Source organism: Patella vulgata, chromosome 2 (assembly GCF_932274485.2).
Source record: "Patella vulgata chromosome 2, xgPatVulg1.2, whole genome shotgun sequence".
Lineage (NCBI taxonomy): Eukaryota > Metazoa > Mollusca > Gastropoda > Patellidae > Patella > Patella vulgata.
In genome coordinates this window covers 53,204,932-53,349,110 of record NC_065880.2, presented here as the reverse complement: position 1 = coordinate 53,349,110, position 144,179 = coordinate 53,204,932, and the positions used below count along the sequence as shown (strand labels likewise).

Here is a 144,179-nt window from a genome sequence, read left to right as displayed (position 1 = left end):
GTTTTAAGTCTGTATTAAAATCCCCTCCTATAATAACATGATCTGTTGGGTTTTGTTCTACAACTGTTTGAATCTCGTGTAACGTGTGATCGAATTCGATCAGATTAGCACTATCACAAGGCATATAAACGTTACACATCAATATGTTTATATCTCTACATTTTACGGTTATAGCGCATATACGTTTCGACTGAAATGCTATTGGTAGTATGTAACACAGAAGGCTGCTACGTCAGAGAATTGAACAACCCCCGTATGGCCTGCCAAGAATCGGTTGATTGCTTTGCATGCTCGAGATTCCATGAGAACCTATGTTAGGGATTTGTTTTTCAAAGAGATCAAGCTGTTCGGTTAGAAGCCAATGTTCTTGGATAAACACAAAATCAAAGTCATCACATAGTTTTGAGATATAATTGATACGGCCAGTTCCTGAACCATGCGAGTTATATGTTGCGATATTAAGGGCGGCCATGAGTTAATTGCCTTGTTGTTGGGTGGTATCCTCGGTACGAGGAGCATAGGGAATGAATCGTCGAACTCGAACACCTTGGGGCCAAAGAGATTCATCAAAGAGTTTTCCAAATTCTTCTGATGACACGGAGAGCTTAAATGATTTGAATTTTGAGAGATGGTTCGAGACACATACCAGTTTATTTATTGTAAAGTTTTTGGATTCCAAAAAAGTAGATATTTGGTTCTCAGTTGTGTCTTTATCAACTCGATATATGAATAAGTGTCTAAGAGGCGTGGGGGCACCTTTAAAAGATGACGAGCCTGGAGATGATCTTCCTGTGATAAACCGATTTTGTCTCTGAGCCCTTCGTTTAATCTTTTTAGATACGTATGCGGGAATTTCAAAACCGTCATCATTCTTAGACTTGGTGCCATCATAATCATAATTATCGTCAATGGTATTATCACCAGCGTATTCAATGTTTTTCGGATTGTTTCCTAAGTCATTGTGAGGAGTGTCCTGATCGGATATTTCTGACGTTTTAGCGACAGTGGAAATCTTTGTTTGTGATACTTCGGAATATGTCGGTTTCGGCGTCCTTCTCTGAATATTATCAAGTTTTTGTTTGATGTTAATATTTTCAAAGATAGTATGATCTAAAGCATTTTGCATTGAGGAAAGTCTAGTTTCTAGGCAATTCATTCTTTCAGCTAATGAGAGGGTATTCAATTCTTCTGGGTATGCTCTTGGTAATCGTCCGAGCTCTAGGGCGTTGATTGATACAGTGGGCATACAGTCAGATTTATCGAGTTTTTCTATGGCATTGATTATGTCTGTCAGGTGAGCCTCCTTTTCTGAGCGCACAAGAGAGTCCTTACGACGTGCCTTGTCGCCTATTATGTTGCTATCACATTTGTCCCACAATACATTTTTGCTATGAAATATTTCCTCATATGTGAAATGGCCTAATACAGCAGATTTTACATTTTCAACTGAACTATTTTGAAGTGAGAAGATCACATAACCTAGAAGGACATCAACTATTGTGACATAATCATGGGTATCATCTGAGTAGTTTTCATTGACTTGAACTGATGTACCAGTGGTTGAACTAGTAGGCTTTCTAACCTGATCTTTATTAACGGGTTTATTATAAGATTGAACTATACTTGGGCCAAATCTTTCAATGTTACATTGATTACACAACATCAAATCACCCTGACACATAGTGACGTCACCACCTTTTCTTTTCTCTGGACATGGGCCATTGGGCACACCTTCACACCTCATTAGTTCTTCTTTAAATGTCAACTAAATTTATATTTGGTCATAAATTAAGTTTGAAGATCAGAAAGTACAAAATATACCTTTCAGTCTATCCACAGAGTCCTAAGCTTTAAATCCATATAACTATTGACACATTAATCCATGTAAATACACTAGAAATGTCCAAAAAAACTCTAGATAGCCATCACTGTGATTAGTGGGACCGCCGTAGTGGCTACGACATTCGTTATAGTCACAGAGGAAACAATGACAATTATTATTTTACCCCCCACCCCCCACAAAAAAAAAAACAAATGAAAAACAAAATTGAGGGATAGTAATAAAAAAAGAATATATATTATCACATAAGTGGTTGAGTATAAATTAGTAATTTCAAAAGATTACAAATATCACAGATAACTGTTACAAATTGTTTGTAACACAAACATGATTTTCTAACTATAAATACGTTCATATCAAATATAAAATATATTATACCATAAGTTGTTGAGTATAAATTAAAGTAATCTTTCACAAGATTACAAATATCACTGATAACTGTTACAAATTGTTGGTAACACAAACATGAGTTTCTAACTATACAGCACGTTAGATCGTTGACAACCGAACCCAAAAACAATTTACACAATAGATGTACTCTCTATTTAATAAAACGTCGCACCATGGTAAGTTACTCCCCCTTTCAATCTCCAGCTAAATCCGCGGTGGTTGTCCAGTTTCATTCCAGAAGACATAAATCAACGGATTTGTTGATGAACAACAGTAGAAGAATGTTATAATTATTAACGTTAGTTCAACTACCCGTACTGTACCGGTCTAAACATCTTTTACGCAGTACTATGGTGGATTGCTTGATTTTCTTCGATAAACGGAATGTTTGCCATTTCTTCTTTCTCTCGAAACAAGATTTTGTAGCTTCGATGAAAATGTCTTGTACACCAATATTTAATTTAGCCGAGGATTCCATATATTTCATGGCACCGATTTCTCGCGCTACCCTTTCACCATCTTTGAATTTTACTGGCCCTTCTTTAATCAGACGACAACTTGATACCGAATTATTGTCTCCGTCCGTCTGATCTCTCAAGTCACTTTTGGTGCCCACAAGAATAACCGGAACTTTTCCGCAAAAATGACGAACTTCTGGGGCCCAGTTATTAACAACGTTTTCGAGACTGTCGGGATTATCTATAGAGAATACGATAAGAACCACGTCTGTGTCAACATACGAGAACGGTCGCAGACGATCATAACATTCTTGACCGGCAGTATCATACAGCGATAAATCCACCTGTAAATATAAAAAGTAATATATTTTAAAAATAAATATCATAAAAGAATAGTGGTCCTGTGCACAAAATAGGATATGCTTACAACAAATGTCACTAAACACATTCTATCCTTGAATTATAGTTTTTTCATCATTTAGTTTGACTAAAATCCCAAATAATGAACTTACCAGTTGTTTGTTGTAGTATAGTTGTGTAATATCAACTTCATATACAGTGGGTAAATAGCCATCTTCTTTATATTCATCTTGTACAAATCTTTGTAATAAACACGTTTTACCACATTCTCCATCACCAACTACTACCAGTTTCTTTCTAACTGTATCTATCATACTACCTATAAAAATTAATGCATAATTTAATCTTTATTAAACATTCAGAAATAGAAAAATATATTAATATATTGACTAATTCCTAAATATTTGCTAAGTTTGATTCAATTTATTAACCCGTTCTTACTTGAAAATATTCCTGTAGGCTTTGTGTTTCGAAACGTAGTCTGAGAAAACACGTACAAACTAGAATACTATATTTATACAACTGGTATATTTCATTCATATTCATTTCTTTGATTGTTTTAGTCACGACTGTTTCGTTAAGGAGTTCTGTCATATTTCTAATAATGAATTTTGACCCACGTGTAAAAATTTCGATAACCAACCTTGTCTTGAAACACACTTAAGAAACATTCTTAAATTTCAAATTAATTCTTCCTGGCTTTAATACAGAGTACGGGGTTATTTGTTATAATTAAATATGTCAATTTGCATTAGATTTATATATACTTGTAATCTATATATCTATATTTATCACGGCATTTGATTGGCTAATACTGTCACCGTTACTATTTTTGTCCACGAACTCTAAAGACGGTGTTACTATTTTTATCCACGCATTCTAAAGATAGGGCAGATAATAACAACAACTTATTCAGGCTTAATCTAAACAATTCACGGGTAGAATTTTCATAATAAATATGTTCAATTTAGACACAAAATATTTAAACTGATATTATTCATTTTCAATGGCCTAAGCGATACGATGGAACTGGGCACATTTTGGCATTCTACAGAGAGAAATCTACATCATACTTTGAAAAAAAGCGAAGCTCACTGTAGACAGGCAGACTAACAATCTCGGCTCCCAGAGAGAAGTTTACCGTTCCTTTACCAGCGAGTTTTCCCAGAGATACACTAACGGTAACTTCTCTCTGGGAGCCCTAATTTGGCAGCCTATAAGTTTGGGATGGACATTTGGCTATCGGCCATACATGTTATTTAGTTTGGTCACTGAGATGTAAATAATTATGGGGACGCGATTGTTGGCGAGAGTGTAGGTTAGGCTTAGGGTAAGCATTATTACGTCCAGGGTTAGGGTTGGGATGAGCGCTAGCCCTGTTTACACCTCGTGACCTTTGACCAAACTTGACCCATGACTAGTGGAATATGTCTAGCCTCGTTCTTCGAATCCCTTGTTACAAATGGCACTGAAACGGATACTGGTACACGATTCGTGTACCAATGGTAAAATGTTTATTTTATCTTAAATATTTGATAACAGAAGCCCATCTTTTCCCGGTAAGATCACATCATCAACGTTGGTTTAAATTGACAAATAATTCGTGTTTTCAATGTTGAAGACTGTGGATGATATTGCGTTAGAGACTTAGCTACTTAATAGTAGGGTTAGGGATGTAATTGACATCTGATTTTAATCAGCTTGTAGAGGTGTGGGGTGGGGGAATACCCAGAGTAAACTCACGAGGTTCGGCGGGTATAGATAACAGGCTTTATTATCTACCATAGCAGCCGCTGGGGAAAATGGTAAGCTAATGTTATTGTGTATTCTGTGGTCACTGATAAAACAGCATTCAAATTTATGTTCACGCCACCACCCTCTTCATTGTGATGACGTTATGGTTAGCCTACTTTAGTACATTACATTCTCCTCAAAGACTGCTTAGCCTAATGTATATTTAAGGGCATTATGGGAGATTAGATAAAGAGCTGACAGTTCTCGCTACAGTTTAAAAATAGATAACGTAAAGAGAATATGCTGAAAATTTCAGTTGAATTGCTATTGAATTTTAGGCTTAGCCTCGATCATCATTACTAACGTTGGTACGATAAAAAAAAAACCACTCGATTATCCATTTTGACATTAAATCATCCATCAAAAAATGCATTCAAATCCAGTAAGTATCGTAGGCTAGCGATGGCATCGAGAGTAGATTATGGTCTAGATACGTTAATTAATGTCTAATTTCAGGACTAAAGAAAGACCTGCAATACTCCAATAGGCAGATTTATCTCTCACATAATGTATGTTTAATATTATTGTAATATTATAACGTAACCTTTATTATGATGTCATAATAGGAAAACAGTTGAGTAAAACGTAGCCTAGTCGGGGAAAGTGGGAACTAGTAAAAAATAAATATATACAAAATGTCCAACTACCACTTTCCGTTGTATGATAGATCTTGTTCGGTGTTTCAAAGACGTTTTAAACAGGTATATTTTCAACTCAATCCGTTTCTAGAGAGAACCAGTCTAAAAGATGAAGATGCCGAGATTTATCAACCCAGTAGTAAATATGTCATACCATTAAAATCGATTGTTGTTTGTGAAGAATTTGATAGAGAGGATGCTAAAGAATGGAAAGTGTTAGATCCAGGTAAAACTCAGCTGTGTATTGGTGTATATTACGTGTATAACTATATTTTTGTCAGTCAATAATCAAAGTAAGCCATCGTCCCGACAGCGTCTAGTCTTTCGGATGTGACAAAAATTCGAGATCCCATGTAGACATTGGCGTATACATAAAACAGCCCATGACAGTTTGGAATTAAATTGTTGTCCCGGCAAAAATCCCCTCACATGCCCGTCTTCCTGCACCCAGTAGGTGCAGAAAAGTTGTGATAGTTTAGACACGCCCCGTGACTACTAAACTGAATGCTAATTCGATTTTTTCGTGTGTTTTACAACTTCATTTAAGTTTACATATTTACGAACCTGTAAATATAATAATTGTAACCAGGCTGGATATTTTAATAGTACCCTGTCAGGGTGTAAATATTGCATTAACTACATCTCTAACCAGATAAAATTCAGAAGGATTCACTGTTGTATATTTAGGTTTAAACATGTATTACTGTTAATTCATGTGTTGTTAATACCAGAATTAAACGATTTATTGGAATGATGCTTTGATTTTATTATTGTTGTAGATAAATTCTGGGAATATTTATATTCTGATAGTTGGAGTGATGATTGTTCATTACGAGTATTAGAAGGTGAATTATTAGAACTATTGATGATGTTATTATGTATAATGGAGAAAGAAGAAGAAGTTAATAGTTATTTAACATTTGCCTACGCTAAAAATAAAAGACGAGTTCATAAATGTTACACAGATGTCACAGACAAAGTAAGTTCTTTTATTTCTATAGCTATATCTCCGTACTCATAGGCCTATGGCATACTAATGATACATTGACTGCATTAGCCAACTTTGCGGTGTATCAGGATTAAAAATGTTTAAAGATTTAAAGGACGTGTGGCTCTATTTTGTGAAACCTTGAAATAGATAAAAATGGTTCTAAAGGCACATATTAATGTAATATGAATGTATGTAAAGTGATTTATATTCAATTTTTGGAAACAATATTGTAATTTCTAATCAATTAGGTTCGGTGAAATACGTGAACAGTTCAAATTGAACGGCAGTCGTTTTGCCTGCTTAGTTTTTTAAATTATTATCTTGTCGTTTGTGAATCAGCCTTTACTATTACTTCCACATTGTGTTGTAGGGTATGTTTTTATTTGTTCATTACAAAATGGCACCCGAAACCACAAGGTACACGATTCCTGTACTGATTATAAAATGTTAATTGTGTCTTAAATATTGGATATTTATTGGATCCTATAGTTTTGCGGAAAGATAACAACATCAATATTGGTTGAAATTGATTTCTAATTCGTTTTTTTAATTTCGATTATTATAGAAAATATTGAGTTAGAGACTTGGCTCCTTTAAGATACTAAACGATTGGTCAGTTTATGGGAAGTAAGCCTACTAGTTATCTCTTGGAGATTGTATACTAATTTGATACGTTTCTAGCATTTCCCCTCGATGTCTGGGATTTCAGTGGTCTGTCATTGTCATTACCGCACTGGCTTCCAACAACACGAAATGAAGAAATGTCATAATTTGATCGAATCTGTACCAAGTATTTGCAGATTTAGTGTAGACATGAAAAAAACAATAGATGTATATAGAATTGGTTGTGTAGGTAGATGATTATAAAATGAGGCGCATTGACATTACGTTCTAATAATATACTCTTCAAAAAAAGTAGGGGATATTGAAATGCAACCCAGAAGAACAAAATATCCCGAAAATACTTTCAAACATGGTGAATATCATTGGTAACCTTAAATCCAATTATGTCGGAAAAGACCACCATAAACTGGACAACGAAGCGGATCCAGTGCATTCTCTGAAAATGAAAGTAAATAAAACATGGAAAGCACAAAACTCTAACCGTAAAGATGGTACAATAAATTCTACCACACGGAACAATACACAAAAGTGTATGAAGAATGGATCAACCGGGATAAACCACTTATTCCGGTAAAGTTTCGGCGAAAACCTGTCAGCGGACAAACAAAGGAAGTTATTAACATCAGAATTGAACTAACCCTAAACAAATTCAAGGCTCAAATTGAGACCATGAAAATCAATGCCATTAACATTAAATCAAAATGGCAACAAGTTGATCAAAATATGCATGAAGTATTTTGCGAGCATGCATTGAGTAAACCAGTTTGGAGGAAATCGAACAGCAATGGAGATCTGAATGCCTATTTCATCAAACGGACGCCGAGTCAACATGGGCCAAACGATATGAATGGCTTGACAATTATTCAAATAAATACGGACTAGATTACTTCAAAACTAACGAGGAAGAGCTGGACATACGTGAAAAACCTGAAATACCAATTCAGGATCGCAAACCAAAATCCAGCGGCAAAAGTAAAAAAGGTGTCCAAAAAAAATAAACCTACAAGTCAACGTGTTTTAGAAGAAAGACAATATATTCCAAGGCCTAAACCAGAACGCATTGACTGGCAAGAAGTGGGACCTCGTCGTCAAAGACCATACGAGCACAAACGCAGGACAAGGAAACCAAACATATATTTCTGAGATACCGAAAATACGCACAGTGGCAATAGGAATTCTTTTTTAGGCCAGGGCCGACAGAAAAATCGAAACCGTCCCAAGAGCCTTCAAAAATAGATCCTTTAATAATAAATCTAAGCAGCGTTAAACAATATCTCAATCATATTCATTTATTCAATAAGGGCCTAAAATTCACGCCCACACCTCGAAGTGATAACTGCGCTTTAATGTCTGGAATCTCACAATACTGCAGGAAATTAAGACTAGAACACCACTTCCATAAGGATGATGATGATGATGACCCGTTGGTAAGCATTACAGAATCGGAGTGTCTAGTTCGAAACAAATCAAACTTCACACCGAGATTAGGCAAAGATGTACACCTCGACAAATTCATTACTACTGTAGCATCTCACAAAATCCAACCAATACGTTACAAACCAAATTTAAGTAAGGGTGAACAAGAGGCGTTAAACGAGATCAAGAACAATTCAAATATAATTGTTAAACAAGCCGATAAAGGGAGTGCTATTGTAGTTATGGATAGCTGCTTCTACGAGCAGAACATCACGAACATGCTCGATGACAAGGAATATTACCATTTATCAAGCACCGATGAAAACAATGCTGTAAAGAAAAAAGTGGTGAAATTCGTTTCCAAAAACGCAAAGGCTTTGCAGTGCACAAAGGCGAAGAAGAATACTTAGCGAATTTTCAACTAACCACAGCTTACGGTCTATGGTTTGCCGAAAGCCCACAAAAGCAAACTAATAGAAGATGAAGTTAAAAATTCAAATTGTGAAGTTATTAAAATATTAGTACACTTATTAGTTTTGATGTAGTTAATTTATACAATAATATAAGCAAAGATCTGGCACTAAAAACTGTTGAATATTGGCTGGATGATCATGCAGACATTATACCAGATCGCTTTTCAAAATCTTTCATTCTCGGTGCTTTAAATCTTGTAATATCAAATAATATTTTTTCTTCAATAGCCTATACTATTCACAAATCAAAAGAGTCGCAATGGGTACTAAAGTTGGCCCTACCTACGCTACTCTAACTTTAGGTTATCTGGAAGAATTATGGTATGAGAAGGTGACAATAATGTTTGGCAACGACCTCGGATCAAATTACGAGATCTTGGAAACGTTTTTTTGGATGATTGTTCAGGTATACTTAAGGTTTCTTCAGAAACAATCACTAAACTCCAAGAAATGTTGAATAATTTAAACGAAAATATTAAGTTTACAATAGAACAAAGTCAAACCACATTAAACTTTCTGGAACGGCACTATTGAAACTGATCTGTATTACACATCAACAGATACACACCAATATCTAAATTTCAATTCTTGTCACCCATCTCATAGGAAACGTAATATTCCATATAACCTAGCTAGACGAATCTGTACAATTGTATCAAATCAAGATACCAAAATTCAGAGACTCGAAGAACTTAAAGTTTCCTCAACAAAAATATCCAGATAAATTAATAGATAATGCAAACCAAGAGCATTAACACTGGATCAAAGTGTATTAAGACAGCCTAAAGTTCATACCATCTCAAATAAAAGGAATGTTGCTTTAGTTACTACATTTAATCCATCTCAGGAAAATGGGAAATCCATTATTGACAATTACACCCATATCCTTAAAAATAGCCCTGAGATGGAAAATATTTTGAGAAAGACAAATGTCATCAATAGTCTAAAGCAACCTCTCAATTTAGCTAGGTTAATAACATCTTCGAAATATGATTTAGTCGCGTCAGTACCAGCTGTAACGAAATGCAATGACCCTAGATGTAAAACACGTGAAATCATCATTGAAGGATCATCCATTAAGATAAATGCGGATTGTACATTTTATGTTAAACAACACATGGATTGTCAATCAGACTATCTCATAATATGTCCGGGTTGCGAGGGAACTTATATAGGGAAAACCCGAATGATGCTAAGGCAATCTGATTAAAACACAGATCCAATTTCGTTTCGTTTTTATAGTTCAAAATTTCGATTTAACTTGTCTTTACTACACTTGGATCTGGAAGCGCTGTTATTTAACTCGTGTTCTGCTTGAAATGAGGGGTCAGCCAATCAAATGGTCTGTCGAATCGAGCGTTTGACCTTTTTTGCGCGGAACTGTGGGTAAACATTAGCGATAATAGAAATCAAAAGAAAGCAAAAGTAGATAAAAAATAAATGGCGGTCGCTAATTAGTTAATCGAATGACTGACGTAATCGGGTCAAATGTGGCTTGCTTGGCTTAGCGCCCCCCCCCCCCCCCAAAAAAAAATCGAATTAGCCCACCCAAATATTTCGCCAACAATAATGATTTCTTAGGAGCATTCTTAGCCGGCCACATCCTCAGCCCCTCCAAAAAATTCCGTAGCCCCACCAAAATTAAAGATCTTGCTACGGGCCCGACGTTATAACGTCATAATAATAGTTATTGTTTATAATTAATTTTATAATAAATGCCCAAAGAGCAACTTCGGTTGTGAAAACGTTAGCACAAATTATGTAGTTTCATTTTGCCAACATAAATTTTACTTATATATTTTTACTTATTATTTTTTAGAAAGAAGAATTCACAACAGAGACGTTACTGATAGAATTTATATATTATGGTATAAGTGAAACGAAGGAAAAAGAGAAAGGCGATCCCATTGTAAGCTGGAGAGATTATAAAGACATGGCAGCGAGAGCTGCTGGTTTAACAAAATTGGTCGATATCGTTGACCTCTTGGGGCAGAAGAAAACCAACAAGAAGAAAAATGGTGGCTTTTTGTCTATAATCCGACCTCCCAAATCCAGCAGTAGCGTATCGGATGATGGTAGAAACGCTCGAATAGTATCGCTCACTTTGATGAAGTGGCAAGATAACTTGCGAGCTCAGACTACCAAAAGGCAGCAAAGAAATCGACAGCATTCCCCACGTGCAGGCGAAAGAGACAGAGTCGGTTCCCCGTTTGATCGGCCGTTATCAAATATATCAGAAAACGGAAGTGAGCTGCTAGGCAGAATGGACGCGATTTTGTTCGATAAGAACAAAAAGGCCAACAGAAACAAGCGAAATGCGACATTCTTTGGTGAATTGCTGGGAAGGCGAGTTCCACCCGGGGATGAATTTTACATAAATCAGCTCAAACCAAAAAACATGGAAGGAGTAAAAATAGTTGATTTATTGCGGGAAAATAGAAAAACTATCATGACAGAAAGAGAAAGGGAGATACAGGAAGTGAAAGAGCTTAAGGATAGAATAAAGAAAAGGCAGCTTGAATTTATAGTTGAACCCAATCAGGATTCAGATGTAAGTTCAACAAACAAACCTTTTGTTAAATTGTATGACAGGAGAGCTTCCTTTGGAGCTTTTTATAAATATTTAGTAGAAGAAAATAAATTCGATCCAAGATTCAAAAAGGCCAACCAGAGAAAGAAGAAAATGGCGGAAAAAATCAAATTAAAGAAGGATTCAAAATTGTCAGACAAGGGATTAAAAACTAACAAAAGCAGTGTGCTGTCTATCTCGGATAAAAACAGCACTGCTGTAGTCTGCGGCGATAAAGGTATAAGTAAAAAGACCTCGAAGAAATGGGTAGCCGATCGACAAAGATTTGCCGGAGAAGTTGGGGGTGTTACCGACAGTGAGGCTGCTAGAAGGCACTGCTTACAATATGTCACTTCTGGTCATAGCATCAAAGATGACTCTAAAGGAGCAATTCGAGGTCGTCGTATGAACTCCATGTTTTCAGATAACGCATACGCGACGCTACCTAAAATAACATCTCCTATACGTGAACGTAGCAGTGCGTCTAGTTACTACAAATCTACTGGAACAGCTACCAGAACTAGCACCTCAAGCAAAATGGAGTCCGATTCAGATACGGAGTCGTCTGATTCTGTTTTTGATGATGCCGATGATGATTATGTGGACACAGTGTTCGACACACATAAACTCAACAAGAAATACAGCATTGAAAAGATACGTGCAATAAAGTTAAAGAAGGAAAAAAAGCCCCCGGTGCTTAATATTTTACGGAAATTCTGCCGAGTTAACCGTATGATGAATAGTTTGGCGCCAAAAGCTGTACCCAGGAAATCGATAGTAGATGCAAACAAAGCCAAACAGTCTGCCAAAGCGTTTGGAATGTTCCGACGTCTGAACAAAAAAGCTACTGCAGAAGTCAAACCTGCAGTAGAAGTAGGAAAGCTGAAGACTTTTAATTTCTTAAAATTAAAAGATCACGTATCAAAAATTCCAGATGTAGATTTACCAAATTTTGAGAGTACTTCCATAGAGGATTGTAAAAAGAACCTTCTGCGAGCTCTTGGCGATTTTGTAATCCGTAAAGAGAAGATTACATCTAGTTATACTTATGAAACGTTAACCACCATTACCTTCACCAGACCTTCTACTTACATAAGAATGCATCAAATACCTAAAAATTCATGAATATATGTTTCGAAATTTAATTTAGGAATTTCATTATTTGGTTTTTATTTTTACGTCAAGCCTTAATATGAATGTGATATATAAAATGAAGTTTAAATTCATACGAAATTGTTTCTTATAGTTTACCTAAGAGGCCAGTTTCAGGTTTCGCAGAAGACCATAAAAGTGGATTTAAGTATGCAAATCAAACGACAAAACGTAAATAAATAGCCTACATGTATTTACCTTTTCTTAAAATATTTAATCAATTTGCTTATTTAAAGGATTTCATTGATCAATAAAATCGTATGAGTTCCTTGATAATAGAGACGATTCTTTACCATTGTAACGTGGGTAATTATATATAGGACTACATGACAACTGATAGTTTTTATTTCTTCGAAACAGAATCACCTAGCTTCAGATAATTGAACAGGGCAGGGATACATGTAATATTATTCACTAATAGTCCAGGCATTTTAACTCAATTTCGCACCATTCCTGGCAGTTGTTGCAATAGAAATATCTACTAGACGTATATTATCACCCACCAAAAAAGGCTTTGACTGGAAATTTTTTATCAACTTATCATAATATGATCGAGTTTGGTATCAAAGTATATGCTTCGGGGTAGCTGAATCCATTTCCATACACATTTTGGTGATTGGTTATACCGCGGAGTCAATATTTGGAAATAATTCCAGATGACGGTGAGTTTTGACGGGAAAATTCTAATTTTACAAAATGACCACATTTGGTGTCAAAGTATACGTTTTGGAGGCAGCTGATTCCATTTTCGACACATTTTTTCATCTTGGTAATTAACTGGTTCCCCTGGGTCAAAATAAGTGGAAATCCCATTGGAGATTTGGGGATTAAGACTAGTCGAGTCTGCCTCGGATCTAATACGATGGAATTCATCAAGCATCAACTAAATTCCATTTAGACGCTCTGGTCGACCACTGCTCACTGCGGAAGCAGCGTAGAAGACATGACGAAAGGGACCACTCTCAGCCCACTGTGAACGCAGTGTCGTGGGCGTGTCTGAATTGATTTCGATCACCAACCTCGACAATTGAGCCAAGCTGGCCGAGCCTATTGAAGCACGTGTCGAATTTATTTCACAAAATGATTCAAATGTTGAGACACAGATGGATACAATATGTCAGATATGCAGTGAACCATTTGGTAATGAACTGCCCATCTTCATTCCGAAAATAACGTAAAGATAACGGGTATTGGGGGCCGACAATAATGAGCCGATTAAGATCCCTGGCCTAAGTTCAATAATGAGCGGAGAAACCAATTTCAATGGCATAGAATTTAGGACAGATTAAAACTTGGTGTAAAATCATGACTTAGTTCGACAATGAGCCAAGGGCCTACTAGGGCCTCGGAATGAGGATAGGCAGACCAAGTTAGAGCACTTTAGGAAGGGGCGGGGGCAGGATCGGGAAAAATTTGAGTTCTGTGGCTCATGGTAGAAACGATTTGACGTCTATGTGAGCCATGACATACATTGACACTTGGTTACGGCATTATCATTAAGTCCCAAGAATCTGAGGATGAACATAGTTAGCTGCAATCAAGAACTAAACGACCTGTGAGTAAAGAAAAACAAGCATCAAAAGGGACTTGTATTCCTTACAAAGGGTACCTATCAAGTTTCATTCAATTCTGTTCCCTAATGAGGGGAGGGGTAGGGGTTAGAATTGAAAGTAGACTGAAAAACCCAAGAACGAGAAGGCGATCAAGTTACTGGTAACAGATTAAATGTCAATAGGGTTCGTGGTGATGATTAGCGTATTGGCCTCGAGTAGCCTATGCTAACCGGCAAAAACGTTCCCGTCGCCCGTGTTGCAATTTTTCTAACTTCATTTAGACGAATAAATAAATCTAAGACAAATTAGTTGATTCTGAATATAATGGAAATATTAATCCGACTGTGAAATCTATTCTGGAAGTAATCCGTGGAAATCAGGGTCTGATTGCGCTTGTATGGGGGCCTTACATCATCAATGAAAAACGGACATATTATGTACGTAGCCTACATTGAGTGCGAATGGTTTGTAGTATCTCTAGATTTGGTTTGAACAAGGGAAGGGCATCAGAAAAAGGGGGCACAATGTTTTTATTTGGGTGGGCAATTTCTTGAGTATTTAAGGTAACAGTAACTCTGTCGAAATTCGGAAGAGAGCTCGGGCACATAGCCACCCCGTTCCCTCTCATATACTCTGGTAGTAAATCTTATCGGATTCGAGCGTTTGACAGGGTAGGCGATTGGGGCCAGGGTAGGCGATTGTCTACCTGCCCAGCACGCCTCTGCAATGCGATGTTTTGCTTAGGTTAAACAGAGTGATGAACAATTTCAATGCTAGATGTTTTATAAATCTGTTAGATGTGCAAGTAATTAATGATTGTCATCTATTTAGGGACACCAGTCTCAATGTTGATTTGTTAAATAAAACTAGATTAATTGTCATTGGTCCTGTCTTGGCATGTCCAAAAAATAAGTGTTACGAGTTATACTTGTTACTGCAGCAAACGCTTTGCATTGTGTGTAAGGCAAATTAATTAGTTGTCTTAGACCACAAGTGTGGTCTGTGTCCATTCTGACTCCTGTGATGGCGGCAATGTAAACATGTGCTTGATAAAAAGTTAGAGCAGAAACTAATCGCCGATTGTTCTAAAACCGTTATTCCTGGACTCCGTCCATGTAATATAAATAAGGGCAATGGTTTTCTGAATTGTAACGGCAGTTGAAGACGAGTATTTAAACTTTAGGAGTATAGCAAATCAGTAAAGACAGGCTATTAAAATACATCATGCAAGACTAAGAGCTAAATCTGCTTATTGAAGGTCTTTCTTTAGGCCTGAAATGTTATCTAAATTATTAATTAGACATTAATTAACTTATCCAGACCATCATAATAAACTCTCGATGTCATTGTCCACTAGACACATACTAGGTCATTTCGGGACTAACACATGGTTCAATTTTATTTCAATAATTCGCTTGCGCGTAGGGGAGGAAACCGGATCATGATCGAGGCTATCGGACTACAACTTTCTGAATTATGGCCCCTGATTGTACGAAAAATCGCGTTTTTAGCTTGTGGACCCCAGAGAGGTCACGATTTTTATCCTATTTGAAAAACCGTTACAATATATCACTATTACACCCTAAGGATGGTTGAGTTCGAATTTGGTAAAAATCGGACCGACACTGACGGACAAAATGGCCGCCCATCGTTCGCAAATAGTGTCAAAATATTGTGTATCAGGGCTGTGGACTCTCTGGAGGTCACAATTTTCATCTGATTTTGATGAAACTTGAAATGCATGATTATAACCCATAGATCTCGGTTCCTTGCAATTCTCGCGCATACCGGATCGTAACTTCCTGAATTAATGTTTGTTGAGTTCAATTTCATGAAAATCGGGCCAAATCTGCCGGACAAAATGGCCGCCCCTCGAACGCAAATAGTGTAAACATCTGGTAAATCAAGGTTTCGATGAAACTTGAAATACATGTTTATAACCCAAAGATATTGGTTCCTTTCGATATTCGCGCATATCGGATCGTAACTTTCTGAATTATGGCCCTTGATTGAACAAAAAATCACGTTTTTAGCTTGTGGTCCCTGTAGAGGTCACAATTTTTATCCGATTTAAAAAAAAGACGTGTGAATACATCACCATTACACACTAAGATCTTGGTTCCTTTTGATAATCGCGGATACCCGAACTTAACTTCCTGGATTATGGACCCTGATTGTTCGAAAAATCGCATTTTTAGCTTGCGGATTCTCTAGATGTCGCAAATTTTTTTCCAATTTTAAAAACCGTTTAAATATTTCACCATTCCACCATAATGAAGGTTGAATTTGAATTTCGGGAAAATCGAAATGAAACTGCCCGACAAAATGGCCACCCTTTGTACGCAAATTGTGTAAAAGTATGCAATACGAAGGTTGTGGACCCTCTACAGGTCACAATTTTTATCCGATTCTGATGAAACTTAAACATATCTTTATATCCCAAAGATCTCAGTCCCTTTTTATACGCTCACATGGAAATGTGGTCATATATTGGCTTCGCCTCCGTCCGTCCGTCCGTCGTCCACAATTTCTTGTGAACACTCTACAGACTACATTTATCATCTGATTGTTTTGAAATTGATATATGTTGTTTGCATTAGTCAGATGAGGAAACCTATTTAATTCCAATAACTTCCGTTAATTTCTGCTGGGGTTATGGCCCTTGTTTCACTTTGTCGCTCTAACGACACAAGTTATCAACCGATCTGTATGAAATTTATATGCATCATTTAAATTAGTAAAACAAAAAATCCTATTGAATTTCAGCAATTTCCGTTAATTACATCTAGAGTCATGGCCCTTGTTTCACTTTGTTGAATCTTGTGAACGCTCTGTATGAAATTTATATGTATCGTTTAAATTAGTAAAACGAACAAGCCTATTGAGTTTCAGCAAATTTCCGTCAATTACATCTAGAGTTATGGCCCTTCTTTCATTTTGTTGAATCTTGTGAACGCTCGAACGACAAAAGTTATCACTCAATCTGTATGAAATTCACGTGCATCATTTAAATTGGTGAAATGAAGAAGCTTATTGAATGTCAGCAATTTCCGTCAATTATTTCTAGAGTTATGCCCCTTGTTTTACTTTGTTGAACCTTGTGAACGTTCGAACGACAAAAGTTATCATCCGATCTGTATGAAATTTATATGCATTATTTGAATTAGTAAAATGAAAAAGGCTGTCGAATTTCATCAATTTCTGTAGATTACTTCCAGTGTTATGGTCCTTGTTTTAGATTTTAGAACCTTGTGAACCCTCAAACGACGAAAATAATAATATCCTGTATTAGCTGCTGTGGGCGTATGTTTTGTTGCCTGGCAACCTATCTTGATATTTGCGCATTTCAGATTGTACAAAAAATCATGTTTGTTTTTAGCTTGTTCTCTATCCATCTCTTGCAAAATGTGGGCGGATCCTGGCTGGCAGCCGCTGGTTTTTATTTTTTTAAAAATGAAAGTCTACTTTAAAGTAGCTAAGTCTTTAACTTAATATCACCCACGGTCTTCGACATTGAAAACACGAATTATTTGTCAATTTAAATCAACATTGATGTTGTGATCTTACCGGGAAAAGATGGGCTTCTGATATCCAATATTTAAGACAAAATAAACATTTTACCATTGGTACACGAATCGTGTACCATGATGCGTTTCAGCGCCATCTGTAACAAGGGACTCGAAGAACAAGGCTAGACATATTCCACAAGCAATGTCTGTCAAAGGCTAAATACATGTATATTTGTTAAGGCCAGCTCAATTTTCGTCAAGGTCGCCGAGATGTAAATAAAGTTAGGACACGTGATTGTTGGCAGGTATGTAGGTTAGGTTTAAGAATTTGGGGGAGAGGTTAAGTCTCCACATAAGCACTGACCTAGGATGATGAAAATTTGGTTCGTGATATTTCCTAGTTTTATAAAAAAAAACAAACCATATAATATATTAGATTTATATACTTACCGACCAAACCTGTCAAGAGTAGAACAGTAGAAAAGTTAAATGAAATGAGTTTAACAGACTGGGTGTTTATCGGGATTGCAAAATATATTCATTGATTAAAAGCTATTTCAACTTTCAATAAAATGACTGAGTGACTGACTGAATGAATGACTGAATGAACGAATGGATGGGACTTAAAGTCCAATTAATGCTTCATAGGTTATATGGTACAGTACAGTGACTTTATTTAAGCGACCTAGTCGGGACGTCAAATGCCAAATTATCACTGAACCCACTTTTGTTTGATATATGTTTCTCGGTGGATTATTGTTGGGTAGGGTCCCCTTGATTTTTCCAGGGTGGATTCGGCCGTGTCACCCTTGGGGAAAATTAATTATTATACTTTTTTTTGTAGAGTATATATTACCAAAGACGCTCCCTTTTAATATAAGACGGCGTTGTCATTGTTTTTTACAGTGTACATGTGGATGATTTGCCTTTCAAGTCGTTAACGAACGTTGCTGGGCTTTTACTTAATTTTTGGAATTGTGTCGAGATAAAAACAAACACTCTTTAACACTACTCTAATAATGGTACACTGACTTCTTTCTTCTTCCATCTAAGTTTTACCCCGATGATGGCCGAGCAAGTTTCTCGGTATATTTCACGTGTGTAGAAGGACGTAGTTTTGGTGGGACGTGTACTCGTTGGCGAGCACGTTAATAGACCATCATAGTAAAATGCATGGTGAATGCCTGTAATTAGCGATAAATTTGACAGACACTCGTAAGAGTTAGTCTAATTGAGCTGATGAAAACGTCTTTTGAAATCTAATTATACCAAAAGCTATATTGCTTTACACTAGCCTTACAACTGGACATCACACCGTTCCAAGGGAAGAAAACTTATGATCAGACAAATCTATAGAAATCTACAGAAATGTTCATGCATCCTCTATTGGAGAGAGAGAGAATGGGGTTTAACGTCCACTCGACACAAACTAGGTCATTTCGGGACGAACATATGGTTTAATTTTATTTCAATAATTCGCTTGTGCGTAGGGGTCTTTAGCAGTGGGAGGAAAGTTTGTTCTTGTTATTATTTTTTTTTTTTTTTTTTTTGGGGGGGGGGATAAAATACTGGCCTTGTTAGGCTCAAATTCCGAACTATGTATTAATAAATAAAGATACTCGATTATAAGACATACAACATACATAATTATAAGATTTTTTACTTTAAAATGTTTTAATATACGGTACAAAAAATTGTTTTAATACATAACCAGATAAAAGATGCAACATATTTACAAAAAGGATAATTTAAACATACATTATCGAAGAGCTAAATTTGCCTATTGCGGGTCCTGAAATGTTTTCTAATTATTAATTAGACATTAATTATCTTATCCAGGCCATACTCAACTCTCGATTGCATCGGATTTCTCCGATATTAAATAGATTAGAGCAGTTCAGTCATATTTTGATTTAAGCTTAAAATGGAGGAGCGAGACTTAGCTTCGAACAACCAGTACGGTGGTTGAAATTATTTTCAAACCTTCAAAGGCTAATATCCTCGCTCTCAATAGAGTAATTTGAATTAATTTTTTTCAAATTATTCATTTTACATTATCTATTTTCGAACTATTATAGCCAGAATGACTAGCTCTTTATCTAAATCTTACATAATGTATCTTTAAGAAAAATACATGAATAATCAAAAGTTAAATCTACCGTATATTAACAACAATTACATCCTTTTAAAACAAAGAATGTAGTGTACTAAACTTCGTTCTGTGGCAATCGTGGCCCTGTGTTTTATACAGTTTATAACAAATAAAACAATAACAAAACATATCTTTGGCGACTGATAAATACAAAATCATTCAGACATGACTCAAATCTAATCCAATGTAGGGATATCTTAAGTCGGGTATTCTTCAGACACAAGTGAAGAACATAACAGTCACAATATGTCGCAATATAAATTTAGCATGCTTCCTGTTCATGATTAGGATGGTGTTTTACAAGAGATTTATGCGAATAGAGCACTTATCAGATACTCGCAATAGCCCTTCACATCACATCACATTCAATGACTAAGTAAACGTATGACATACTTCAATATAACACTCACATATTACTATATCATTAATTTAATATTTATAACTAACCCATTTCTCAGTGTTCACGATCTTCACAATATCACGTAATAATGGCGTAATCAAATCCTAACACAAAAGATATTGCAAATAACGTTTTTAACCAGGCTTTGTCTTATTTTTTGTCGACCAACAATTAGACGAGCTGTTGCTTTTTAGACGAGCTGTTGCTTTTAACAAAAAATACTCAACCATAATTTCTGGAGTTAGGTTTACCAACCTCGCTTTTTCTTTCGTTTCATTGTCAGGGCTACTCGAGTGACTTCCCTAAAAATTGTCTCCACTCCATCATTTAGTTTTGCCGAACATTCTAAATATCCAACAGCGCCAATCTTGTCTGCTATAGCTTGTCCTTTTTCCGATTTTACACACAGGTCACCTTTTTCTATTAATTCATCAATACTATCAACCATTGAATCGCTATTCCTGGGGATATGCTTGTCTCGTAAATCTTTTTTAGTTCCAACAAGCAATATCGGGACACCTTCGCAGAAATGACATATTTCCGGCCACCATATTGATTCTACATTTTCAAGACTGTCAGAATGGTCCAATGAGAAACAGATGATGACGACATCGCTTCCAGGGTAGGAAACTGGTCTCAATCGACTATAATCGCTTTGACCCGCTGTATCACACAAAACTAACTCCACCTAAAATAAACAAAACGAATATACAATTCCTCCGTAGGCTAAAAATATTTCAGTTCACGGATGGTTTTTCCAAACACAAAGATACGATGTTTTCTTGTTAGCCCTATATGACTTGCCCGATCATACTGCACGCAGCGACCCATCTACGTCATACTTCCCAGAATGTGACACTGCACTGATTATCCGCCATTTAAAACGATCATGTGATCATTTTGGGGCGGGACTTATCGATTCGACACCACTTTGTTTGGACAACAAAGTAAAAATAACCCACGCACGTGTGTTTTATGTAAACACGGCATGTCGCTGACACTCGCGTAAAAGCGATATATAATATGTGCTATGGGTAATATTGTAATAAACTCTTTACCATTGTAAACTGTCTTTAGAGTTTCAATCTGTTTATCTTTCAAAACAAGGTTAGATACTCCTAAATTTGTTTTCGCAAACAAAACCGCCTCTGTGAAATTATGTTTCATGGGCGCCGCCATATTGAATAATTAGAGGACTATTTTGTGATTCGGCTTTGATTAGTTTGACATCTTTCATACACACAGCGGCTAAATAAACATATTTAATTTCATTCAATATGACAATAGAAGAGAAATAAATACTTTTAAAATTTTCTAAAAGCATACTCAGTGTTTTCGACTAAAATCGTCGATGTAGGAATTTAAATGTCGGTTAATTAGCTTAGGGCCTATTCTCAGCCGGAGCTAGCTGTAGATAGGCAGCCTAAGTTTGGGATGTTGCCCGATTCCACCACAAAACATATGATGCATTGATAACTGATTCCGTCAATAACCTTTGGGGTCTCGATTGTCTTTTGGTCTTAAATCTGACGAAATCTTGGAATATTGACTTTCTTTAACTGCATTGAGAATAGGGTTTTAGATCTTAATGAGCTCTTTGCCTTCAATCTGAAGAAATCTGGTAACAATCCTGGAACAATGTTGAAGACGGTTCATCAAGTATATTCCTTTCCTGAAGGGAAATGCGTATATATATATCTATTGGAGAGCTTCCGGGTGGTCACCGAATTTATATTAGGAGCGGACACAGGTCAATGATTCAGTCAAATTCCTTACAAACGTACACATCATTAAGTTATCAATATAACGGCCAATGAAATACCTGTTTGTTTTCGTGCTCTACTGGTATGGTTTCTACTTCAAATAAGGTTGGCATGTAACACGCCTCAGAGAAAGTACCCCGAGAAAATCGCTGGAGAAGACACGTTTTACCACATTTTTCATCTCCTACCAATATTATCTTCTTTCTATTTACACACCCATGTGTACTATCTGAAATGTTTTAAAAGCTTTTAGAGAAAGTTGAGTAGAATCTTATTTAAAAAAAAACATTAGGAACAAAATAGTACAAAATAAAAAGGAAATGCCGTGACATCTTGTCCTGTTATATTTTGTAGAAAATAAATAAATTTCCTACCTTGTCTTCTTAAACACTTAAACATGGTAATTTGTTCACTTTATAGAGATTATTTAAACTTAAGTAGATTAAGCAATTTGCACTGTAATTTTCCAAGATATATGAATTGAAATATGACTGTCCTGGTATATATGCCTTGTTAATTCAAGCTATTTATAACGGTGATACTGATTGGCCGTGTCTTTATCAAGCCACACGGATCTTCAACAATTACTCATTCATAAAATCCCGTCCATTTGATTATACACGCAATGCAATTTAAAGTGTGTCGTTGAGTTTATATCCGATAACCTTATTAAAGTTATACACCAAGTCAAGTGTTACTTGGAAATCAACCACCAAATTATCTATTTCAATTATGACGGATTCCCCGGTTGTACGTGACAAGATATAGGGTCGCCTGTCTAACCTCGTGGGTTTTCTCCGGGTCCTCCCACTGCTAAAGACCCCTACGCGCAAGCGAATTATTGAAATAAAATTGAACCATGTGTTAGTCCCGAAATGACCTTGTTAAAAATGTCGTAATGTCGCGTAAAAATGTAGTATTGTCGGACTAAAATGTCGTGATGTAGGGTTGTCGTGGTGTAGACAGGAGGTTTTTTTTGTCCTATGTGCAATACCAGACATTGTTCTTTACAAGGCCACCTTTTGTCCTGCACTACCGACATGGAGAAACCCATTCTGAACATCTGAGACACGCTACCTGCGGAGAAGTATCTCAGACACAGTCAATAGCCATGATATCCATATCACGTGATCTACACATCACAGGTCATGAGGTCAACAACACGTTAAATTGTTTATCTTCAGCATTGTGTCCTTTGCACCCATAAAGACTATATAATTCGTACAGTCCCAACGTGTTCTCTTTTCGTCCAATGATTTTTCACAAAAATATAAACATCTACAACTCATAGAATTTACGTTGTCTTCAATGACAGCGTCTGCGAATGGTTGGCGCTATTTTGTGCGTCGGTCGTGTCTATTTCAGATATACACAATCAATTGTGTTGATGTTTTTTGCGTTGGGATTGACTAATAGTTAATTTATTTCAGTTCTAAAACAAATATTTTAAACTTTAACGCAAATTTAGAAAATAGCCAAATTCTGGCTGGGATTACTGAGCAAAATGGCCATTCACTGTATACGTGCGAAAAAAAAGCTAGCCACCAATTAATTTTCGTACGTTAGTTAAGTACGGGAGAAACCGCGCTGCAAAATCCCAGGGAACATAATCATAGTATTGAGAGGAATAAGGCCGATAACCCGACACCGCGACAACCCGACATCACGACACCACGCAACCCGGCATCACGACATTACAACCCGACATCACGACATTTTTACGCGACATTGTAGTGTCTGGCTAAAATGTCGTGATGTCAGGTTGTCGCCTTATGCAGAGTGATGTGACGGAAATTTTCAATGGACCGTGGCATTTCTTCATCAAATTTCAACTGTGAAGGATTCTTTTATGTGCACGCCAAAGTGTACACAGTAACTTGTTTGTTTTTAATTTTTTTTTTTTTTTTTTTTTTTTTTGTCCCATCTACAATACTAGCCACTTTTCTTTGTCACGCCCTTTGTCCTGCACTACGACATGGAGAAACCGCGCTGCAAAATCCCGGGGAACTTTCTTGACCAACACCAGGATCAGTGTACATAATCATAGTATTGAGAGGAAAATGGCCGACAACTCGACATTACGACATTTTAACCCGAAAATACGACATTTTTACGCGACATTACGACATTTTTAATGTCGGGTGAAAATGTCGTATGTCTGTTGAAATTGTCGGGGTGCCGGTGTGACAGTGCGAGATGGTTCCTGGTGTGTGATTACAGTTTAGCGCATGCGCAGTTATGGGAGTCAGCTCACACCGCTATGGACAGGGTGTACATTGACTACCCGTGATAGGATTTCCCCTAAGATTTTCTTACGGTCAAATCGGTTTCTACACTATTATCTATCAATATTTACAGAATTGCTATATCATGAGAAGGTGTCGAGTTTTTCTTGTTTATTTCGATAAAAAGTAGAAATACAAAAGACGCGGATTCACCAATAGAGTGATCGAGCCTTAGCAATTCGTTTTGATGGAAAATCCCCGGTCGCGTGACATAAACGGTCATTTCGCTTACATTTCGATAATTTTTGAGCCTGGATCCCCTAATATGAGTAATAAAACAGATAGGCTATATTGTGAAGTTGTAAAAATTTTAATAAGAAGTACAAAATTAAAATAACAATGACACAGAAAAATCCCAATCATACAGGCCAGTATTCAATCTGCAAAATAGTTAATTATCAAAAAGTGTAACGATCTGACGTATGCAAACGCAAGTGACAGTCAACATAGTAAGCTATAATACAAGGTAAAGCGATAAGACTAGAATCCAGAGCAGCTATAGGGACCAAAGCAGCTGCCCCACTACACGAGCTGTGAGAGTTCCCGCTTGATCTCGGGCGCGAAGAACTCTCAATCAAGTATTGGGGTAAACTACAAATGCTAAAAGAAAGATGCCCAACATATAAGTGTCTCAAACAATTTCAACGGATAGGCTGCTGGAAAAAAACTAGGCCCATGACATTTGGGCAAATGTCAAACAACATCCTAAATAAGCACAATTTAAAACGAACGATTATCGAGACAAAAACCTTCCCCGACACACCACCTTGGCAATTAAGCGACCCAATCATTAACACGCACTTATGTGACGTCACAAGCTGACGCGCCAATCCCATAGAGGCTAGAGCACTAGCAGTAGAATTAATAGACACCAAATAGACGGATCATCTCAAAATCTACACAGATGGATCCAAAAACACTACACAGGGAGCAACAGGGTACGGCTTATACATACCCAAAGCAAAGCTAAATATCAGGGAAAGGCTACCAGAACATTGTTCTATGTACACCGCCGAACTGATGGCCATTAAAACTGCAATGGAATGGCTAGCTACGCAAACACACCAAAAAGCCGTAATCTTGTCTGGCCCCTTGAGCAGCATCAAATCCATAGAATCAAACTAGTTCAAAAGCGGACAGGACATAATCCATCAAGTTAGGGACCTTAATCAGAAAATTAAGAGTACTGGAAGGGAAGTAATCCTTGCATGGATCCCTTCCCACGTCAACATTTTCGGCAACGAACAAGCCGACAAACTAGCCAAGGAGGGGTTGTCACTAAACGAACTAGAAAATTTAGAATATAGCAGTCAGGAATTTGCAAACTTAGCAAAAGAGAAGATAAAAAGTACATGGAAATCGCGTCTAAACAAGAAAACACCCATCGCTATAGATAGCAATCTTGTATGTTCCTTGAATCGTGTAGACAAGGTTTACATCAATCATCCTTCAGTCAAAATGAAAGCTCATCACGAGGCTCAAAACAAAAGAGGTAGTCAAAGACTACACCTATACACCAATCAAATGCCCGTGTGGACGTATTGCAACCGCCTCTCATTTACTAATAGATTTCAATCAGCTAACAAACGACAATCAATGATTAACAATCTAACAAAGAGAGGCAGAACCTTTTGTCTCAATTCTCTCCTTTCCTCACATCCAGATGAAAGATACTGGACCTCCCAGCTTATCTGGGACTTCATAGAATGTATAGGTATGAAAAAATTCATATAAAAATTCGAAAACAAAAGCTAGGTAACGAACCAACAGCAAGGTGGCGCGCAGAAAGGTTCCCTAGAGGGTAACGCCAACCACCTTGCACTACTAAACCAAACTAAATAAATGAACTAATAAATTTAAAAACATATAGCAAGGCGAGGCGTTAAAATTGTCTCCTAGAGAGAAACGCCAACCGCCTTGCACTACTAAAACAACGCGACAGGGTTAAAATGTAAAAATGTCCCCACAGAGGGAAACGTAACACACCCTATCCAAATAATATCAATTATTTTTCAGTTATATTTTATTTTATCACTTTTTCTATTTTTTTTTAATCTTATTTAAAATAAATAAACATTGATTGTAGATCGATTCATATATTCATGTATGTAAATTGTAATGCCACTAACAGCTACTAACATATTCATCTTTCAAAGAACGTACTGCCATAAGCAACACTCTCTCTATCCCTCTCTCTCTTTCCGCAGACCACCCCCCTCTCCCCGAAGCCTTACTAGACAAATCAAAACAAGAACAGCTGTAAGATCAGATACCCTCTTTCTCTCTCCTCTTTCTTTTCAGGTGCTGGATTCTTCCTTCAGAGAACCAATAATAAAAGGAAAGAACAAACAGAATCAAAGATGAAACCTACCACCATACCGGACTAGAAGATGAAATGAAAGGAAGAATGGTCCAGGCCCCACACTCACCAACAAACCCCAAGGAAGATGTGCATCGCCCTACCATTCAACCGGACAAATCTTTAATCCTTTATTTCACTAATCACATTGTAAATTATTGCACCATGTATACATAACATGTTATTGTCTGCGATATCACCTCGGTGGAAGCGGACATAAAATACAACTAACTCACACACACACACACCATAATAAGTATGTTTATTAATGACAACTTTAACCAAATACCATAGACCTTAAAAGTTATAATAAGGTCCATGCAAATACAATGCGTAATACCTTTTCCTGAACTGATCACTGATCAGGAACTAGCTACGAGAACGTTGAGATATACTGATGTGTTTGATTTTAGCTACGATTGGATGCTTTTAGTTCAAAGTGGCAAACTCAATTTCTTTATTAATGCATGTTACATCTTTAAAATAAGATGAGTTTATGCTATTATGATTAATTAAACTTACAGAGGACAATGTAGTGGCACAAATGTCACCTAACTCCAAATATTCGCGTTTAAATTAATGAAGCGTTGTTTTTGTCTGACATTCACCGCCATCGAAATCCATTCGTAGTTAAAACAGAGGCGGATCCAAGGGGGGGGGGGGGGGGGCGAGGGCGCCCCCCCCCCGCCCTAATTTTCGACAGTGCCCTTTTTTACTGCTGAAAGTGTCTTTTCTCATCCCCAAATATGTCCGTTCCAAACCCGTTGCAGGGATCCCAAATGACTCAAACCATCGACTCCAACACACCAGTCTGGTCTGATTAATGCTTCCACTTTCAAACAAATTCTTGTTGTATAGAGTGACTATAGACAGACATCAATGATAGCATTTTGTAGAATCGGCGGCGTATACACTCATGTCCATCACTGACGCGCATGAGTGCATCTTGATGTAACACTGTTTCATGTGTGGACAGTATACAGTACAAGTTACGAGGCTTAAATAGTGAAGTGGCTAGGGCATAGATTCGTCTTTTTCCCCATCATAATGCCTCGCTCGCCTTGACAATTTTCGAGTCGCATGTTCAACTGACTTTTTTTGCTCGATTTTAAGGCTCTTTTTCAACGATTTCCGAACGTTTACTCGGACGAAAATATCAGCCAAATAGCTCTTGGAATTGCTACAGATGCAAGGAAATGACGGATAATTTTCTTGGCCCCGCCCCCCTCCTCATAGGCCTACGGGGAAATTTTTGACTGGGGGGGGGGGGGGTGGAGGTTGGTGCCCCAAAAATGTAGTTAGGTTCTTAGTATGTTACATAATAATAAATTCGCTGTTAAATTGGACACATTCAAGAACGCAATATTTTTTTTATACAACTTTTACAAAGTACAATTGTGTGCCCAAATTTTCCCAGCATTTGGTGCCCAAAATGGGGGGGGGGGCGGCCCCCCAGCTCGTACGCCTATGCCCCTCCTCCCAAAAACCCCTCTCAGCGGCGTGCCCCGTCTCCGCGGTCAGTGCCCTCATTTTGCGGCGCCCCCCCCCCCCCTTTTCAAAATTCCTAGATCCGCCCCTGGTTAAACTGCTTTAGATTGCCCTTTTGATTGGCTGTTATAAAAGCCTTATATTTAGCCCCGTCTTCATGATGACAGCGTATCGTTTAAAATGATGGCGGTCTTAGTAACGGCTTAACGCCTTGATTTTAAAAACGACGATTTGTACCCGTTTCAGGTAGGATTATATGCTAAATTGTAGTTGGATGTGGCAGAAATATTATAAATAACAATAATCAATCGTTGTTTTGATTACAAATATTGTCAATTTTGTTTACAAATGCCGGGTGCGAATCGCTCCCGCATGTGCTACGTTGGAGTTAATGGCATCATCTCTTATCTCGAAACACGGAGGGTTGAGAGGTAAGAATTGTTATCTAATCAGGAACCGTCTCACACCACCGGAAGTAGATAAATATTTATTTTTGAAAACTCAATTTTGAAAATTCATCAGCTATATTTGTAGGATGCAACACTCCACACAATCATCACCGAAATGCTCCAATCTCAACGTTTTTATAGCCTAGGCCTAGCTAGGCTAAGGATCACGTCACGTGGCTAAGTGGGTAAGACGCTGGCTCGCTAACCTGGAGGTCGGGTGTTCAATCCCTCTATTGGCCGAGAAAGTTCATCCAGATTTTCCAGCGTGGTTTCCCCTTGTCAGTGATGCAGGACGGGGGCCTGACAAGGACAGCTGTCTAGTCGTTCGAGTGGGCCGAAAACCCGAGGTCCCGTGTACACATTGGCGTGCACGTAAAAGATCCCTTGGTAGTTGGAATTCGACATATAAGAGTAGGCCGTAGAGCCGCTGCCCGGGCTAAATTTCCCTCATAGTCATAGCACACTGTATGGCGCATGCATGTCTTCATTAGCCCAGTTTAGGAGCAGAACAGTAGGACGTTAAACCCCATTTCATATCATTTCCTAGCTAGGCTACCTCAATCTGGTTCACAGAGAATTACGAGTCTAGAGTAATATCTCTGTCAACGATGACTGCCTTAAGTGCCGTCACAGCACGCCGCGTCAATCATTGGCTGAATGGCGCGTGCATTGTTTACATAAGACATTACTGCTTCGGGCGGAATGCTGCCTTTTACTAACTTTTAGTCATTTTAATACCCATTTACACTAAATAGGAAATAATTTTTATCTACAAATACGTCAAACGCCTTTATTTATTTTTCCAATACATAAAAAAAATGTTTTAGTATTTAATTTGTCGCAGGAAAAAAGTTAATATTTCTGGCTCATTAAGTCGCATCGATGTCATCCTTATCAGTGATTGTAGCGGCCTGGCGGGGGGGGGGGGGCATCTGAATACGCCACCCCCTGGATGTGCCATTGGTGGTGCATTCCTCTGGCACTTACCATTATTAAAATGATAGAATATAAATATTTAAATAGTTTTATGATTAAAGGACAATATCGATGTCAGTCATTATTACATATGTGATAGAACTGGTTAAATACATTCCAAATATAATTTTAACACAGAGATCATTGCTACGGGAGACGTGTAACAAACACGTGAAGAAACGGGAAGTAACGCCAAACATGACAAACACGAGTTGTCCTTCTGTATAACAGACTGAAGTAACGAGCGGTAATTACAGACAAACGATCGAATTTCATTTCACTGATAATTCCGTTGAAGTTGAAAAGTTATTATATGGGACGGTGAGAGAGTATCTCACAATTCAAAAATAGAATTGGCTGTCACTAGATAAGGGACACGAGAAAAAGTAGAAAAATCCCGTGCATTCCCCCGTTTTTATTCATTCTGCTGTTAATAAAAACATAGTATACACGGACTTTTTCTAATTTGTTCGTTATCTTTTATCTACTGACAGCCAATTCTTTTTTTGAATTGTCAGATATCCTCTCATCGTCGGATATAACAACTTTTCATCTTCAACGGAATTATCAGTGAAATGAAATTCGATCGTTTGTCTGTTACCGCTCGTTACTTCAGTCAAGCATATAGAAGGACAACTCATGTTTTTCATGTTTGACGTCACTTCCCGTTTCTTTACGTGCTTGTTAGACATCTCCCGTAGCAATGATCTCTGTGTTAAAATTATATTTGGAATGTATTTAACGAGCTCTATCACATATTTTATAATGACTGACACCAATATTGTCCTTTAAAATGATTAAAGCAGGGGGTTTGAATTAAATACTAGATAATCGAGTGTTATAAATGGGAGTTGTCGGCCTTTCCTTTATTTTCCTAGATGGGGTTACTCACGAAATGATTACTTCCGGCTAGGTGAAATATTGTTCAAGATCATTGCGAAATTAGTCACTTTTTGATTGCTTTTTATTTATTTGAAAATACATCAGATACTTAAATATTTTAAACGGAGTTTGGGGCGAATTATAAGATATTCATATTTTCAAGATGTCAGGGTTTTTCTCGAAGAAACCGACCGTAGAACGTAAGTAAAAAGTGACACAAAAAGTAAAAGCTGTGGAGAATACTGCCTTTACTGGATTATAATAGTGATGTTATTGTAATCAGCATCACATGATTCTATTTTATTTTTTGCTTGTCCTTACGAATATACAGTGTGTTAACTAGATAACAAACCTCATCTCTCAACCTAGTTACTTTAGTAACGTAAATTGTATCGGCTCTGCTCTCTACTACGTTACTGTCAGCTCCTAATGACAACTAGTATGAAAAAGGCTTTTCCCCATCTCGGTTCTAAGGCTATTTTGGAACCCTTACCATCTATTTTTCACTGTGATTCTTCTTTGGTCGCCAAAAGCCAAGGAATCATTTCTTGTCACATCCAACCCAAATTTATAAAAATCCAACACCATTTTCATGTAGAATTACGCGATACAAAAACATAAACAACTTTCATTTGAATTGGGCCGCCATGTTCAAACTAACACTCAGCCAATATTCCAAATTTAGGAATGGAATTTTACCGTAAACGAAAATTCTCGCTGTACGGGAGAAATTGGCAAACGCGTGACTTATTAACAAAACGTCACCATTTAGACTATCATCCACTATCTGGGTAGAACCGCCAGTTATCTTTGATCTGCGTCAGTAGAGCGTGAAATCATCAACTATATAAATTTCTGATTAGTATCAGTTAAATTGTGACTTTTCTGTTAAATCGTCACTACATCTTGAATAAATGATTAATTATTTATTAATATTCTCGAATTACGGGAAATGTTTTTAAACGATAAAGGATGGCAGTGAACAACAGGGTTATTTGTTGGCGATTTGGATAACCGTCGTAATGTGCAAAAGAAAATGAGGATGGGCTAGTTATTTCGTCAAGATTAAAATATCAGTCTGGTTAAGCAAGTCGCGCTGGAAATTAAGTTGCGTTCAAATTACACACTTGAATAATATGCGGAAAAAAGCAACATATATATATATATATATATATATATGTAAAAGTTAAATGTTCATGGTTTATGTCTTCAATATTCTTTAAAAATAACAAACTGAAGATTGGTTTTCATATAAATTCATTACCAACTGGTTTCACAACATAGGGATCATCAGGGTAACTTATACATTGTGTTGCTAATGGTATAGCATTAACAATGACAAGGGACGTGATTCATGGCGTCATACGCAGTAAATGTGACGTCAACATGATTTCATGTTAGTTACAATTTAATTTAGGGGTATATCCTTCAATAAAGAATCGTTCTTTGATTTTCCTCAGCTCATATGTGCGCTAAGGGTTATACATCTATAATATGGGGTTTTAATTTGTTGTTTATGTACTCGGACTCTTGCTCTCAATACATCCCCCGTTTGACCAATATATTCTTCGCCACAACCAGCACGTTATTACATATATTAGGTTTCTAGAGGCGCAAGACATATTTTCCATTATTATGAATTTTGAGTTATTCCTGAAGGTGAATGAATTTACCTCCAAAATGTGTGAACATGTGGGGTCTGATACTATGGTACATATTCTATGGGCTAGTGAATATGGAATGCTATTTTTAATATGGCGTGGATGGCAGGATCTGTAGTCTAAGTACTGTTTGAAATCTGTAGGTTTATAGTAGATATCAGTTTCTAATATTTGTCCTGACTTTATAGTTACCATTACATCTAAGAATGGTAACTTTTCATTGCTATCTTTCATTGTAAATGATAAACTTGGATGTAAGTTTCGAAGTTTATTATGTAGGTCTTTCAAGGAATCATTATCTTGAGTCCACAATATAAAACAGTCATCCAAGGATCTTTTCCAATTTCGTTTGAATTCTTTTTCGAATTCATCTCCAAAGTATATATACATGTATAATATGTGATTTGTGATAATACTGTATAAGAATGGTGATTTGTCCATCATACTGTATATATTGATCAGCACATGTTTTCAATGTATATTAATATTTGTTATTAAAATCTTCGTAATGTTATTTCCTTTGCTGTTTTGTAATCTATGACTGACCTGACAACGAGGTTGATTATTGAACCCATTCTGCCGAGTGAGTTGTGATTATATTGACGATAATTGATCGACGATTGTTAAAGCAGTTTAAAAAACGATTGAAAAATATTTAATCTGGTGTTGATTATTGAACCCATTCTGCTAACTGAGTTGTGATTATTGACGATAATTGATTAGTGATTGTTAAAGTGAGTTTTTGATGATATTCTTCTGTCGGTAAATGTCCAGCCGACAATCATATCAAAAATCACATTTTAGCTGCGTTAGGTTTCACCAACACTTCAAATCAAATTATTGGTGTGATATTTGTGTCTCATCATATGTGTAACCAAGAGGGTTTCTTCCATAAAAACAGGATGCTTGTTGTCAATTTTTTTTGTTCATCTTTTTGTCCCCCGCCTTTCGAAGAAAGCAGGGGACTATTAAAATGGGTTCGTCCGTCTGTCTGTCCGTCCGTCTGTCACACTTTTTGGGATACAATAACTCTCCTTCTAATTGACCTAGAATGTTCAAACTTGGTGTAGGTGTTTATTAGGTCTATGCCTTGATGGAGTTCGAAGATGAGCATTTTCTGCTTAGGGTAAGCAGAGATAAGCGATTTGATTGGTTGATGCTTTGGGACACGATAACTTTAGTTCTAATTAAGTGAGAGTGATGAAACTTGGTGTATAGTTTCATTACATCAATACCTTGACTAAGTTCGATAATGAGCATTTTCTGCTCAGGGTAAGCAGAGCGATAAGCAATTTGATTGGCCGAGACTTTGGAACACAATAACTCTCCTTCTAATTGAGGTAAAATGTTCAAACTTGGCATAGGTGTTTATTAGGTCAATGCCTTGATGGAGTATGAAGATGAGCATTTTCTGCTTAGGGTAAGTAGAGATAAGCAATTTGATTGGTTGATGCTTTGGGACACGATAACTTTAGTTCCAATTAAGTGAAAGTGATGAAACTTGGTGTATAGTTTCATTACATCAATACCTTGACTAAGTTCGATATTGAGCATTTTCTTCTGAGGGTAAGCAGAACGATAAGCAATTTGATTGGCCGAGACTTTGGAACACAATAACTCTCCTTCTAATTGAGCTAGAATGTTCAAACTTGGCGTAGGTGTTTATTAGGTCAATGCCTTGATGGAGTATGAAGATGAGCATTTTCTGCTTAGGGTACGTAGAGATAAGCAATTTGATTGGTTGATGCTTTGGGACATGATAACTTTAGTTCTAATTAAGTGAGAGTGATGAAACTTGGTGTATAGTTTCATTACATCAATACCTTGCCTAAGTTCGGTGATGAGAATTGTCTGCTTAGGCTAAGGAGCAATAAGCATTTTGATTGGTCAAGACTTTGGAACATAGCAACTCTGCTTCTAACTTGATGTTGGTCTTGACCGAATTCAATGATTAACATATCAAGCTAAAGCTAAGCAGAGATAAGCAATTTCCTTGGACGATGCTTTGGGACAAGATAACTTGGATTCTATCTGATAGAGAGTGATGAAACTTAGTGTATAGTTGATAATCAGTTTGATTGCTCAAAACTTTTGAAAAAAATAGATGTGCGATTAATTAATATGTGTCATCTATTTATTTGGGGATTTCGGCGGGGGACATCAGCCTCACTTTTGGCTTGTTTTATCAGTATTTATCATTAAAAATAATGCTGTGTATAAGTGAGTTGATTTTACATGTAGGCTTTATTAATGCACTAGAAGAATGCCCGGCTTCGCTCGGGGGTCATAACCCCGAAGCTGGAAGTGGTAGACTAACGCCACCTGGCCTATGTTACTCCCCGGGCTGACCTACCCCTATTCCCCAAATTTCAGACTCGGGACAGACCTAGTGTAGCCGCCAACCCCGAACAGACAGACAAACAGACAAACGACAGTCACAAATATTAGTATAGATACAGGAAACATTTATTTAATTGAACTGTTTATTTTATTCAAAGAACAATTACGTCAAAATGAAAGAGTTATGAAGAAACAACAGCGAGATGTAGATAGAGATCGAGGTAAACTGGAGAAAGAAGAGAAAAAAATAGTAAGTCAAAGCCTAGTCCAAAATAATACACTCACCTCAATATTATAGCCGAAGCTTGAGATTTATCTCAGTGTGCACTTGCTACAGTATATAATCTTTTAACTAGACTTGTAAATGTACAATATTAGCAAACAAAATCCAATGTTTTATGTAAATATGTATCAGCTTGCATGTGGTTCCAAAATAAGCATTGGTCTACCAGTATATTTTAATGTGTCAGTCATGGTAATGTTTTTGTGAAATTTTGTTTTTAGGAAATGGAAATAAAAAAGGCAGCTAAACAAGGAAATAAGCAAGTAAGTTTTTATACGCCCACATTGAAATGTGGTCGTATATTGTCGTCGCCCCCGCCGGTCTGGCATCCACAATTGCTTGTGGACGCTCGAGAGGCTAAAGTTAATGTCCGATTGACTTTAAATTTATTTACAGTGTTTAAGGCCATGAAACGAAAAAGCCTATTGATTTTCAGCGATTTCCGATAATTACTGCCAGAGTTATGGCCCTTGATCACTTTAAATTTATACACAGTGCTTTAGGTCATGAGATGAAGAATCCTATTGATTTTCAGCGATTTCAATTAATTACTGCCAGAGTTATGGCCCTTGATCACTTGAAAAATCTTTTGGACACTCTAAAGGCTTAAGTTAATATCCGATTGACTTTAAATTTATACACAGTGTTTAGGGTCATGAGATGAAGTCTCTTCATTTTCAGTGATTTTCGATATTTACTGCCAGAGTTATGGCCCTTGATCACTTTGAAAAATCTTGTGGACGCTCTAGAGGCTAAAGTCAATATCCGATGGACTTTAAAATTATACTCAGTGTTTAAGGTCATGAGACAAAGAAGTCTATTCATTTTCAGTGATTTTCGATAATTACTGTCCCAGTTATGGCCCTTGATCACTTTGAAAAATCTTGTGACGCTCTAGAGGCTAAAGTTATCATCCGATTGACTTCAGATTGATACACAGAGTTTAAGAGCTTGAGATGAACAAGTATATTGATTTTCAATGAATTTTTATGACTTGAACAGCTAAATCCATGATATTAAAAGTCTTGTATACTAAACGCATGGGGCAGAACTTTATAAAAACCAAACAAATTCTAATGATTTTCTGATAATTACTTAATTATTTTAGTGTATTATAAATGTTTCATTACCGAAAGAAGTAAAAACATGCGACAACACTTGTTGACTGCCCGGACGATTTAGCTGCTGTGGGCGTATGTTTCGTTGCCTGGCAACCTATCTTTAATACATGTATAAAGTTAGTAAAGATATCTATTATTCCTGGGGGACGTGGTTTTCGCTTTGAATCCCTTTTCAACGAAAATGACTGGTTCATAATTAGAAACTAATTAGTTAAACCTAAATAAGAAATGTAGATGTATTAACATTGGTACCGTTACACCCCCCTCCCGATATCATCATGAAATAGTATTTAGGCAAATAGATAACAGGAGAGAGATATACCATCTGAAAAGGAAATTCTAATTAGGAGTAGTACCATTAAAATGCATGAGTAAACTAACTATACATTCACATTCCAACATAATGAGTACGAGTTGGAATAATGCTATCACCCAACGTACAGTATCACATCCTAGCTAGTGGATCACAAATGGTTATAGAATATCCTTTTCCAAAAATGTGTTGATCTCTGTTAATTCTCTACAGATTATTCTCAAATAAATTTTGAAAATAATGTTTCATTAAGAAATACATACCAGGTATATGATACACATAATTATAAAATGTTTATACCTGTTGCTTTCATTTTGGTACTACCACCTATACATTGTAACAAGTAGGAGCAGCACACAGAGTCTAATAGTTCACTGGGTATTTCAGTGACATTTAAGGTTATATTTTACTTGCAGGCAGCAACTATATTAGCTAAACAATTAGTAGCATTACGTAAACAAAAGACTAAAACCTATGCTGTGAATTCGAAAATTGGAGCCATTGGGAATCAACAGAAAGTAAGTATAATTATTTTATATATATTAGGAGTAAAGCATATCTTAGATATTTAATATACTGAAACACTGATTTTGACTGAAAGCACTGGTGAGAAATAATGCAGCGGATACGTGATTTTTAACATAATAAAATCAGCTACAACTCATGGAAACCATAACAACATTGCTAACAATAAAACGAAGACAAAAAGGGTAAAAATCAATTCAGTAATGTGTGTGACTTTCTCTGGTAGAGCATTGTGGGCTACAGTGTGAGCACTGATGAACCCATGTGGATCCCTCATACTGAAGTGGCCACACGTTGTCTTGCAGACCTTGGCCAATCTCTTTGTTGACCTGTCTACTGGAAATAGTATGCCAGTGTTAGGATTGTAGTGTCATGGCATCCAAATGCTTTTGAGCATTCCTATTCTGTCGAATTCAATTTTTTATGTTTGAGAGGATTAATCTGTGGTGAAAACACCATTCTCATGATTTATCCGTGCCTGGAAATAACTTGTTGGACACAGACAAAGTCTGTTCGAATTCCGCTACTTGTCAGGTGGAACTTCCAAACAGTCTGAGGAAAAATTTATCGGCAGATTATCACCATTTTCGGAAAATGAAAGTACGGTAGACTGCTACCTTTCGTGAATTTCTAACTTTACTTTCTATCGTAGCTCCATATTCCATAACTTGTAGGCTATGTCACAGCCCACAGTCGAAAACTGCACATAACAGTCATTTTAATCCATAATATTAATTTTTATACGCCCACCTTTTCATGTGGATGTATATTGTCGTCGCCCCTGTGGACACTCTACAGGTCACAATTTTTATCCGATTTCAGCGTAAATTGAAATATAGGTTTATCTCCCTAAGATCTCGGTTCCTGGATTATGGCCCCTGATTGTACAAAAAATCACACGTTTTTAGCTTGTGGACCCTATAGAGGTCACAATTTTTATCCGATCTTGTTGAAACTTTAAATGTAAATTTATAACCCAAAGATCTCGGTTTGCACATATCGGACCGTAACTTCCTGAATTATGGCCCCTGATTGTACGAAAAATCACGTTTTTAGCTTGTGGACCCTATAGAGGTCATAATTTTTATCCGATTTAAAAAAACGTATTATTATATCACCGATACACCCTAAGGATGGCCGAGTTTGAATTACGTGAAAATTGGTCCAAAACTGACAGACAAAATGGCCGCCCTTCGTTCTCAAATAGCGTATATCAAGGTTGTGGACCCTATAGAGTTCACAATTTTAATCCTATTTTGATGAAACATGAAATGTAACTTTATAACCAAAAGATTTCCGTTCCTTTCGATATTCGCGCAAATCGGACCGTAACTTCCTGAATAATGGCCCCTGATTGTACGAAAAATCACATTTTTTGGCTTGTGGACCCTATAGAGGTCATAACTTTTATCCGATTTAAAAAAAAATGTTTTAAAATATCACCGTTACACACTAAGGACAGCTGAGTTAGAATTTCGTGAAAATCGGCCTAAAACTGAAAGACAAAATGGCCGCCCTTGTTCTCAAATAGCGTAAAAATATGGTATATCAAGGTTGTGGCCTATAGAGGTCACAATTTTTATCCGATTTTGTTGAAACTTGAAATGTAAGTTTATAACACAAAGATTTCAGTTCCTTTTAATATCGGACCTTAACTTCATGAATTATGGCCCCTGATTGTACGAAAAATTCGGGGTTTGTAGACCCTATAGAGGTCATAACTTTTATCCGATTTAAAAAAAAGGTTTAGAATATCACCGTTACACCCTAAGGACGGCTGACTTTGAATTTCGTGAAAATCGGACTAAAACTGATAGACCAAATGGCCGCCCTTCGTTCTCAAATAGCGTAAAAATATGGTATATCAAGGTTGTGGACCCTATAGAGGTCACAATTTTAATCCGATTTTGTTAAAACTTGAAATGTAAGTTTATAACACAAAGATCTCAGTTCCTTTCGATATTCGCGCATATTGAATCGTAATTTCCTGAATTATGGCCCTTGATAGTAGGAAAAATCACTTTCTTGTTAGCTTGTTCTCTATCCATCTCTCGAAAATGTGGGTGTATCCTGCCTGGCAGCCGCTGGTTATCTGATTTTGTTGAAATTTGAAATATAAGTTTATAACCCAAAGATCTTGGTTCCTTTCGATATTCACACATATCAGACCGTAACTTCCTGAATTGTGGACCCCGATTGTACGAAAATCACTTTTTTTAGCTTGTGGAGCCTATGGAGGACACGATTTTAATCTGATTTAAAACAACGTTTGAATATATCACCGTGAAAATTGGACCAAAACTGCCAGACCTTGTACGCTAATAGTGTAAAAATATGGTATATCAAGGTTGTTGACTCTCTAAGGGTCACAATTTTCACCCGATTTTGATGAAACTTGAAATGCATGTCTATAACCCAAAGGTCTTGGTTCCTTTCGATATTTGCGCATATCGTATCGTAACTTCCTGAATTATGGCCCCTGATTGTACGAAAAATCACATTTTTAGCTTGTGGTCCCTCTAGAGGTCACAATTATTATTTGATTTTAAATAAAACGTTACACCGTATTGTCGGTTGGATTTGAATTTCATGAAAATCAGACCAAAACTGCCAGACAAAATGGCCCCCCTCCCGCACACAAATAGTGTAAACACCTGGTGGACCTTCTAGAGGTCACAATTTTCATCCGATTTTGATGAAACTTGAAATGCATGTTTATAACCCACATATCTTGGTTCCTTTTGATATTTGCACATATCGAGTCGTAACTTCCTGAATTATGGCCCTTGATTGTACACTATTTTTATCTGATTTTAAAAAAAAAATGTGTGAATATACCGTTACACACTAAGATCTTAGTTCCTTTTGATAATCACGCATATTTGAACGTAACTTCCTGGATTAATTCACCTGATTGTTCGAAAATCGCATTTTTAGCTTGCGGATTCTCTAGAGGTCACAATTTTTTCCAATTTTATAAACCGTTTAACTATATCAACATTCCACCATAATAAAGGTTGAATTCAAATTTGGGAAAATTGAAATGAAACTGCCCAACAAAATGGCCACTCTTTGTAGGCAAATTGTGTAAAAGTATGTAATACGAAGGTTGTGGACCCGCTAGAGGTCACAATTTTTATCCAATTTTGATGAAATGTATGTTCATAACCCAAAGATCTTGGTTCCTGTCGATATTTGCGCATATCGGACCACATCTTCCTGGATTATGGCCCCAGATTGTACAAAAAAATCACATTATTTTTTTAGCCCATTCTCTCTCCATATCTAGCAAAATGTGGGCGTATCTTGCATGGCAACCACTTATTTATCTGAAACATGTCACAGTCTAGTCAATCAACCACGCAGGCTTGCTTCTATGGCCATGGCCGTAGTCTCGAAATTCCATTCCAAGACCTAAAGATAATGTTGGCGAGTGAGAATAGCTCTATAAATTAAAATCTAACTATTTTAACACCCAACGGATACAGGGTCATAATCAGGAAAAAATTACGGGAAGGCAAATATTGACAGGGTCATGTCCATTGGGCAATCAAATATTTTTGACATCATGGTTCAACCCCATGACTGAAGATTCAACAATGTATCGAAAAGATGCGTAGTAAATTTAACGTAGGTACCGAATACTAAAATTTACATATGTGTTTTGTCACATATATTCAAGGGAATCTTACGAGATAAAACATACATTGTTGTGGAATTTATACGATGCCACGCTTCAGAGATTTGATATTTCAGCATAGAACCTTTTATAGAATGTTCATCCAGCCAGACATGGTGTCAAACACACATTTGAAAGTTATTTCCAGTCTTGGATTTATTGTCGTGATGTTGTTACATTTAGAATTGATCTGCCGTATCTTTACACGATTGTAAAAACACCCATTATCTCATTTTATTATACGCCCACATTTTCATGTGGACACATATTGTCGTCGCCCCCGTCCGTCCGTCCACAATTTGTTTGTGGACACTCTACAGGTCACAATTTTATCTGATTTTGACGAAACTTGAAATATAGGTATATTTCTCAAAGATCTTGGTTCCCTTCGATATTGGCATGTATCGGACCATAGCTTAATGGATTATGGCCCCTGATTGTACAGAAAATCACGTCTTTAGCTTTTGGACATGCTAGAGGTCACAATTTTGATTCGATTTTAATGAAACTTGAAATCCAAGTTTAAACCGAAAGATGTTGGGTCCTGTCAATATTCGCGCATATCGGATCGTAACTTCCTGAATTATGACCCCTGATTGTACGAAAAATTGCGTTTTTAGCTTGTGGTCCCTCTCGAGGTCACAATTTTTATCGATTTTAAAAAAACGTTTAGATATATCACCCTAATGATGGTTGAGTTCAAATTTCGTGAAAATCGGACCAAAACTGTCAGACAAAATGGCCACCGCTTGTACGCAAATAGTGTAAACATCTGGTATATCAAGGTTCTGGACCTCCTAATGGCAAAAGTTATCATCCGATCTTTGTGAAATTTATATGCTTTATTTGAATTAGTGAAACGAAGAAGCCTATTAAATTTCAGCAATTTCCCTTAATTTCTTCTAGAATTATGGCCCTTGTTTAACTTTGTTGCACCTTGTGAACGCTATAACTTCTAAAGTTATCTGCCGATCTGTATGAAATTTATATGTGTCATTTAAATTAGTAAAAAAAAGAATCCTATTGAATTTCAGCAATATCCGTTTATTACTTCTATTGTTATGGCCCTTGTTTCACTTTATTGCACCTTGTGAACGCTATAACAACTAAAGTTATTTGCCGATCTGTATGCAATCTATATGTGTCATTTAAATTAGTAAAAAGAAGAATCCCAATGAATTTCAAAAATGTTCGTTTATTTATTCTATCGGATCGTAACTTCCTAAATTATGACCCCTGATTATACGAAAAATTGCGTTTTTAGCTTGTGGTCCCTCTCGATGTCACAATTTTTATCGGTTTTAAAAAAAACGTTTAGATATATCACCCTAATGATGGTTGAGTTCGAATTTCGTGAAAATGCAATCTATATGTGTCATTTAAATTAGTAAAAAGAAGAATCCTATTGAATTTCACCAATTTTCGTTTATTTCTTCTAGAGTTATGACCCTTGTTTCACTTTGTTGCACCTTGTGAACGCTCTAACATCAAAAGTTATCTGTAGGAAATTTATATGCATCATTTAAATTAGTAAAGAGAAGAATCCTATTGAATTTTAGCGATTTCCGTTTATTATTCTAGAGTTTTATGGCCCTTGTTTCACTTTGTTGAACCTTGTGAACCCTCAAATGACAAAAATTATAATCTGATCTGTATGAAATTGTTTTGCAAATGTCCCCAATTACCTACAAAAGAATAAATATGCATCAACCCTTGTCGACCACCCGGACGATTTAGCTGCTGTTGGCGTATGTTTTGTTGTCTGGCAACCTATCTTTATAAATATTGTCATAAATCTCTTTTCCAGTTGATGCATTCAAATATGAAGATGGCCAATGCAATGGGAACCACAACTAAGGTAAAATGTATAAAATATTTACCCCAATGAATTCAAATATTTCATTTCTCAAAGAAATCATATTTTACCACTATATTATAATTATTTAAAGAGAACGAGATCTATTCAAATCACAAGTCTTAATGATATGACAGAAATTGAGTTTATTAATATAGATAGTATCAATTAATGTGGAATTTTGTGGCCGCGGTCTATCTTCATGAGGTTTGAGGGTAAAATGTATAAGATTATCTAGGTTTAACCATAGTATAACCAGAGTACCCAAATTGTAGAAAATGTTCATGAATTCTCACTGGTTAAACCAAGTTAAGAAATGAACCAAATCTCTACGACCTCTTCAGAGAATATAGAATTCCGCCGACATAATAATTTGAAGAAAAGAATAAAATAATAATAACAGCTACAAATTGAACATTAAAATAACAGCATAAATACTAATGACCAACAATACTAATGATGAAAAGATAATGAACATATAACCAATCAGGAATCAAACAGGAACATAACCAATTAAGCTTTCATAACCATTAAACATACCAAGCCTGAAAAGAGAAAAATAAAACCCGACAAAGTATCGCAAGGCAAAAAGAGGGCGGGATTTGGGCGGGAAAATTGATGAGTTAAATCAAGCAAAAATTTGACTGGGTCTTCTTAAAAACGATAACAGTGAAAGTGGGGCTGGGCAGACGTCGTCTGTATTACGTCACAGTCAACGTGTGAACTACGTCATTTATTTTCCAAATACGGTCATGTCACGTAACGTGCTATTGCCCAAACATAGTCAATTTACCTCCGGTATGATCACGTGATCGATCACATGACCAAACGGGATCCCGTTCCTAAAATAAACACAACTATGGGGTAAACCATAGTTGATATTATTATAATGATCTTTTGATGCAGAGATTACATGTAAATTAACAGTGAATATAGAAGGGATTTAGTTGGAATTTGTAAATAAAATATACAAAACTATGATTTCTAACTACCAGTGATCTTTCTATATAAACTAACCTAAAATCACTGTAACATATTTTTTTTTTTTTTTAGACAATGGTTCAAATGAATAAAGTAATGGATCCACAGAAGACAATGAAAACTATGCAAGAGTTTGAAAAAGAATCTATGAAAATGGGAATGACCGAAGAAATGAGTAAGTGCAACATTAAAGAGTAGAATTATTAAATGTTCGAATACTTTTTTTTATACGCCCACATTTTCATGTGGACGTATATTGTCGTCGCCGAAGTCCGTCCGTCCATCCACAGTTTGTGGACCCTTTAGAGTCACAATTTTTATCTGATATTGGCATGTATCGGACTGTAACTTCATGGTTTTAATATATCACAGATACACCATTATGATGGCTCCCAATACGCAAATGGTGTTAATATATGTAATATCAAGGTTATGGACCATCTAGAGGTCACAATTTTTATCCAATTTTGATGAAACTTAAAATATGTGTTTATATCCCAAAGATCTTGGTTCCTTTCGATATTCGCACATACATGTAACGGACAATAACTTCCTGGATTATGGCCCTTGATTGTACGAAAAAAAATCGCAATTTGAGCTTGTTGGCCCTCTAGATTTTAAAAATAGTTACACCCTGGGCCTGATGATGATTGAGTTTGACCCCTGATTGTATGCAAAATAACATTTTTGGCTTGTGGATCCTCTAGAGGACACAATTTTTTATCAGATTTTAAAAAACATTTTAAATATATCACCGTTCCACCATAATGAAGGTTGAGTTCAAATTTCGGGGAAATTGAAACAAAACTGCACGACCAAACTGAAATTTTTGTCCGATTTTGATGAAACTTAAAATATATCTTTATATCCCAAAGATCTCAGTCCCTTTCGATATTCATGCATTTTAGACCATAACTCTTTGGATTATGGCCCTAGTTTGTACGAAAAATTGCATTTATTTTTTAGTTTGTTGTCTCTTGCAAAATTTGGACGTATCTTGCCTTCAACCGCTGATTTTGTAATTTTATAGTTTTATAAATATTTATTTGATCAGTAAAGCCAGACCAATTTAAATTCAAATTCAACCTGAAAAACTTTCAAGTTCCATTTTTTGAAATGTTAAACATAACATTTAGGAGATAAACACCGACTGTTTAGAATTTAGAGGACTGTTATTGTCCATTTGATACCGCTTAAATCATTAGAGGTCGAGATCGCGTTAGAGGTCGAGATCGCGTTAGCGATCGAGCGCCTCTAATGAAAAATTTAAGCGGTACAATGTTGATTAGACTTGGGTGGCTATTTATTTATCAAGTACTAAAAAAGTACAGTACATCGCTCAAAATACAAGGTTATAGTTTAAATTTTAACTATATTTGTAGTTGATGATACATTAGATGATATATTAGGAGAATCAGGAGATGAAGAAGAACAAGACGCCATTGTATCTCAGGTTTTAGATGAAATTGGTATTGAAATTACAGGAAAGGTAAGATACTGACATTATTTATCATTTTGTCCTGGTTCAATATGAAATTAGTCCCGAAATGACCTGGTTTGTGTCGAGTGGACGTTAAACCCCATTTCTCTCAATATGAAATATGTAACCAGACAAACTATGAATTCTTGAACATGGATCAGTTTGCAAAATTGAATTCTGAGAGCTGTTAATGACAATTTTGGAAAATTGGGATGTCTCTCACTTGATATTGGTATCTACAATATCCGATTTATGTTGTGACGAAATTCACACAATACCTGAAAAAGTATGATGTAACCATAGATATTAATTTTTTTACAGATGGTGAACGCTCCTTCAGCACATGGTGGTAAATTAGGTGAATCTTCTAAGGCTAAAGGTGCGACTGATGATGAAATTGAGAAACAGTTAGCTGCTTTGAAAGATTTATAGTTGTTCTTTTGTATTCCCTCCAATATCTGTATATTTTGTTAATTTGTGTAAATATTAATTAATAAATAAACTTGTGTATATGTGTATGATATAAATGAAAACAAGGAACAAATTAGGTGTACAGATCATTATTGTAATTATTGAACATGTATGACGCTGCCTTGATGGCTGCGCTTTACAATACAAAAAAATATATTCATTTTGTAGAGGAAATGAACACTTTGAAAAATTAATATATGTTATTGAGTACTCACTGCTTCTTGAAAATATGTTGTTTTGATACATTTAGTTGTTTCTTTTTGGCTGTGTAACTCAACTCAAAGAACAGCAGGTAATCATAAGTCTTTTTGGGCAAATTTTTGTCTTACAGTATGCATTTTCACATGGCAGAATTCTTTATTTTGTTGCAGTGAAAAGATATCTTATAATAAGATATAGTAAAGTTTATAAAGCTTACTGTTCTTTTTATGTAAAATAAAACAAAAGAGTGCAATATGGATATGAATATTCATTGCATGCATACATTTGTAAACTTGTAATGGTCTTGTGTGTAAAAAAAGGGGTATACACTATGTACAGTGTATAATATTCAAAAGTATCATTGTTAATTTAAATTGTTCAAGTGTGATTATTTTATATTGAAATAATTGTTATCTGGGTTAAAATTCATAAATAAAAACTATTATGAAGTTTTTGTTTTGGTAATATTAAGTTATTAAATAATAATTGAGACGATCTATCTGTGGTAGCACCATCACAGTCTAAAATATAAAGAAAAAGAAAGTGCCTGGTTTTTATTGTTGATAAATTTTCAATATGCTGTTTTAATAAATAAAAAATATATACTGACATGCCTGTTTGTTAGGAATGTGTTTTAGTCCTAATCCTTTGATTCTTTCTCTGCACATGGCACCTGGGTCATGCCTTACATACATACAGTAATCAGTTATAGATGAAAGTAATAATAAAAGATGAAAGGACAGGTATTATAGGGGTGAACTGAGGTCATAAGCAGTCAGTCCTGATAGTAAAAGCAAGATGCAAGTAAATTTGTAAATAATTAAGGAAATGTACAAAATTAAAAACAATGAAAATATTAAAATTCAAGGGTAATTGTTTTGGTTCATGCCTGCGTATATTAATTGCTTCATGGGTTCTTCGGTTTCGTTGGTTGTGGCAGTTAACAGCTAACTTTTTGACGTTTGTCCAGTTCACTCGGGTTAATAAGGTGTTCGGCAGTGACAGATTGGTTGATGGGGGTTTTCGACATGGGTTCTTTAATTCTGATGTCATGGGGTCTTTTCAATTCTCCAATGTATGATTCCCCAAAGCTGCAAATAACTTGGTAAACACACCCTTTATGGGAGAGGGATTTGGTGGGGGTTATCTTTCCATTTGCTTTTATTAATTCTTTGGTAGTCTTGCCTTTGAGATATGTGGTTTCTATATCTGCTTCTTGTTTTAATAATCTTCTAATTTGGTGGGAGATATTCCCACGGAAAGGTATAAACACTCGTATAGGGCCTTTATCAGGTTTTAGTTTATCTGGTTTTGGGAGGTCGGATAATATGGAATTGATAATCTTTTTAACCATCTGAAGCGGATACCCGTTGTGTTTGGTGAAAACGTCTGTAAGGTGTAGTAGTTCACGGTCACAAATATTTTTATCTCTTTTTGTTAGGGTGGCGATGACGGCTGCTTTAGTGCTGTTAAATCAAAACCCTGCTTTGTAATGAATTTGTAATGAATATACTGGTCCGTGTGGGTTGGCTTTATATATACTGATCAAGTTCACCATGGAGAATGAAACCAGCAACAGTCTTCCTTTCCTAGACATACTAGTTACAAGAGAGGACTCTAAAATAATTACCTCAGTATATAGAAAGCCAACCCACACGGACCAGTATATTCATTAAAAATTCATTACAAAGCAGGGCTTTGATTTATTTTTTTTAATGTTTCTGTTAACTCTATGGATTGCAGATCCTTAATATTTTTTAGTGTTTCGTTCCACAATGAAGGAGCAGAAAAAGAGAAGGCATGTCTTCCTAATTCTAATTAAACTTTGGAATACTAGGTGGGCGCATAAAAACTATTATCCTATTGTGTTCACAAGGTTTATGGCAAAGGGGGTTAACTCTGGTACAGAATATTGAAGAATGCTGCATATTATAGGGTTCAGCCTCTCATGACCTCAATGCTTCAAACCAAATTCCTATGCGCAAGCGATTTATTAAAATAAAATTGAACCATATGTTGAGTTTCACGAGTTACCGATGAGTTTTCGAAACAAAATATGTATCAATAATTTAGTTTCAGATATCTCATTTTTTTTTTACCTTTCTAGTGAAGATATACAGCTCACATTTGGTTGTCTTAAAGAACTTTATGTGTAGATTAGGAATCTGCAATCAGATTACAGGTGAGTGGTAGGGCTCAATGGAAGCCTATAACTACCATTCATAATTAATTTTTACTTTTCGCCCCTTCAAAACACGAAAGTCGAAAAGTAGAAGTTACGACAAAATGTGAGGCGATAGCACGTTATACAAGCCAAAATTGACTCGAAAATAGGAAATTAAGAAATTATACACTGCGATAACAGCGCCCCTCGTTTTTTCCGAATTTCTTATTTTCGACTTTCATTTTGGCTTGTGTACAATCTTGTCGACTTTCGGCTTAGTCATATTTTTGTATTTATTGATGTCAGTAAGAAGGAGCCAAAACGCATACCTAGCCATAATGCAACCCGAATAGTAGAAATTAGGATATAAACACATCGCGCTGTTAGCGACCTACATGTATCATTTTGGCTTGCTGTCGTACTGTAATTCACTAGATTCCCAGAAAATTGGCCTCGAATATGGTTTTAGACACCAATTTTCGAAAATTGCCCCGTATTTTCGAGCCGGTGACTGGGTTATGGTCTATTGAATAATAGAGGCCACAATTCCCAAAATTGTGTGGACTGTATCTCAGGAACTGTTGGTCGGATCAAGCTAAAATTTGGAATATCAGCTTTTTCAGTCCTAATAAACATATAAACCATATTTCAGCAAAACTGAAGTGGGTACGGTTCAACTCATTGGGTGATAATTGACATGGAATGACCTAAACAACATATTTTCAAAAATTCGAAAAAATATCGTGATGACACGGGACAAGAATGGCTTTAACATATATTGGAGACATTAGTACAAACTATAATTACACCAAGTTTCAGATTTTTAGGTGCTCATCTACCGGGTTCTTTCGGCTCGAAAATAAGAGGCAATTTTCGAAAAAAAATTCTAAAACCATATTCGAGGCCAATTTTCTGGGAATCTAGTGAAGACTGATGCGTTCTCATATGTTTCTTATGTAGTACTACCGACAATCTCTGGATAGGCCAAAATTTGGGTCTATATCTATTACTTTGTAGCTCCTGGAGCACTACAAAATCCAGAAAATATACAATTACACCAAATTGTTTTCGGTGTTCATGGCCAAGTAGCATGCGAACTCTACCACTCACCTGTTATCTGATTGCAGATTTGTATCTCTACACACAAAGTTCTCTAACGCTACCTAATTTGGGCTGTATATCTTTACTAGAAAGGTAAAAACAAGCAAGATATCTGAAACTCGAGTAAATTATTGATACATGTTTTGTTTCGAAAACTTATCGGCAAGTCATGAAACTCAAATGGACGTATCTCAGCCAATTGTTAAGCTACAGATCACATATACTGAGCGCCATGGAAAACGCATCACTTTTTTTTCCCAAATATTTTATTATAGTGGTTTTGTATGTATAATATTATGCAATACTATGAACTATTGTTTCACACAATGCTCCCAAACGCAAAAAATATCGGCCCGTGTGCAAAAAAAAATTGCACGAGATGCACATGAAAAACCCAATATTCACGTGCAGCATTGTGTGTGAGCCCTTTAAAAGCATGTTTTCAACTTAATGTGCAGTACATGAACTGTGAAACGTCAATCTGTCGTAATTTGTTGTTGGACGTGTGAAGAAATCGAGCTAGAGATGCCGAGACTTACTGAAAATCAACGGAATGAAGCCATGGGAATGTCCCGGGCTGGCATGTCTACACGTGCTATTGCCAGACACGTCAATTGTCATCAGTCCACTATTGTAAGGTTGCTGGAACGTCTTCGAGTTACTGGATCAACACGTGACCGTCAACGTCCTGGTCCACAACGCATTACAACCCAGGCTCAAGACCGCTACATCTGGGTCAATCATCTGTGTGACAGATTCCGCCTAGCGACTCGAACAGGTGCAGCAGTCGTCGGAAGACAAGGACCAGTAAGTGCCAACACCAAGACGTCGTCTAAGAGAAGTAGGACTCCGTGCACGACGACCTTATGTTGGAGCTATCCTCACCGTCAGCGGCGTTTGGTATGGGCACAAGGACACCAGACATGGAGAAGAGTAGACTGGCAAAGTGTGCTCTTGAGTGATGAGAGTCGCTTTCATCTTTATCACGCTTATGGCCGTCAACGTGTGTGGAGACGTCTTGCAGACTGCTGCGTCTTCAAAACGATTCGATGGAGTGGGGGAAGTGTAATGGTGTGGGGAGGCTTCACATTTCATCACCGGACCGCCCTACATATTTGCAGGGGTCGCGTTAATGCTGTAGCCTACCGTGATGATGGCCCGTGGAGGACACGCGCTACTGACATCTGTGTCGTACTTTTGGTTTTGACCATTCTGACTTTGTACCCTTGATTACAGATTAAACATCCATAAGTGTACAAATGTGTTGTTATTGATGTGTTCCCATTTGAATATTGTTCACAATAAGAAGCAAAATAAATAAGATATGATTACAGGATCATTTTGTTATACGAAAAACTAAGTGATGCGTTTTCCATGGCGCTCAGTATATATTTTTTCCAGAATTTTTCGAGGGGGGCGATTTCCCAAATTTCTGAAAATTGACCCACTTGACATGGAATGACCCTTACAGCCCCCTTTCAACCAGTCCACAATTCTTGTAAGCACTCTACCATCAAGAGTTATGGGGTTTTCTGGGGATAGTTCAGCAAGTCTTGAGAAGGAACCCTATCACTGAAGACAGGTTTCCAGGCAATGAAACATAAGTCCACAGCAGCCAAGTTATCCGAACAGTCAATAAGGGTGGTCGCATATGTTTTTCTTTTGCCAGTAATGAAAACATTTACAACAAACTGTCTGGCTTCAGTTCTGCCCTATGGTAAAGTTTAGTATACAAATCATTTAATGTCATAAATTTAGCTGTTCAAGTTATCGGAAATCTTTGAAAATCAATAGGATTCTTCGTTTCGTGACCTTAAATGTGTCAGTCGGATATTAACTTGAGACTCGAGTGTTCAAGGGTCATAAATCGTGCAGTAATCGGAAATCATTGAAATCCAACATCTATCTTCGTCTCATAACTTTAGGCCCTAGAGCATCCACATGCTTTCTAAAGGCGATCAATGGACATATCTCTGGCAGTGATTATTGGAAATCGTTGAAATTCAATAGGATTCTTCGTCTCATAAATTAAAACACTGTGGATAAATTTGAAGTCAATTGGTTAAAGATACATTATGTAAGATTTAGATAAAGAACTAGCCATTCTTGCTATAATAGTTCGAAAGTAGATGATGTAAAATGAATAATTTGATAATTTCATTCAAATTACTCTATTGCAAGCGAAGATATTAGCCTTTGAAGGTTTGACAGACGTGTGCAATAATTTCAACCACCGTACTGGTTGATCGAAGCTTAGTCTCGGTCCTCCATATTTGATTAAATCAAAGTATCGCTGAACCATTCTAATCTATTTAATATCGGAGAAATCTGATGCCATCGAGAGTTGATTAAGGCCTGGATCAGTTAATTAATGTCTAATTAATACTGTAGAAAACATTTCAGGCCTAAAGAAAGACCTGCAATAGGCAGATTTAGCTCTTGCATAATGCATGTTTAATAACTTAAGAGCACCCACAAGTATTTGTAAATAACAGATGAACGGACAGGGGCAACCACCACATTTCAATATGAGCGTAAACAGTTTAAAGGTGAATTTTTGGGAACTTTCTTTCGAACCTGCTGGTATTGAGATTTCCAAATCCCCCTAAGCTTACTTGGATTGCTTGACTAATCATAAGGACAAACCTTATTGGTCATGTCTATTAATTTTATGCATAGTTTTTGTCCTTAAGAGAAAGAGAAAGTGTAACATAGGTATAATATATTCATTACCATGTATAACCATTGTTTTTCATAACTTTATTATTTTTCTTGCGAGAGTTAATATTATATTGTATGCAAAATGTGAGATAAACTTTACCAGATATAGAAATTTATGAGCCCTACAAATTCTTGTTGTGGTTATCAAGCAATTCATGTAAATTACTGTACTCTAAGCAGAAAGTACATGTCCAAGTTTATTGTTACAAATTTTTATAAAATCAGTGTTGAAAGCAAAAATAACTGTAGATATGGATGCGCTGCACGCAATTTAAACTCAACCTGGAATAATTCATCTGATTTTAGTTTTTCTGACAAATAAAGAGATTTTGGAAGATATTTGGATGTAAACAGGTTTTATTAAGAAAACACAAAGTAAGATTAAAAATTATACAAAAGTAACTTACGACCAACACATTAACAAATTCTACAAAATATTCAGAGTAATTCAAATTAGGGGTTTAAGATAATGTAACACAAACAAAAGTACACATAAAAAATATCTATAGTTCTATATGAGTTATTTCCATTTTATCCCAGAACACCATTCAGACAATAAAAAGTAGTCTTACCAAGGAGCATATTGACCCAAAAATTACTAAATCCAATCAATTTTAAGGTTAAGTTAGTGACTTCACACTGTCCTCTTTCTTTCTCAGTATTGTCTGATTCAGAACAATAACTCGATTTGACCCATGAACAGCAACATCAAGATGATATCTAATTTAAGATTTTTGTTTTAATCAACCACTATCTAAAGAACATAATTTTGTTAAATTTAAATAAAGAAAACGTTTATTTATCTGCCCCATTATGTTTAACATGAAAGAACACTAATTTATGAAAATAGACAAATGATAATCCAATGTATATTAGTATGTAATATACAGTACATGGACATAATATATTGTTATCAGTTTCTCACATTTAATATTAATGATTTCAAATTAAGAACATTCATTAAATATAACTTCATAATTGTTGTAATAGATACAAATATTGTTTATTTACATAATAATGAAACACTTCGCATTCTGAAAAAAAGACTAGAAAAAGAATTCACTAAATAGGTTAATATATGTTTAATATACTGTATAATTTAATAAAAGAGTATATTTATCTAATGAATGAGTATAAAATTATAGATGTGTTGAAAGACACTAAATTCTACAAGTAACTAAATCTCTAATGGCAGTACAAGTTTTTACTATGAAGAAGGACTCTTGTTTCAAATCAGAATATATTTCATACAATTACTGTCTAAAGAAATCACAAGGTTTGGCAATCTGATCCATAAAATAATAAATTGGATAATCTTTTTCAGATCTAAATCAAGCAAATACAACCTTAAATAGATGCTAAAATCACAACAATTGACTGTTCTGTCCACTCACAGTTTTGAAGGAAAATTCAATATACATATGCAGCTTATGAAAGTACCTTACACTGGCAGATATCTAATACTAGTAATGCATAGTTAGATGATACAGATTTTATATGAAATATTCAACATATTTTGGCTTGTTTGATGGGGATACATTATTAGTTAAAATATTTGAAACTGAGAGCCCTGGTATATATTAAGCACTACATATAAAGTTTTAAATATAAGCAGTTTACAAAGCATAACAAAAATGCTAATAAATAGTATAGCCATCACGGTTTTAATAGATTAATTTCAATAACTTATATAATACTGGAACAACAGGCAACATAAAAACATTTTATTGTAATGCTTGAAGGATTATGTTAGTTATATATTACTGTTTCTTCTGGATTTCGCCACTTCAAAGTTAAAAAATATAGCCTTGACACAGGCAGAGTGTGGAGATAATTGTAGATTCAACCATTATAAATGCAGTATATTCTGAGCATACAACTTGGAAAAGCCTACGGTTCTGCAGCTATCACAACATTTGTAAAGTGGTATTGCACAGCAAGGATAAACAAATAACAAAAACACTAATACACCAAACTTATACGTTCTGGATAGTAGCCTACATCAAAAAAATATTAGAGATTTCTTTCTATATTTCTCCAAAAATAATTTACATTTTTATTTAGAAATTTCAAAAGGTCACTTCATGTACTCAACAATCGTAATAAATTCTTGTCTCTCGTGTTGAAAATATTGCTTGATATTTATATGCTGGTTTGCCGGTGCAATAGAATCTGGCTTCCATACATACCTGGTGGGAGGAAAAGAGTGAAACAAATATTAGTCTTAACAAATGTGGTGTTAGCTGCATAAACAAAGCTGTTTCTCAACTGAAAATGCAAGACTAAAAATGCTACAAAGTCTAGTCTACATAATTTTGTTATGGGGTTATTATTTTTTTAAACAAGCCAACAGTGAGGCTGATGTCCCCTGCCAAAATCTCAAAATAAATAGATGACACATTAATTAATAGCACAATTATTTTTTTCAAAAGTATTAAAGCAATCAAACTGATTATCAATAACACTAAGTTTATTTTTTTTCAAAAGTATCAAGCAATCAAACTGATTATCATCTATTCACTAAGTTTCATCACTCTCTATCAGATAGAATCAAAGTTATCTTGTCCCAAAGCAACGACCAATGAAATTGCTTAGTTCTGCTTAGCTTTACCTTGAAAGGTTAATCATTGAACTCAGTCAAGACATTCACCTAATGAACATCTACACCAAGTTTAAACATTCTAACTCAATTAAAAGCAGAGTTGTAATGTTCCAAAGTCTTGACCAATCAAATTGCTTATCGCTCCTTGGCCTAAGCAGAAAATTCTCATCATCGAACTTCAAAGTAACGATATAATGAATCTTTACTCAGAGTTTCATCACTCTCACTTAATTAAAACCAATGTTTTGGTGCCCCAAAACATCAACCAATCATTACTTATCTCTGCTTACCGTAAGCAGACAATGTTTATCACCGAAATCCATTAAGGCATTCACCTAATGAACGCATATACCAAGTTTGAACATTCTAGCTCAATTAGAAGGAGAGTTATTGTGTCCCAAAAAGTGTGACGGACAGACAGACAGATAGACGAACAGACAGACAGGCAAAGCCATTTTAATAGTCCCTTGCTTTCTTGAAAGGAAAAGAATGATTATGAACACAAAACTACTTAAAATAGAAGATAACGTAAAAAGAAGTACAACTTAATGTCAGTGTTAATAAGAAAACTGATGTAAGTATTGCATTATCTATATGATACAAAAAAAAACTGTAATATATAATAAATAAAACATTCATATACAACACTCACATGCAACTTTCTGTTAATATAACTGTTAATATTTTTAAGTGAATTCATTAAAAGATAAATTTCGACAAATTTAAAACAACACAACCCCAAATCATATCAGATCTAGCACATAAACATATGATAATGTGAATGTAGGCCTATAAATAGTAGTCTAATATCAGTTATGATTATTTTAGGAGAGGTGGTAATTCATGTTAAATTTTGTACAAATATACATCTAAAATATAACAATAAAATGATAAAGTAATCGAAATCAAAAACAACAATAGCAATAGAGATTACAGATTAAGATTGATGGGAACAGATAAAAAGTTGAACTAACTCTAATTTAAACCCGGAAATTTTCACTTAATGCTTCTTTGGAGCAGGACTAAGGCTTTAGTTTAAAAGAGCTGTCCCAGATATATTTCAGTGGATCAAATTTTCAAGTAATGCTGTGTAGAGTAGGCATAAGTCTTTAAAAGTGCTATCCCGAATGTAATTTAGTGGCTAAAAAAGGTTAATTCCGTCTAGAACACTTAACAGAATCTCTGTAGGGCATTTTTGCTGAAAAACAAACTGTCATACCTTTCCCAAGTGCTAATAGTTGCCTAAAGTATTAGGTGGGTGTACCCATGGAATTCCTTAAATGAGTTACATAACCCAGTTACACGTAAGCAAGTTCATTTTCGTATGGCACAATATTTTGTGCCGAAATTGCCAGACAAATGCTTTTTGGCCCATTTCCTCACCATTCGGCATTTAATTTGTATAGTATACCCACTTTTACCAATGGTAATCCTATGAAATCTGGGACTTATCCTTTAAATTCTCAAACAATGCCAACAGTGGAGATTTAAAGAGTACAATAACAAAGACATCAACATGCTAAGATAAAACATAACAAGATATGATAATGTCTGCATAACAATTGATGATAAAAACAGCTTTGAATATGCAGCTATGAAATGAGATTAAAAAATGAAAAGAATGTATTATGCTACAAAACATGTACTGGTATACCTTGTGTTGCGTCAACTAAATATTAGCTATAATAATGCAAATTATTGCAATACATTTAGCAAGTAGGGTGGCATGCATCTCCAGATAATAAAAACCATGAATTTCTCACAGTAACATGGAGGTAGGGAGGTAAGGCACATCAATTAACAAGAGTTTTAACTTCAAGACAGAACAGCATTTTGGGGTTGTGTGCATATGTGACATGTAGGCCTATGCTACTTTTTAATATCTAACTGGATATATTCAATACAAACCATAAGTCAATTTATAGCAAACCTATGACACACTTTGTACGCAAAGATGTGATGATTAATGACCGTTAGTTTGTATAGTATGTTAAATTATGCACTGTAATTTCACAACACATTCTGGTAACACAGAACCACTTGTTTTGTGGGGTTTGTATTATACCAACTACTAGATTTACACAGAATTAGGTGTGTATCGTAATTTGTGTAGTTTTTCATTAGAGCATGTGAATAAACTATATTAATTAAACAAGTTCATGATTTGGACGTCTGTGAAGATTATCAGTATTACTTGTTTCGTAATTGTTGGTTTCTTCGTCAGACATTATAGCATTGACTTTATGATGGTCAATTTCTTCTCCGTGAGCTCTCATCAACTCTGTTTTAAGAATGACCTCATTAGTAATGTAAGCTTCTCTACGTATCTGTTCTTTGAGTAAAGTGGGTACATCAGGTATTAACCAAGCTACAAGACTTGTAAGCACTATCACAACATTCTGCAAATAAGAGGGAAAAAATGAAATCTACATTGTATAAATAATTATGGCTGATGATGTGACTAAAAAATAATGTGCATGATATAGCTTCTTAATATCTTAAAAAATCTGAGTATTTTTCTAAAAAAAGGTTAGATTTGTATTGGTGGTTCAAATAGTATTTAGCTAATAATTAGCCAGAAAAATGTCTAATTACATTATTACAATGCAAACAGTTACTATTATTATTAATAATTATTATACAAAATACATTACCTCAAACACACAAACAAATGCCAGACGAGCAGCAAGTACATGCCAGAAGACATCTGAGTATTCATATTTATTCTCATGGTCATAAGAGTTGCGAAAATCTCTGTATCTGTAAAAAATAAAATTCATGATATAAATGAATGAGAGCACTATATACCTGTATATAATTATCATCATGACTTTTTTAGGCTTTCACATATACCAAATAGAAGTTATTGCATCGGATGTACAAGAAATAACTGTACACATTTAATTAAGAAAGCAAAATCAATATACCAATGGTGGAATATCTCGGATTTTAAAAAAAAACAGGCCCATCAATTCGTCTTTGTGAAAATTATAGCTTGCATTGGCTTGTTTTAAACACATCTCTTTATATCATCTGCAGAGGATGTCAATTGTTGACATATTTTCTTTTATCATCTTTGTAAATATGGATATGAACTAGGGTTCTTAATCCATTTTGAAAGGAATCCGCCAGAATTGGGTCAAATGAGGTCCCGTAGGAAATGGGTTAATTATAAGATTCCGTTCCCTTTAATATAACTAGACTTCAACAAAAATAATTCTTGGTAATTTGTTATGGAGAATGTCGTATTTTAATGTATGTTATTACCACAAAATAATGACAGGTACACCTTTTGAAAATTTTCCATATTTAATTGTACCAGTTGAAGTTCATGTCGGCAATATTCCAGAATAAATAAATTACTGTCATAGCTTATTTGATAAAACATTCGCGTTTCATAAGTTGATGATCTAAAATATTAGCATTTTTCTAATGTTGCCAGTATCAGAAAATGAAGTAGCCAAAATAAGCTGATACGGCACCATGCCATTTCTTCACAACACATTTTGTAGTTTTTTGTCTATCACGCAACTAGTCACATAACTTGCAAAAGTTTTTATTCATTCGTCGATGAAAGACAAACAGCACATTTGTCATGTGACAACTATAATTGAAATTGCTTTAAAATAAAAATTCCATACGAATATGATATAGCCATCAAAAAAAATGACAATATTTTTAAAATTAAGCATTTGTCAGAAGGTATATAAAAATATAAAAAATCAGAACGGTAAATGCTAATTAAAACTGGTTTATTGTGTCACTTTTCATTGGAATTTGGCATTGGAGATTCTATCAGGAAAATATATTATTAATGACGGTTTCTCGGTATATCTGATGTTCTATCAAGGGATTATATTCAATGAAGATTTAAATTTACCTAACAACTGGTCAGTGAATCCATCAATGTATGATCCAGTTATTATTTTAATATCTATCGGTACCTGGAATTCTTACGGAGCGTGGAAGACGCTCGATTGGCAAGCCATGCCGAGATCGTCTTCTATCGCCACATGAGTTATTTTTACTAAAGCAGCTCACTGATTCTGTTATAAATAATCAGCAAGTTTGTTTTGTTGGGTTTTTTACCGGATTATCAAAATTACCGTCAAATGTGCTAATTAGACTACTCGGATTATGAACCACATGGCCGATTCTCACTAAGGTATGACTTGTAGTTGACAAGCAAGTTGATTGACTTCTTAATTAACAAGTAATAATTAACCCATTGTAATTTAGCCGAAAGTAGATTGATTTATGATAACATAGTGGCCGGTTCATTGTTTTACCAATCGGCTTGATTGAACTTCAAGCGGCTAAAGCCGACAAAAAAACAGACAATTAAGATCCCTGATATGAACCATTGCATTGTTTTTAGAGATTTAAAGATACACTATGGAAGATTACGTAATGAGCTGACATTTCTCACTATAATAGTTTAATAATAGATAATGTAACAGGAATATTCTGAAAATTTCAGTCAAATTACTTCACTCTAAGCCGAGAAATACTCATTTTAAAAACCTTGTAGCCTAAATTGTCACTGTTGCTGTTGTGACGAAAATCAAGAAAGTCTTGATTATCCATTTTTGCATTAAATCATCAACGGCTGATGACTGGTAGATAGGATTCAATTCTAATGAAAATCGGAAGCATCAGAGGGCATCAAGAGTTGATTATGGTCTTGTCATGTTAATAAATGTCTAATTAAAGATACATTATGGGAGATAAGATAAAGAAATGGCAGTTCTCGCTATAATAGTTAAAAACTAGATAGTGTAAAGGTAATTTGCTGAAAATTTCAGTCAAATTGATCCACTATGAGCCGAGAAAGAAGCGGGTGAAATTTTTGCATAGTCAAGGTCATCATTACTAAAATCATTAATATAAACAGCATAGTCTCGATTATCCACTTTTTTTGATTTAATTATCAATGGCCATTAGCAGCATATAGGAATCTAATCCAGCCAACATCGAAGGCTAGCCTTGACATCGAGAGTTTATTATTGTCTGGATAAGTTAATTAATGTCTAATTGATAATTTAGATAACATTTCAGGTCTAAAGAAAGACTTGTAATAAGCAGATTTTGCTCTTGCATAATGCATGTTTAATAGTTTGTATAACATTTCAGGCCTAAAGGAAGACCTGCAATAGGCAGATTTAGCTCTTGCATAGTGTATGTTTAACGTACACAATATTTAAAATTAATTTATAGTACTCTGGTAATATTTATTCCAAATTAAATTCATGCATTACCTTATGTGTTGTAGTTTAATACTGAATTAAGGAAAAATACCTGCAAATCTCCACATGGCCATAAATGGGATCAGGTCTGTGATCAGGTGAGAAGTCACTGGTATTAAATTTAGCCAGACTGTGTTCTAGATAACCTTTAGCTGAATGATCTGGACTATATCTCATCTTGTATACTAATCGTGGTATAAAATCCGATGATAAAGCAATGATGAAGGCCTTAAAGAGAAAATAATTAATTATCAACTGCTGACAGTCTATTCAATCTATATCAGTATATAACAATTCATTTTATATATGATGCTGTAACATCGACAGGGAATTTCTCGAATATATCGAAAATTTGATTCAAAATACTTTATTCTGACTGAAGACATTAGCCTTTGAAGGTTTGATAAAATGTGTGCACTGATTGTAACCGTTCTGATCTACTTAAAATCAGATCCATCCGATGGCAGAGACTTGATTATTGTCTTGTCATGTTAATAAATGTCTAATTAATAGTTTAATAATAGTTAATAGTTTAATAATAGTTTATATAACATTTAAGGCCTAAAGAAAAACCTGCAATAGGCAGATTTAGCTCTTGCATAATGCCTGTTTAATAATAAACATGTATGGGCACTTACATTAGAAATAACAGCTATTCTTGAGATTCCATATAATACACTATACCAGATACCTTTGTAAAAATATAAAATAATATTTAATTCTAAGGTGATTTTTCATACTTTAAATTACAATTCTTTAGTATATTTTCCTTTAAATTCATTAAAGCTACATTATTTCTTTGATTTTTAGGTGAAGGGCAATAATTACTGTACACATAAAATTGAGGGTGACTCTGAATTACCAAAGAATTTCTCAAAAGAATCTCAAAAGATTATGTATAGACTATAAAGAGTATTCACAAGGTTTCGATGGCTCTCAAAAAATGTCTCCTCTGCGAACTATTCAACCAATCATACAAATTTGAAAATCTCAAAAACTTTGACCTGTAGAATCATGGCCAGATGTGGGTGGTGACAATATGAACATGTAACAAAAACAAGGCCATCAAAAATAACATCCTAATTCATTTTTAATTGTATTTATATATGTATTGTGAACAGTTTCATTACCTATATCAGCCGCTCGCTCTGCCATAGGACGTCTAAGATTGGTAATCAATTTATTTGCATCTACACGTATCTCAATTATATTATTTAATAAGGCAAATAACGGAGCCAATGGGAAAGCAGAACAAAAGATTGTTAAAAATCCAAACTGTAGAACTGAAAAAGTAGGTATATTTTTATTAAATTCATAATACCAGTATGTCATTTAACTGGTCAAAATATTACACTGGATCATGACTCCCTTGTAAATGAGAAAGTATAATATCTACTGCTTTTGTGAAAATAATGCAAACTCCAGTCAATAATTCTAAGAACTATATTTTGAACAGATATGGTAGGATAAAATTTAACATTGATGCAGAACTTTAAAGGCTTTATTAGGTGGATGGGAGATACAACATTAACATTAAAATAAATTAAGTGGTAATAATATTTTAATAAGATTGCCCACTTCTAAATTTCTTGAAATTAAAAACAGAAATCATAGATTAATCCCAAAATCACCTGATTAATGTCTAGTGGACATTTCCATCTTTCTTTGTGTGTCTCTCAAAAGCTTTATCAAGTAGAAACTTACCCATTTCAAGATATTCGTAGAATAAAGAATTATTTTGTGCTTCTTGTAATTTATAATCTTTTTCCCATGGTGTCCTTGCCAGTTTCTGAGCTCTTGTTTCTTTTGAACACTTTTTCTTCAACAGTTTTATCAATTTCCTAAAAAGAATGTTAATGTTTTTATATCAAATTTGTGCTTTTTTATTTCTTTTTATCCCCTTATTCCAATAAATAATTGTACTTCTATATGTTGCTTTGATACAAGTTCGATATCACTCCTATGGTCATTCTGATAGTGGGCACTAACTTGTAATTGTTTGTGTTGTATTCATGTTTGTCCTATCTATAATTTGTTTGGTAGTCTAGCTTCCTGCACAGTCTATTTACTTATAGCACACCCCATACTATTAACTATTATTCATATGTTTTATTACAATGAGAGTAAACTTAATACTTACGGAATAACTATTTCTATAAAGTTGTTTTGAATCAGTTGTTTACCAACCATAATAATAGCTAATTGAATACACAGTTCTATTAAACAGCCACCTGGTTCACACTGAAAAGTGAAATTAATACAAATTTTAGATCTATATGCTTGATACATCATAATGTGCTATAGGGATCCCTTGCAAACTACAATATTGTGGAAATTTAAATATCTAGAAAGATAATCAGTCCAAAAATGGTTTAATTCTCTTCAGTATTTACGATGTTATCATAAATTGAAATTTCATCAATTTATGCTGTTCAAGCATAACAAGATGCCACCATCTTTTATTAGTAGAGGAGAAATTGATGCAAACGACAAAACAAGTCTTTAATTAAGATAGAAATACATCTCAAACTCTTTGTGTTACAGGAGATAAAGAACACTGAAGTTTACAAATTGTTTAGTATCAAGCTGCATTATCAAACTCTCACGACATACACATCATCTTGCAATGTCGCCAAAATGGATTTTACTATTGTTATGTATTTTCACTCAAGTAATTTATTTATATTTATAATGCTTACTGCTACTGACATAAATTTAAGAAAATGAGATTTTAAGAAAATTACTAGTTTATCTGCACTTAATAACATACCTCTTCTTGTCTAGCACCAAAAATAGTATTATATTTTCCTGGTCTACCAACAAATCTAAAAGAAAAAAATCTTTAACACATCACTTCACTGTAAAAATAACTGTTCATGTAATTCCAGACTTTCAAAACTTCAAAAATATGCAATAATTCTACACCCATTTCATCCAAATGAAACTATTTCAAGAACATTTAAAAATGAGGGATGATTTAGTAATACAAACCACAAGTCTATTCAATAGATATGATTTTTATCAGCAATTTCTAGTTTCCAGCATATTGTTGTTAAAAAAAAAGACTTTATTTTTAATACCATAATGCTCAAATACAAAGCCTTGTAAGAACTAATTGAAATGTGGCTCATTTACATCTGGTCATATCAATTTGCAAGTGAGCAAGATCTTTAATAAATGACACGGGGAAAAATTCCACAAGATTATATTGAGCAGATGAACCACATATATGTAAATTAGTGGACGACTGTTAGCATTGTACTTCTCATCATGTAAAAATGTCTGGTCAAATCTACATTCTACAATGTTTTACTACTCAGTCCTAAAGTAAAACAATGTTATAAATAACATACCTTCCTTTGAAGAAAGCTATGTACACAATAGAGGAGAAGTAGTTGACAAACTGTAGAGCAAATAGTTTTAATGTAATACTGTTATCATATTCTGTCTGTGTTCTCAAACATTCCCAATCTGTTAACCAGAAAGCCAAATAACCATAAACCTACATGAATAAAATACAATATATTGTATATTATAAACAATTCAATTCACATAGTTTGTAACAGAAGTACGCTGAAAAAAAAAGTGGTATACAAAGCAAACTCAAAGAGTCTGTCATTTCATATCTATATAATACCACTGATGTTGGGATCAACTAATTACACTTGCGTTATTATAGTGAGTCTCTTTATATGTTAAAAAGGTATTGTGAAAACATGTCAACGCTTTCTACCAGCATTACATCAAGCCATATGGTGATGATGATCCAGTGTATATGATAACATTATTTGATGAGAAATACAGTCTACTTTAGGCTATCTGGTAAGGATGTTCACTGATAAAACATTATTTGATGACAAATACAGCCCCCCTTTTACCCATCCCCCACACTACCAATCTTTCTTACTTAGAATGAGAGAGAGAGAGAGAGAGAGAGAGAGAGAGAGAGAAATAGGGTTTAACTCCACTCGACACAAACTAGGTCATTTTGGGGCTAACATTTTGTTTAATTTTATTTCAATAATTCGCTTGCGCGTAGGGGTCTGTAGCAGTGCGAGGAAACCGGAGGACCGGGAGAAAACCCACGAGGTTGAATAGGTGACCCTGCTCCTTGTCATGTACAACCGGGGATTCGAAACCATGCCAGTTGACTCAATGACAGGCCTTTATGATAGCACGTAGCACGTGCTAACCATTTGGCCATCCCCCCCCCCCCCACGTAGAATGAGACAAACGGAAGGATTATAAGACAGTGCCTTCTAATGTCATGACCTTTGAATAGTCAGATTTAGATATTATATGTAGATACAGTTGATGGATACTTACAATATTTAACAATAAAATGATTAACAAGTTAATCAAGGCAGCTGTAATGGTTGTTATTAAACTGGCGTTTTTATAAACTAACGTGACAGTTTCTATGGCAGCTGTACCACTTGAGTTATCTGTAACAACCCTCTTTTCTAAAACATGTAAGGCAGCTAAAAAGGAGACCCGATATGCTATAACACCCACTACAGCACCAATAGCTACTGCAGCCTATAATATGGAAACATAAATTATATTAATTATATGGGAGTTAAGAATTAACCTGTAAGTGATAATAAATAGAACAATAAAATCACACACATTTTTTACCTAATACATCATAGTTGTTTTTTACTTCACAAAAAGAATTTTGACTTACCAAAAACAACATAACAGCATAGGAACACAAAAATACTGGGAAACGTCTTCTCCAAAATGGTAAATATGGTTCTTTTATCTGGAAAACAGAAATATCATCATAAACGTTATGCAGCATAATTCATTCACAACAAAATTAATAACATAATAATAATAAGAATTCTTAGAGTTTTGATGAAGCAACATGTCCTCTATTGAAATTTTACAATACATGCATCTATAAAATAATGCCTGAAAACAAAATTTTTTAGAACCCAAACTTTATCGATAACTCAGCTACATATACACCAGTATACCAAATTTCCATAAGATATCTCAAAGTTTAATAAAAATAAAATTCAAGAAAACACAGCTTTATATTTTTTTTTAAAAACTTTTGGAAAACAAAAAAGTCCTTGTTATAACACAAGTTTACATATGATAAGAGATATATGTGGATCAATATTTAGACACTTCTGCAGTCATAAACACATTGCACACTGTCACCAACAATGTTCCTATTCTGTTTGCATTCTGTACTAAAATCACTGACACTGAATGAAAGCTTGATATCCCTGTACACAGCACAATAAAAACTTTGCCTGTGATGTACATATTGTTCAGTATAGGAAGATATTATTACATTTGACAACATATCATCCTAAAACTATATTTCTAGCTTACACATATATTCAAATATATTACAACATAACATTGGTTAGAAAACTATGCTTATTAAGAGTAAGTTCACTTCAAAACAATGTCAATCAGTTATTTAATAATCAGTACAAATTGATTTGAAGTACTTTAAATTGTAAGTCCAAATCAATTGGTGGAATAAATAAACTTTAGAATTATGCTCGATTCACACGTGTATAGTGGGGTTAATTATGAACTTGAAATATGTTATGTATTTTGGTCATTCACAAAAACAATACAAGCTTATAAGTAAATCAATTCCATTTGTTAATCATTGTTGTTATTACAGTGTTAATATTTTAATCATCATTTGCATTTTTCGGGCAATATCTAATTTTTGCGGGGCTTCTAAGCTAAAATCCACGCTAAATGTACTCATTGATTATCTAACATTTAGTCAAAATGTCAATGGTAGATAATATCCCATCTTGGATTCAAAATATTATAGTTTTAGCCCTTAAAGATGATTGGTGACAGTTAAAATATAAACCCCTTTATTTTATAACTAAGATGTCAAATTTAAATTATTTTCATATTTTCTACAATAAATTGTCAAGGCCACACCAAGTATTTTATATGCTTTACAAGCCCACAGACATACGTAAAATGAAAATTAACACTATTTTCCAAGAAAAAAAAAGAAAACCTTTCCCATTTCTATTACTTTATATTCAACTCCAAGCAAATAGAAATAATATGATAGTTTCAGATTCGTGAGATAGTTTCTATTAACTCAAATATCAGTAAAAGCCCAGACTTTATTTCACTTTGGAAAGAGCATTTATAATATAAGCTATTAAACCCATTTTTACCTACCTTAAAATTTGTGATTTTTACCAATGAAATACACGATTAAAATAATGTAGTCCAAACAACATTAGACACATGCCCTTTGAAACATACAATGGAGCAGGGTCACGACCCTGATATTATATAAACATATTAACACAAACACACACAAATCAAACTTGCATGCAGTTATAAAAAAGCTTTCATACATTTTTCCAAAATGTTCGATATGACCTTGTTTCATATTGACAAGACACGTTGCCATATTTCTAAAACATAACACAGCATTAGATTATTCTTCATTATATAAAAAAGATATCTTTTTAAATTATATCTAAAAAGATAGGAACAAAGGAAGGTCACACCATTCAGAGAAAATCAAAACCCTTAAAACCTTTTTCCAAAGCACAATCCCTTCCTATTTTGAAGTACATGTATGAAAGCTTTATCAATAACCAACAGCCACAAAAATTTAAAACAGAAATATAAATCAGTATTTGACCTCTCCAATTCCAATCTTTCTCCACAAAACACTAGCATGCCTTTCTTTTTTCTGAAACAGGGTTTAAGGGTATTGCAGAAAACGATAGGCTTATTATTTCATTAGTTAAGCTATTTCAGGGCTTTAAAAAACTTATTAGTTAAGCTAATTCAGGGCTTACAAATTTTATTAGTTTAGCTTTTTCAGTGAAAACTAACATCAAGAAAGGGTTTTAAAAAAAGGGATAAAAAAGGTAACTTTAAAGCAAAAAAGTCAAGCGCAAAGACAATAATCAATCAAAATGCCTTTAGACAACTGACCAAGAAAAAAAGACAACAAAGCAATTTTTAAGTAAAAATAGCTAACTTCAATCAATGTAGAAATAAAATCACACAAACAATAGATCATACTAGTACTTACGCCTGTAATTGGATTTACTTTTAATGTTGTCCATGATTCAAGTCTTGAGAGATATTCTGGACGAGGTGGTTCCTGTTTTAAAAAAATAAACAATGTATCAGTTTACATTGGGTAGTTTTATAAAATATTGATATTAAGAATGAGTTTGCAAGAGAACCATGCAAAATTTAAAAAACGGCACTAACGGTGCCAGGTGATTTTGACCAAACTTTTCAGATTTGGTCGTTGGGTACCCCGTCCCATATACCCCAGATCAAATATGAGGGTCACCAACCTTGTAGTTACGGAGAACCAGCTATGGACATTTTAGAGTAAAAAAAACGTCATTTTATAAAATAAAAAAAAATCCCTAAATTCAAATATTTCCCATAAATTGCCTATTAATTTTTTATTTTTTGTAATTATTTTTTATGAATGATCTTGTCTACTACTTCAATATATATGACTATTAAATTTTTCCGATTCCATTTGAGGCTATGAGGAATTTATTTTGAGGTGTAGTTTTTGCTATATGCTAAAACATATAAATTTCATGATGCTATATCTCACCTACTGCGGGGCTGAGAACAATTCGATTAATAATGGAAGTTGAGGACTACTAATACTAATATTTGGTTTTGACAAAATGACTGGCACGGATTTCTTTCATATTAAATTTGATGGTCAAACTTGAAGAAAATGACTTCATTTTTTACATCATTTTTCCAATAAAATCATTCATTGCCTGGATTATTAGGCCTGATAATGCCACATGCAACCGCCTTCCAGCAACCCTGTGTAGGGCCGGTACAGATGATTCAGGAATTCTACAAGGATCAGTCTTTGGACCTGTCCTTTCTGTAATGTATACTATGAATTTAGGACAACTAATTGATAATCATAATTTCTAGGTCGACATTATTATGCAGATGATACACAGCTGATTCCAAATTACTCCCTTTCGAAAACTGTTCCATCCCCTAATTATTCTGACATCAAATTGTGTACACATGACATTCAAGATAGGATGACAAGAAATATGTTAAAATTAAATGTAACTGAATCAAGTAAAACAGAATGTATTTTATTTGGTCCAAATACACATCTGAAAAATACAAGGTCAAATGATGTGGTTGTACGAGATGCAATACTTGTACCATCGTACAGTGTGAAGAACTTGGGTGTCCTCTTATTGTCCAATTTAAGCATGGACAGTCACATTAGTTAAATTTGTCGAAAATGTTATCTTCAGTCCAGGAACATTGGCCATATAAGACACTTGATTAACCAGGAAGCAACTGCTACACTTGTATGTTCTTTGGTATTCATAAGGATTGACTACTGTAACAGCTTGTTAGTAGAAACATCTAATGCCAATATTAAAAAAAAAAAAAAATCAACTTGTACAAAATACCGCAGTTCGAATTGTTACCAGATCATCAAAATACTCTAATATTACTCCTATTCTGAAATCACTCCATTGGCTGCCAATAAATGAAACTTGAAAGAATTGTCTTCAAAAGTCTGTCTTTGCCGTATCAGTGTGTGAATGGCTTAGCTCAAATATACTTATCTAACCTGTTCATTTCCCTGTCTTTTCCACAAATAAAATGCGGTTTAGTAGCCAGTCATCCGAAAGAAACAACAAAATAGCATATTCCTGAAGCAATGACCCGAGAAATACCTCTCTGGCCATTGCTGGATTGACTTCTGATACTTAAGTTTTTGAGGGATGTGTCTATTCTTCCCGTTCAATCAATTCTCTCCTAAGTAAAGCAACATGACAGTCCTCCATTTAATCTGGGGTCTTCTCTAAAACTTTGGATAGTGAATTAAGGTATTAAAAACGGCGAAAGTATTGTTCGCCTCAAAACAGTATTGTTTACATTGTAGCCTTTTTGTTAGCCTCGCTCGTCACGCAATTAGTTTTTCTGCAATATTCTGCTATGCACTGGTTAAATGGGCGTAATAAATTTCGTGAATTATGACGTAACATTATGTAAACATATTTGGAGCTCTGTTTAAACCCGAATGATATTGTTACAAAGTTAGTTATTGTTTGTTAATCAGACTATTGACCGGTCATATTTTCGAACAGAAATTTGCTTTCATTACGGCAGTGTTGAGTGGGATTAGGTCTACTCAAACGAAACACTGCAAGGAGTATGTTACAATAGTGACCTTACGCCCATATACTATTTGTTTTTGTCTTTTTGAAATATCACTTGATGCGTTTGTCAACTATAGACAGATGTATATGACTACTGTGCTAGTATAAAATACATTATTTAGTTTTTACGATTTGCTGTTTAAAAATGCATCATCCTTCTACTAGATCATGAAATTATATTGCCGAATTAATAAAATATTGAAAAATAGTCTAGAGAGATTAATTATATTTACCAAGAACAGCTCTATTGGCTTTTACAGTAAATTAAGCTTTTCAAACTTCGTCGTTTAAAAATTTTAACGGTGTAATTGTGAGCTCAGTTTTCATGATTAGATACTTATTATAGATAGATAGATAGAAAGATAGATAGATGATTAGATAGATAGTAGATAGTAAAGTTGGTGATATTTTTTAATTTGAAATACTTATTGGTAATAAGTATTTGTAGTTTTGATAATGGAACATTTTTTAAACGTGAATTATTTGATGAAAGTATATAATGAAATTATATTTGTTTATTTCTATTTCTATTATGGCTTGTTCTTAATGGAACTGGTACCCACATTAATTTGGTTGTCCAGTGCCCTGTTACACTTTTCAGTGTGTAAATAAAGCAGGTTTTTTTTTTCGAAATTTTTGTTGAAAATCATTATTTTGGGGCAAAAATGGAGATTATTTACTACTAAACCGGTCGAGTGCCACCCAAATTTTTTTCTTGATCTTAATACTATAGATCTTTGCCTTTTCAGTCAGCATTCCAAAAAAATTCTTATACCCGCAGTGGGTGAGATGTAGATATAATAAAATGACATACCTAAATTGAGCTAGATTGCAGCACTAAGACCCTATACCAAAAATCTCTCGAAAGTCCATCAAACTTTCATAATGTATACTCACTAACCATATCTGCTACCCTATAAAGTTTCATTAATCTACTCGCTGTAGTTTAGTTGTACCTCATAATTGAAAAATGGCCCGAAAATGATGATTTTTTGGTCTTAAAATTTCAAATTTTTTTCTACACCCTAAAAATGGTCCGATTGATATCATATTGTGGCAGTGGGGTTTGGAGGGGTTACCCATCATACATAAAAAAAAAAAAGGGTGAAAATCGGTCACCCACCATGTGCCGGTCCCTGTATGGTTCTCTGACAAACGCATTCTTAATGTGTATGACTCAAATTAGAAAATTGTAAAAATAGTATGTTTTAAATTACCTCTTCAGAAACAAAGTTCGACAAATCCCATTTATACTGAATTGCAGCTTGTCTTCTCTTCCAGAACTCAAGAAACAGTGTACCTTTAAAACAAAAGTTGAACACTTAAAATAAATGGTCAGTTACAGTGTAATTCTTTAATTGTGATAATACATAAGCTATCACATAAGCTAGTAGCTTTCTTAACAAACAAAAACTAAAAAAAACTAGACCTGTTCTCGAAACAGGTTTGATAGTTTTTATACAACCCAATCATAAGGTTTGATAGTTTTTATACAACCCAATCATAAGGATTGATAGTTTTTATACAACCCATTCATATACTTATACATTAATTTCAACATCTAGTAGAGAGAGGGAGAGAGAGAAATGGGGTTTAACGTCCACTCGACACAGACTATGTCATTTCGGGACTAACATATAGTTTAATTTTATTTCAATAATTCGCATGCGCGTAGGGATCTTTAGCAGTGGGAGGAAACCGGAGGACCCGGAGAAAACCCACGAGGTTGGACAGGCAACCCTACTCCTTGTCACGTACAACCGGGGATTCGAAACCACGCCAGTTGACTCAATGACAGGCCTTATGATACAGCTCACGCACGTGCTAACCATTCAGCCATCCTACCCCCCAACATCTAGTAGATTAATATGTTTTGTTGTCCTGAAAAAAAAAAAAAGGATTTTTATTTAACAAGTTGTCGCCATGCAAGATACGCCCACATTTTTCAAGACATGGAAAGAGTACAAACTCAAAAAAAGAAACAATTTTTCGTACAATCAGTGGGCATAATCCAGGAAGTTACGGTCTGATATGCGTGAATCTACAGGAACCTAGATCTTTGGGATATAAACATATTTTAAGTTTCATCAAAATTAGATAAAAAATTGTGACCTCTAGAGGGTCCACAACCTTGGTATTAGTTTTAATGGTATTAAACGAGAGAGAGAGAGAGAGAGAGAGAGAGAAATGGGGTTTAACGTCCGCTTGACACAAACTAGGTCATTTCGGGACTAACATGGTTTAATTTTATTTCAATAAATCGCTTGCGCGTAGGGGTCTTTAGCAGTGGGAGGAAACCGGAGGACCCGGAGAAAACCCACGAGGTTGGACAGGCGACCCTACTCCTTGTCACGTACAACCGGGGTATCGTAACCACGCCAGTTGACTCAATGACAGACTTTATGATACAGCGCGCACGTGCTAACCATTCGGCCATCCAACCCCCCTGTATTAGAGGAAGACAAGTAGACAAAAGACGCATTATATAAATTTGATGGCAAATAATTACGTACTCTAATGATTTAGTTTCACTGTAGAAGTCAAAAACACATATTTTGGTAAACATTTAAATTAAAAATAACCAATATTAAAGGTGCTGTGCCATAATCTATCAGATTAACCCTTTTTATACGTCCACATTATAAGTGGATGTATATTGCCTTCACCCCTGTCTGTGTGTGTTTGTGTGCGTATGGGTGTGTGTCTTTACATACTTATTCCTTATACCCTAAGGACGACCCCTATTGTTTTTGGTGCATGCCCCGACCCCCCGGGGCAGAGCCACGCCCATTTCTTGTATTTGTTTGTTTGTCGTCTACAGGCCGCATTTCTTAATATATCATCTTGAAACTCTGCATACTTATTCTTTGTACCCTAAGGAACATCCCTATCGTTTGGGCTGCATGCCCAGCCCCCAGGGGCAGAGTCACGTCCATTTTCTTTTTGTCAAACTCAGCCAAAATTACGGTGTGACGGTGATATAGTCGAACGTTTTTTTAAACCGGATAATAATTGTGACCTCTAGAGGGACCACAAGCTGAAAATGTGATTTTTCGTACAATCAGGGGCCATAATTCAGGAAGTTATGATCCGATATGCGCGAATATCGACAGGAACCGAGATCTTTGGGTTATGAATATGCATTTCAAGTTTCATCAAAATCAGGTGAAAATTGTGACCTCTAGTGTTCACAAGCTAAAAACATGATTTTTTGTAATCAGGGGCCATAATCCATGAAGTTATGGTCCGAAACATGCCAATACCAAAGGAACCAAGATCTTTGGGAGACAGACCTATATTTCAAGTTTCGTCAAAATCGGATAAAAATTGTGACCTGTAGCCATCCGGACAAACAGGGGGCGAAGGCATAATACGTTCACATGAAAATGTGGGCGTATCTAATAATGATACAAAAGACAATTCTTACCCCAAAATGACATGAACACAGCAAAAAAGACTGTAGCATCATTGTCAAAGATACGACTTGCTGACTGATGACTACAAGCATCAGTGACATTCCAATAAGGACACTGTCTATCACATAATGGACACATGGTAATATTTTTTGCATTACAGAGTTCTTTACTAAATAAAAAAAGAGATTGAACACATTGATGTATAATTGTTACAATAAGATGACAATAAAAGCTGCAAAAATGGAAATATTGTTCAATGATGAAATATATTCACAAAAAAAAGAAAATATATTCTTTAAAGCAGCTACCAACAGTCAGTCATTTGAATTTTCCGACAATATCTAATTACACATAATATTTAATAATCCACCCTAAAATATAAAATGGCCAATAGCAATCACCATGCAGTATGCTATGAGGAAAATTTTGCTCTGACAACAGTGCTTCTTCCCATTTGAACAACTAGACACTGTTCCTTGCCAAGGCCTCCATTGGAAATTCCGGAGATCATAACCACATGATCTGTGGTGGAAGCACAAAATGTTGATAAATTTTCATTTCATTATATCTTTGTAAATACTGAATGGAATTGAACCATTTTTAGACTGATAATCCTATTAAGATCCAAGTTTTACAATGCTTTAGTTTGCAACGAATTAAAAATCCCTCAAATGATTAGCAGAAACTTTAAATATTAACAAAAAATTACTTTTAAATACTGAAAATTTTACTTTAAATACTGAAATAGCAATCTGATTAAAACACAGACCCTATTTTGTTCCGTTTTTCATAGTTCAAAATTTCGTTTTACTTGTCTTGACTGCACAAGGATCTGGAAGAGTTGTTATGTAACCTGTTATACAGCCAATGAAATGGTCTGTTACGGCAATTTTTTGGCATGAAGTACACAGAACTGTGGCTAACAAACTAGAAACATCAACTCTGATCGATTAATCAAATGTAAAATGGTCAACATGTCTTCATTAGCCCAGTCGAAGCAGAACAGTAGGACGTTAAACCCCATTTCATTTCATACTCATGAAACATGCTCGTATAACCTCTGACGCGACCTTCCAATACAACCGATCAGATCTTTATAAGGTAGAGGCCATCAAAAGTATAATAAACGAAACGAAATATAGATCTGTAATTTAATCAGACTGCTGAAATAGTTTACTATTGACAAATTTAACTTTTTAATATAGAAAATATATTTCTATTAGATTAAATGTCTTTAGTACCAACCTTGATGTACTGGCATTCATAATAAACAATCCATACACAAACACAAAAACTCCAACTAAAGCTGCAGGTACCAACATATTCGTATAAAAACCTAACCATGCAAAATACATTCCAATCTTCTCACCAAAATAATCCCTGAAAAAAAGACAAGAAACAATGGACATTAGCACATGACATTGTGTCAATTTTACTTGATTTTGACTACAATCATGTAGGTAATGAAATAAAATGTTTTCAATCTTGACAAATAAAATAAAACCAAGTACGAACAATCCAAACCATGAGACAAAATTCGATGTCCTAAAAAACGGTATAGGCCAAATGGTGTAATCAGCAAATGGACTGTTCACCGTGTACAAAATACACGACAAACAGTGGTAACAGGTGTCCGGAAGAGTAAGCTTACCCTGCCTGGCGCCACACGCGCCATAGCTGCATCCAAGCCATAAGACGAAACCTCGGTAAAATACCGTGATTGGCCAATGGACTATCTGTATGCAAAATGCACGTGACAAACAGTGTCAATTAAATATATACCGAGCGCCATGGAAAACGCATCACTTTTTTTTCCCAAATATTTTATTACTAGGTGGTTTTGTATGTATAATATTATGCAATACTATGAACTATTGTTTCACACAATGCTCCCAAACACAAAAAATATCAGCCCATGTGCACAAAAAAAAATTGCACGAGATGCACATGAAAAACCCAATATTCACGTGCAGCATTGTGTGTGAGCCCTTTAAAAGCATGTTTTCAACTTAATGTGCAGTACATGAACTGTGAAACGTCAATCTGTCGTAATTTGTTGTTGGACGTGTGACGGAATCGAGCTAGAGATGACTCGACTTACTGAAAATCAACGGAATGAAGCCATGGGAATGTCCCGGGCTGGCATGTCTACACGTGCTATTGCCAGACACTTCAATTGTCATCAGTCCACTATTATAAGGTTGGCGGAACGTGTTCGAGTTACTAGATCAACACGTGACCGTCAACGTCCTGGTCCACAACGCGTTCCAACCCAGGCTCAAGACCGCTACATCCGGGTCACTCATCTGCGTGACAGATTCCGCCCAGCGACTCGAACAGGTGCAGCAGTCGTCGGAAGACAAGGACCAGTAAGTGCCAACACCGTAAGACGTCGTCTAAGAGAAGTAGGACTCCCTGCACGACGACCTTATGTTGGAGCTATCCTCAGGGATCATCACCGTCGGCGGCGTTTGATATGGGCTCAAGGACTGGCAAAGTGTGCTCTTGAGTGATGAGAGTCGCTTTCATCTTTATCACGCTGATGGAAGTCAATGTGTGTGGAGACGTCTTGGGGAACGTCTTGCAGACTGCTGCGTCTTCGAAACAAATCGATGGGGTGGGGGAAGTGTAAGGGTGTGGGGAGGCTTCACATTTCATCAACGGACCACCCTACACATTTGCAGGGGTCGCGTTAATGCTGTAGCCTACCGTGATGATGGCCCATGGAGGACACACGCGCTACTGACATCTGTGTCGTACTTTTGGTTTTGACCCCTCTGACTTTGTACCCTTGATTACAGATTAAACATCCATAAGTGTACAAATGTGTTGTTATTGATGTGTTCCCATTTGAATATTGTTCACAATAAGAAGCAAAATAAATAAGATATGTTTACAGGATCATTTTGTTATACGAAAAACTAAGTGATGCGTTTTCCATGGCGCTCAGTATATCTAGAATAATAGCCGAAAGAGACATGTTATATTTACCAATCAAGTCAATATGACAGCCATAAAACTTTTTAAAGGTTTTTTATAAGTTTAGTGGGCAAGTATCCCTGTAGTTGAAGCTTAGATGACAAATGCCTCGATCTACTTAAAAAATCATCAGCATTATCCTACAATCTCGCATGAAAATCAGCGCTTTAAACTCTACTACCATGTAAGGCACCAAGGGTCTGCCATTTCATACAACAAAACTAGTAAAATATTTAATTTTGGCACAAAAACTTCAGGCTTGACACAGGCATGAATAACAAGCAAGACCTGATCATAGGTGAAAGTTGACAGTTGTGTCTTTTCATGAAAAATTAAGCAATCAATGTAATTTTTAAAATACTCTTTTATAAAGAATCTAAACAATGTTTTGACATCATGAACTATTCTTATCTCAGATGTTTTGCTTTCATTTTCTGTCATATTTACGAAGACAGGTAATTATTGAGAAATATTATTGACATTTAACTTAATGCCAATATGTGAATTTAAAACAAACGAGAAACATAATAGCAATACAGTGTTCTATTCTTCAAATAAAGAGCATTACATATAATTACCAGTATTATTTCCAGATCTTAAATCCAGGAGAGCAATTTTTATTTTTTTTCCAATTCAGCTCTCCCAATCTTAATGTGGTCATAGCAAGTCTTTAAAATCTAGGCTTTGGGTATACATGTATCACATCACAGTGGCGTATTTAGTGGGGAAGCATAAAGTAACATAAATGGGGTATAAATATTAATACATGTAACCTATTAATAATATATATTTCTGATTACCTGATCTGATCCAGTGGCTGATATTTCAGAACATTTTTCCAGTTAGCCCAGTGATCAAATAATATTTTTCTATTATTGTTAAATGAACCAGGTTTCCAATGTCCCTGTAAAATACAGTATACAGAGAATCCTTAAATGGAAGTTTACAAAAACAAAATAATTAGACCATCTAAATGTACGTGCAGGAGAACAGCACCACACAAAAAGTAAGAGAAAAACCTGTAGAAAAGACAGTTGTGATCAAATTGTTTTCTATTAAAGATACATTATGGGAGATTAGATAACGAGTTGGCAGTTCTCACTATGATAGTTAAAAACTACAGGCAAGCCTTGACATCGAGAGCTGATTATGGTCTGGATAAGTTAATTAATGTCTAATTAATAGTTTTTATAACATTTCAGGCCTAAAGAAAGACCTACAATAGGCCGATTTTGCCCTTGCATAATGTATGTTTAACTCTATGTAAGTAAGTATTCTTACCTCATGTAAAGGATAAACAGCTGAATAATATCCATCATTTAACATTTTCTTTATACCTTAAAAATAATTTCATAATCCTTTTGTATACCCTTTATATTTAAACATTAATATGTGATGTAAAAAGAGTGATGACAGTAGCACATGCCCTCCATCTGATTAAAACATAGATCCTATTTCATTTCAGTTGTTATATAACAGGCTTTCTGGATAATGTGAGGAATCAGCCATTGAAACGGTGTGTTACAGCGAGTTCTTGGCGTGCTGCGCATGGAACTGTGGGCAAACCAGTAGAAACGTCAACGCTGACCGATTAATTTATGTCTAACGTCATTGGGTCAAAGGCCGCCTGTATGACCCCTGACGCAACCTCCCACTACAACTGGTCAGACCTTCATGTAGTAGAGGCCATCAAAAGTATAAAAAGATAGGTTGCCAGGCAATGAAACATAAGCCCACAGCAGCTAAATCATCCGGGCAGTCAACAAGAGTTGTCGCATATTATTACTTTTATCGGTAATGAAACATTTATAATACACTAAAATCTGATTAAGAGTAATAACTCATTAAATAATTATCAGAAAATCATTAGAATTTGTTTGGTCCATGCTAACGTTTAGTACACAAAACATTTAATAATATCATGGGTTTGCCTGTTCAAGTTTTTAAAAATTATTGAAAATCAATATACTTGTTTGACTCGAGACCTTAAACTCTGTGTATCAATCTAAAGTCAATCGAAACGATTAAATATAGGCGTGTTTCTAAAGCATCCACAAGATTTTTCAAAGTGCTCAAGGGCCATAACTCTTTCCGTAATTATCGGAAATAATTGAAAATCAATAGACTTCTTCGTCTGATGACCATAATCACTGAGTATAAATTTAAAGTCAATCGGATATTAACTTTAGCCTCTAAAGCATCAACAAGATTTTTCAAAGTGATCAAGGGCCATAACTCTGACAAAAATTATTGGAAATTGTTGAAAATCAATAGGCTTCTTTGTCTAATGACCTTTAACACAGTGTAAAAATTTAAAGTCAATGGGATATTAACTTTAGCCTCAAGAGCATCCACAAGATTTTTCAAAGTGATCAAGGGCCATAACTCTGGCGGTAATTATTGGAAATCGGTGAAAATCAATAGGCTTTTTCGTATCATGACCATAAACACTTTGTCTAAATTTAAAATCAATCCAGTATTAACTTCAGCCTCTAGAGCGTCCACAATTGCTTGTGGACGACGGCTGGAAAGACTGACAGACGGACGAGAGATGACAGTATATGAACACATTTCAATGTGGGCGTATAAAAAAAAACTGAAACGAAATATAGATCTGTATTTTAATCAGATTGAAAGTCAAATATATTGGAAGGGAAAAATAGACATTTTTTGGTAAAAAAGAAATTTAGAGAATAATTTACATACCAAAAGAAAATGCCTTTTGAGTATCTTCCTTAAAAGCTTTTCTTCTTAAAACATAATCAACAATACGACTTCTAACAGCATTGGTGAACTCTAACTGCCCATCTTCAGTAGTTTCAAATCTGAATTTAAATCATATTTTGCATTTACAATCAACAATATATGTTACAAAACAATGGATGCACTATGTCTCATGTTGCACCGTACATTTTTGCTGGATCTCTAGACAATCCTCAGTTTATCATCAGATAAACATGACTAAAATGTGATCAAACTATGTTTATATCAAGGCTGAATTTACACAAGGATTAGTATCCGGGGTAAACTTTGATACCAAACTACTTAGTGTATCTGATTTTGGATATTTTTCTTTGGATAAAAAGTAGGATCTTGATCCAAATTATGCAGAGCAACTCACAAGATATTGTGGACACAATGTTTCAACAAAGTTATAGTCTCATACAAGATGACATTTTGCAGTGCCACTATACACACATTTTGCAGTACCACAATACTAGGGCTTCCACTGCTGGTCATTTTTGATAACCCTAGAAAACTTTTCAAAGTCAACTCATATTTCATGTTTTTTTATTCATGGTAGGGTATTGTGAATTCATGTGTCTATACCACTTTGTCAGCATGGGGTACACAAAAAATGAGATATTAGTAAGGCTTATGATAATTATTTATTAATTAAATATTCCGTTTTGGCTATTTAAATAACGAAATAGCTGAATTGGCTGTAGAAAAACCATGTCAGTAGCTCACATGTAATTACCATGTGCTCTATAGAAAACACACTGACCTGGATAATTTTGAGTTGTTATAATAACTTTGAAATGAAGATACATATATAATCATCCACGGCATATATCTCACATTTATTGGTTTTACGGGCCGCAGAATTGTGACGTAAATCCTAATAATGTATAACTATGACCAACGGATAACTATCTTCACAGCTAGCGACACTAGCGCCCCCTAGAATACCGTCGTGTATAAAAGTAACCGTATATACACAACATTTTTGCTACACATGGAATTATCAATATTGCTGCACAATAGAACTGGAATACGTAATTTTCTTAATTTTTCAGTAAGCAAGTTAACTAATCTCTAGATTTTATTTCTACAATTCCCACAAGGCCGTAATACTGCTGTAAAAAATTATAAATGCATTTTTCTCTCACGTACGTTCTTGAGGATTTACATAGTTTCTATGCTGTTTTTATTTGATATGACATTGATTGGATTCGAAGAGCAGTACTTCATATCAATTGCTCTTTTTCGAAGATCATAATAACCTCGTTTACATCGTGCGTGACTGTAATAGCGGTAAACGGCTTTGTTGTAGAAAATTCTTATGACACGTGGACAATACGTGAATGATTAACAATGAACCACTTCACGCCATTGATAAGATACCCACATATCAATTAACTTTAATTGTTTTACTACCAGACACTCATCATTATCAACACAACACTCGGTATAATCTGTTGACGACTGTATACAACTCTATAACACCAATCACGAGATTATGTGGCTTCTATACATGTGGATTATTCTGTACTGGCTGTACAATTGTATAGTTACATAGTGGAGGTCGATCGTAGCCATGTTTGAAAATTGGGTTTTGAAAAAAAAGGCTCTCTTTCTGGCATGCAAAATGACCATTGTGTCAGCTCTAGTCACGGTCATTTTCCATAGGCCTAGGTCCTGACCGGCATATGCGGCCGACGTGGAACCCGTGCACCATACACACTTTATCCTTTCTAATTCTGTTAGTATGAACGAAAATTTTAATCCCAATTCGGTTGGGGTAATATCCATGTCGATGCAGGTTAAGTGTCTCTACAGTACAGAAACTAATAAAGTTTATTATTTTTTTGGTACATGTTCTTTTTTTTTGTTTACTGACACACTTGTAAACTGACCGTTAAATTTACCAGGACAAGGAATGCCACATCAATGAACAGGACAAAAGTCATCCCCTAAGAACACAGATTGAAGAATACTTTCTACACCAATCTGCTGGGAAATACATCTTTCACTGATTAAGTATGTTACCCTTGTACCTGATTTCAACACAATTTGGCAATTATGGAAAACCAAACACATCAAAGTCTGCTGACTACTGAACATGAACTGACAGTAGAAATGCTACATGAGTAGGAATATGATGTGCATATGTAAAGTGACGCAATCGATATTAATGAGATATAAACAAAAATATGTTAATAACAACTATGTTACTTACAGATAATGTTTATCAGAGCTATATGGACAAGTATATTTTTTCTTCTTTTTAGGTAAAATGGTTTGATCAACTTGAAATGGCTTCAATAATCTTTTACCTACACCCGATACAGTATCCCACATTTTCAAGGTCACTGATGTAGCTGGATGCTGGTAAAAAAAATACACCACTTATTTCATAAGAACAGATCAATAGAATACATATAATTTTATTGAAACAATTTAATTAAATTCTGAAAATAAAGGAAAAAAAATGTTTTATTTCGAAGATTTTATTGCATTGTTGTATTTTTAAAAATCAATCTCTTTTTTTTTAAAATTTCGATTTATAGGTGTACATGTATTTATCCAACATTACAGAAGTAACTTTAAATCTATTTTCTACATTCAAATGATTGCTGTTCATAATCATGCATCAAGTAGATAGAAAAATACACAGGAAAAAAAATCATAAAAATGCAAATATTACTGTCTGAACCATCGTAAATTTTAAAGGGATTTCTTCAGTTATGAACAAACTACTTAACTTTGGTCATTATACACTTACCTGTGTGTTTGAAATCAACTCCCGTTAAATAAAACCCATTGCACAATTTAATATCCGAACGAATAAAAAAGTTCTCTCTTTAAAAAACATTTACTTGTTTTTTGACTGAGTTCAAGCCAACATGGCTTCCTCACATGTTGGACGAAACCATTAAAGCTGTTGCGGGGGTATTTTAACTTTGACAGAGATTTTGACAACCACGTGTTGCAATCAAAACAAAACGTCCTCATTTCGATCGTTTGAGTTTGGGCAACGAAAAATATCAACTGAAGACAATTACAAGTTTCCGAGAAATAGTATTGTCAATCTGATATCATTCTTACAATCCAATAATAACCGTTTCAATGACATCTATAAGCATGTTACGGCAACCTTGGAAGCGTCTTTTGGGTGGGTTTATAATGCTAAAAAAAACTGTAAGACCTTGCAAGAATTGCACCATCACTTCGGGATTTGACAGTTTTGACCGTACTGTGATATGATGAAAATATATTCTTTATCAACTATTTTTTTTAATTTATAGTAAATAATACTTAAATCACACCATAGCCCCCATCTTCAATAGAAGGCTTAATCTCGCTTTAACAACGTACATCTTATCAGATGTTGTAAAACGCACATAACAGTCATTGCGTCAGGAACATGCATAGCCCCATAATTTTAAATACCCTGTACATGTACGTTAGATCTATCATGTTATATATCAGATTAAAGATATCCATGGGTAAAATTTAAGACCTGTAAAACGAATGTCATTGTTTTTGGGTCGCATTTGTGTTAAAAAGAAAATTCATTCACGCGACCCTAATCAAAAATATGATGAAAACAAAATATTTCAAAAGGTAAAAGCTATAAATTTGCAGATATTTTATTAGAATGTAAAAAAATGGTAACAAAATAAAGGAATACGGGCAGTTAGTGTGTGAAGCCCAAACTCAATACCGAGTCGAGACTTACACAAAACTTGAATTGTCGTAAAAGTACTGCAAACCTTGACATCTTGTAACCCCTTTATACAAAATGATCTCTCCAGAAGAGTGACGTAATCAGCTTACAATTTGGTATTTCTCCATGTCAAAAGTTTGAGGCAATTCAATTTTTCAAGAGAGAAATTTTTTATTCGTTGGGATATTAAATTGTGCAATGGATTTTATTTAACAGGAGTTGATTTCAAACACACAGGTAAGTTTATAATTACCAAAGTTAAGTAGTTTGATCATAATCAAAGAAATCTGTTTAAAATTGACGATGGTTCAGACAGTAATTACTTTTATAATAGACTAAAAGACTACTTCAATTAAAAAACAAGCCAACAGTGAGGCTGATGTCCCCCGCCGAAATCCCAAAATAAATAGATGACACATAATTATTAATCGCACATTTATTCTTTTTAAGGGTATCAAGCAATCAAACTGATTATCAACTATACACTAAGTTTCATCACTCTCTAACAGATAGAATCAAAGTTATCTTGTCCCGAAGCATCAACCAATGAAATTGCTTAGCTCTGCTTAGCTTTAGCTTGAAATGTTAATCATTGAACTCAGTCAAGACATTCACCTAATAAACATCTACATCAAGTTCAAACATTCTACCTCAATTAAAAGCAGAGTTGTTATGTTCCAAAGTCTTAACCAATCAAATTGCTTATTGCTCCTTAGCCTAAGCAGAAAATTCTCATCATCGAGCTTAGTCAAGGTAATGATATGATGAATCTATACTCAGAGTTTCATCACTCTCACTTAATTATAACCAAAGTTATTGTGCCCCAAAGCATCAACCAATCAGATTGCTTGTGCCTGCTTACCTTAAGCAGACAATGTTTATCACCAAACTCCATCAAGGCATTCACCTTATGAACGCCTACACCAAGTTTGAACATTCTACCTAAATTAGAAGCAGAGTTATTTTGGTCCAAAGTCTCGACCAATCAAATTGCTTAATGCTCTGCTTACCCCGAGCAGAAAATGCTCATTATCGAATTTAGTTAAGATATTGATGTGATAAAACTATACACCAAGTTCCCCTCACTCTCACTTAATTAGAACTAAAGTTATCGTGCCCCAAATCATCAACCAATCAAATTGCTTATCTCTGCTTACCCTAAGCAGAAAATGCTCATCTCCAACTCCATCATGACATTGACCTAATAAACATCTACGCCAAGTGTGAACATTCTAGCTAAACTTGAAGCAGAGAGTTATTGTGTTTCAAAGTCTCGGCCAATCAAATTGCTTATCGCTCTGCTTAACCTGGGCAGAAAATACTCATTACTGAACTTAGTCAAGGTATTGATGTAATGAAACTATACACCAAGTTTCATCACTCTCAATTAGAAGAAGAGTTATTGTGTCCCAAAAAGTGTGACGGACAGACAGACGAACCCATTTTAATAGTCCCCTGCTTTCTTTGAAAGGCGGGGGACAAAAATAACACAAAGAACAAGCAATATATAGGTTCTTGAAATAAACTGCTAATGCACTGCAAGCATGGGGTTTTTTGTCAACAATAGAATTTGCTAACTTTTATTAACTTGTATTTGGAAACTATCCATACAAAGATTTTCAGTGATAATCTGGGGTTAATTTTATTATTCTGGCCTGCCAAACTTGACAGACTTTTTGGGAGCATCATATCAAAATTTGTTTAAGTCACTTTTGATCAATCCACCAACAAGTACAGGTTTGTGTGACATCCGTGATCAAAATTGTTTCATAAAGTAAAAAAAAAACATATACATGTATCTATGCTAGTGCCTTCAATAATAAGGACAACATTTTTAAAATACAGATTTAGTTACAATTTGTATGACATAACAAATCAGAACAGTAAATACTGAATCACTGTCTTGTTGACCAAATTCCAACCATGCCTCAGCGGATATGCAAGTGATATTGAAATCCTGTGACCGATATGTATGTCATCAGTCATCTGTAATTTTGGCATTCAACTGGGCAGTGGAAACATCAAATATAACATTTCAATTGCTTCAGCTTTTACCTTGGTTTTGATGCATGCTGTGCTTTATTTTAATGGCTGACTAAAATTGTGGATGCAGTGTTTTTCTACATACAGTTGCATTAAAAAATCAGTGGTTGCCAGGCAAGATGCGCCCACATTTTGCAAAAGGTGGTAAGAGAACAAGCTAAAAAAGCTAAAAAGTGATTTTTTGTACAATCGGGGTGGAATGGTGACAACACTTTTTAAAATCGGATAAAAATTGTGACCTCCAGAGGGTCCACAGGCTAAAAACATGATTTTCCGTACAGTCAGGGGCCATGATCCAGGAAGTTACGGTTCGATATGCGAAAATATCGAAAGGTACCAAGATCTTTGGATTATAATTATACATTTCAAGTTTCATCAAAATCAGATAAAAATTATGACTTCTAGAGTGTCCACAACCTTGGTATTACATACTTTTACACTATAAATTGCGTACAAGGAGTGGCCAGATTTTTACGAAATCTGAAGTCAACCTTCATTGATGTGTAACAGTGATATATTTAAACATTTTTTAAAACTGAGTACAAATTGTGACTTTTAGCGGGTTCACCAGCTAAAAATTCCATTTTTTTAACAATCAGGGGCCATAATCCAGGAAGTTATGTCCGGATATGTGTTATTATCGAAAGGAACCCAAGATCTTTGTGATATAAACATAAATTTAAAGTTTCATCAAAATCAGATCAAAATTGTGGCCTATGGAGTGTCCACAACCTTGATATACCATATAATTTACACTATTTGCATACGAGGGGCGGCAATTTCATCCAGCAGTTTTGGCCCAATATTCACGACATTCAAACTCAACCTTCATATGGGTGTAACGGTGATATATTTAAACAATTTTTTAAATCGGATAAAATTGTGACCTCTAGATTGACCACAAGCTAAAAACATGATTCTTCGTACAATCAAGGGCCACAATTCAGGAAGTTACGATTCGATATGCGTAAATATCGAAAGGAACCAAGATCTTTTGGAGATAAACATATATTTCAAGTTTCGTCAAAATCGGATAAGAAGTGTGACCTGTAGAGTGTCCACAATCAAATTGTGGACAGACGGACAGGGTCCATGACAATATACGCCCACATGAAATTTTGGGCATATAAAAAGCTTATGCACATGGTGGTATACAATGCAGTGAATCCCTATACAGCACAATTTTCTTAATCATGGTAGCTTAATTACATCCCTTAAAATGAATCTTTAATAAAATTAAATAAGTTTTGAAAAATCATTTCTCAGTGCATTTAGATGTCTCAAAATAGTATGAAATCATAAAATATAATGCATCTACTCTGGTGTTTCTTATGATACTTTTAATTTGCAGTCACAATAACTATATTAACATACAGCACTTAGCCGGCAAAATATTAATCAAACTTAATTAATTTAATAACATTTAATCTACAACAAATTGAATTTTAGTTTTTTGGGAACATGTATTAAATCTTACTACATCCTGCTAGAAAAACAAACATTTTCCATGCAAAATCTTCTTAGATGCTCTAAATTATGGTGTATTTAATGGTTATAAAACATAAATCATGCAAAGATATTTTTTCAATATCCCAAAAATTTAAAAACAAATTGGTTTGACCGTGACAGTGAAATATCGATCAAAACTGGCAACTGTTCTGATAAAAAAACATAAAAGAAGATCACATGGAGGTCGAGTTGATTTTTAATGACATGCATATAGTTTAATCTTGTAGTCTGGAGGCTCAGTGCCTAATGATACATGGTAAAAACATAGGAAAAACTACTTTGTCTTTGTATTTTCAAAGGAAACAAATATTGCACAACGCAATATCAATGAAATGCAATTTGGAATCATGATGTTTGTACATTCAATTTCACAAGACAACACACCCAACTAACTTACAACAATACCTTATCAGGGTCACGCAAACTCATACCCCTCCGCATAATACTTTTCAAATGTATTTCCTACAAAATGTTTTTAAGAAGTAAATTATATGAGATACTTTAAATTAATAGAACACTAGGTAGGCAGTGTTGATTTGTTTTTCCTTGCTGTCGAAATTGTCTTTTGAGTCTACTGTAGCTAAACCTGATGTCAATTTTTTACATAAGCCCAAAATCAACTCTGTAGACCCTTAGACGGCTTGGATACAGCTTGGATTTAAACAGTCTTCCATTTAACAAGCCAACAGTGAGGCTGATGTCCCCCGCCGAAATCCTCAAAAAATAGATGACACATTAATTAATTGCATATTTATCTTTTTCAAAAGTATGGAATAATCAAACTGATTATCTATACTTAGTCTAAGCATAAAATGTTCAGGATCAAAATCCGCCAAGTCAAGGTTTTGAAGTACCTGGTAGTGAGTGATACTATACACTAAGTTTCATCACTCTCCATCAGTCAGATATCTTGTCCCAAAGCATCGACCAATGAAATTTCTTAGCTCTGCTTAGATTTTGCGGAAAATAATAATCATTGAACTCAGTCCAGACATTCACCTAATGAACATCTACATCAAGTTTATAGGAACATTATGGAAGATTAGATAAGGAGCTGGCAGTTCTCACTATAATAGTTAAAACCTAGATAATTTAAAGGGAATATGCTGAAAATTTCAGTCAAATTCTTCCACTCTGAACCAAGATATTAGCGGTACAATAAAAAACAGTCTTGATTATCCATTTTTGGATTTAATCATCTATGAGCGTTGAGCAGCAGATCGGATTCAAATCCAGTGAAAATCCGACACATAAGATGGCACTGAGAGTTGATTAAGGTCTTTTTATGGTAATAAATGTCTAATAGTTTACACCTAATGAACGCCTACACCAAGTTTGAACATTCTACCTCATGTAGGAGAGTTATTGTGTTCCAAAGTCTCCACCAAACAGTCATTGTTTTTTGAGGCGTGCGATCACTCGCGAGCGCCTGTCGCGCACTCGAATGTCGACCTAGGGGAGATTTTTCATCCTCGCCTTAAAATTGAAAATCGCTCTCCATATTTGAAATCATGGACATGTATTTGTTTTTGTTTTTTAAAAGAGTATGAAAGACTCACATTCCGATCGCCGCCATGCTGTCATTGTGAACATTTATTTGGTGTATTCGATTAGTATAATGTGATCGCACATGGTAATAAAATTCTGATAAATATGTTGCTAAAATAGATGGCGCCTATGCACCATTGGTTAATTTAACTGAAATGAAAAGTAGAACTCGCGCAAGACGAGAGAAATTACGAGAAATGGCATGTGAAAGCTTCCAATAAATATAATTCCGGAAGAAATAGATTATATTTTGATGGAATTTTCAAGCGTTTATGATTATATTTTGAATAGGGGTTATTGGAATACCGTATGTAGTTGTAGACGACAGCATGAGTTTGACTTGACCATACTACTATGAGTGCTATTATTTAGCAGACAATGTTTACTATCATTTATGTAACCAGGAATGGCCCCGTACACGCAGTTATTTATCTTCAGAACCATTTCGAAACACAAACAACTAATCACTCTCCTTAAACATACATTATGCAAAATCTAAATCTGTCTATTGCAGGTCTTTCTTTAGGCCTGAAATGTTATCTAAATTAAGACATTAATTAACCTATCCAGACCATAATCAACTCTAGATGGCATCGCTAGCCTGCGATCTTTAGTGGATTGTGAACCGATTTACTGGATAAATTTCCTTCACGATTTAACGATTAACTGGATAATCGTGACTATGCTGTTTATCGTACCGACTTTAGTAATGATGATTGAGGCTAGGCGGAAATTTCAATCGCTTAGTTCTCGGTTCATAATGGATCAATTTGATTGAAATTTTCAATAAATTGCCTTTACATTATCTAGTTTTTAACTATTATAATGAGAACTGCCAACTCCTTATCGAACCTCCCATAATGTATCTTAAATCACTTTTCTTATCGAAACTGGGAGAGCTTTTTTTAGGGGAGCGATTTCTTCGATTTGTTCATTAAGGGGAGCTTTTTTCGGCTCTCCTCTAAAATACAAAAAACAACGACTGAGAAAATGCTCATTATCGATCTTAGTTAAGGTATTGATGTAATGAAACTATACACCAAGTTATATCACTCACTTAATTAGAACTAAACTTATCGTGTCCCAAAGCATCAACCAATCAAATTGTTTATCTCTGCTTACCCTAAGCAGCAATTGCTCATCTTCGAACTCCATCAAAGACATTCACCTAATGAACACCTACACCAAGTTTGAACATTTATTAGAAGGAGGGTTATTGTGCCCAAAAAGTGTGACAGACAGACAGACTGAGAGAGAGACAGACCAACGGACAGACAGACCCTTTTTAATAGTCCCCTGCTTTGTTCGAAAGGCGGGGGACAATAATTAAATCATTAGTTGGCTGACAAAGCTAACATTTACCGTTAATCACGGATGTCACTCCCGTAGAGAGGGAGAAATGGGGTTTAACGCCCACTCAACACAAATTAGGTCATTTCAGGACTAACATATGGTTCAAATTTATTTCAGTAAATCGCTTGCGCATAGGGGTCTTTAGCAATAGGAGGAAACTGGAGGACCCGGAGAAAACCCACGAGGTTGGACAGGCGACCCTACTCCTTGTCACGTACAACCGGAGAACCAAAACCTCGTCAGTTGACCCAATGGCAGACCTTACGATACAACGCACACGCACTAACCAATCGGCCATCCAGCCCTCAGAATATCAATGAAAGGACTGACAATCGAGGGTATCGTAGGCATTGAGAATGTTAACTGATAATCGAAAATATGTGGGCAGAGTTATTGTCTGTCAATCAAACAATCAGCAATTTTCGGAGAGGATGCGGAGACAATTGATGCCTATATCTAGTCCAAATTTCCAACAGTGATAATTTCATTCAGAATAAAGTAATTTGACTGAAATTTTCATTATTTTCTTTTTTTATCATTTATTTTTGAACTGTTATATCAAGAATGTCCCAACTCTTTATTAAAATCAAAGTATCTTTAATCAAGAGAAAGAAAATTTTAAAGCCAAAGAGAAAATGAATTAACAAGTATATCATAGGATATTTTACAGAAAAATAAATATGGACACAGAGTTTTGGAGCCCAGATGACCATTACCTCCTTCAAAGGCCAAGGAACTTCCATAGAGTAGATAATTATCCCCAGAAGCAATACAAAAGAAATGAAATAAAATGGGGTTTAAAATCTTGCTGTTCTGCTCCAAGCAATACAGAAGAATTTAGCAACATATATAAAATAATAGATTAAATCATTTATATACTTAAATAGGAGATATTTAATGATAGGACTGGACTAACTGTTTAAAATGGATTAAGTCGAAATAACCTACAGGAAAACAATAAAAGTTAAGATTGGAATTATTAGTGAAATAGATTACTATTGAATGGTACTAGAAATTAACCCAGTGGTTGCAATGCAAGATACGCCCACATTTTGCAAGAGATGAACAGAACAAGCTACAAAAAAAAAAAAAAATTTTTTTTAAAATCAGGGGCCATAACCCAGGAAATTATGGTCCGATATGCACGAATATTGATAGAAACCGAGATCTCTTGGATATAAACATATATTTTAAGTTCATCGAGTTCGGATCAAAATTGTGACATCTAAATGGTCCACAACCTTGGTATTACACAGTGGCTTCTGTCAGTGTCACTTCAGACATCTGAATACTACAGCATTATGTGAAATCGGTCATCATTTTCATGTTCCGATTTATTTCCTTATTATTTCAACCAAAAAAGTTTTGAGTAGACCGGATTCTGAATATTCCGAATTACGACATCAATTAGTGGTCTCATCACACCATTTGCACTCAATTAACATTGGATAAGCCGGCCTTCAATCAGTGGGTGTTGACCGACAAGCAATCCCCAATTAATTATCTGTGAGCATAAAATATGTGTCGGTCTTTGTTGATTACCTTGATAATTTTATAATCTCTTGTAAGAGAGCGCTTGGTATTTGATTTGATTTGTGTGATCGTCCTGCAAAGCGTGCCCGTGCGGATTTGACATTATAGCATATTTTTGAGACAGTTCCACAACCTACACAATAAATATTGTGATTTCTAGAGCTTCCACAATTCTAAAAACGTGATTTTGCGAACAATTAGGGGCCATAATCCAAGAAGTTAAGTTCCGATATGCGTGATTTTCAAAAGGAACCAAGATCTTTGTGATATAAACATAAATTTTAAAGTTTCATCAAAATCAGATAAAAATCTACAACCTTGTTATACCATTTTGTCCGTCAGGTGTGGTTCGATTTTCACATACTTCGAACTCAAATGTCATTATGGATAACGGTGATATTATCATTTATCAAAGTTTTTTTTTCAATCAGATAAAAATTGTAAGCTAAATATGCGATTTTTCGTACAATCAGGGGCCGTAATCTAGGAAGTTGCGACCCGATATCAAAAGCAACCAAGATCTTTGGGTTATAAACATATATTCCAAGTTTCATCAAAATCCGATAAAAAATGTGACCTCTAGAGGGCCACAAGCTCAAAACGTGATTTTTCGTATAATCAGGGCCTATAATCCATGAACGTACAGTCTGATACATGCCAAGATCTTTGGGAGATAAACCTATATTTCAAGTTTCGACAAAATTGGATAAAAATTGTGACCTGCAGAGTATCCACAATTAAATTGTGGACATCCAGACAGACAGGGGTGAGGGCAATATAGGTCCACATAAAAAAAAATCAAAAGGATATTGTTGATTTTCACACATTGTGAAGGAAGACTTAGAGTTAGAAATCTATGAATTGTCTATATAGCTAATTGTAATTCAAGTTATCTACACCTTTATCACAAATTGCATCTCTATTCACTTCCCATTGAACTTAATAACATTTCATTCAAATCACACATGCACAAAATTTAGTATGACAGAGTAAATAATCAGAAATATAATTTTGATACTTCAGGTTTTCTGGTTAGTAGTTTTAGAATTACAAGAACAACACAGATTTAATTTGTATACTAGTAAATACAATGAGCACAAATTGCTATAAATTTATAAATGGTCTGTGCATTTGTATCAATTGGAAAACTTTTAAAAAAAGCCTCCAATAATAGCTTCATTCTCTGCAGCAGAGCACAGCACAGCACATCACAGTAGCAAGCAGTAAGACTATATAAATGATAATAATAAAACAAGCACTGAATAAATATGATATATATAGGAAGGTTTGTAAAATGCAAAAGAACAAGCTGAAATGAGCTACAGTATATAAATATATACTACTACAAGTAAAAAGGGAGTGAAATCTAACCTCTAAATCATCGTATTTCTCCTTCAAATCTGCCAGAGCTAGCGACTAAAATTTCACGATGTACAAAAAATACACACATTCGTAAAATAGTCAATATAGTAGGAAAAAAAGAAAATACCAGCCCATTAATTATTAGCATTACATTTGTCAGGGGAATCATCAACAAAAACATAGCAATTTTTATGTCAATGGTATTTGTAATTGAATTTGAACAAACCTCTTCATGGTCTAATAAAACAGACTTTATGACACATTGCCTTATCTCAGGGGTCATGTACATATACAATTTGAGATTTTTAAAACTGCTTTGTTTCTGTTAATATCATACAATCACAAATATTAATTAATGATGGGTACATAATATCACCAACATTGTGATATAACAGTTGATCTAGCTTACAGTGTGCATATAAAGAATTAAATGATAACTGTGTAATCATGCAATGAAGATGATCAATAATGAATAAATCATGTGGTAAAAAAAAATTTCTTACACATGTAAAACAATTATTCATGATGATATGTAATATATGGTATTTAAATTAATATTCAAATCATTTATTTCTTAAGATGGTAACGGATGAAATGAAACAAATACACAGCTTTTAAAACAATGCCAATCAAGCAAATATAGCGGCGCTAACAACCAACAAACACCTGCAACCGTGTAAAAAAAACATTACAGAACATAACTCTGTGAATAACTATATCTTTATTTATCTTATGACAATGCTAGTATGTTTATCATAATTACAAATTACCAAAAATTTAATGAAATGAGTTTGAAATTGGTACAACTGGCTGAACACGTTCAAAATTTAATTTTAACACAGAGATCATTGCTACGAAGATTTCAAGAAACAGAAGTGACGAAAACAAAGGGAAAATACGACTTATCCTTCTATATAACTTATTGAAGCAACCTCCAATAACAGATACACTGGCGAATTTCTGCTAACTGATAATTCCTTTGAAGACCAAAACTTGTTATATCAGACTGAGAGGATATATATTAAAAGAATTGACTGTCACTGGTTAAGAAAAAATCGGTGCGTTACATGTTTCTACTAAGTATAGAATGAACCAGCGGTTGCCAGGCAAGATACGCCTACATTTTGCTCGTACAATCAGGGGCCATAATCCAAGAAGTTATGGTCTGAAATGCACGAATATGGAAAGGGACAGAGATCTTTGGGATATAAAGATATATTTTAAGTTTCATTAAAATCAAACACAAAATTTGACATCTAGCATCTAGAACGTTTTTTAAAATCTGATAAAAACTGTGTCCTCTAGAGGATTCACAAGCTAAAAATGTGATTTTGCATATAATCAGGGGCCATAATCCAGGAAGTTATGGTCTGATATGTGCAAATATCCAAAGGAACCAAGATCTTTCAGATATAAACATATATTTTAAGTTTTACCAAAATTGGACAAAAATTGTGACCTCTAGCATGTCCACAACCTTGGAATTACATAATTTTACACAATTTGCGTTCAAGGTGCAGCCATTTTGACGGGCAGTTACGGTCTGATTTTTATGAAATTCGTACTCAATCATCATCAGGGTGTAACGATATATTTTAAACGATTTTTAAAATTGGATAAAAATTGTGACCTCTAGAGGATCAACAACCTAAAATTGTGACTTCTAGCTAGAGTGTCCACAACCTTGGTATTTCATAATTATTTGCGTACAAGGAGCGTCCATTTTGTCTGGCAGTTTTGTTCAGATCTTTGCAAAATTATAACTCAACCTTCATTGACGTATAACGGTGATATATTTAAGTGTTTTTTAAAATTGAATACAAATTGTGACTTCTAGCGGGTCCACAAGCTAAAAATGAGATTTTTCGAACAATCAGGTGCCATAATCAAGGAAGTTACGTTCGGATATGCCCTATTATCGAAAGGAACCAAGATCTTTGTGATATAAACATAAATTTAAAGTTTCATCAAAATTGGATCAACTTGTGGCCTCTGGAGGACCCACTACCTTGATATACCATATTTTTACACTATGGGGCGGCCATATTGTGCGTCAGTTTCGAACTCAACCATCATTAGGGTGTAACAGTCATATATTCAAACCGGTTTTTTAATCGGATAAAAATTATGACCTCTACAGAACCAGAAGCTAAAAATGTGATTTTACATACAATCAGGGGCCATAATTCAGGAAGTTACGATCTGATATGCGCAAATATCTAAAGGAAGCAAGATCTTTGGGTTATTAACATGCAATTCAAGACAGGAGCGACAGCATAATACGTCCACATGAAAATGTGGGCGTATACATGTAATAAAAACAAGGAATGTATGGGCTATTTCTGTTTTTCTTGTTTTCTCTTATTCTTATCTAGTGACAATCAATTTTTTTTTTTTGAATTGTCAGATATCCTTTCACAGTCTCACATAATAACTCTTGGTCTTCGAGGAAATTATCAGTGAGCAGAAATTCACCCATGTATCTGTTATCACTCGTTACTTCAGTCAGTTATAGAAGGATAACTCATGGTTTCCTTTTGCTTTCGTCTATTCCGTTTCGTGAAATCTTCATTATGCATCCATCGTAGCAATGATCTCTGTGTTAAAATTATATTTGGAATGTGTTTAACCAGTTCTATAACACATGTAATAATTGCTGAAACCAATATTGTTCTTTAACATTGTAATTTTATTGTTTTTTTTCCAAAGGAATAGTTTGATTTTCAGTCCACATGTTCAAAGGCTTTTCGTACACATATATTTACACTTGGCATTTGAAAGAAATTATTCATAATGTAAGTACATATATAAAAGTCACTACAAAAAACTATTATTCTACAAAATTATGTCCTGTAACCTTACTTCAAATAAAAATCTTAAACAATGCTACACCAAATCAAAACTGGTATTTTGTATTTAAATCTATGGTATATGGTTCATATCATCCAACCTCAAAAGAGTGTGGGTTATCAAAATAAGATTAATTAATTCACAAGACAAAACCATATATTTACCTCTTTCATGGGCATTCTAATGGCAAGAATATCTGCATATCTATTCAATACATGGTAAGGTGCATGAAGTTTGGCAAAGTGAATTTCTTTACCTCTCTAAAATAAATAACGATAACATCAAATGTTTAAAAAAGGCCAATGAAATGTACAAAATCTTTGCAGTCACTATTTCTTGGCGACAATTCATTTAGGCGAGAGAGAGAAATGGGGTTTAACGTCCACCCGACACAAACTAGGTCATTGTGGGACTAACATAGGGGTCTTTAGCAGTGGGAGGTAACTGGAGGACCCGGAGAAAACCCACGAGGGGTGGGGGTTAACGTCCACTCGACACAAACTAGGTCATTTCGGAACTAACACATGGTTTAATTTCAAAATTTCACTTGCGCGTTGGGATCTTTAGCAGTGGTAGGAAACCGGAGGACCCGGAGAAAACCCACGAGGTTGGACAGGCGACGCTACTCCTTGTCACGTACAACTGGGGAATCAAAACCACGACAGTTGACTCAATGACAGACCTGATGATACAGCGCGCACATGCTAACCATTCAGCCATCCAACCCCCCATTCATTTAGGCAGTTATATCAATTATATAAATAGAAAGCTTATCCTCAAGTGCACCAATCAAAAGATCAGACACCAATACCATGACATGCTTTAAAGCTTTGTTGTTATATCCAGTGATTAGGAACACCACACACACATTCCAGGTTTGCTCAATGTTGAACTCTTCACAGAAAAGCTAATTTCAGTCCCTATGAAAATTACATGGATGAAAACAATTATGGTGGGTGATTTAGGTACGTTTGGCCCATTCTCTTTTCTTTTCTTTTTGTTATTGAGAGTACGAAAGACGTCGCAAGAAGGAATCGATCGTTAATACAGTTCCCGAGGCAGCCATTTTGACTTAACTGTCAAAGCTTGCGTGAAAAAGTTCAAGGTTCATTTGACGCTTGCGCAATAATCCGTATTGAAAGCCGTTCTCAAACCGATAGCATTTAGTTTACGAAAAATTAACCGTGCCATGCCGAGAACTGTTCCGAACTTCCATGACCACCTTACTTCAATGGTCCAAATTGGAACAGTTCTCGGTATGGAACGCTTATGTTTGACCCGTTTACACGACAAAAAAATTTTCTTTTCAGTTCTCGGAGCAGTTCCTGGCAATGTAAATTTATAATGGGACTATAGAAACCTGTCAAACAGCACATCACACAACATTTTTTAAGGCCCATTGATTAAATTATCGACTGACTGATAATACAGCTTCATTTCTTTCTAGTTCTCTGGTATATTTCCATCATGCAGGAAATCACTTGTGATGGTGCGATTTTCCCATGCATTGCATTCACCTTCCCAATTCCTGAACATCTCAGTTCCATTAGTTCAAAGGTGAAATATTACTGTTTTAATGAAAACATGATACATGTGACTGTACTCACCAAGTCATATTCTATTTCGATGCCTTCTTTTTTCAAATTCTTTTCAAATATCTCTCTAGCCTTTTTACCTTCTTCTAATTTCTTAGTTTTAATGGACCAGGCCAGTATATAATCGATTCTTTTTACACCATCATTAAAATGTAGATTCCGCACCTATGTGAGAAAAAAGATTCTTTTATTGTCTTTTCAAGCACCAATTACATCAGGATTGATATTGATATGGCATAAAAAAATATAAATAAATAATGTAGCTCCATGCTGGTTTAAGCATCAATAATGTTCGAATACTAGAAGCTCTTTTTTTTTATCAATTTATCTTTAAAAAGCTTAAATTCTTCATAGATGCTTAAAAAACAAACCAGGACACATCGATCTGATGAATAAGTTAGCAGTTATCATTGTTCATGCTGCATAGCAAAGGGAGTGGAATGCATGATGAGGTTATTCATATATAGCAGGAGATATAAATATACACCAAGCGGTGGCTAGGCAATGAAATATATGCCCACAACAGGTTCAGAAAGGTAACCATTATCCAGCGCTGGTAACTGGAGCATTTACATGCACCAAAAATTTATCAAAGGAAACAACCAATGAAATACTTATCAAGGACAACAAACAGCATGAAAGTAATTATGAGAAAAGGTCTGAGGAAAGCAAACACTGTATATAAATTTCCAGATAGTAAGATGAAAATCTTAATCAGGGGCAATAACTCTGAAGACATCTTTGGAAATTTGGTAGGCATCTCCATTTTACTTATCTAACAAATGCTTACAAATCTTAAATAAAATTAAAAGATTCGATAATTTCTTTGGACTCTACATTTCCTAAGGGATTTGTGTTTGGAAAGAGACAGGGTGATGAAAATGTATGACATCGTCAATATTCATTCACTAACCAGGACCATATTCAATGAACTACATGTAACTTATTATGTAACACCTTAAGATACAACTGGATCTTAAAAGTAAAGCTTTTTCTAGAAGCTAATTATACCATAACTTATCTTGACTGATTACTATTTGAGGTAAATACTTTACAACGGTGAAAATTAAGACTTTAATATAGCCACAGGTAAAATGGTTATTCTGGAAATAAACTCCCACTTAGTGAATGAATAGGAATGATCTAGCTATGACATTTGATGAACTTAAAAGTCTGTGAAATAAATATCTTGCTAACTTAAAATTTTCTCGCCAACTATTAAGTAAAAGCACTGCTTTACACTTCCCTTCTTCCATGCAACATGCTTTATACCGCAATATCACACTGTATATTGTATTACTATGCAATTAGCTGCAGCAGTGTCAACCTACTGAAATTGCAACAGACAAACAATTTTGGGGTGTTTACCTTTCCACGTACATGTATACTTCGCTTACACAAAGTTGTACAAATTACAGATAAACAAGTCGACAGTGAGGCTGATGTCCCCCCCCCCCCCCCCGAAATCCCAAAATAAATAGATGACACATATTAATTAATCGCACATTTATCTTCTTCAAGGGTATCAAGCAATCAAACTGATTATCAACTATACACTAAGTTTCATCACTCTCTATCAGATAAAAACAAGAATATCATGTCCCAAAGTATCGACCAATGAAATTGATCAGCTCTGCTTAGCTTCAACTCGAAATGTTAATCATTCAACTCAGTCCCTATGAGACGATGAGAGGATATCTGAAATTCAAAAATAGAATTGGCTATCAGTTGATAAAAGATAACGAACAAATTAGAAAAAGTCCGTGCATTACCATGTTTTTATTAAGAACAGAATGAATAAAAACGGGGGAATGCACGAGATTTTTCTATTTTCTCGTGTCCCTAATCTAGTGAAAGCCAATTCTATTTTTGAATTGTGAGATACCCTCTCACCGTCCCATATAATAACTTTTCAACTTCAGCGGAAACATCAGTGAAATGATATTCGATCGTTTGTCTGTTATCGCTCGTTACTTCAGCCAGTTATATAGAAGGACAACTCGTGTTTGTCGTGTTTGGCGTCACTTCCCGTTTCTTCACGTGCTTGTTACACGTCTCCCGTAGCAATGATCTCTAGGGCTGGCAATCGATCCTGTTTCAAGTATTGATTATCGCGGACCACCCGCCAATTGATAATCGATAATATCGGCAAATTATTTTGACTTACAATTGTTGAATTGGTTTGAAAACAATCATAATTTGTACACGAATTATATGCGAGTTTATGCTGTGATATCATTCTGTATACATGTAGAATTTTTTTTTTCCGTTAATTTGACATTTGACAATAAAATAATAGCATTCCGTAGCAAAACCAAGGTGTAGAAAGAAACTCAATTAACTTCGTTTGGAAGACAGAACCCGCCACCGCTCGCCATATCTTTGTCGCTTATGACCTGAATAATACTGAGTAAAATGTAGTTATTTCCCTTTGATCACATCAAACGAATTCTTCAGTTTATTCTTGCAGTGATTTCTTTGCACTGGGGAAATTAAAAATCTCGTCTTCATACATTTCTTCGCAAATTTCTTAATAAATTAATAAATTTTATAAAGGGAAAGTACCTGTTTGACTTAGAAACAGAGAAGACGAAAGAACTGAAGAGTTAAAATAAGGGACACAACTGGATGTTACGTGAAACCATTGGCTCTCATCATGACATAAGCGGCCAACATTTCTCACCGGTTGCACCTCGCATGAAAAAAAAACAACAAACGTGTGTTTTATTATGACTATTCTGTTTAATTACAGTTCTAGGCCCAAGCATGCGTTGCAAAGAATACAGTGATAAGGATTATTTTTATGGACTTCTTCTTGCAAGTGAAGTACCTATAATTGCGCGATAATCGATATTTTAAAACTGTATCGATAATCGATTTTCAAAACACTTACCGACGATTATCGGCAATTATTGATTATTTCCGCCAGCCCTAATGATCTCTGTGTTAAAATTATATTTGGAATGCATTTAACCAGTTCTATCACATATGTAATAATGATTGACACCAATATTGTCCTTTAAACATGCATTATGCAAGAGCTAAATCTGCCTATTGCAGGTCTTTCTTTAGGCCTGAAATGTTTTCTAAAGTATTAATTAGACATTAATTAACTGATCCAGGCCTTAATCAACTCTCGATGGCATCAGATTTCTCCGATATTAAATAGATTAGAATGGTTCAGCGATACTTTGATTTAATCAAATATGGAGGACCGAGACTTAGCTTCGATCAACCAGTACGGCGGTTGAAAATATTGCACAAGTCTGTCAAACCTTCAAAGGCTAATATCTTCGCTTGTAATAGAGTAATTTGAATGAAATTTTCAAATTATTCATTTTACATCATCTACTTTCGAACTATTATAGCAAGAATGGCTAGTTCTTTATCTAAATCTAACATAATGTATCTTTAATTAGAACTAAAGTTATCCTGCCCCAAAGAATCAACCAATGAAATTGCTTATCTCTGCTTACCCTGAGCAGAAAATGCTCATTATCGAACTTAGTCAAGTTATTGATGTAATGAAACTATACACCAAGTTTCGTCACTCTCAATTAATTAGAACTAAAGTTATGTCCCAAAGCATCAACCAATCAAATTGCTGATCTCTGCTAAAGTCTGCTTACCATAGCAGAAAATGCTCATCTTCGAACTCCATCAATTAGGAGAGTCATTGTGTCCCAAAAAGTGTGACGGACAGACAGACAGACAGACGGACGAACCCATTTTAATAGTAGCCTGCTTTCTTCGAAAGGCAGGGGACAAAAATACCTATACATTGACAAGACAATGATGGCTAAGCAATAACGTTCCAAAAAGTTGTTGATGAATCCATTGTAAATTGAGTGAATAAACACAATTAAAATACAATTATCTATACTACAACTAAATTATCATTGAAAAGGTTAGTCTTCTAATTCAAAACTATACATGTATTATAGACAAAAGCTACTTAACACTTTAAATGAGCTTATGCATTGCACACATGGCAACGTATCACCAAAACTTTATTCTTAATAAAGTAAGTGTCTACAATAAATAATTAATGAATTTGAGAAAATATCAACTTTACTAGAAATTGGGAAACTAATGAAAGTTTTCTTGTTATGATATATAATGGCATATCAATTCTGAGGGACAAAAGATATGCTGAAAATCTAATTTTACTAAAATATTGCTGTTTTGGGTCAATCAACTGCAAACAATTATGTTTTAGGAGATGTACATGTATACTATATACTCCCCCCCCCCACCACACACTCACACATATATTTCTTGGTGTTTGACTAAAGAGCAAAAAATTACTCCAAACAGTTGTGATTTAGGAGATGTATGCTATATACCCCCCCCCCCCCCCCACCTATTTCTTGGTGTTTGACTAAAGAGCAAAAAATAACACCAGAGCAAGCCTCCTTGAAATGATGGAAGACTGTATGCACCAAGAAATTTAACTGAAAAGGGGCAATGCAGCTATATATATGTAATTTACAAAATTGTAATCGTTGATAAAAGACAAGAGGTTAGATTTACAGCATAAAGAACAACTCGGCACACAGACAGGTCAAAGCACACAAAATGCACACAGAAAGATATTTTTTAAATGAAAATGACAATTCATATAAAAAATTTAAAAAAACTAGGCTGCTTTACTTACTTTCGTTTCAACCTGTGATAAGAAAAAATCAAATGAAAGATAGAGAAACAGTGACATTGAAACTTAAATCATAAACATATAACAGATGGTGCTTGAAACAACATAGCTAGAGGGAGATAGTACCAATAGTTGTCTAATTTAAGCAATTAAAATATTTCCAAAACAGAGATAAACGTGCAAACTATCATGAATAAATAATTGGTATAAATCATCCCCAAATCAAACCTGTGATGAAATTGAAGGTACACTGTAGATTTGTTCAATTATTATGAACACATCAGACACAAAATAACTATATAATTAGAAGTAAAGACTTTAAACCACCTACACCATCAATATTCAGATCAAAAAGTTTGTACAAACCTTTGGTATATTGTTGACACCTGGTTCTGCTGTTTCACCATCAGCATCTTCCATATACATTACATCTTCTATAGCTACATCATCAAAACCATCTTGATTGTTATTAGGTCGTCCATCCGCTACAAAACAGATAACAACAACAAATAGAATGAAATGAATATAACCAACAAAATAACTGTCTTGCTTCAAGACTAAAACAAGATAATGTTGACTTCAAATTGGATTAATACTGTAGTCAAAAACACTGAAAAAATGTTATAAAGGATGCCAACCTCTGGCGCATTTATGTTTATAGTCAGACTACATATAAAAGGTGCAAATGTTACTTTTTGTTTTGTCTTTCCCCACTCTTTATTTTTCTTTGAAAATATATACACAGCAAAAAAAGTTAAGCACCCCCCCCCCCCTCAAATAAAAGCTGGATTATCGGTATATATTGAAACCAAATTTCAATCCTCATGATGGCAAATCGAAGAAAGAAAGAGTGGTATATTGGTAATGGTGATAAAATAAGGTGTTACTTATTGGAAAATATCTCTCACGAACGCAGCCACATGCACGTGAATCCCGCCACACATGTGTTGCACACACCAAAGTTTCAAACAACCACAAGCATTAGGTATTTCAGGATCGGTATCGACTTCATTATCACCTTTTTGCACTTCTGATTGACAATGGCACGAAGGAGACTTTCCAATGCATTGAGATGGCAGATCATTGGACTTCATTGGGCAGGACTTTCTTACAAGGAAATTGCAAGAAGAACTCAGTTTCACTACACCGTAATAAGCCGTCTGGTGAGGAAGCATGCACAAACAAATGATGTAAAGGACCTTTCCCGTTCTGGAAGACCAAAAGCTACCACGCCCCAGGAGGATAGAGCTCTGTTATGGCATGTTAGAAGCCAGTCTTTCGGTTCAAGCACCTGCTTGAGCAACCAGACTGTGAGAAACCGCCTCAAAGCTGCTGGATTAAGAGCCAGAAGGGTCATCAGGCAGCCACAGCTCAAAAATCACCACAAGCATCAGCGTATGTTATGGTGTGAGCACAGGCAGAGGTGGAACCTACAAGATCATGGAGGAGAATACACAGGAGTGACGAAAGTCGTTTTCTCCTGCATGCTGTTGATGGGAGCCCGCATATGAAGGACTAGGAATACACGTTTTGCCAGCAGGAACATTTTGCCAAGAGTACCATTTGGCGGGGGATTCGTAATGGTTTGGGGAGGCTTCTCCTACGATTGTAGACTGGATATGGTGACTATACAAAGTTCACTCACAGGCGCTCGCTACATTCAGGATCCTGTAATTATTGTTCATGGACGACAATGCACGACCTCATCGTTCACATGCTGTAAACCAACATCCGGCAAATAATGCTGTGACACGAATTCCATGGCCAGCAATGTCTCCTGATTTGAACCCAATGAACATGTTTGGGACATCATGAGTCGTCGGGTAAAAAGGGGAAATCCTCCTCCACAAAAACTGAGGGAACTGGAGGCAGCTCTTCATGAGGAGTGGCAGCGGATACCGATGGAACAATTAAGGAACCTGGTTCAGGGTATGCCAAGAAGAGTGGCTGCAGTTATTTAGGCACGTGGTGGCAGCACGTTACTGATGTTTTGTGATTCCCGAGACACTGACCCACTTTATTTAAGCTGCTTTTACCGGTGGGCACACGCCAAGACTTGAACTGACGATACTTAAACATCCATGTCTTTTGGATGTAATTCCATTTCAATTTCACTCTGTGTTTTCATGCACTTTTAGTGCTCATACTGTTACAAAACTTCACTTCCAAATGACCAAATGATTGTTCTTTTAATTAAAATTTGTTTTGCTTATCTTCTTTTTTTCAGTTTCATCATACCATACTTCCATGAAGTTCAACCCTCTGTGAAAAATCAGGGGGTGCTTAACTTTTTTTGCTGTGTATAAAAACAAATGAAATTCTTTTTGTTGTGTTCAATATCAACTGGCTTATGTAATTAAGAGTATGGTGGGAGTATCAACATCAACACCAAAGGGGGGAAATGAATTTTTCTTTCTATGAGTACAAATATCTGTTTGTGGTTATTTATTTACATTGACTTGATTTAATGTAGGTTGGGACAAACAAACTAAAGCTAGGAAACGTAGATTACTCATCCAAATGCTTGATTTGCTTTCTCGGTGTGACCGTTAAGGGAACTAGTAATCTGATTAAAATACAGATCTATATTCTGTTTCATTTTTTTTATACTTTCTATGGCCTCTACTATATAGAAATCTGACCGGTCATAGTGGGAGGCTGCGCCAGGGTTCATATGAGTGGTTTTTAAACCTATGAAATGAAATGAAATGAAATGGGGTTTAACGCCCTACTGTTTTGCTCCTAAACTGGGCTAATGAAGACGGGCATACGCCATACAGTGTGCTATGAGGGAAATTTTGCCCGGGCAGCGGCACTACGGCCTACTATTATATCGAAATCCAACTGCCAAGGGATCTTTTACGTGCATGCCAATTTGTACACGGGACCTCGGTTTTTCGTCCCATCCGAACGACTAGACAGCTGTCCTTGTCAGGCCCTCCGTCCTGCATCACTGACAGGGGATTTTGAACCTTTGACACCAGACATTTGATTAACCAGTCAGTGTTGATGTTTCTAGTGGAATACCCACAGTTCCATGCACAGCATGTCAAGAACTTGCTGTAACAGACTGTGGCTAATCTGTCAAATAAAACAAAACGCGGGTTACATAACAACTCTTTCAGATCCTAGTGTAGTAAAGACAAGAAAAACGAAATTTTGAACTATAAAAAACAAAACGAAAAAGGATCTGTCAGATTGGGGAACCAGAAAGAAGAGTTAAATTAAGTTGAATTCTATCATCAAATTTCTATATTTGTATCACTTTTGTGAATATTTTATCCCAAAATGGTTCAGTTAACCATATTGAAACTTCTTCCATCTAACATAACATGCAACAGAAAAAAACAAATAAAAATTTTAAACTTTGTGTCTGACATTAATAATCATTCATAAAACAGAAAAGAGCAGGCCAAAAATAATATTTTTATGTACCTGAAAATATGTCAGTCACTAATGAGAGAAAGAGAGAAATGGGATTTAATGTCCACTTAACACAAACTAGGTCATTTCGGGACTAATAATAACATATGGTTCAATTTATTTCAATAATTTGCTTGCGCTCAGGGGTCTTTAGCAGTGGAAGGAAATCAAAGGACTGAGAGAAAACACACAAGGTTGGACAGGTGACCCTACTCCTTGTAACGAGCCGTCACTTGACTTAATGACAGACTGTATGATCAAACATGCACGTGTTAACCATTCGGCCACCCACCCCCACCCCCCCCCCCCCCCACCCCCCCGTCACAAATGAAATAGTACTTGACATTTAAGGTTTGTTCCTGACATGTATCATATCACTAAACTACTGATACAAGACAAATCGGTGCCATATAAGTTGACATGCATCAGAGATACTGTGCTTGACAAAGCTATAGTTTGTGTCTTATCAACCCAAATTCTACATTTACATTGAATTTTTATATACATCTAAGGCCAAAAACAAAACTCTTAAGACATGTTTTGATAATTTTTGCCTATACAGACATGTTTTCGTATAAAATTACATCAAAATTACTTATAATACACACCGATTACAGCCAAATGTTGAAATATATCAGCTAACATATGACTTACAATGAATTGTCTTTCAGGTCTCGGGCAACAAATGTATGGAACCAACATCTTTCCCATATTAAACAATAGATCTTTACTTATCAATTTTAAAACCAGTTTAAAGACACATATTTTCAAACAAGCCATTGAACATTTAGTCTACTATATGTATATTTATATTCATGTTATTTAGCCTACTACATTTTGGTTCTATATGTATATTAATATTCATGTTATCAAATTTTGATTTCATATTTTAACTTTTTACAGATTAATGTGACTTTAGTGACAAAATAATGGGGGAATATTCTAAATTGAAACAAAACAAAACAAACCAAACATAACATAGATCAAATGAATAAATGAAAGACTAATGTACAGATAAAATTACGATATCATGATAATCCTACCTAATCTTACGGTGTAAGTGTCCATATTATAGACTTCATTAGTCCACTTTCGACCAGAAGGTGGCCAGTTAGTATAAGCAGGGTTGGCACCAGACATGGTTATGACACTAGCAGTAGTAGTAGTATTACAGGTCTGCAAGGGTGATAGCAACATGCTTTAATATTATTTGATAGTTTGACAGTGTGAGTAAATGAAGGTGAACAAAATGTAGTGCAAAACTAAGTAGCAATGAAAGTTAGATAGTAGAGATGAAAAAGAGGGTAAGATATTATATTTTGCAGGTATTTACTTTTATTTGATTGCAGGACATGTACAGGTATCAATAATATTAGAAGTTATTATCTTTTGACATACAAAATTAAAAAAGAGGTAACATATCTGAACTGAGTTCGAACCCAAACGATTTGATGCACACAGACTAACGAAAATATGTATTTTTCGATTCATATATATTTAGTGTAAAATGCTTTTGGAGTCGTTCGATGACAGCAACCTACGAGCCGAGATAGATTACCTGCAAAATATTTTTCTGATTGTTTATTCTACTGGACTGTACATTCTATTATCAATCCCAATATATAACTAAATATGGTTTCTCTGTTCACAAATTTGAAGACTACTGAGTAGATATTACATTTTACTTTAAATACTGAAATGATATTTATTTTAGAGACTGGGCCAGACTAGTTAGATTTTATTACATAAAACACCCTTTTCGGGCAGCATGTAAATTATACATTACAGTCAGCATGGATGAAAAATACATAAAAAAAAAAATAAAAAAAAAAATGAATGAAAAATATTTAAAAAGTAGATGAAAGATATATAAAAGTGGATGAAATGTACATTTATATACATTGAGGCAGTATGTGCAAAATATAAACCAAAGTTTTGAATGTATGTCAATGTCGCTTAAACTAAACGCGAAGGTCTTTGAATTGTTGGTTATTTATTTATTTATTTTTTTTTTTTGGGGGGGGGGGTTATATAGAAGTGGGTGCCACATCCCTTATTTTGAAAGTCTGATGCACAAAGTTATGATGTAGTATTTATCTTTATCTGATTGGAGAATGCCCTACATTATTCAGAGAATGCCCTACATTATTTGCTCTTGATCAGACAGGAACTATCAAAATCGGTTTGCTATCGGATTCAATCTAAACTGCTTTCATTCAGTTTATTCTGAAACTCTAAAGGCATTATCACATGGAATAAGACAGGGTAACTGTCCCTGCCTCCTGTATTAATTAATTCAAGAGTAGTGATGTAAATTATTCTGAAAAATTTACCTTTCATATTGGTTTTTTGATTGCTCTTACTTATATAACTGAAGTACATGTATCCTTCAACAGTCACAACTAATTGTTTTAATAAGTAGAAAGTTGGAGACCTCGGTTATAGGCTACATCTAACACTTATAAAGGTGGGGTGTATATCAATAAAGTTGAAAATGTTTACCCGAAATCTTAAATAATGAATGCAAATATACTTAAAAGTCACAGGGTTATAAATTTTATCTCTTCCAATGATATTAATACCTAACACTAAAATTTTAAATCATATTCTTCATAAATCTTGAGGGATCTACCCCAAGTCACATTTTTATGGCATAACAACAAAACTGACATAGATGATGAATAGTTACCATTGTAATATTCATCATAAAATAGATTAGAACCAGGCTGATCAAGTCAATACTAAATTAATTATTTTATTGTAGAACATTATATCTAACTTATTGTACATGTACTTCTTGCAATGGAATTCATGTATTTTAGTACAATAAGTCATCACATGTGTTAATGATTTAAATTTAATCTTTCTAAAACAGTAAACACAGGTCAGTAAGATTTTATATGAACCTAATTCCACCCATAGAATTGTTATTTTTAAACAAAATATCATTACTCATTAGACTGGAATGTGATAAAATAATTCATAAAAGATCAGTTTGGAGAAAAATGATAGTCTTGAGATCAATAAGAGAAAAAGAAAGCATGGCTAAAAAGTTAATGAGAAGTTTCAAACACACACCACACCCTCTTCAATATACATGTAGGTCACGATATACAATTTCATTACTCTTATCATAACCTTAATACACAAATTGCTATGAGACACACTGTCCACCTTATTATTTAACTATATCTTTAGTTTCTTAACATATCTGCACTTGAAATGCAAAGCATTAAATTGTTATTTAAGATTGATTTACCAGGCCCACTGAATACAAAGCATGCTGACAACTACCTCCACCATCCTAACATTTTTCAGCTTATAAATACTCTGTTATGTATGAGGATTCAATTGTTAATTCAACCATGACTTCATGAATTATGATTATAATAAAATTTATATGAAAACCAACTATATAGCCAAAAATTATACACTATAGAAACCACATGTATGTGATGGTTTTAGATTGATTACAATCAATATCTCTCTGTAACATACATTACAATAACATTCAATAACAGTTCAAATTCATTAGATCAGTATATAAATGGAAATATAGATATGTCAGAAACGAAATAAAATGAAAGTTGATATTAAAATGTTACTTACGACCGGGTGGAGACTGTAAAGGAGCATAACGTTCTAAATGAATGGCATTTGCTTCCTCCATTTTGTTATTAAATTCACCACGAGAAGGCATGGTCTATTTTTAGCTCAAACATCCACTATAAGTATTATATATTCATCTCAAAGTATGAGTTAGAAACAATCCTTATCTATTACACTTCTTTACAACACTACCAAAAGGCTTCTCCTGGATATTCTTTATACAAAATATAGGCAGCCCTTATTACGCTAGCTACACCCTAACAATATGGGCCTGCGCATGTGTAGGTTAAAACTACCTGAACCTTATTGTTATGGTTGAATGTTCACTCACTATGACAGGTAAAAATGTGCTTGGGGCACTATTAAGGTTAACGAGATATCAAAACCAGAGTGTTATTAAGAGGTATCCCTCCCGTTAGGTGTCTGCTAACTATGAAGCCTTTAATAATCAACCAAAAGTAATGCCTAATAATAACACAGTTTTCTTTTGTATTTGTTTCATCACATTATAATGTCCTATTGGTATTATTACTAAAGCCAGATGCTAAAATATGACAAATCACAACTTCCATCCATGTATTTTATTATAAAACCAAGGTTTCGGTCAGATAATGAATGACAAATTTCTAAATAATACTAATAATAGTGCTTTTCTAAAACAAATTAAGTAAACCAATTTAGACTTTTAAAGAAATTAATTGCCAAAGAAATGTTTCAAATGTCTATATTTACCAGTTCAAGATTTTATGAAAACACCCAAACTAACAATATTGTCATTCATCCCTTCATGTACCCCTATCCATGACAGACCAAGCAGAGAGAGAAAGAAAGAGCTTAATGTCCACTCAATGCAAACTGTGACTATGTTAGCCTACATTATTTAAACAACTAGCTAGCGCATACATGTAGGGGTCTTTAGCAGTGGAAGAAAAGCTGAGGACACGTAGAAAACCTACAAGATTAGGCTGTAAACCCTATTCCAGGTCACATAGAAGTGCAATCTGATTAAAATACAGATCTACATTTCGTTTTGTTTTTTTTTATACGCCCACATTTTCATGTAGACATATATTGTCATTACCTCTGTCCGTCCGTCCACACTTTGTTTGTGGACACTCTACAGGTCCCGATTTTTATCCGATTCTGACGAAACTTGAAAAGTATATCTCCTTAAGATCTCAGTTCCTTTTAAATAGGCATGTATCAGACCGTAACTTCATGGATTATGGCCCCTGATTGTACAAAAATAGTGTTCCTTTAGTTCCCTTCAATATTCACGCATATCGGATCCATCTGTCTGTCCAAAATTTGTTTGTGGACACTCTACAGGTCACAATTCTTTTCCAATTTTGACAAAACTTGAAACATAGGTTTATCTCCAAAAGATCTAGGTTCCTTTCGATATTTACGCATATCGGATCGTAACTTCCTGAACTATGGCCCCTGATATTAAAAAAATTGTGTTTTTAGCTTGTGGTCCCACTAGAGGTCACAATTTTTATCCAATTAAACAAAAACGTTTGAATATACATGTATCACTGTTACACCATACTGTTGGTTAAGTGTGAATTTCATAAAAATCGGACAAAAACTGCCAGACAAAATGACCCCCCTTCTCAGGCAAATAGTGTAAAAATATGGTATATTAAGGTTGTGGACCCTCTAGAGGTCACAATTTTCATCTATTTTTGATGAAACTTGAAATACATGTTTATAACCCACTGATCTTGGTTCCTCTCGATATTCGCACATATCAGATACTAACTGCCTGAATTATGGCCCCTGATTGTACGAAAAATCGCCTTCTTAGCTAGTGATCCCTATCTAGTGGTCACAATTTTTATAAAATCTATAAAAACTTTCAAATATATCACCGTTACACCATAATGTTGATTGAGTCGAATTTCGTGAAAATCGGACCAAAAATGCCCGACAAAATATAACCTAAATATCAGACCATAACTTACTGGCTTATGGCCCCCTGATTGTACGAAATATGGCAATTTGTTTTGAGCTGGTTCTCTATCCATCTCTTGCTAAATATGATTATATCTTCCTGGCAACTGCTGGATTATACTTTCGATGGCCGCACTACATGAAGATCTGACCGGTTGTAGTGGAAAGTAGCATCCAGGGGTCATACGAGCGACTTTTGACCTTTATATGATGTCTGACATTTGATTACTACATAGGGATCTGGCCGGTCTTAGTGGGAGGTCCAGTCAGGGGTCATACAATCGGCTTTTGAACCTATGACATCAGACATTTGATTAATCAATCAGCATTGATGATTCAAGTGGGAAACCCATAGTTCTGTGCACCAAACGCCAAGAACTTGCCAAAACAGAGTGCTTCATTGGCTAATCCCTCACATAAACCAGAACACAGGATATATAACAACTCTTCCAGATCCTAGAGTAGTAAAGACAAGTAAAACTAAATTTCGAACTATAAAATACGAAATGAAATAGGATCTGTTTTAATCAGATTGGTAGAAGTGCGAATACCAAGCCAATTGACTCTAAATTTACGATCTAAAGCGTACATGTTAGACCATTCAACCACCCAATCTCCCACAAACGCAGTAAATCTAGTTTAGACTTTACAAATTGAACATTGTTGTGGCACAATGCTCACAATATTAAACAGCAGGATGAAGTTTAATGAAACTGTGCCATTATCAGTCGACAGCCAAAATTTACTCGTCAAAATACGAGGGCTGGGTGAAAAGTTCTCTGTGAAAGACCTGCATGAAGTCAATGGTTTCCATTTATTTTTCTACATGTTGCAAAGTCTGGATTTTCTTCACAGCTAACACAATGTCAATATTACCAGGAAAATTACTTAATTTTGTATTCTGGATGAAAGTGAGAATCCATGTCTCATCCATGGTTACAAATCTGACCAAAAAATTATCAAGATCTGCTTCAAATCGAATCAGATTGTCAAGAGCTTTGGCACCCATCTGGCAGAAACTTTTATCATTCCTAACTTGTTGGTGATAATAATAATAACTAGATCTGCAAAGCAGATATGAAAGCTTTCATATTTACAGTCACTTCATGTCACATGTCATGTCATGCTGTAAGTAAAATATTGCAAAAGCCTTATGGATTTTTCACATTTCAAGATGGTGGCACTACTGGTTCAATGGCAGACTTCACATTTTGTATATACATGTACATCAATCAGTACTTTCTTAGCTAGTACAGAAAAAAAAAATTCAAGGCAATCTGACCTATATTTCGTCGATTTTTTTTAAAACTTTGACCCTTCACTTCAAAAGGGGAGGTAATTTAGAAAATTTCTAATGCCATCTTTCAAGTTGTATCGGTTAGATCTATATACTAAATTTCATGAAAATCGTGTAACTATTAAAGAAGTTGTCAAGTTGGTCTCAACTTCCGATTCGAAATCACAGTGACGAATTAAATTGCAGATTTGAAGGAAATGTTTCAAGGTACTCGAGAGAAGAAAGAATTAGTAAAATTGATCAAATAGTGACAAAGTCACAGCAATGTAGGTCAAATGCATTCGTTCGTAAAATTCGGTGATTTCGGATTTTGAAAATATATTTAGCAAAAGCTACCACCCATTTTTGGGGGGGGTAGGTCAAAGTTTCAGAAAGATCCTATGGTTACATTCTGAGAAATACGATTTGCAGGAAACACACACAAAAAATAAAAAACAATAACTAGATCTGCAAAGCAGATATGAAAGCTTTCATATTCACAGTCACTTCCTGCCACATATAAAGAATCTGAACAAGAAAAAATAATCATTAAAATTCAACCCTGATCCCGGCTATCCAGAAATGTATTCAGGAGACGTATTCTCCAAACTATGGCCTATTGTTTTCATTTTCATGTCCGTTATCATAGGACAAAGTTTCAGAAAGATCCTATAGTTAGATTCTGAAAAATCTGATTTACAGGAAATGCACACAAAAAAAAAAATAAGAACTTCAGAAACAATAAGCTTTCATATGAAATATAACGCAGTGTTTAAAATGTGCAATACAACAATGAAGAAAAGAAAGAGGAGGAAATGTGATTTCATGTACATTGTTTATATCTCAACACAATTAGGTAATTATTATTATAACACTTCCCTTTATTAAGCATAGTAAATTATGGTGGCTGATTTAGGACACGCAAAACTAAGTCGAGCACTTGAGATACTAAGTCGAGCACTTGAGATACTTAAGTTGAGCACTCGAGTTAGTTAAGTCGAGCGCTCGAGACAGTTAAGTTGAGCGCTAGAGATAGTTAAGTTGAGCACTAGAGATACTAAGTCAGACGATCACGATAATACAAACGAACATGTCTCAACCGATGTTTTAAGCTGTATACATGTAATTTTGTGCATTATTTAATGATAAACTTGCAGAATAAAGATATTCATTTGTTCGTTTTTACAGCCCATCCAAAACTACAGTGACTGAGCGAATACCCCCACTCCCACTCCATCCCATGCTCCTCACCACCACTAAATATTTCCCGTTGTATAATTTACCCCCTTCCAAGTGGGAAGTATATCGCATGTTATTATACGAATCAATAATTGTATATTGGGCAGGCCTGATAAATGAGACGTACATGTACAGGTACATGTACTTTGACAAAGGGAACTAACTGCAGTTAGTTGCAAATATTGACTTAGATGTAATTGTAGATACTAGAATTATCTAACAACAGGCAGTGCAAAGGAGTGATGTTGAGCATAACTTGGAGGCCGACAACAGCAACTCATTTTAAAAATCTGAATTCTCACCTCCATCTTCATCATGACCATTCAGCATTTGCATTTTGACTTCATCTTCAATTGCTGCCATCACAACAATTCAGCATAAAGTACTCAACCACCATTAATTCTTCTATTTTAATTTTTTTCCAATAGATCTGCAATAAAAGAGTAGATTGCATGATTTAACATTTATGCCATGCTCTAGTGAAACAATAAATACTGACGTAAACTTGTAAAAGAATTATATTTGCAGTGTTTCGTATTATAGACATTTATAATGACAAAATCTATTTACCCAAGGCCTTCCTAAATCCTAAAGTGCAATAGGTGCATTTACATGTACTTCTACCTACACTCACTGGATGAGGACAGAATTCTGTGCCTACGTATGTTTGAAAACTATGGCATCTACATGTACATGTAACTATATTGACAATACAGTACTTTAAATGTTGAAGATATTAATTCAGTACTATGATCTCCACATAGAACTTTCATGGAAACTTAACTAGGGAGCAAACAATCAGTATGATAGAACAGAACTAATGCTAAATGCCACTAAAGGATTTAAATCAGTATGATGTGACAAGAAATCTAACCATCTACGAACAATTCTGAAATACTTTGCCTTACAAACAGACCGAAATACAACTATCCATTGTGAAGATTTACAGTAGCTACAATACATGTATATAAATAAGTAGTTGAAAATATGCATACATGTACACATGTACCTACATGTAGCCTTCATTCATCCAACTGCAGATGAATTTCCAGTATTTGGCAAGTTGAAGTGAAAAAACTGTACTCAATTACATGTATAAACATCCTAAACATGGTAAAATACAGAATGTACCAGTTTAAGCTCAACGAATAAAATATTATTAGTCACAATACCTGTACACCTGTTACATTTTACTGGATATATACATGTATCATAGTACCGATATATAATATAATTATATAGTACATATCAAACTAATGCAGAACATTGACAATGATCGAGGTCAACATATTAATTTATCTAAAACGATATAAAGCTAAATCAATTACACGCACAGAATTAATGTCAAATGTTTTTCTATTAGTTTGAGCTACCAAATTCCTGATTTAGTAATGTACAACATAAATGTTAGGCCAAGAATGTAAATCAGTGGTGAGGAGCCTCTGCAAGAGACCACTCCTGTTTGTTTACCAAAACAATAGTCATATTGTAGTCAATGGCTGGAATTACTTAAAAATAAGCTACAGTAATCAAGAGAAACTAGGTCATTTTGGAACTAACATATGGTACAATTTCATAGAGAAATATAATTTAGAAGAATTAAAAATTTATCAATCTACAATCAAATGTCAACATACTCATATTATAACACTATCAGTAAGTGCAGGGGAAACCCACCACACAACCAGCCATATGTAGAAATCCAGTAGACGTGGTACAAGGGTTAATCAGCGAACTGGATGTATGAGATGTGTTGTTGACGTTTGGGAAAGTAGGACGAGGGGAAATGTGTAGGGAGTGAAGTGCTGTAAAGGGATAGTTAGATGTATTATGAATGGTTAGAGTGGCTGTGGTGTTACGGTGAAATACTATGCCGCCACCGTAACACCACAGCTTTATGATTTGTTAGACAGGAGTGATGTAATGGGTGTCAACAACTGGGTATGCTGGTACCGTCGCAACGTAGCCGTGAAATATATATTGTGGGGGGGGGGAAGGGCGGAAACGGAAAAATATACAATGTTGACAGTATGTGCCAGGCATGAGGCTGCGCAGACCGAGCGGCAGCTCGATAGGGAGTGTGTGGGAGGGTCACCCTCATAAAAAATTTTTTTTTTAAATTTCAGTTTTCTGTAAGCAGTGAAAACACTATTTTGGCATTGTTTGCGGGGTTAAACCTAAAAATCACATTAATACACCTATTGCACGATATTGTGAAACTAGCTGACGAAGACAGCTCGGGCGGCGATTGTTCGACTCGGGGCTGCTCTGTCAGTATCTAACAAACGCATTTAGTTGGCGTACAACTTTTAAAAACCGAATGTCAGTATGGTATTTCTCACATAATTGGTTATCGCAAAAACAGAGTAAACTGAAAGCGAGTAATCTCGACTCAAACCTATAGTCTATAGCCTACTTACTACACACGTCACTAGGCTTCCTATATTATTGTTTGTGGACGGTTTACTACTCAGTGATAAGCCTGCGCCGCAAAAAGAGGTCTCGCCTTTTATTATTAGTATAATGACTTCCTCATGTGCGGCAGGTTAGTTTGCTTCTAAAAACACTGTTTTCCGTTCCAAAATATACAAAAGTAATTTTCTACCAGATGACAATGGTTATTTTCACCGAGACTAGATAATTTCTCTCGGTGTAAGGATATAGCTATGGATCAGTTCATACAAGGTCAATAAATCCGCGGTCACTTCGGGTCACACTGTTGAGAAAATAAACCGATGGGTTTGTTTAGTAGCAAATCGAGCGTGAATCAACTGAGTTTGTACTGAAAAATTTTTGAGTGATATGTATGAACTGTCTTCACACATTCGGTTTATAATTAGCGATACACAGGTACAGTGGCAAATGTTGTACTTCACAGACTGTTTACCTGCCAGTAAAAAAAACCTAAGAGTTCGCGCATAAAAATGCCCGAACGTACCAGGCGCCAGGTCATCCAGAAGATAAACAGGTGGACAGCACAAAAAAATACAGATCATGTATTACATAAAAACACTATCAGTTCACTGTACATAGTCCTGGACCCACTGTGAATCTGTGACACAAGATTAACTTCAATTGCCATGAAAACAATCTTATATCAAGGGATACATAAAAGGAAGCCACACTCCAATATTGTATACAAAATAAATGAAGTGCATGTAATCGACAAATTTAAGGCTTGAAACAATTTGGATGGATTAAGCACACCTGGGTCATTATATTTTATTCAAAATTCATCCATGGATGTAAAATGTATCATTATCTTCATGTGTTCAAAACAGCACAAGTTTGAAGTATGTCAAAGCATAGACTACATGTACCGGTAGAAATATTGGGTGGATGATGCATGGTTACTCTTGAAACCCATGTAATAATAATGTTTTATTCTACATGTATAACTACATGCAAATACAAGCAAATATCATAGAATACAGCCACTGAATACAGCCATGAATAACCTATGGTTGTATTCAATGACTTCTATACGTACTACTTTTGTCCAGAATGACGTCACTTTCAGAATTACATCAAAGTGTAATGACGCCAACACTAGCAACCACAATTTTTGTGAAAAAAGGGCGGAACCTATGATCAATTTTAACGTTGTTGGTGATTTTGTTTTTGATAATCTGGATGGTACAGTGTATTTTGAGATTTACATGTAGTTATAGAATAAAAACAGAATGCGGCAGGGATACACTTGAGTGAACCATTGAATAACCCGAGCGGTATTCATAATGGTCATTATATTTATATAGTACATACATGTACATCTATAATATGGAATCATCTTGTATACAATTTTAGTAGCTACAAAATTATTACTACTGTAATCATTTGAAATAATTAGGACATAGTTCTTTATATAAATACTGTTATAATTTTAGAGAATGCTTACTTACATGTACTGTATAAGCTTACATCAGAGATCACCTATAGGTATACAACATCCAAAAGTCAAATTTCAAGATCAAATGATTACAACACTAATAATAACATGCTCTTTTCCTTACCAACTCCTACATGTTTCATAAGAATAATCCAATTGTACATTGTTGTAAAGAATTTAAACAATGAAACTAGTGACATAAGGTTAAATAAGTGAGCAAAACTATTTGTGTAGGATAGATATTTGACCTATGACATAGGTTGGACACCTAGTATCTTTGCTAAAAAAAAGTGTGTACAAGTATACATATATGTTTCAGTTGACTGATTTTGGGAGTGTCAGCAAGTTTGTAAGAGTATGCTCACACTGATTACGCTTCCTAACCAAATTGTAATAATGTGGGTTTTGATACTGCAAGGAGTCAATTACAATACATTTCAGGAAATGTTTCTATAGCCTTTAAATTGTGCATAATTTCACTCCAAAACAAATGTTTAAACAAGTGTTTAAAAAAGATAAATCAATTTAATGAGATCAACAAAAAATTATGTTTATTCATCATAGAATCTTGTTGGTATTAATGGAGTAGGGTAGGATTCAGTCAATAATTTTGTTTAAACATAAGTTGCCATGCAACAAAATGGATGCCCACATTTTTGTTTCCAAGGAGTGGTTTATTGATTAATCATTGAAACACCACTATAACTCTCACTTTTATGACGTACTCGTACATGTATGCCAGTCTTTGATAGTCCAGTTGGTGCAGAAGGCTGGGGCATTAAATGCAATATCATCTGTTTTTCAACAGATTTGGACATGGAAATAATTGGTTCCATTTTGAAACAGTAGGACGTTAAACCCCATTTCATTTCATTTTCATTTCGGTTCCATTTTGTATCTAAGCTGACAAGAAAGTGCTCTAAATCCCATCTGTTAATGTAAGTTTTAAACCATCGGTTGCCAGGCAAGATATGGATAGGAAACAAGCTAAAAACAAAAGCAATTTTTCGTACAATTAGGTGTCATAATCCAGAAAGTTATGGTCTGAAATGTGCAAATATCGAAAGGAACTGAGATCTTCAGGATATAAAGATATATTTTAAGTTTCATCAAAATTGGATACAAAATTTGACCTCTAGAGGGTGCACAACCTTCGTATTACATACTTTTACACAATTTGCGTACAAAGAGCGACCATTTTGTCGGGCAGTTTCATTTCGAATTTTACAAATTCAAACTCAATCATCATCTGGGTGTAACGATGATATATTCAACCTTCATTATGGTGAAATAGTGATATATTTAAACAGTTTTTAAAATCGGATAAATATTGTGACCTCTAGAGAATCCACAAGTTGAAAAATACGATTTTTCTTACAACCAGGGGTCATAATCCATGAAGTTACCTTCCGATATGCGTGAATATCAAGAGGAACCAAGATCTTTGTGATATAAACATACATTTTAAGTTTTATCAAAATTGAAGAAAAATTGTGACTATTTGCGAACTAGGAGCGGCCATTTTGTCCGGCAGTTTCTGTTGGATTTTTTCAAAATTAGAACTCAACCCTCGCTGAGGTGCAACGGTGATATATTTAAAAGGTTTATAAAATTAAATACAAATTTGACTTCTGGAGGGTCCACAAGCTAAAGATAGGTTGCCAGACAACAAAACATTCGCCCACAGCAGCTAAATCGTCCGAGTGGTTGATAAGGCCAAGGGTGGCTGCATATTTATTCTTTTGTAGGTAATGGGGGGCATTTACAAGACAATTTCATACAGATCAGATTATAATTTTTGTCGTTTGAGGGTTCACAAGGTTCTACACCAGCGGCTGCCAGGCAGGATACGCCCACATTTTCGAGAGATGGATAGAGAACAAGCTAAAAAGAAAGCGATTTTTCGTACAATCAGGGGCCATAATTCAGGAAGTTACGGTCCGATATGCACGAATATCGAAAGGAACCGAGATCTTTGGATTATAAACTTACATTTCAAGTTTCAACAAAATCGGATAAAAATTGTGACCTCTATAGGGTCCACAATCTTGATATACCATATTTTTACACTAATTGAGAACGAACGGCGGCCATTTTGACTGTCAATTTTGGGGCGATTTTCACAAAATTCAAACTCAACTGTCCTTAGGGTGGAACGGTAATATAATAATACGTTTTTTTAAATCGGATAAAAATTATGACCTCTAATGGGTCTACAAGCTAAAAACATGATTTTTCGTACAATCAGGGGCAATAATTCAGGAAGTTACGGTCCGATATGGGCGAATATCGAAAGGAACTGAGATCTTTGGGTTATAAACTTACATCTCAAGTTTCAACAAAATCGGATAAAAATTGTGACCTCTATAGGGTCCACAACCTTGATATACCATATTTTTACGCTATTTGAGAACGAACGGTGGCCATTTTGTCTGTCAATTTTGGGCCGATTTTCATGAAATTCGAACTCATTCATCCTTAGGGTGTAACGGTGATATAATAATACGTTTTTTTAAATCGGATAAAAATTATGACCTCTATAGGGTCCACAAGCTAAAAACGTGATTTTTCATACAATCAGGGGCCATAATTCCGGAAGTTACGGTCCGATATGGGCGAATATCGAAAGGAACCAAGATCTTTGGGTTATAAACTTACATTTCAAGTTTCAACAAAATCTGATAAAAATTGTGACCTCTATAGGGTCCACAACCTTGATATACCATATTTTTACGCTATTTAAGAAAGAACGGTGGCCATTTTGTCTGTCAATTTTGGGCCGATTTTCATGAAATTCGAACTCATTCGTCCTTAGGGTGTAACGGTGATATAATAATACGTTTTTTTAAATCGGATAAAAATTATGACCTCTATAGGGTCCACAAGCTAAAAATGCGATTTTTCGTACAATCAGGGGCCATAATTCCGGAAGTCAAGGTCCGATATGCGCGAATATCGAAAGGAACCGAGATCTTTGGGTTATCAACTTACATTTCAAGTTTCAACAAAATCGGATAAAAATTTTGACCTCTATAGTGTCCACAAGCTAAAAACGTGATTTTTCGTACAAACAGGGGCCATAATCTATGAAGTTTCGATCCGATACATGCCAATATCGAAAGCAGCCGAGATATTTTGGAGATAAACCTATATTTCAAGTTTCGTCAAAATCGGATAAGAATTGTGACCTGTAGAGTGTCCACAAACAATTGTGGACAGACGGACGGACAGGGGCGACGGCATAATACGTCCACATGAAAATGTGGGCGTATAAAAATGAAACAAGTGCCATAACTCTGAAAGTAATTTATAGAAATTTTGAAAATTGACAGACTTTTTCGTTTTACTAATTTAAATAATGCATATAAATTTCATACAGATCGGATGATAACTTTTGTCATTCAAACGTTCATAAGGTTCACAAAGTAAAACAAGGGCCATAACTCTAGACATAATTGACGAAAATTGCGGAAATTCAATAGACTTCCGTTTCATAAATTTCATACAGATCAGCAGATAACTTTGGATGTTAGAGCGTTCACAAGGTGCAACAAAGTGAAACAAGCGCTATAACTCTAAAAGTAATAAACGGAAATTGCTAAAATTCAATAGGATTCTCCTTTTTACTAATCTAAATGACACATAAATTTCATACAGATCGGCAGATAACTTTAGATGTTATAGCGTTTACAAGGTGCAACAAAGTGAAACATGGGCCATAACTCTAGAAGTAATAAACAGAAATTGCTGAAATTCAATAGGATTCTTCGTTTCACTAATTCAAATAATGCATATATAATGGATGATAACTTTTGGTGTTCACAAGGTTCAATAAAGTCAAACAAGGGCCATAACTAACTAGGCTTCTTCATCTCACTAATGTGAACAACATATATTAATTTTAAAACAATCAGATCATAACTTTTGGCATTAAGAGCGTTCACAAGAAATTGTGGACGACGGACAGATGGACCGGCAGACGGACGGGGGAGCGGCAATATATACGTCCACATTTCCATGTGGGTGTATAAAAACGTTATTTTTTCAAACAGTTAGGGACCATAATCCAGGAAGTTACGTTCTGATATGCATGATTATCAAGAGGATCCAAGATCTTTGTGATATAAAAATACATTTCAAGTTTCATCAATATCGAATAACAATTGTGACGTCTAGAGGGTTCACAACCTCAAGGACACATGTACATACTTTTAGACTATAAATTTGCGTACAAGGAGCGGCCATTTTGTCCGGAAGTTTCGGTTGGATTTTTATGAATTTCAAACTCAACCTTCATTGAAGTGTAATGGTGATATGTTTAAACAGTTTTTAAAATTGAGTCCAAAATGTGACTTCTAGAAGGTCCACAAGCTAAAAACGTGATTTTTCGAACAATCAGAGGCCATTATCCAGGAAGTTACCGTCATATATGCGTGATTATCAACAGGAACCGTGATCTTTGTGATATAAACATAGGCCTAAATTTAAAATTTCATCAAAATGGGATCAGAATTGTGACTTTGGCTTTAGAGGGTCCACAACCTTGATATGATATACTTTTACACTATTTGCGTTCGAGGAGTGGCCATTTTGTCCGTCACAACCTTGATATGGTATACTTTTACACCATTTGCATTCGAGGAGCGGCCATTTTGTCCGTCAGTTTCTGCGTAACGGTGATATATTTAAACGTTTTTAAATCTGATAAAAATTATGGCTTCTAGAGGGACCACAAGCTAAAAACATGATTTTTCGTAAAATCAGGGCCATAATCCAGGAAGTAAGAGTCTGATATGCGCGAATATTGAAAGGAACTGAGATCTCTGGGTTATAAACATCTCAAGTTTCTTCAAAATTGAATATAAATTGTGACCTCTAGAGTGTCCACAAGCTCAAAACATGATTTTTCGTACAATCGGGGGCCATAATCCATGAAGTAACGGTCCAATACATGCCAATTTCGAAAGGAACCGAGATCTTTGCGAGATACATACCGGGGTATTTAAAGTTCAAATCGTCAAAATTGGATAAAAATTGTGACCTGTAGAGAGTGCACAAACAAATTGTGAACAGATGCACGGACGGACAGGGGCGACGACAATATACGTCCACATAAAAATGTGGGCGTATAAAAAAGTTTTTAGGGTACGCCAAGGCCTCTGCTGACCGATCCCTCAATCCGCTCCTGGTTTGTGTGGACTGCATAAGGTTGCGTGACTGAAATACTAGGCTACCGTCTAAGACAGTGCTGTGTGACTGCTATCCATCAATATCGCATGTGTGAGGTTTTTTTTAGATTTCTGGTAGGTCTGTTTATTGTGATCACAGAAAATTTCTATTGTTAATGTGTTATTGGTTTTTTGGCTTCTGAACACGTTTGGGGCTATTGTTAATAGCCTTGTGCATCAGTGTAGTGTCAACTGGTGAAGTGTGTGCCCTGTTTGGATTCTTACGTGTACCTGTGTAGTGACTGCCCATTTAGGTTCATAATTGAAGCCTTTCACATGTGTGTGTACCAAACCGTGGCCATGTCTAGGACTGTGCATATATATATCAAAATTCACACATGTTCAATCCCTCTGTGTTAGTAGTACATATTGGATTAGCCCCTGTAATTGCTTTAACGTAATTTTTGAGCACCAGTGCCTTAGATGTGGTCACCGCAGGCCCTTAGTTATGTTGGTCTTAACTCAGTTGCAGCTAGGCCCTGCTTGTGGTTACTAGACCTTCTTTGGAGAGATTTTGTTTCAGGTATTATCCGTGGAAGGTGTGAGTACCTAGGTATTTGTGCTGGACATCAATTGCCTAGGTACAGATGTTCATCAGTCTGGAAATACGAGTAAACATGGATTAGCAGAGTTCCTGTTAACCTCACAACTAAATAAGGATATTTTACCCATGTACATAATCGCGTGCCTATTTCTCTGTGTTGTACTACTTGTGTTTTTTTGGGGTTGATTGTAATAAAGTGTATGACCTTTAAAACTTTGTGATTGATCGAAACAAGATATATCCAGCTGGGGTTAAGAAATTAATTCGGGTTAAGGGATTGGATTGACAATTGCAAATAATCTGCACTGCCCTATTTTGAGAGTAGAGTGGCCATTGGTTGTCACAATATTGTTACATACATAATACATGTAGATAAGTTGTAGGCCTACTCTGGAAAGGTAATGATTCAGCATTTAAACCGTGTATATACTATATGTAGGCCTATGTCCTACATGTATTCCACAATATGCCCTTCTTTCTGAATCCCCCCACCCATTAACCAACACAATAACCATCTGATGCAAAATATAGAAATCATCAAAACATTTCTGACTAGTAGTAGTAGTAGTAGCCTACATGGCATGTTATCAGTATTCAGGTAGAAATTACTGTTGCTGTGGTGAGCAGTTCCATTTTACCGGTTACATTGTAACATTCCCGTTTTCTTTGTACAGTTTTTATTACCGTACATGTACTTATCAATGATAACTAGATCTATAGCTGAATATCATTATCATGATAAGCGTTGGCATTTGACTATAAAAACAAATTAACTTTATAATAGAAAACCTGCAGGTCTACCTACCTTTTCAGAAAAAATAGTAAAGCTATGTTACTTTGGGTTTATTACGCCTTCTACACAACTTCTGCAGACGCTGGTTCTGCTACCGGTTTGATAACACAACGCGCTATATATATATATATCATCATCTACAACATTGTATTGATTACAGTCGACAATGCATGTTTATTTACGTATATCAAACACACTAAAGTTCATAGTCTAAACCTTTTGGCAAATGTCCCTTTAAGCTTCTTAATTCGGAAAAGTATATTTACCTAGAAATTTGTCTTGACTAATTAACACCAACTTGATTTTACGGAACTTGGATGTATAGGCCTAAAACAATAGAAAGCAAACTTGTCGGTTTTCACGCCACCATACGGATGTTTGGTGGACCTGTAGGAGTTACCTCCCATATTATGACAACAGCCGTTTCGTTGAGTGATAAAAATATCAAATGAAAAAAAAATCTGCTATCAGAAAGAAATGAATTAGCTCTAATTATTCTGTTTTTCTTAGTCTGCAAGCCTTAATAATTATAAGTAAACCTTGAAAAAAAATCCGGGAGATTCATACTGCGGAGATTTGGCCGTTCAGAAAAATGAAAAAATGGCTCCAATTGAGTCCAATTGTCTTGTAAGTTGTAATTGTATACAAATAATACAATAACCATATCGAGATGTCAATACACAGGGCCGATTGTAGAAAACGCAGGGCCCAGTTTGGGAGGCCCGACTTTACAGGATATGAATACATGGCAGGATATGAATAACTTTAACTAGGTCTATATATTTATTTAAATGCTTTACTTCACAATTTTCGCTCATGATACCCCCACCCTAGTTCAGCTCTGAACGTATGTCTCATTACACAAACCCTGTACGTTCAGGGACTCTTCTATTGAATCCTTGTCGAAACTAAAATCGGCCCCAGTCAATTTTACTGGGAAACTTTTTACTGCTAAACGGTCGCGTGTCAGTCCCTGTGAGCGCCTGGACAATGCAACTGAACATCTTGGCGAGAAAATAAGACCTTGCTTACTTCGCAAAGTTGAGAAACTTCAGTCATTTATTTTTTTTTTTAATTATTGCTTTGCCTAGCCTAATTACAATAATTTAAATTCAACTTTACAAAGATTTCATTTTTTTTTCTCCCAGGCTTACTTAAATTTCGTTTCATCTTATATGGCCGAGTTCGTAAATTTGTGCGTCACCCTTTCAATGAAGACAGTGAAGGCCGTAAGAAGAGTGGGACGTATTTTTTAACAGCGTGTTGTGTCGCTCATACTGGATCTGGCGAGGTAAGCAAGGTCTTATTTTCTCACTAAGATGTTCAGTTACATTGTTCAGGCTCTAACAGGGACTGACACGCGACCGTTTAGCAGTAAAAAGTTGCCCAGTAAAATTGACTGGGAACGATTTTAGTTTCGACAAGGATTCAATAGAAGAGTCCCTGAACGTACAGGGTGAGTGTAATGAGACCTACGTTCAGAGCTGAACTACCCCCACCCGTTCTTTCTCATTAACTAGGCCTATAGCGACTCTTGTACAAATAAAAACAAAGCAAACACAATATTTACACGACAAACTTTAATTCCACAGAAAGATTCATCACACTTTATCATATATTTTATATTTCATGCCATATTTATATGCATGTGAAAACAATTTAACTGTATACGATGACTTAACTACAGATGTCAGATACTTTATTTCCTCGGGATTCAAATCCTTTTTAATTGGTAGTGAAATAGTTGAAACCATGTTTACCATATTGGCATCGAAAGTTACTTGATAGCTTCGCCCCTTACAAAAATTACCAATAAGATACGTAACGCTGTCTTTATGATTTCTTGTTATAAGAATTAAACAATTCTGGTGAAGATTCGTTATGTCAGGTTCTTCACCGAAACCATTTAAATTAGCATACATTGAGTTATAATTATAATATTGTGAATTGTTTTTATTAATGCAACATATTTGTTTAATTTTCTTGATATCATTCTTAAATTCTGCGCCATTTTGGTAAAGTTTGATAGTGAGATCTTTTATATTTGGATAACTCTTTACTTCTAATTCGATGTCATTGAAGCGATGTAATGTTCCATATCTGTCCATACTGACGACCAAATCAAAAAATATGTGCTTACGCCCATGCACACGGCCTACGCGCACATTGGTGAACATGTCACCGCTGAGATTGTTACAGAAGACGAAACTTTCGTTGCTTGGATCCTGCAGATGGTTGTTTATCAACCCAGTCGCGAATTCTGCAAATGCAACCTGGACAGAGTCGTTTGGATATGGAATGAACGTATTATCACAAATACAAAGTCCGGGTGGTTTGATGTTCAGATCTACACAACTTCGAGAAGGCATGTTCGGATTAATCAAAGAATGTCCCAATTTCGGATCCGATGTTAATACTTTGAAGTTTGAATCTTTCGTGAAACCGGGTACTCCCTTCATAATGTCTTGCAATGTAACGTGAAAGTCGCTTGAAGTTACGAGTCTATTGCTGTTAAATTTCAGAACGGAAATGACGTCTTCGCCAATAGTTGATCGTAGTCGTTTAGGGATAAGAAAATACATAAAAGGATTAGAAGACTGTGTCTGAAAAAATTGATTTGACAACATATTGAACTTAGATGGATCACCAACATCACTCATTAACACGACAAGACTGTCCTGTTTTGCTAGAAGTTCTGAAACGATGTTACTCAATGCTTTATCTACGAAACCTCTCTGATAGGACCGAACATTCTCCAAGTCAACGATAGATGTTGTTATGATCGGTTTGTCGAAGGTATTACCAACGTGCGCGAACGAATAGGCGGAATAAAAACCATAGTAATACGACATTTTGGTATTATGGCTTGTTCTGTATTCCGATGCGCGCTGACAAAAGTTTCTGATACTATTAATAGAGTATTCATCACCGGACACCAAGCTGGCAACCTGTCGGCATGGGCCCTCGACAGTACTAGTAAAATTTTGAATAATTTCTTTTCTATAGCTAGACATATTACACATGAAATCGACGAAGTTTAAGCAATAATTATCGGAAAGCCAACTATAACCCTTTTCAGAACCTCCCGTAAGAAACATTTTTAAATTGTCTGCATCCCCCCACCTGGTTGATTGAACTTTCTTGAAATCGACAACTTCAACCTTTTCGTTAATCATACTCAGGTGTACGGTAGCAAAAGTGGTGAATTGTGTTATGAACTCATTTCGAGATGAATGACGGAAATAAAATACACGATAATCAAACTGACGGGGTGATTTCGATTGAAAGGCATTTAAAGCTGGTGATCCATTGTCGTTACAAAATTTACTCTCAGAGTACAGGATCTCAAGATTCAAATTATGAGGCAATTTAACTTTTGAAACGTATGTTGCAACACACGAAACCGTAATTTTGCTTTCTAAACTGCCTTTAATACGATCACTGTATATTAGATCAAATATGATATTTTCCAGCCCTTCTATTGTTAAATTGCTTTTATATTGTCTGTCTAGGTTATAATCCACTCGGTATCTATCACAATCCGATGATCGACATTGGACACTGAAGGAGAAACGATCACACATTCGGGTTACTTCACATATCAATCTGTTGTCAGATGATGACGTTGTTACCAAATCTCCAACACCACCCTGGAGAATGTAAACATCGTTTTCAGTTGGTTCCAGTACCATGCAAATTCTGTCTATCTCTCTTTCTAGAAAGGATGACATGAAAATCTCCGAAATATTATGTTTTTGTTTTTGTCTTGGAGTAAGATTGGTTACAGCGGATGTGCGTTGTTCATATATAAGGTACATCACCCAGAAAAAGGCGGAGAAGAGTACGAAAGGCGATTTTATACATCGATTAATTTTAACAATTGGAAACATCATCTTGGTGGGTAGCATCACCTTAAATATAATACAAGAAAAGAACATTTCAATGGTGTACTTTTATACTAGAATTTTATTTTAGATATCGCCATAAAAGTGTCATTTTGTTTCGCCAAATATTTATCATACACAATCTGATTAAAATACAGATCTATATTTCGTTTCGATGGCCTACACAACATGAAGATCTGACCAGTTGTAGTGGGAGGTCGCGTCAGAGGTTATACGAGCGTCTTTTGACCCTACGACGTGTGACATTTGATTAACCAATCAGCGTTGATGTGAGTTACCCACAGTTCCGTGCAACTCACGCCAAAAACTCACCGTAAGATACCGTTTCATTGGCTAATCCCTCACATCATCCAGAACGCGAGTTATATAACAACTCTTCCAGATCCTAGTGTAGTAAAGACAAGTAAAACGAACGAAATTTTGAACTATACAAAAAGAAACGAAATAGGATCTGTGTTTTAATCAGATTGCATCATACAGAAACCTTCATCTTTTTCTTAAATATAGTCTTGCCAAACGATAAATATATTCGCCAGCGTTTTTGTGAAGGGGATGGGGGGAGAGAGTTCATTGCAGTATTTTATTGACTTAAGCATAATATAATTAAATAACTCAAAATAATGGTTTCAAATTAATTTCATTCAGACGGATTTAGAATATTAATCCAGATTTTATTAGCTCGGAAATGTACTTAATAATTTAATACAATTTTGACAGAATTTATTTTAGACGCAGAGTAAACCAGCCATAATCAAAATAGCCACTACCCAATAAAACCCACAAACATAGGTGTGCAATACTGTGCATGGGGTGTGAGCAATTTGTAATGAAGAATATACGTACCTTGTGAAGTCTGTCTCAGGTTCCTATGTAATTATGAATGTATAGGTTTTAAAGTAAAATATACTATTCTATGGTGGTCAGCTGTGTATGTAACCATGGCAATTAGTGTGTTTGTGTAGCATTTTAATCTTGTTATATTTGTGTTAATTGTGTTTCAAGGTGATAATTATGTGACATGTCTCTACTTTTACGCCAACAATGAAAGACATTAACAGCTATCTAATGAGCGAGCGAGCAAAATGGAATTTCAACAGTTCCCTTGAGGTCAGGGCCCTTTAGCTGTGGTAGGAACCTGGAGGACCCGAAAAAAACCCACGTTGGTTGGCAAGCGACCCTACTCCTTGACACATACAAGCATGGGATCGAAACCATTTACTTGACTCAATGACAGACATTAAGACCTGCAGCGCACGCGTTAGATCACTTGACCACCCGACCCTATTTAAAAACCGAGTGGTCTACGCGTTACGCCAAACATCAGTCAGTTGGACCTCCTGTTTTAACTCTATTATGACAAAGGGAGAAGATGACCCGCCCTCTCTTCTCACGACAGCGAGTTTATAAGTGTGCTTTAAGGAACTTTTGGTATTTGAGGAGCTAAATCGCTAATATTTGGGACCTACAAATTGACACAAATGGGTCGCAACGTATATAATAATGTAATATGAATGTAAATAAACTGATTTACATTCAATCGTTTCCGTTTTTACTCTAATTTCAAAGCAGTTATGTTCGGCGAAATACGCCAGAAGTCTCAATCGAATGGCAATCTCTAGCGACTGGTTATTCCAGTCTATACCGATAGTATTTATTGCGCATGCTCTCCAGATAAGAATATGGGGTCACCGTTTGACATGACTTGTGCAATATGTCTAACCTCGTTCTTCGGGTCGCTTGTTACAAATTGCCCTGAAACGCATTATGGTACACCACATTATGGTACACCCCCACCCCGTCCTCCAGATCTAGCATACTTTAGTCCCGAAATGATATGGTTAGTGTTAGACAGACGTTAACCCATCCCACCCCATCGATAAAGTGGCTTATATTTGACGATGTGCTGCTGCTGCTGCAAAAAAAAATAATATTTTCAGAAAAGAAGCACGAACCAGATATAATAATGAATACAGCAATATTTGATGTTGAATCAATATTGTGGAAACATTACTATAAGACAAAATGAGAAATTGATCGTCTGAATGTGTAACGAATATGATGTTCAGAATTTTTGTTATTTTTAAGCTTGACAGATGTAAAGGGTTGAAAGTAAATTATTGTTGTCTTTCATATCTATGTTTCAATTATTAAACGAGCTATTTAGTATTTAGTTGGTTATTGGGTTCACCCGATTCTGATGTGGTATGTCAATTCATGATGGGGTAAACTCATGGATGTAATATTCTTAACCTCTATGGACAAGCACGTTACTATACGATTAAATTGTTGATCGAGGTCGGTCTGGTTCACTAATTTAGTTCAAATGTCGACGGGGCGTGCCGACGGTGAACTGCAAAGTCTGTTGCATCTCAGCATTCGATGAGACAGATGTGAACAGATTTCCACCCAAGAAAAAACGGCATTTAAAATACAAGTTCATTTTTTACCCAAACCAAAGCCGAAAAGTCATTTTAAAGTATTCCATGTTGATGATCGCATTTGTCATCACATGTGTCTGTAATTGAGTATCCTTGAAGACTTGATTTTGACGTCTTTTTATAAATATTCCATTTATATAAGCCTTGTGAACGCGATAGAGGTTTCTTTTCAAATTTCGTGCTAAGCAAGTTCATTTTAGAACCAAACCAAAGCCGAAAAGCCATTTTGTATTCTATGTCGATGATCGCATTTGTCATCACATGTGTCTGTAATTTAGTGTCCTTGAAGACTTGTTTGGGAAGTCGTTGTATAAATATTCCATTTCTATAAGCCTTGTGAACGCGATTGAGGTTCGATTTTTCAACGGATTCTTTTCGAATTTGGTGCTAAGCATTATGCCCATGATTCCGCATTCTGTGACTTTCAGTCCCAGAGTTATCAGTCCCTCGCCACCCACAAAGGAAAACCATGCCGAAAAATTGACAAACATTCTATCCCATGTTCGCTAGTCAACGCCTTAGTTACTGAGCCATACTCAGCCACGTTGGCTCCATTTAATCCTTATTGTAGGAACATGGTGGATAATACGGTGTATTCCCACGACGGCGACGTTACAGAGCGTGGCCAAAATTAATCCTTCCCACTATATAAAGGCGCAGATATGGACTTGTCGGCTTTCGTTTGAAGAGAGGCGTGTTGTTATTAGGACCCAATTAACGGCGTTAAAGATTTTATGAATTTATGTTCACTCTGAATTTTATTCACCAATTGGCAAATGATGAATATCATTATATCATCCAAGTAGTGTTCACATATTCGCTCACTCTCAATCAGATCCAAAAATAACTGAATTGGCCGACTGCGTAACAAACCAATGGGCGAGGGTGAATATGCTACTCATCAGTGGAATCACTGCCACACAGGGGAACACAGAAACAACAACACTCTGGAAGAATGGCATTCAAGGATGAAGAAGCTAGTTGTTAAAGCTCGTCCGTTTTTTAAATGATCGCATTTTTACAACAATAGCAAAATATTAATGACGGGTGACAGGAACCACCAAGGAAGAGACATAAAAAAGCCCAAAGCCAGCTCCAGGAATTAAAACGTAGACACGAAATGAAATGAAATGAAATGGGGTTTAATGTCCTACTGTTTTGCTCCGAACTGGGCTAATGAAGACGGGCATACGAAGAAGAGGAATTAACTTTAGTCGAGTATTTAGACAGGGTGTCTTATTTTACGAAATTAAAATAATTTGTTTTTATTTCTTAAAGTCACATGCCAAACATGTTAAAATGTTAGATAATTAGTCACATTGGGGATTATGAAAGTTTAAAGTCTTATCATAACAATCTATAACTCCATTATTACATTTTTAATTCATTTTAATCCCTGAAAGCTGGATTCCCATGGCGTGGAAACGACCTCCTTTAATCCGTTACGGTTAATAACTACGCCTTCGTAGGAATAAACCGATAATACTACATATGTTATGGATGTTATTGGTGTATATTATGAATTATTCAATGTCCGTTTGTCCTTTCCTTATTCAATAGCAGGTTACAGAATGCGACCATGGTTAGTGAGAGACAGAGAGAAATGGAGCTTAATGCCCACTAGACAAAACTAGAAACTAGGCCAAATCTCGAATAACAGGAGAAACCGGTTAAAACCAAAGAAAACCTTTAATAATATACTATAGAGATGTGGACGACATATTCCCACCTTCGTTAAAAAGTAATCAAGCACTGGTATCCAAAAGTATATAACCGCCAAATAACAAATTATTTCCTGAGACGCACTCGATAACTATGGCAACTTGGTGGTTTTAGGGGACATGTTATAGAGAGTTGTGGCCTTTATGAATTGATCCCCAACCAGTCAACATTTCGGGTAAATTGCCACTATAGGCCTAATAGAAAATAGCTGCCTCTAATGAATGTCTCGGCATTGTTTTAACATTATTTCAGTGTTATGTCAATATTGAATGTTTATTGTGAAAAACTTTATTAAATATTATAAAATATTCGAATGGCGAATAGCCTAGAACCTTAAGGATGGTTATTCGCAATTCTTTTTATAATTATAATAACCCTAACATTCTTGCAGAATGTTTGTGCTTTTATTCACGATACAGACCCAGATCCCCTTTTTAATTGTCATTTGTTATTTGAAGCTTCACAGTGTTAACAGACACCTTCGTTCACAGCGAAGCGAAGACAGAGAAACCGCCATCGTGTGTAGATGGAAGTAGCACACATGTGAAAAGTTCCGTATTCTGTGAAATTTTGTATCTTTACTAATCCAGAAACATTGAAAACGCATTTCTTTGAACCTTTGTTTATCACAAAGTAGATAAAATACAAAATTAATCTAATTTCATTCCTGTCGAGCGAAAGCAGCAGAGGCTTATTGAAATTATTCTACCTGATCTGCCCGCCCGCATACCACCCGGAGTAGGCTACCCATATATTATTTCATTGCCATCCGCATGTTTTATCTGCGACCCGTATATTTTATTTACCATTCGTATATTTCATTTCCTACCAATATATTTCATTTCTAACTGCGTGTTATATTTGCCACCCGTATATTTCTATTTAAACATTCCATTTCAAACCGGAGAGAGCGAGAGAGAGAGAGAGTTTAACGTCCACTCGACACAAACTCCCACTGCTAAAGACCTCTATGCGCAAATGAATTATTAAAATAAAATTGAACCATTAGTTAGTCCAGAAATTACCTAGTTTGTTTCGAATGGACGTATGTTTCGAATTTTATCTACCCGAACCTTTCATTTTCAACCACTGTTTATTTCCAATCCATATATTTGAATAAAAATATTTTGTCTTGTTTAAACCTTTCAAAGACAGATCATAAAGTATGGTACTTATTCGGGTAGTCACCACTAGGCTATAAATAGACCTCCAATGGCACTGTGTCAAACATTCGGCAAATCTAGATGTAGGGTACCGGAATTCGCCGAGGTTTGCCGAGTGTGTGCCAAACAGCGTTTGTTGTGGTAGTTATTTTCACATTTTTACTGCAACGAAAATGATGTATGTTCACTTTGTAGGACTAAGTTAAACTATTTTAAATGCTTGGTAGCATTACCCCTCGATCAGACATCGTGATAGGACAGAGAATATCGATTTCAAAAAAAGAATGGTAAATAACGTAAATGAATGGCGAATAACTCTTTGCCATACGAATGGCGAATATCCTCTGCCATTATGCCTGGACAATAAAATTAATCTGGACTAAACCGAACATATCTGTCATGGTCTGCCGCCAATTCATTTGCGGTAAAATCTTCAGCATGGTCAGTGGTGTAGGGACTGGCGAAAAACAGCGTCTAATTGTTTGGAGAAGACGTAAAACATTGATCTTATATATAGACGTTGGTGTGCACGTAAAAGACCCCTTACATTGGAATTCGACGAAGAGAATGCGGAATGGTGTATACCAGTCTTCATTAACTTGGTTGGTGCAGATTAGTAGAACGCTAAACCCCATTTTAAATTCCATAATGTTAGTTTTGTCAAAGAAAGGTCACAGACATCCCTGTCAGATTTTGACAGATTGACCGAATATCGATTTTCTTAAAGACTGGGTTGAGGGTTAAATAGTGTTTCAAGGACAGTACTGAAGGAAAGATGGTTGAGTACACGGTGAAAGATTCGTATAATTTAAACAAAAAGCATAATAACTTTTATAGGTAATGCGTCAGAATTTGATGAAACTATTTCTTTCAGTTGTGTTTATAGGAGACCATCAGAAATAAAATTACTTACATACGGTACATGTATAATATATTATTTTCAAATCTAATTCTCCGGAGAGACTCTCCATGTATGAGAAAGTACACTGCGCCGGGTAATATTATAAGTAGGGGATATTCAGATGCAAATACCTATGCAGGTTGTGATATGATAAATAGTCATGGATACTTGACATGCTTTGAGAGTATGTTCACAGATGAAGAACTTATCGCCATACACGTGGGGGGGGGGGGGTCATTGTCAAATTTGACACTTCAAGGAAGGGTTGATGAAAAATGCTGCGTGCTGGTTTATCCTATCCATGTTTGCTTTCCTATCGGGTCTTGCATAAGATTTACTGTTTAGCGTATATTTGCTTTAGTGTGTTACGTTTAATTTGCAACGAGACGTCTTCAACATGATGAACGTCGACGTGCTATTGCATGCTTCAAATGGGTTCTACACAGCGAGCAGTAGCCAACATGCTTAATGTGTCACAGTCTGTGATCAGCAGACTGTGAAATCGGTACCAACAAACACACAATGCTGATGATAGACATCGTTCAGGTCGTCCTAGAGCCACTACACAAGCCCAGGATCGATACATTCGTACACAGGTCCTGCGAAATCGAGGACAAACGGCCAATCAGCTTTCTGTAACCTTGTACCGCGTGTTGTGCCTCCATTAACTCGCCAGCACATGGCAAACCGGCGTCAATGGTGTAGGCATCGTAGAAATTGGGGTAATCGTCGATCGGCGGGTGTAATGTTCTCAGATGAGTCCAGATTTACTCTGGATTTCACCGATAGGCGTGCTCGCGTTTGGAGGCGTGTAAATGAGCGTCATGCTAACGTTAACTTCAGACAGCATGACAGATTCGGGCGTGGGTCTGTTATGGTGTGGGGAGGAATCACCATGACTGGCAGAACGGACTTGCATATTGTTCAAGGAAGGGCCACTGGTGTGTACTACCGTGACCACATCCTGGCACCGATAGTTCCGCTCTTTGCTTAACGTTTCATCTTTCAAGATATTGTCCATATGCCTTGGCCAGCCATGAATCTTGACCTTTCCCCTATCGTCAACGTCAACCGACAACACTGCAAGAATTTGCCGTGACAATGCAAGAGGAGTGGGTCAGATTGGCCCAAATCATGATTGGACGCTTGATTAGGAGCATGCCACGACGAATTGTTGAATGTCTGAGGAATGGTGGAGCAATTACTCATTATTAAAACCAAAATCAAAAACGTCCATTTTCACTTTTGACAGTGTATCTCTTTGCGAGTGAAATGGGGCCGTCAGATAAGCCGCCCATATGAACTGCATTTCCGCAGTTTTGTATTGTTTCTGAATATACCCTACTCTTTTTTAAAGAGTATATATTGTTTACTAAAAGAGCTACATAACGGTTTCAATGTTAGTACTAGAAAATCAACAATGGGATATTATTTTTGAAGAGAATTACAGATTGCGTTTGTTTTCAGTAATGTCCAACTCCAAATCTACATCGACATTTATATGTTTTATACGAGATGTTGCGATTTAGGACATTGCAGAACATTATTTCTGAGTCGTTACGTAGAGGTTTTCATGTAAAGAAGAAGGTTCATCTGTAAAAGGTAAGCCTGCCCTGCTGGACTTCAACCCGAACTCTTCCAAAAGCATACATTTGCTAGTAAAGTCAGTGGAAGTATTGCAAATTTTGTATGGTAGAGACACACAAATGTTACTACAACCAGTGGTTGCCAGGCAAGAGCCCACATTTTGCAAGAGATAGATGGAAAACAAGCTACGACCAGCGGTTGTCCGGCAGAATGAGCCCACATTTTGAAAGAGATTGATAAAGAACTAGCTAAAAAAAACCGTGATTTTTCGTTCAATCAGAGGCCATAATCCAGGAAGATATGGTCTGAAATGTGCAAAGATCGAAAGGGGCTCAGATCTTCGGAATATAAACATATTTTAAGTTTCATCAAAAACAGATAAAAATTGTGACCGCTAGACGGTCCATAAACTTGGTATTACATACTTTTACACTATTTGCATCCAAGGAGCGGCCATTTTGTCGGACAGTTTCGATCCGAATTTTACGAAATTCGAAATCAACCATCAATAGTGTAATGGTTATATTTTTAAACGGTTTTAAAATCGGATAAAAATTATGACCTCTAGAGGGTCAACAAGCAAAAAACGCGATTTTTTGTACAATCAGGAGCCATATTCCTAGAAGTTACGGTCTGATATCGAAAAGAACGAAGATCTTTGGATTATAAACATACATTTCAAGTTTCATCAAAATTGGTAAAAATAATTGTGACTTCCAGAGGTCCACAAGCTTGGAATTACATACTTTTACACTATTTGCGTACAAGGAACGGCCATTTTGTCCGGCAGTTTGTGTCAGATTTTTACAAAATTCAAACTCAACCTTCATTGATGTGTATGTATAATTGTGATATATTAAAACGTTTTTAAAATTGAATACAAATTGTGACTTCTAGCGGGTCCACAAACAAAAAATGTGATTTTTCGAACACTCAGGGGCCATAATTCAGGAAGTTACTTTCGGATATGCGCGATTATCGAAAGGAACCAAGACCTCTGCAATATAAACATCAATTTAAAGTTTCATCAAAATTGGGCCAAAATTCGTAGCTCTTCTGGCGAACATACGAATCTGATATATTTAAGTATTGTGAATTATGTGTTTGAAATTTGCGTTCTGTGACTTGTAGAGTGTCCACAAACAGATTGTAGACGACCGGATGTCCGGACAGGGGCGACGACAATATACGTCCGCGTGAAAATGCGGGCGTATAACAATACCGAATTCCCTGAAAAACACACAGGAGGCGCGCGCAGGACAAAAATTTAAGATTGCTTTTAACTGACAGTCTATCTGCGCGAGTGACACAAGGAGCCCTCCTTATGTGTTGATCTGATGGCTAACGGTTGTGAGAACATTGAGAGACCTAAGGATATCACAACTTTTGCATAGGAGATAATTTGACTTTATCATTATCGGTATTAGGACTTTGAACATTGTACTATTTACATGAAAATATGTGAAAAGAACTCGACAACGTTCTGTGTTTTGCTTTTATCCAATTTAGACACCACGACTTGATATGTTAGTCATCCAGGCACTGGATTTTGAGAGCATATGCATGAGTCAGCGGAGACACGCTATGCGACCGGTTGTAGCATGCTTAGCCTCGAGCCGACTACTCCAAATAGTACCGTGCTCGAACAGCCCTCGGCCGAGCCAACCGCGAGACGAGCGCGAGACGAGCGAGTGCGGTACATAGCGTTTCCTGCAGCTCCCGACTATCCATGTCGCAGGTTTTTGGGGAATCGAGATAATTAAGTCGATCGATCGAGATACTAGTAATTAAGACGGTCAATCGAGATAATTAAGTCGATCGATGTAATTATATTGCTAGAATTTTTGCTCTTATAATTAATGATAGCATTATATTGTATTAATATCTCTGGCAAGTTAGTGGATTCACATATTTGTACTTAAATCTGGTTAGCGAGTGACTGACAGATGGACACATAAAAAGAGTTATAGAACCAAAACATAGCTGGTTGTATGTGTCAATAAAATACCACGAGATTACACGTGCATCATTTGGCTAAAGTAACCAATCATAATCAGTAATTGCTCAGGTTCAGGGCCATGAGTAGCTTACTCTGTGCGTGATATCCATGAGTCCTATAAAAGAAATCATGATAAACTTTTAAGACAGATTTTCATTAGATTCCGGAGAGATTACCATATGAGTGCAATTTCTATCAGCAGACTCGCCCAGCGAGTATGGCTGGATGAGGTTTGAGGGAATGACTTTATTTTATTATGCATTGTATCCATATGTAAGCAGCTATGGTATATAAAATGTAAAAGCGAACTGTTGCATTGTTATTCCTGGTAAGACAAACGTCTTAAGAAAATAGTAAGAAGTAAATACTAGTACACAACGTGAAGCAGAAGCAAAGACAGTTAGAGACGATCACAAGGCTACTAAGATATGTAGTAAGAAAAGATGCATGGGCCGTACGTAGGATGTGGCGACCGGTTTAGGATCACCCGCTCTCCACGTCTGACGGAAGGCCCATGGCACTACATCGATCGAGATATTAAGTCGATCGAGATACTAAGTCGATCGATCGAGATAATTTGGTAAAAATAAAATCATAGGACGTCCTTTCCCAGCCACCGTAGGTTGTGGACCATCTAGATGTCACAATTTTTTTCCCATTTAGATGAAAATTAAAACGAGTATCACTAGTTTTTGGATAAGTTCAATTTTGGAGCGCATTGGCCCCCAGCCTTTACGCTTAATGTGAAATATGAATGAAAATTTGTGGACCTTCCCGAGGCGACAATTTTTGTCCAATTCATGAGATGAAACTTAAACTATGTGTTAAGGATCAAAAGTTCTTGGATGAGTTCGACTTTGGTAAGCACCAGACCTTATATTCTAGAGCTATGGACCCTGCTTTTTATGCAAAATGTGAAATATGTATGAATTTTGTAGGCCCTCCAGAGGGGCTACAATTGGCCTATTCTGAGGAAACTCAACAAATATGTTAAGGCTAAAAAGATCTTGAATGAGAGGATGAGTCCTATTGATTTTACCTCTTTCCCGTACATTTCCTGCAAAGTTTTGATAGAGTGCCTTAATTTTCAATACAGCTAAATTTACGCATTGTTTTTTTTTATGTTTATTATAGAAAACAAAACATACCATGATCGTGGCAACCAAAATTGTCTAGATTTATATAGCAGTGAATAATTGCTCGGAGATTTTACTTTGTTCCCGACTGTGAACCGGAAAATTGAAACATTGTCAGATATGTATATACGTATACGGACTAGTTATATTTTATACCTAAATTATTAGAGATCTAAAGGCAGATCTTGGCGGGGTTTTGGGGACTTTTTGTAGGGGTTTTGTTTGGTGGAGTGGTGGTGCAAAATTTATTGCCGAATCAATATCACCGAAATATGATTTGATTAGTCTTACACCCCCTTTACGTCGTCTACGGCCAGTGTAGGGGTTGCAGAATATATTGACAAATTCTTAATTCGTCATAATAGACTGGTAATCCCTTCACAATTCTTCAATTCTTTTGAACAGTGCCAAGCATAAGTGTTGGTCAACTGACGACTCCGTGGCCAATGTTTTCAAACGCTATTTTACAAACTGGTCCGCATTGAGAAAAAGATGTTTAAAAAGATGTTTAAGTTGACATTTTTGGTTTTACCATATATAGGCCTACTACAGTAACGTTATTCAAAGCACTTATGTATATGTTTAGCTTTGGAAAGCTTTAGTATTTATATCCGCGTGCATTCTATTTTTATTTATTTATTTTTTGTGTAAGAACAAATTGTATAGCAAAATCCATTCAAAACTTTTATCGGGGGTTTTGCTCCTTACAGATGGTATTCTAGAGAATTGCAACAGCAAAATTTCAGTTGCGTTGCAACTATAGCAACAATGGGCCACGAGGTATTTCTGGTCACTCGAGTCTAATGATAGCTGTCGTAGGCTGATTTTATACTGAGTCTGGATAATCAAGACACTATTACGACGATGGGCCACGTGCAGAATTCTTTTTTTGATTTTTTCTATTTCATTTATTTTTTTTTTACATTTTTTTAATCTTAAATATTTTATTAATTTTTTTTATATAGATTTTTTTTTTATTTTAAAAAGATTTTTTTTTTTTCTTAAATTTTAAAAAGATTTTTTTTTCTTTTTAATTTAAAAAGATTTTTTTTTCTTTTTAATTTAAAAAGATTTTTTTTTCTTTTTAATTTAAAAAGTTTTTTTTTTCTTAAATTTTAAACAGATTTTTTTTTTATTTTGTAAAACAAAAGAAAAAAAATGTTTCTTTTTTTTTACTTTTATTTTTTATGATTATAAATGAAATACAAAAAATAACCCCAAAAACGCTATTGCGACCATGGGCCACCATACTGGTCCCTCAGCGACCCCGAAACCTCCACCTAATTGGCTAGCAACTTACAATCGCAGCTTGTGGCTGTTACTCAGGCGCCATTACAAAATCTTGACCCTCCCGACTTACTACCTATGCATATCCTTGTCAGCCCCGTGCACAACTCGACGTGGCATGTGGAGATATTTCCACATGTCATGACCGCATTTGTGTTTAAAGGGAAACAACTCTTTGAATAGAGTTAGATACCAAAGTTTGTTATCTCCCTTACACTTGTAATGTCATCGAATACCACAAATATTGAACGCTTTATGTATCGTCGCCTCGGGTCTGATTTCAATTAACTAATTGCGTTATAAAATATTGCTGTGTTGTGCTTTAAGGGTTTAAAAAGATAAGCTTTCTCCTTTGAAATTGAGCTGTATCATTAGGTCTGTCATTGAGTCAACTGGCGGGGTTTCGATTCGCCGGTTGTACGTGACAAGGAGTAGCGTCGCCTGTCCAACCTCGTGGGTTTTCTCCGGGTCCTCCGGTTTCCTACCACTGCTAAAGATCCCAACGCGCAAGTGAAATTTTAAAAAATTAAACCATGTGTTAGTTCCGAAATGACCTAGTTTGTGTCGAGTGGACGTTAACCCCCCCCCCTCTCTCTCTCTCTCTCTCTCTCTCTCGCTCTCTCTCTCCCTTTGAAATTGAACCCCCGTCCGTGCACCACATGAACTCTAAATGCGGTACGCTTACGGTATTGATTTTATAGACTATTGCATGATTGCATCCTTTTACTTCTTTGTATTTTTTTTTTACTGTCAAGATGTACTTAACATGTGCGGTAGATTTTCAATGACTAGAAAAAGAAAGTTATATCGACTTATGTTTTTATTAATATTTACAGAGCAAATGATTTTTGTATCTCTTTTTATTTTTTCCAATGCGGGCACATGTGTTTATCTGTTGAATAATCTAATTACAATTTCTTTTGTGGGAACAGTCTTCTCGTAAAAGGAATGACCTACGGTGCATTTTGTATTTTAGTCGCCAATATCACCCCGTGCAATCTATCACCCATGCAATAATTCAGGCAATATCTCTCGCATACGTTCATGTCAAAAAATGTAACAAACAAAAATATAGTAGGTTTTACAGGAAACAGCTGCTATGGTTCACTCAATATTGACATATAATATTATCAGTTTGTAGGCCTCATGTCTGTAATCATCCGTTTTATTCAGTATGATTTATCTACCAAGGATAGATCTCTTTGAAGCGTATACACCCCAGTGATATTCGTCAAAAAAATAAGGAGTGTTCCGTTGGAACAATTACTGCTTTCAACGGCACGTGTGCTTTAAAAGAAAATATCGGAAAACCACATCCGTGCACTCTACTTCCCCATTTAGATTTTAAAGAAGAAATCACAAATTGATTAGCTAAAGAAAGTCAACAACAACTTTTTTATCTATATATTTTAAATAATTCCGGACAGCAGATGTGGGTTTTGAATTCTCACCAACCGCATGCTTCTAAGCAACTTTTCTTTAATTTTCCATAGAATTGGTGGCCCCTTCCGTGTGATTTGCTTTGTACGACGTAATTGGTTATCTATATAAGGGTCCTATTACACAGCTGGTTGGTCAGATCAATGTGTATATGTGTGAATATTCTACGTCTCCATATTAATATAGGATGGTACCCGGATAAGCTAGTTAAAGTGACATCTCATCGAATGCTATTTACACATATGAATGAAATGGCGTTTAACGTCCTACTGTTCTGCTCCGACTGGGTTAATGAAGACGGGCATACGCCATACAGTGTACTATGAGGGAAATGTTGCCTAATCCTATGAATTCTAACTGCCAAATGTTCTTTTTACGTGCACGCCAATGTGTACATAGACAATTGGTAATAACGCCGGGAAATCCAGATGAACTTTTTCGGTCAACACCGGGATCGATTACGGGACTTACAGGTTAGCGAGCCAACGTCTTACTGACTGAGCCACAGCGGCCCCATATCTTACGGTGCTTCTTAAAGACACGAATCTAGCTTATGATTTTATGCTTAAAATACTGAAGAAGTATAAGAGTGGTCGATTTTTTTTAACTATTCGTATTTTTATGTATACATATGCCTACACGATGAATTATTGTCAACCGATCCAAAATAATGAAGACAGTTGGATTCCTTATATGGTTTTGAAACCCAGTTTGAATTTTTTATAAGTTGGCATAATTCTGCATCAGGACCGGATTAAAAGGGGTGGGATGACAGAGCTTCAGCTAGGGCCCCAATAATAAAGAGACCCCAAAATAGATATGTCGTAATGTTACGATAGAGTTTAACAAGGGCTGCATAGAATTGCCACAGCTTAGGTAAGGCAACCAGAGGGAAATACTGACAAAGAAACTACATTTAGTGGGAGTTGAGCGGAAAAGAGCCAGAATATGTCCCACTTTTCACTGTCGATGCAAAGGCCCAATGACATTTTCAGTCAGGGGCCTATGCAAGCTTAATCCAGCTCTGCTCGGCTTATTATCCATTTAAAAAGCTATCACGAAGGACATTATATTATTGTTATTTGCACTCATCGCCCCATCCAGCTGTAATGTTTACATACAATATAAACACACAAATACTACTTCATAATACACCTACGCAATCGTTAAACAGCTGTCCTTCACACAGATCTAATGCCCCGCTTTCACGTGATGTGGGCTACGAATGCCACGAATCGCCCCGTATATTGCCGAATCGAAATTGGTGGCAATTGACTAACAAAATAAAAAAAACATCGTGGGGAATCGGAAGTAGCTAAGAAGCAGTTACGAAGAGTTACGATAATTCGTGTGTTATCTTGTGAAAAATATGCCGAATGTAAACAGAGGGTTACATAAAGGTAGCGATTCAGTTACGAATAGGTTACGAATATGTCGAATTGTTGACAAATATGCCGAATTTAGATACGAATACACTACGATCTCCATGAATGATGCCTATAAAACTACAAAATGTTTACGATATTCGGCCCCGCCTGTGGCAGTTTGACATATTCTTGGGCCCCTAAACGCGTCTCCATAATAGATTTCCAACTAAGAGCAGGCCTAGCTCTGGTCATGGAACTGGAGTACAAAACCAAGTGCTGGTAGTTGAGAACCCGAGGAGAACGGGATCCCCAAGCACTGGTGGGCTCGACCACGGCTGACACCTCAGAAAAAGCTAGAATTTGGTCATGCAAAAAACTGACGCAAGAACTGAGGGTGGAAGATGAGAAGTCTTTCACCAACCATGTCAGAATGCCACCCTAGATTTTGATGAGCTCATCTAGCAGATTGGAACTGTGATCCACAGAAAATACACCCATGAGTCAACCCCTAGAGGCTGGACTGGAGCTAGAAGTGACCCTCAGACACCAGGCTACGGGATACCGGTACCCACTCTCCCCTATGACTTCAGATGTGGGGAGAGCAACGTAGGAGACATCATCACAGAGGTGTGCCAGGCCATCATTGAAGAACGAAGTCACGTCTCGAACCAAGGACCTAGGATGGCAAACAGATAGCCCGCAAGAAACCACGCAAGTCCGACAGTACACAACTACAAGGGCTTTTCTCCGTGGTTCTGATGGATGGTGGACAAGGTCATCAATCTGATGGACAGATCTTTGGCGCGTCAGAACTCCCCTAACGATGAAACTTTACCTAATGATGACATCAACACCCCTTCTTCATCCCGGGAGATGATGCCTTTCTCCTCAGGACTTTCCTCGCGAAACCCTACTCTAGGAAGGGTTTCAGTGATGACATGATGTTCGTCTGGAGCTGTCCTCTTCCTCCTGTTCCCGTAGCTGCTTGTCTTTATCGCGCCCCTTGCCGGTAGACGTTTTCACTTGGGCTCCAGAAACTGTTATGTCGGGAACGAATCGGCGCCGATTCTTTATATAGCCGAGAAAATCGTGATCGATTCGTACTTGATTTGAGATAGTTCATAGATGATTCGGCCAATTGTAGTTTATTCGTAAACGATTCTGGACAATTCGTGACTCTTTCCGCCAATTCGGGGGATCACGTGGCTAAGTGGGTAAAGCCAAGCTGACACTTTCACGACTTTTGGCCACGATTTTGTCGTGGCAAGTCGTGCCATTTTGGGGCACGAACTGGGCGGCTCCCGCACTGTTCACGACTAGTTCACGCATAGTTCACGACGAGTTCACGACGAGTTCACGAATGCGTGCCCATCAGTGTCCACATCGACACGAACTGGCACGACGAGTTCACGCATAGTTTGCGCATTGTTTACGCACTTCCCGCATTGGCACGACGAGTTTGCGCAATTCGGACGGTGTCGTGCCGACTTGGGCACGCCATATAAAAAGGGGGCCTCCCCAACCCCTGGTCATTTTTGGATTGACTGTGGAAGAGACAACATGCTAAATGTCAGAGACACAATCATTGCAGGGAAGAGAAAATGCCTATACCTGGCAGCTGTTCTAGCCATTGTTCAAGAGCAGCAGAAAAGGCAGAAGAGCAAGAAAAGGCAACCCCACCTCGAAGAAAGACACAAAGGAAAGTGTGGGTCAGGGAATGGTTGACCAGAAGGCAAGAGTTTGGACAGTATGACAATTTACTGACTGAACTCCACAAGGGGCTACAAAAATTACCCCAGAATCACACCTGACCTGTTCCAAGAGATGGTTGAGAAGTTAACCCCTCGCCTCCAGAAGCAGTCCACCTTCATGAGGGCACCGCTTCAAGTTAGACTCAAGCTAGCTGTCACCCTCCGCTTCCTAGCCACGGCAAGCACATCGCCATGAAGAAGCCACCCAATGCTGGCTCTTACTACTACAACTACAAGGGCTTCTACAGCATTGTTCTGATGGCAGTGGCAGATGCTACCTACAAGTTCCTCTATGTGGATGTTGGGGCAGAGGGTGGTGCGTTGAATGGAGGAACATGAAGTAACTGTTCCCTGCATGATGCTGTAGAAGAGAACAGAGCTGGAGTGCCTCAACCAGAACCACTCCCTAATGTTGACCAGTCAGTGCCCTATCACTTCGTAGGGGATGACGCCTTTGCTCTCCGAACCTGGATGATGAAACCATTCTCCCATCGGTCACAGGTCCTAAGAGAACGCATTTACAGCTACAGGTTGTCTCGTGCCCGACGTGTCGTGTAGAATCCCTTTGGAATTTTGTCTTAAAGGTTCCGTTGCTTCTTGACGACGATGCATCAGCACCCCGACACTATCAACCTGATTAGCATGTGCGCCTGTGTCCTGCTGGCGATCTCTGGAATGGCGAGCAGTGTCCAGGAAGCCCTATATATACACCTGCACCGACGCGAACGCCACTGTCGCGCAGTAGTCGTGAACTATTCGTGAACTAGTCGTGAACTATTCGTGGCAGTTCGTGACAGTCGTGGCATGGCGCGCACTGCCACGCACTGGCACGCATACCCCCGCATCGTCCCGACGAGTTCACGACGAGTTCACGAACAGTTTGCGCATAGTTCACGACCCGGTCGCTAATTTCAAAATTCTCGTCCCGACATGGCACCAGTCACGACGGGTTTACGCACACTTCACGCCAGTTTACGACTAGTTTGCGCACTGGCACGACTCGAGTCGTGCTAATGCGTGCCACGGAATCATGCAAGTGTCAGCCTTGCTTAAGACGCTGGCTCGCTAGCCTGGAGGTCGGGTGTTCGATCCCTGCATTGGCCGAGAAAGTTCATCCAGTTTTTTCGGCGTGGTTTCCCCTTGTCAGTGATGCAGGACGGAGGGCCTGACAAGGACAGATATCTAGTCGTTCGGATGGGACGAAAAACCAAGGTCCCGTGTACATATTGGCGTGCACGTAAAAGATCCCTTGGCAGTTGGAATTCGATATAAGAGTAGGCCGTAGCGCCGCTGCCCGGGCAAAAATTCCCTCATAGCACACTGTATGGAGCAGAACAATAGTACGTTAAACCCCATTTCATTTCATTTCATTTCTTTCCGCCAATTCGGGGACGTCATCGGCTTATTACAGAAAAACTTTAATATTTTTTCCAATTCTTCCCGGAAATGTATTTTGCTGTGAGTAACATTGCTTGTACGCCAAGGTCGAAGTAACTATGAATGGTAGTAAATGGACTTTCCAACAAATCGAAACGGTAAGCATACTCTGTCTCGTGTACGATATCTTCTACTCCTATTTTGGTTGCAATTGAAACAATAATAAAATAATTAGCATTCGTATAGACTAACTAGATCTGAGCTGAGTACATGAAAATGGTACTTTACAATCGAGAATATGAACTGTGGGTGGAGTTTCTAACTGCCAAATTATGACTATATTTCTTGTGAAAACTTCAAACATTTATAACTTCGTTCAGAATAAA

The 144,179-nt window shown here is 35.8% G+C and overlaps 4 protein-coding genes across 10 annotated transcripts; 2 read left to right on the top strand and 2 right to left on the bottom strand.

The window, feature by feature from the left end:
• Nucleotides 1–5,477: 5,477 nt before the first annotated feature.
• Nucleotides 5,478–12,678, top strand: LOC126809482 (uncharacterized). The gene is made up of 5 exons (XM_050534089.1): nt 5,478–5,616; nt 6,260–6,459; nt 10,804–10,826; nt 11,577–11,737; nt 12,164–12,678. The coding sequence occupies exons 1-5, from the start codon at nt 5,478–5,480 to the stop codon at nt 12,676–12,678; spliced, it is 1,038 nt and encodes a 345-aa protein (XP_050390046.1).
• A 6,964-nt stretch (nt 12,679–19,642) lies between these two features.
• Nucleotides 19,643–22,567, bottom strand: LOC126811541 (rho-related GTP-binding protein RhoA-D). Its single transcript, XM_050537227.1, has 3 exons — nt 22,457–22,567; nt 22,142–22,311; nt 19,643–21,007 (listed from the first exon to the last, which is right to left on the bottom strand). Exons 1-3 carry the CDS (start codon nt 22,479–22,481, stop codon nt 20,567–20,569), a joined length of 636 nt encoding a protein of 211 aa, XP_050393184.1. The 5' UTR covers nt 22,482–22,567; the 3' UTR covers nt 19,643–20,566.
• Nucleotides 22,568–30,523: 7,956 nt separating this feature from the next.
• LOC126812353 (charged multivesicular body protein 2b) lies at nt 30,524–46,041 on the top strand. Its single transcript, XM_050538721.1, has 8 exons — nt 30,524–30,720; nt 34,680–34,771; nt 35,026–35,067; nt 36,655–36,756; nt 42,250–42,300; nt 43,351–43,453; nt 44,661–44,767; nt 45,080–46,041. Exons 1-8 carry the CDS (start codon nt 30,684–30,686, stop codon nt 45,188–45,190), a joined length of 645 nt encoding a protein of 214 aa, XP_050394678.1. The 5' UTR covers nt 30,524–30,683; the 3' UTR covers nt 45,191–46,041.
• Nucleotides 46,042–51,755: 5,714 nt separating this feature from the next.
• On the bottom strand, nt 51,756–122,081 carry LOC126812352 (anoctamin-4). 7 transcript variants are annotated; one of them, XM_056099234.1, is made up of 27 exons: nt 121,987–122,081; nt 111,569–111,696; nt 100,130–100,248; nt 99,767–99,778; nt 95,122–95,274; nt 93,679–93,774; nt 85,274–85,330; nt 79,826–79,974; nt 77,569–77,687; nt 76,144–76,199; nt 75,663–75,766; nt 73,129–73,263; nt 71,895–72,052; nt 69,685–69,767; nt 66,319–66,390; nt 63,952–64,029; nt 63,591–63,803; nt 62,618–62,766; nt 62,035–62,089; nt 61,405–61,505; nt 60,969–61,105; nt 60,395–60,547; nt 59,903–59,955; nt 59,317–59,492; nt 56,673–56,778; nt 56,213–56,417; nt 51,756–53,605 (listed from the first exon to the last, which is right to left on the bottom strand). In XM_056099234.1, exons 2-27 carry the CDS (start codon nt 111,627–111,629, stop codon nt 53,559–53,561), a joined length of 2,847 nt encoding a protein of 948 aa, XP_055955209.1. In that variant the 5' UTR covers nt 111,630–111,696; nt 121,987–122,081; the 3' UTR covers nt 51,756–53,558. The 7 variants fall into 7 exon arrangements, with proteins under 7 accessions (XP_055955209.1, XP_055955210.1, XP_055955211.1 ...); XM_056099235.1 differs by lacking the exon at nt 121,987–122,081 and adding an exon at nt 112,280–112,297; XM_056099236.1 differs by lacking the exon at nt 99,767–99,778.
• Between the last annotated feature and the right edge of the window lie 22,098 nt (nt 122,082–144,179).

What these genes read in the sequence shown, in the direction of transcription:
- LOC126809482 (XM_050534089.1), top strand. Translation starts at nt 5,478, where the DNA reads ATGTCCAACTACCACTTTCCGTTGTATGATAGATCTTGTTCGGTGTTT. An exon ending in TGCCGAGATTTATCAACCCA is followed by an intron (nt 5,617 to 6,259) that starts GTAGTAAATATG and finishes TTATTGTTGTAG; the next exon opens with ATAAATTCTGGGAATATTTA. An exon ending in GAAGAATTCACAACAGAGAC is followed by an intron (nt 10,827 to 11,576) that starts GTTACTGATAGA and finishes ATTGTATGACAG; the next exon opens with GAGAGCTTCCTTTGGAGCTT.
- LOC126811541 (XM_050537227.1), bottom strand. Translation starts at nt 22,481, where the DNA reads ATGTTTAAGTGTTTAAGAAGACAAG. An exon ending in TAAGTGTTTAAGAAGACAAG is followed by an intron (nt 22,312 to 22,456) that starts GTAGGAAATTTA and finishes AAAACATTTCAG; the next exon opens with ATAGTACACATGGGTGTGTA. An exon ending in TAGAGCACGAAAACAAACAG is followed by an intron (nt 21,008 to 22,141) that starts GTATTTCATTGG and finishes TGTTTATTTTAG; the next exon opens with GTGGAGTTAGTTTTGTGTGA.
- LOC126812352 (XM_050538718.1), bottom strand. Translation starts at nt 106,886, where the DNA reads ATGCCTTCTCGTGGTGAATTTAATAACAAAATGGAGGAAGCAAATGCC. An exon ending in TTGGTGCTAGACAAGAAGAG is followed by an intron (nt 61,506 to 62,034) that starts GTATGTTATTAA and finishes TTCACTTTTCAG; the next exon opens with TGTGAACCAGGTGGCTGTTT. An exon ending in TTTATAGAAATAGTTATTCC is followed by an intron (nt 61,106 to 61,404) that starts GTAAGTATTAAG and finishes CATTCTTTTTAG; the next exon opens with GAAATTGATAAAACTGTTGA.
- LOC126812353 (XM_050538721.1), top strand. Translation starts at nt 30,684, where the DNA reads ATGTCAGGGTTTTTCTCGAAGAAACCGACCGTAGAAC. An exon ending in GAAGAAACCGACCGTAGAAC is followed by an intron (nt 30,721 to 34,679) that starts GTAAGTAAAAAG and finishes TTTTATTCAAAG; the next exon opens with AACAATTACGTCAAAATGAA. An exon ending in CTAAACAAGGAAATAAGCAA is followed by an intron (nt 35,068 to 36,654) that starts GTAAGTTTTTAT and finishes TTTTACTTGCAG; the next exon opens with GCAGCAACTATATTAGCTAA.